The sequence below is a fragment of the Daldinia childiae genome (genome assembly GCF_008694065.1).
Source record: "Daldinia childiae strain JS-1345 chromosome Unknown Scaffold7, whole genome shotgun sequence".
In the NCBI taxonomy this organism is placed as follows: Eukaryota; Fungi; Ascomycota; class Sordariomycetes; order Xylariales; family Hypoxylaceae; genus Daldinia; species Daldinia childiae.
Window position 1 is genome coordinate 909,496 of NW_022984648.1, and position 121,896 is coordinate 1,031,391.

A 121,896-nucleotide genomic window follows, 5' to 3' on the forward strand; every position below is an offset into this window, starting at 1 on the left:
ATATATTTATTGTAAAAAAAAATGTATATAATAGGTATAAGTGATTATAAAATAAATAAGTATAAATAATATCTATTTATTAATTATTAATAATAAAGGAATATTAATAATAATAATTAAAAAAATATAATAATTTAAAGATTTTATATGGTTTTAAAAATTAAAATTATATAATAAATTTTTATATATGATATTATTATAATATTATATTTATTTAATGTTTTTTAAAGTTAATAATATTAGTTATAATAAGGTAATTTTAATAAATAAACCTTATATTTAATACAAAATTTACTAATTAATATACCTTTAATAAAAATAAAACCTTTTAATAATTTAAATCCTTTATATTTTCATTTTTAAACTCAACAATCTTAATTTATTTCTTAACCTTTATAACAATGCGTTTAATATAATTTTTAACTTAATTAATAACTTTTTTAAGTTTAGGTTTAATTTAATTAAGTTATATTTTAAATTTATTTTAACTTAGCTATTTAATTAGGAAATTAAGCTACAATTGGTTAATAATATTTTCATATATATTAATAATCTATCTATAAAACGTAAACTTTTTATATTTATACTAATTAACTCTATATAAACCAAGGTTATAAAAATGATGTTTATTTAAATCTATTGTAATTAAAAAGTCTTTAATTAATGTATCATTATTATTAATAAATAGTTTTATTAATTATTTTAGCGTTTTTAATATGTTTAAAATTTTAGTTAATATTTCTTTAAATATTAAAGGTTTAATTTAAGTAATAAGAATTTTAGGTTAAGGTTAAAGTTTTAATTTAAACTTCTTTTTAAACTTCTTACCTTTTAAAAGTTACAAGCGTATTAATAATTTTAAATTTTTATTTAATTTATTAATTACTTTAATATTAAAGTAAATTAAAAATGTTTACATATACTATTTAAATAAAGGATAAGTATTTATTTTACATTTAATATTATTAAATAAAGTTTTTAAATTTTTTATAATTAAATATATTATAAAAGTATATTAATATCCGTATATTTATTCGTTTTTTTATTTTACTATATTAAATATAATTATTTTTTTCAATATATAAATTGATTTTTATTTTTTAAACATTATTATTAATTATTTATTAATGTGATTAATTTATTATATAATTCTATTTTTAATTATATTAAATATATAAATATATTTTTGCTTAAATATATAAATAATAAAAAGGTAATAATAAATTCTATTAATTATTTCTTTTTTTCTTTCCAAGTCGATTAGATTAATAAATACCAAAAAGGTTATTACTTTGGAAGGATTTTTTAGGATTTATTTTATCTTTATATTAAAACTATTTTTAAATAAATAATTAAATATTTAGTTTAATATTAATTTATAAGCCTTAATATAATCAAAAATATCCAACATTATTAACTTCTATAAAACTAATACTTATTTAATATAAAGTTACTCCTTTTTCTCGTATATTTACAAGATATAAATAAATCTAAAAAATAAATTATTTTTCTATTTATTTTTATTAATTTTTAGCGGTAATATTTAAATGTTAAATAAATTACTAAATTAATTATTTAAAAATATAATCTTATTAATAATAATTATATACTATTGGTTAAAATTAATATAATTATTAGGACAAAGTAATAAACCGATATAAATAATTAAAGCAAATAAATTAATATTATTATATACGGTTAATTAAACATTGTTTATTTTTAGTTTAATAAAGAAAAAACTAAATATTTTAATAATAATAAAATGGAAAGGTATTATTAATAAATAATAATATAATATAATATAATAAATTTAAATTTAATATTAAAATAAAAATTATTTTAATTAAGAAAATAAAATGTTTTTAATAATATTATAAAAAAGAGAATAAGATAATAATAAGGTAATATAATTAATAACCTTTTTATATTATATTTTAAAATCTTATCATTTTTAATTAAAAAAACCTTAATTAATTAATAAATTAATTAGGAAATATTATATATACATATAAATATTTATATTTTTTAGTATAAAATAACCATTATAATATTTATAATTTATATAAATACCTTTCTTTCTTTTTTCCCTTCTATCTTTTAAGAAATATTTTATTAAAATCTCTTTAAAATAAATATATCTTTACTTATATAATTATCTTACCTTTTTTTATTAATATTTAATTAATTTTTAATTAAATTATAGGTTTATTTTATCATTTTTATAATAATATATTATTTATAATAATTCCTTATTTTTCAAATTTTATTATTTTTAAATAATTTAATTAAAATGTCTTCTTTTAAAACCATTAATAATAAAATTTTTAAAAAATTTACTATTCTTTTATCTTTACATATTCTTTCCTTTAATTATAATATTTTAATTATTTTATTTAATAATTGTAGCAATAGTATCCGCAATAATAATAATAATAATAATACTTTTATCCCTAGGTTTTATTTTAATTTAAAAATTCTAAAATATTTTAATTAAAGTTTTAGCAAATTTTAAATTATAAAATATTAATAAATAATTAATAATATAAAAAAATTTTATTTTCTACTCTTCCAATTTATAAATAATTTAACGTTTAATAACCAATACGCATTTCTAATAATCAACAAATATAACTATTTAAACATATAATTATCCAATTTCTTAATAATGTGGTAACTAATTAATATGTTTATTAGGTAATTACTTATAATTAATTCTAAATATTATTAAAAATTTCAACACCATATGCCAATTACACTTAAAATCAGTTTATAAACGGTTTGTTTCTTATTTATATAAATATTTATTAAAGTAATTTAATTAAATAAATTATATCTTAGTTATAAAATTTAAAACATATTTAAGGATTAATTGTCCAAGTTTATAATTATTTAAATAAAATCTTATATTATATTTATAAAAAATATTTCTAATTTTTTAAATTTTCAATTTATGTTAATATATGGCCATTCTTTAATTACTAATTAATATTTAATTAATTTAATAATAATTGCGGTAACTATTTATTTGTAATAAAACAATATTTATTTTAAGAGCTTTGACTTCATTATTTAAAAGTTAATTATAATAAAAATCCTTCTATCATTAAAGATTTAATGCCAAAGAATTTGCTATATTTAAAAAAATATTATAATAATTTATTATTATAAAAGATTTTTAATAAATAAAATAATTTTATTATAATAAAATCTAATAATAATAAATGTATTAAATTAATTAAGTTACATTTTATATATATACCTTATAAATTTTTTAATTAATTAATAATAAAAGAAAAATAGTTGGTTTAAATCCTTATATTTTTATCTTTAATAAATAACAATTTAATCCTTTTTTATTTTTATTTAATTTAAATTCATTAAATTTAATATTAATATAATTATTATAGCTTTTTTTTGTTCCTTTAAATATTTCAATTTAAATCTATTTCTTAAATTATTAAATTATTTTATAATTATCTTTTTTAAGTTCTATTATATTCATATTTAATATTTTAAAAATAATCTAATCAAAATTATTAATAATTGGTTTATTAATCCATTTATTATTTTTAAAATTAACAAATTCCTAATATTCTTAATAATCTTATATAAATAATTTTAAACTATTTCTTACCACTATTTTTTAAATTTTATTTCTATTTAGGTTTTTAATAATATATTTATCTATCCTTAAAATATTACTAATCATATAAAGACTTTACCAACTATATTATAATTAACGTTTTTAAAATATATTTATATATTTAAAAATGTTATATTGTAATATTAAATTATCAATTTTTAAAAACTTTTTTCTTAATCTATATATATTTTATTAATTGTTCTTTTTAGCTATTTATTATTATTTTTTAATAATAATATAAATAATGTAATTAATATTAATTAATTATTATTAAATTATTCAAATACATATAACAATTAAATCTTTTAGGGTTTTAATTTCTTTCTAATTAAATATTTTTTAAGAAAATATAATTATTTTAATTAAAAAAATAAAACGTCTATTATAAATAATCTTATATAGGTTTAATTTATTAATTTTAATAATTATCCTATTAATTTATATTATAACGTTTATATATTAAATTTATTTTTTACCAATCTTTTTAATTAGTTTTATAAATTTAAATTTAATTGATTTATAATTTATTTCGATTTATCTTTAAGTTTGAAAAAAATAGGATAATTTAATTATTCTTTTAATCCCAAATTTATTATAAGTTTTAACAATTTTATCCTTAAATTTTAGGCTTTTATTTATTCTAATTTTTAATAATTAATTATATTATAAAATTATTTTTTTTCTTATAAATTTTATAATATTTTTAAATTTAATTAATTTTAAAAATAATGTTTTAAAATAATTAAATAATTATTTTTATATTTTGAAAATTATTTTATAATTATAATCATTAAGTATATATTATATATTTAAAATTTAATAAACTAAAATAATATTTAAATTTAAATAATTTATTTAATTAAATGGTTTATTATAATTAGTTTTCTGGTATTATAAATAAGTTTTAATTACGTTTATAATATATTTAAATATTCTTTTCTAATAATATATAGCAGAAATATATTAATATATTAAATTTTATTTTTTATAAATATATTAAATATAAAACTTAATAATAAATTTTTATTTTATAAGTTTATAATTAATAATTTAGCAATTTAATTAATTTTTTTTACCCTTTTTTTAAAAAATTCTTTTAAATATAATATATTTTAAAGCCTTATTTTTAAAATTTATATAAACCTTTTATTCTTTTCCTATTTAATCGGTAAATAATTTTTTTAATAATTTTAATATTATTAAAAATTAAGTAATTTTTTAAAATTCTACATTTCAATTATTAATTAAATATAATATTACAGGTTAAAATTTATTTTATAAATTAATATTATTATTATTTAATAATTTTAAATTAATTAGAAATAAAGTAATTATATTAAATTAAACGTTAATAAAATTATTTAAATTTCTTTTTTATTTTTTATTTTTTTAATTAAAAAATCTATTTAGTTTTCTTAATAAAACATTAATTATTATATTGTGTTTATTTATAATATATTTTATTTTAAAATTAAATATTTTAATATAAATAATTTATTTTAATAGCGTTATGTCTAATAAACTAATAAAATTATTATTTAATTAAGAAATTAAGATTTTTATATTAATTTTAATTAAGAATTTAATATTGTAAAAATAGTTTCTTAATTATCTTAACAATTTTATAATTAAAAAATACTTTTATTTTATAATATTATATTTAAATTCAGTTCTTTTCTATATTTCTAATTTATAATAATAAAATCTAAAATTCTTTTAATTATTAAATTATCTTAGCGTTAATTTTTATCTTTTTCCAAATATATTTATTTTTAATATTATTAATTAATTTAAAATATAATTGATTATAATAAAATAAAGTGGATTTATTAACACTTCTTTTAACTTATTTATATTTTAAATCTATAAAATTTCTTATATAAATGGTTTCCCCTTTTATAATAACTTTATTAAAGATAAAATCTTTATAATATAATTTTTAATTTAAATATAAAAATATATTATTAAATTTAAAAATAATTAGATTTTATAAATATCTTTATATATATCTTATTTAAGGATTTTTAAGATTTTAATTTTTCTTAGAAATTATTTATTAAATTTATATATAAACCCCATAATCTTAATTATAAATTTATAAAATTTAAATTTAATTAGGTTTATTATAGCTCTAATTAATTTAAAATTTAATAATATTTATATTATATTTTTAATATACTTAAATATAAATTGTTAAATTTTTAGGTAAATTTTTTAATTATTATATTTAATATTTGGATTTTTAATATTAACGTTATTAAAAAAAGGTTTATAAATATTTGGGATTAAGTTATATAATATATAATTTATTATTTTAAAAAAATAAGCAACTAAATTTATTATATTTATTAAAATAATTGTAAATTTTAATAAATTAATTAAAATAATAAATATTATTATATTTTAATTATAAATAAAAAGGTTTAATTAATTATATTTTAAAAATAAATTTATATATAAAAATATAACGCAAATTATAAACTCTTCTACAAATAAATTATAATTTTTAGGTAAGAATATATCTTAAATTATTTAAATATTTAATTTAATAATGGAATTAATTAGGTATAATTTATTATTTTTTTTTTTAATAATAAATTATATATTACGGTAAAGATTATAACTTTCTTTTAATATTCTTATTTTAATTTTATTATATAAGATTTTAATTATATAATCTTTTAATAGTATTAAGATAAAAATATTTTTAATCTATTAAACCTTATATTAAATAATTTTAATAATATATAATGGTATAATTTTATTTTTAATTTTATTAAATTTAATAAAATCTTATATTAAAATTTTTTCACGGTAATATAAGATTTTAATAAATATTTCTTTTTTTTAATTAATAAATTTTATATTTTTTAATTTAGTTTTTAAGATTTTAAATTATTTAGAAATTAATTATATTTTTTATAATTCTTTAGTAAATTTAAAGATAATATTTTAATATAGGCCATTTATTTTAAATAAATTTGGACTTTTAATATTTTTTAAGGTTTTTTTAAATATTTTATCCTTTTAATTTAATAATTTAAAAAATATTAATCTGTTAAAAGGTATATCATTTACTAAATAAATCTTTTATAATTTATTTTTATATAGCATATTAATCTAAATAGTTTAATTATTTTATTATTTATTTTTATATTAATTTTAGATATTTTAAAAAATTTCTATTATAAATAGAAGAAATTAATTATTAAATAATATTATTTTAACTTTTTTTTCTTCTTTTAAAAAAAATAAATATTTATCTATAAAATAATTATTTATAAAAATTTATTTAATAAAATTTATTTTATAATAATAACTAATATTTAATTAATTATTAAAAATTAAATTAATTAAATTATTAGGTTTTTAATTACTGCTAATTAAGCCTTAATTATTAACAGTTAAAAGTTTTCTTATATATAATTTAATTTAATAAAATCTACCAAAATCCAATTATTTAATAATTTAAATAATAAAAATATTTCAATTATTATTAAATTAAAAATTATAATTTTTATTAAGGTTTTATTATTTTTGATTAATATGGTTAATTAGGATTAAAAAATAAAATTTAGGCTTAATATAAACTTATTTATATAATATTTATTTTTAATAATATAAATAAATAATAATAATATTTAACTAATTAATTATATTAGATTTTTAATATATCTTATTATTAAAATTATATTATTTTAATTAAAATCTTTTAAAAATATTTTATTATATTTATAAGATAAATTATATTTTTTAACATAAGATTAAACTATAATAAATAATTTAACTTTTATATTAATAATTTTAATAATTAGTTTTTTGTTTTTGTAAAATCTAATTCTTACTATTAATTTTAAATATAATTTAAAATAAAAATTTAAACTATTTAATAATAAAAGAATTAATTTTAAATTTTATTAATTAATTATAAATTATTTAAATTTATTTATTAATAAAATAAATAATTTAAATTATTTTGGTTTATTAATTTTTAAGAAGTTAATATTAATATTAATATCTTTTTAAGCTTATTTTTTAATAATTTTAATAAATAAATTAAAAATAATTTTTTAGTTTTATAAATTTTTAATTAATTTTTAAAATATAAATTTACTAAATTTAAATATAAATCTTATTATTTTAGCCTAAATTATATTAAATTTTTTTTTACCATTTTTTCCAAATTTCATTTCCCAAAATCTTATAACTTCTTTATTATATAAATTAAGAAATTTTATAAATATAAATTTATTATTTTTTATTTAATTAATATATTTATTTTTCTTAAAATCTTTTAAATTACTCTTATTAAATATAATTATTTTAATTTTTTTAAATTTAAATAAATTAAAATATTTAATTTTAATAATTTTATTATTTAATTTCTTTTAATATTTAATTATATTAATATTTATTAATATAGTTTTTAATTAATTAAAAATCTTTTTTTTAATTATATCTTTAATATATATAACGCCATTATTATTTATAACTTTAAAAAACTATTTATATTTAAAAAAAAATTAATTAAGCCTTTTATTATTATTTTTAAACCTAACTATTTTAATCTTTAATATTATAAATAAAATATATTTAATCTAATCTTAAATAATTATAATATTAAAAATAAATTATTATTAATTTGCTTATTATTTAATTACAATTTTTTTAATATAATACTTAGTTTTTTTTTTAATATAAAATCCATTAATATTTTAATTAATAATATATTTATAAATTTTAATATTAATAAATTAGTTATTAATTTTAATAAATTATTATATTTAATTAGAAATATTAAAATTTTTAATTATCCTTTATTTATTATATTTATTTATAATATATATATTTTGGTTACGGTTAAAATATAAGAAATTATCAACGTTTATACCATATAATATTAAACATTTTAATATTATATAATATAAAAAAAGGTCTTTTTAAATATTGTAAAAATAATAAATATTAAATAAATAATTATTTAAATAAAATAGAGGTATTTTGACTTTTTTAAGGTTTTTTATATAATAATTAAATAATTAAAATAATTTACAACCTTAAATTTAATTAATTTATATAAATTAAATAAAATATTGAATAAAATTATTTTAAAGTAATATATAAATAAATATTAATAATATATCTTTAATAATAATTAATTTCTATTTAATTTAATTAAATATAATTTTTTATATATTAATTTATATAATATTAAAATATTTTACTAATTTATTTATTATTAAAAGGTCTTAAACCTTATTATCTTTATTAATAATCTTTAATTAAGGCTAATTAATAATATTATTCTTTTTTATCCAATTAATTTAAAATTATTACGATTTATTATTAAAATTAACCGTATTTCTTTTACTATCTTATTACCAACTTAATAATTTAATTTTTTTAATAAACTATTCTTATATTATCTATTTAATTCGATTAAAAGATATAACTTACATATTAATAAGTAATAAGTTAATAAAATAAATAATATCCTTTAAAATTTTATTAGTAATATGTTTTAAAATAATATTAATATAATTATTAAAATTAATTAATTAAATTATATTACTTTTAATATCTTAAAAAAATATAATATAATTTATAATTAAATCTAATAATTTAATAAAGTTATTAATTATAAATTTATTATTAAAATTTTATAATTTAAATTTATAAAATTTATATTAATAAGGGTTTTATATAACAAATTTCTTTTTTAATAAAATTTAAATTTAATCTTAATTAGTTAAACTATTAATAATTATATTAATTTTTTTATATATATTATTATTAACTATTTATAATTTAATCTTTTTTATATAATTTTAATTAATTACCTTATATTAATAAAAAATATTATTAATATTTTTTAATTATTAAATAACGTTTATTTTATTAAATAATTTATCCTTATAATTTTATAAATTAAAAAAAATAATTTAGTAAGGATATATAAATAATGCTAAATTAAAAATTAATATTTATATCGATATTTAGGCAATTAATTATTTTTAAATAGTAAAATCCATTACTAATGTATTAAGTATATTTGTATAAATAATAAATAATTAAATTTATTAAATAATTGGTTAAATATTAATTAATTTTTTGTTAAGAAATATTATTTTCTTATTTAATAGTAGTATAATATTTTATTAAAATTAATTAATAGGTTATATAATTTAAACTTATTTTAAATTAAATAGTAATTTTTAAAAAAAAATTTCTTACTTTAATTTACTATTAAATAATATGTATAAAATATCCTTATACGTATTAAATTTTAATTAATTAAAATAAATAGATTTAATAATTAATAATATTAATAATATAATAGGTAAAAATAGTATATTAATATTAAAGAATAATAAGTTTAGTTAAATCTTAAATTAAAATATTGTTTTTTAGTATAATAGTTAATTTTGAATAAAGATAACGTTATTTTAAAATTAATTAAGTATAATCTTAATAAATTAATCAATATTTTACTATATTTAAAACATAAAAAATATTTAATTTAATAATAAATAATAATAATATTTTTACGTTGTATAATTAATGTAAAAGTATAAAAAATATTTATCTTTATTTATAAATATTTAATTAACTATTTAGTTTTTATAAAATATTCTTTTTTTGGTAAAAAATTTATTTTATAAGTGGGTAGTTATAGATTTGGCCTTTATTTATACTATTTGAAAGTATAATAAAATAAATAATAATAAAGTTATTGCAATAATTTTAATAATATATTATTTGTTCTAATTTAATAATTTAATTAATAAATTTTTTAATATAATTATAGTATTAATTAGGTAGATTTTATAATTATAAGGCTTATTTTTTATTTATATTATATTATTGGTTTTAATAATATAGTTGTAAAGCGGCGTTTTAATCTGCGTTTTTTTTATATTAATATTTAATTATATTTTATTTATTATTTTAAGTAAACTTAGTTTAGTGATTTCTTATATTTATTCTATTATAAATTATATATTATTATTTATTGTTATATTTTTAATATCTTAATATTATTTAATATATAAGTTTATTTTATTAATTATTATTTTAAATTTTTTAATTTATAAATTATTTTATATTTTTTAAACACTATTTATATTTTTTCGGTATATTTTAATTATAATTATTTTATATTTAATAAAAATTTTATTAATTAAGTAATATTAGTAAATAAGAATATTTTTTAAAATTTTAATAACGATTTATTATTAATACTTAATATATTTAGGGTTTTTATAATCTCTTTATTTTTAATTATATATTATATTAACAAATATTTGAAATTAATTTTTTAATTTATAAAGTTATTTTAATTAACCAATATTTAGTTAATTTTCTTAAAATTAAAATTATAAATTTAAATCCTGTAATAATTATTATTAAATAAAAATAGGATAATTCTTAAAATAAGATTATATATTTAACATATTAGATTTTTATAAAAAATATCCCTAATAATTAAAAATAATATTTTATTTTCAAATATAAAACAAGATTATATTAATTAAAAATAAGGCTTAAACTTAAAAAAAAAGAATAAATATATATATTTATTATAGAAAAAAATATATATAATAAATATAAATAATTATGAAATAAATAAATATAAATAATATCTATTTATTAATTATTAATAATAAAAGAATATCAATGATAATAATTAGGAAAATGTAACAATTTAAAGACTTTATATGACCTTAAAAATTAAAATTACATAATAAACCCTTACATACAATATCACTGTAACACTACACCTGTTTACCATATATTAAATAAATAAATATATATAAATTTTTTATTTTAAATTTTTATTTAATAATAAAAAATTAATTATTAAAATTTTAAATAAAATATTTAAAATAAAAAACATTTTTAATATATATAATTATAAATTTTTATAATTAAATGTTAAAATTTTTTACAGTATAAAAAATTATGTTTATATTGTTTAATTTTATTTTATAAAAAAAACGTAATAAACATTTTTAAATTATATAAATAAATTAATTAATATTAAAACCATACATATATATTTAAAACACGGTTTTTTTACCAAATAAATAATAATTTTAAAAAGGTAAATCGAAATATAAATTTATAATAAAAATACATATGCGAAGCTCTTAAAGTATAACTTATAACACATAATGTAAAATTATATTAAAAATAAATCCTTAAAAGAAAAAGTTCGCCCGGATTATCGGTACCACAATTGCAATACGAGACACAGCCACGCGGAGTCCGCCATATAATTTAAAACGTTGTTATACGCTTGTTAAAGTATTTGATTACAAATACATATTTGTTACATATTGTCAAAATATAACATTTTAATTAATTAAATTATTTAATTTTGATTTGACATTTCGGTCGTTTTTAAATTGTTTATTTATTTTAAATTATATTAAATAAATTAATAAAATGGTATTTTAACGTTAACATTATTATTATTAAACCGTTAAAAATTATAACATTTAAGTTTTTTATTATTATTAATATTTATTAATGTAATTAAATATCGTCGATGCCGTATGTTTTTTTATATTTTTTAATATTTAAATATTTAAACTTAAATATATCATTAATTACTTATTTATTTATTATAACAAAAAAAAAAAAGTTTAAAAAAATTATTTTAAAATTAAAATGATTTTATACGGTAAAACGTTTTTAAAGTTTTAAAAGCTTTAATTAATTAAAATCTAAATATAATAAATTTTAATATTTATTTTTAATATTTTATTTTAAAAAAAACGTTTTATAACCGTAAAACCATTTTATTTCGTAAAATCGTTTCGATTTTTAAAACTATTTTATTAATAATATAAAATTTTAATAATAAAAAAATAAAAAATAAAAAAAAATAATAAAAAATAATAAAAAATAATAAAAAAAAAAATAAAAATAAAAAAAAAAAAAAAAAAATATTAAAAAAAAAAAATATTAAAAAAAAAAATATTAAAAAAATTTTTTTTTAATTTTTTTTAAAAAGATAAAATGAAAAAAATAAAAATAAAAAATAAAAAATTTTTCGAAAGTTTTTTTTTTTTAAATTAAAATTTTACTTTTTTTAATGTAAAAATTATAAAATTTAAAAATAAAAAAAATTTTATAATAAAATAATTCGATGAAATTAGCCATTTTGTCTTATTAATTTAAACGTTTATATTTTAAACTTTAATTTTAATAATAAAAAATAAAGTTTATAATTATATAAACGTAAAAGTGGTAGGTTTAAAAACCAATCCTTTTAATTTTTCGATTTTTTTCCTTTTTAACCCCATTTTTTCACGTGAATATCACGTGAAAGTCACGTGAAAAGGTAAATCGTTTTATTTTACGAAATCATTTTAGTAATAAAATAATTTTACGATGTTAAAATGCACCAAGTTAATTCCCATATTATTATTAGGTAAAATGGTTTCATTTATACGGAATGATTCTTTATACCCCCGGACCTCCCTTATGGTAACCTATAGAGAAACATCTTGTATCTAATGTTATCGATATCGGTAACTCCCGTCACGTTGAATTATACTTTAAAACCTTTCGACGGGAATAGGGGAAATCCCAATCGACTATTATGGTCATGGTAAATTTGGGGAACATTTAATACCTAATACCCAATACTCAAATTCGGGGGTAATCAGGTATGGATCTATAAGTATGGTTCGTAGCCTACATTATTAACTTACAACACCCAAATTAACCACGCGTTGACGGTAACTAAGTTTAAAAATAGCAAATAAATATTTTGTTCTTGTTAATAAACAGCAACAGCATACATTACAGCGAACAAGTCGATTCTGATGTTTAAGATCCGATCTATAAAAATAAGTAGGCATCTATTATGTAAGTTAGTTGAATAAAAAGAACATATAAACTTCTAAGTAGGTTTTGGGGCAAATCATTCTTAAACTGCTTTGGCGGCTGGACTTTGACCTGCAATATTATGTAATTAATGGCCGCATTGGCCATGGCCAATTAACTAGACCTTCGTTGATATGCCTCAAGATAATAATTACTTGCGATCGTCGAGTTATCGGTATTTTCCTTTCTTGCCTAGCCAATTAAGAGCGTCGTCACACAGGCTGCATATGAAGTATTGTTTCCTGCAGTTCGTTACTGTCCACCCACTGCAACGTGTCAGACTCTTGTCCCCAGACGTTCCGCAACAGCTAGGCGTAGATGACGACAGGAGACCCATTTGTTTGGTCCCACGGATGCACAAACGTCGGGTCTCCTGCAAAAGATCGTCGCTGGATCTCTCGTAAGAAAACGATCGGGACTCCACGGCCCAGAGATAGATCGCGGGGTTGGTATATTTGGTCGGTAGTATGTCAGCAGAGGAGAAGAAGAAGAAGAGGAGGTGGTACATATTATGTATTTAATACCCCCCCCCCTTTTTTTTTAGTGTGGCGCTTCGTGTAGCGCTTCTGCATGAGATCAATTCGCGCGTGCGACGGACAAGTTGGGAATCCGGAAATATGCAATGAGCCAAGCTAGGTAGGACATTGACGTCAGAGTATCTACAGCTTCGAGAAACAAAGGATTCAATAAGGGTCCGTCTCGCATTTGATGATACTTTATCATGTTTAATGGCGTAGTTGGCGTTGATAGCAAAAGCTGGATGGTGGTGTCTTACGCAACTATTTGTATATTTGTAAATTACCTTTTATTTCCAGTCAATTATATCCTTTATCCTGCATCTCTCTTTGCAGCAAGGTTTTAACTTTTTGATACCGTATCTTGCAGCTGCATTTGTCGATCGCATCGCGGGATTAATAAAATAGAGAATAGTGATGTAAATGTGGTGAACTATAGATTCGGCTGCATATGCCTACAACGTTCACGACGTCGACGCATCTTCCCTCTCTCGGAACGACCGGGGTTACCTAGATGCTTTAAATGGGCTCTGTTTGGTTGAGGCTCTATCGCCGGGTGACTTTCTAGGCTTGCTTTGGTGTGCAGTTGTCTAATTAAGCGGCTTGGCCTAATCAGCCAATCGTATAACAGGAAGTATAGTCCACCGCGAGGATCTTGAGGCGTCGTCCCGCTGGTCCGCTACAAGACGAGTCTAAGGCTATTAGAGCCCCACTGCCCCTGCTTTGATAGCTGTACTTGATAGGTTGATAGGCTGATAGGTCTTGGCCGGGTATGCTTGGACAGTGTACTGATAAATGATTTGCACTGTGATTTTGCTAAAACGAAACAAGTTATACATGCATGTGATTTTAAAAAGAGTTCACTTAATGTTATAATTCCGTCATAACTTTAATTTGGCTTGTAATATTCAGCTATTTCATGCGGCTATATTTTACGCTTGGGATAAATTTTTTTTCTTTTTTTCAATCTGTACCATAAATGCAAAATTAAGGGCTCGTGACAACATTGTAGCGGAGTGAATGGAGGGTTTAGGTTTGCACACACCGTTGCCCCATAGTGGAGCGATTTGTATGCGGTGTGGGGGTGTGCATTTGTGTATGGTTAGACACTGTATTCCTATAATTTGAAGTTGTGTAGCGCAAGTAACCTTACCGTCGGTACTAAATTAGGGACGATAGGCTATTGTAGATCATGCTCCCACCATATGTATGTACCTACCTTTTAAGCTTAGGTACCTACTATAAATCGGTAACCGACATCTATCTTGCGTATCGAGATAGTTTTCTTCTTTATTGGTAACTACCTAATTTATAAAGAGCTGTCTTTGTTACTTCTTTATATTATATCAAGCCACAAGTCGGCATTTCCATATACAATGGGGCGTCTATAAATAGATCGGATCTAGATCTCATTCAAGAATTCTCTGGTCTGGTAGTCTGGCCACGATGAAATGTCTTTCAATGTCTTTTAATTCGTAAGGCCCGACATGCTTCGTACAGTATCCACATGCGCATTGTGTCACTACCTTAAGTAACACCACCTAATATTACGTACCTATACCTACCTATGTTTTAGGTACATATAAACAAATACAGAAGTAACGACTAGACAAGTAGTAACTACCGACTCCTTTATTTTTTGAGCATTCACAGTGCTTAACCCCCCACTCAATTTAGTGATGGTTGGCCACTAGCGTAGCACGTTTAGCAAGTTTTAGCGTAGCAACTTGCCGTCTCCCTTGAAGCCAAGCAGTCCCAAGGCAGGTCCAGGATCCCCTATCAAAATTTGAACAAAGCTGAGTTGGAGCATGTGGGTCAAGGTTTCGCGTCATCTTTAAATCTTGAATATATCGATGATCTTCTCCTGAAAAAAAAAAATCTCCATCTCGGTCCAATCCACTCTCTGAAGTCCCGAAGGCATAGCGCTATATACATTCGTTTCCCGATCCAATTTCCATTCTTTTTACCTACTTACTCAGCTACATAACGTTTCATTAACTGCTCTTCTCCAGACATCCCCGACTTCTACCCATTTAATAGGGAATCAGGGATCGCCCCAGGAACATTCAGATCTAGACCACTTCGTTGTGTGTTCCAATCTGTTATAGCAGCCCTATTCAATAGCTTCATCATTCGTTATTCATCTCTTCGTCCTTCGACATCTGATCTGTAACAATAGCCTTTAACGGCGTATTTATTGTTATATCTCTTCTCTATCTTTCAGACTGATTTAGGGGCTTGGGTATTTTAATGTTTGCTAGTCATCTTACCCATAACTGGTAATAGCTCTCGGTTGATAAGAATTTCAACACCGCTTCCGAATCCCCGTTTGATAGGATACTTCCGGATTATATTCATTTCAATATGCCTTATACAAACAATAATAACGAATTCGACGAGAAGGGTTCTCCCACTCTAACTCACGCGCCAACTGTCTCAGACACGGCCGGCGAACCAGACAAGTATACTGAGAAATATCCCCCGGAGAGATCACAACACCTACAGGTTCCTGCTGAATCAGGGAGGATGTCAGTGGATCATGCGCACCTCTCAGATACTGAATCTAGAGACCAAGCTACTCGACTAGTTGACGATCTCACGCTACTTCAGGCAGAACAGGCAGTTAGCCATCGGGAATCGAACGACCTTCGCCGTGCTTACTCCAAATCTCGCAGTCATGAGCCCGAGGGGGAGGATGTGTTCAACCAACCCGCCCAAAGTTCTACTATACCGCTGGAGAATCCTAACCAACTAAATAAGGTCTTCAAGGAAATCAAGGGTTTACCTCGCATACTTCGATATTTCTTGTACAGCTTACCCAATGCAATTATTTTGCTAATCCCTGTCTTACTTGGGAGGTTTATACCAAAAGACCAACAGACTGTCATTGGAGGGCCGGGGGGTGAGGACCTAATGTGGTTTGGCATCTGGCTTGAGGTTGTTTGGCTCTCCCTGTGGGCGGCGAGAATAGCTACTTGTATTCTACCGGTTATCGTGGGCATCGTTGCCAAGGTGTTGGGCTCTGGTAATTCTAAGAAATGGAGGGAGATAGCCCGTCAGCTTGAGTTGCATACTGCGCTGTTCCTTTGGATGCTTGCCGTGCTGATCTCGCATTACCCGATCCTCAACAACCACAAGGTCAAGGCCAAGGTACCCGAAGAGGCCGATACAGAATATCCATTTATAAACTGGATTGATGTTGTCTACAAGGTTATCGTGGCATTTTTTGTTTTGGCTATCTTGAACTGGGTTGAGAAGATTTTGATCCAGTGGATTGCGGAATCTTTCCATTTGCGAACATATTCGTCACGTATTGAGACGAATAAGCAATGTGTTGCGTAAGTTACATTCTCTTCACTGCTCAAATTATTAGTAGATATCACTAACTGCTTAATAGATACTTAGTTCATCTCTACGAGCATTCTAAGGATAAGTTGGTCCCGGAGTCATCAGTTATGGATAATCAAGGACCGGGCTCTGGCGCAAGGACTCCCATGGCGATGTTTTCAGACAATGCTCGAGATACTATGGCAAAGGTTGGCGACATTGCCAATCGTGTGGCGGGTGATTTCACTGGACGTGAAGTTAAGCTCAGAAACCACCCGCGGAAAGTCGTGTCCGAACTGCTCCGTAATAGCAATTCCGCCCAAGTCCTCGCCAGACGTCTTTTCCGTACGTTCGCTAAGCCTGGCGCCGATGTATTAACACCGCATGACTTAAATCCGGCTTTTCCCTCTATTGACGACGCAGAGGCTGCCTTCAGTGTGTTTGATCGCGATTTGAATGGGGATGTCTCAATGGATGAGCTTGAAGCGTTCTGCGATGAGGTTCATCGGGAGAAGAAAGCTATTGCAGCTTCGCTCAAGGATTTGGATTCTGTCATCACAAAACTGGACAGGGTCTTTTTTATTATTATCTTCATCATTACAGTCATTGTGTTCATCTCCATCATCTCTTCATCTACAGCAGCAGCTCTGGCCTCTGCGGGTACTGCGGTTTTGGGTCTCGCGTGGGTACTTCAAGCTACTGCCCAGGAGTTCCTGCAGTCAATCATTTTCGTTTTCGTCAAGCACCCGTTTGACGTTGGCGACCGAGTCACCATCTACGGCAACACTGGATCCTTAATGAGAGGCGATGACTACTATGTGACTGAAATATCGTTACTCTACACCGAATTCAAGAAAATGCAAGGTCATATCGTCCAGGCGCCCAATTCCCTTCTTAACACAATATTTATTCTTAACCACCGACGCAGTGGTACTTTAGCCGATGTGTTCGAACTTCGAATGAGATATGGTACCCCGTCTAGCGTCATAAAAGAGCTCGAGTCTCGAATGACGGAGTACGTAATGGACAACAAACGCGATTTCACTAGCAAGATCCTTACGGAGCTTGTTAGCTTCGAAGATGCGTACTGCATGACGGTCAACTTTATTTGCTTCCATAAGACGAGCTTCCAAAACGAACTGACTCGTCTCACCCGTCACAATAAGTTTGCTATCGAGCTGATGAACCAGATGGTGGCGCTCGGTATCGAACAGCCTCGTCGGCAGTTCCAAATTTCTGGACAAGACTGGCCCGTCTTCCAATCGAACATTCAACCCCCGTCATATGAAGACCGTGCGCCTACGGTAAATCCTGCAATCTTGACTGCTACCCGTCGGCGTGCCAACTCACATACCCAGGATACTACAGGTGACATCTTCCAGGATGTCTTCGTGGCCCGTAGGCCAAGTAACTCGGGTATCAACCATCCTCCGCGCATCAACGAGGAACTTGCCGAATCCAGTGGCTCCATGAGCGGCAGCAGAGAGCAGCTAGAAAGGTTGCCTTCTAACGGAACCGGCACCGGTCGTAGTAGCCATCGGAATATGTTCGGGCGGTCGATGACTATGAGGCGGAGTGTCGACCACTCCGAACGAGATAGGGAAATGGTGTAAGGAAGAAGTGGGTGACTCAATTAGTGGCACTTTTCTTCTTAATTAATGATTTATGGAAAACAACATTTTTCTTCTAAGCAATACATAGACTGGAGCGAGACAAGGTATAGACTGGTTGTATACCCATTAGGAAAGCGGTCCTACTTAGTTAGATGGCGTACATAATTGGTTAATCCGAACTATGATTCTTTTTTAACAGATCTTTTAGATATTTAAGGCGTGTTGCCAATCTACTTGTATTGTCATATATATAGTGGTGCAAGGGGTTATGATTAAGTATCTATCGATCGGTATATTATGAGCCTTAGGTACCTACTGACATATTTTAGACATTCATTGTCCTAGTTAGCATGCTGTTATGAACACTCATAGACCTAAGCGCCCTTGTACGAACCTCTTCACGTAGATAGACAAATATATAAAATATATGAAGCGTCAAGATTATAACATAGCGTTTATCAAGAATTGACTAGATTCAAGAAGATATATCCCATTGCCATACCGTGTATTCTGCCTGTACCTGTGCTTGTGCCTGTGCTGTACATGTATGTATTCTTTAAATTCCCAATCGCCAACCTAGCCCAACCCCTTTTCTATGCAATGTTGGGCACCTAACCTACTACGCCTACGGGTATCTCAAGTATACGATTGATGAAAAAAAAGGGAGGGCCTAAATTTGTCGGCCGGAAAAGTTTACCCTGGTGTGAAAGAAGCCGTTGTAGTAGTAATAATAAGAAATCATGGTCTCGTGTCGATTTATTTTTCTTTTCTTTCGCATGACGCCTCTGGTAACGCCAATCCATGAATGGTGTGATAATGATGATAATGATAACGATAACGACGGTGACAACAATCCCATATGGCTGTCCAAATCCGTTAATTCGATTAGACAATTATTTCTTTTTCAATTATCGTGTCTCTTTCTGCTTCTTGGATACCCTGTTGCCAATCACGTTCACCAAGGATATATCCTGTGCCATTGCCATTTCCAAAAATAGTACCGAGTGATTATGACCCCTTATGCCATTGACTATATCCATTTGCTTGACTTATTATTATGACGCCTCTAATACCCTTCTGCAGACTTCATCAAGAATCTCCAAGTCCCGAGGCCCTCCCTTCAACCATTGCTAAGAAATTCGCGATATCGGCCAGATGCTCATCGGCGTCCGTAAGCGAGCTGGTTTTTGCATCTCCACTCTTGGCTCGCTTCGTATTGGCAGGTGACTCATTTCCATTTATAGGCGAGCTTTCCTTTGCGCGGCGTTTTCGCTTCTGGCTCCGGGTCTCTGAGGGTGAACTGCTGATTTGGCTTACTCCTAGCTCATCAGCTCGTATGAATGGCGAAGATGGACTGCTCATTACCGGTGGCGGCGACTGGCTAGGAGGTGCTTCTTCGGCAGCCGGTAATCCATAATCTCCAAAGCCAGGGATTCGCTTCCCTTCTCGCAACATAGGCAATGCTATTGACTCGTGCAGGAATTCGCCGTTCGGCATTCGGACAAGCCCTCTGGCTTTCAAAGCCCAATATGGATCTGCAACTCTCGATCGGGATTTTGATACCCGACTGTTATTGTAGCCGACACTTGAGCGATAGCTCGAGCTAAAAGTTGAGTTACGAAGGCTCCCGGTTGATGTGGACAAGGCATCTCCACTAGTACCGCGACAGCGAGCCCTGAGCATTGCTGTCTTTGACCCTTCTTTATAGAGCTTCGGCTCTGGTAGCTCTTTGAGTCGGTGGACTCCGCGTTCAATTCGGCTCCTATTTTCCGCCCTTAATCGCATCTTTTTCTCCTGGACTAGATTCGCCTGAGTTTCGGGGTCATAATCCCTGGCTGCGTATCGAGCTGCGGCTCTTTCATCCGTCACCCCATTGAAAACACCAGTAGCAAGCAGCGCTTCTTCGATGCTCCGTGACTGCGATACCGGACTTGATGATTGAGTGTATAGTTGTGTTGGAGTATCTGCCCTTTCCCGTCCTCTCCACTCGAGACTTAGCCTAGTTGATGCCCTTAGTTGGGCCGTTTCGTCAACTCTGTGCTGGCTCCTCCTTAGCATCGAATCCGTCGTTTGCTGAACGACTTTTTCCTGCTTCTCCCTAGCAGCGCGCTCACGTTTTGCTACATTTTCAGGTAATCTCCATTGCCTCGCTTTCTCCTTTTCTTGATTCATACGTCTGATACGTTGGCGTTTACGAAAGCCATCGTGCCAACGCCAAAAGTATTTCAGTTTGAGAGTGTTCTCTCTGAAATTCCGTATTTCAGTATTGACCTTTTCTTCTTCTTCCCTTTGCATGCGCTCAACTTCCCCAGTATGAAACTCATCCCAAATGCTTTTCAAGATGTGAGTAACTGCAAATTCTTGAAGATGTGATTCCATTAGCCCTTTGTCCGCACAAACGAACCAATGAGCGAAATCACTCATCAAATCCTTCCGGGCCGTAGTTTGAGGGGCAGAAAAGCTTGTAGGAAGGGGATGTTGTGATGTAGAAGTAGGGTTCAAGGCTGGCTGTGGAAATATTGATGGTTGACTTGAAAGGGAAGTTTGTTTACGAGTCTCAGTGTTATCTAAGGGTGTGCTATTCGTGAGTGGCGGTAATGGAGAAAAAAGGTTGGCCGTTGTAGGCTGAACTGTACTACTGATAGATTTCGATGAGATAGAGGGTTTTGATACTGATTCTGAGGTGGCAGATAAACTAGAGGGTGCAGGGGGTTGTGATCCGTCTTTGTTCGACGAGTCGGAAGCTTTTGCTCCAAGATTCGCGAAGAGAGATTTGGTCGGTGGAATCGATAGGTCTTTGTCGCTGTTTAGAAAACTGAAGAAGTTTGGATCTAATACGTTTGTTGCGGGCTGGGCTGCTTGTGCTGATGAAACATTGCTTCCGAATATAACATTAGAATTTGCGGTAGAATTCTTCCCATCCTGACTTGGATTTTTATTAGCACTATCTATGGTGGATTGTAACCGCGGAGTAGATGTTGCAGCAGTATTGTTGTCAGTGTTCGTAGTGCTAGGTGACATGGAGTTGCTTATTTGTGAAAAGAGTGAGCTAGGTCGCTGTCCTGTAAGAGCAGAAAATGCGGTTTCCGTCCTAGAGTCTCCGCTAGTTTGGGCGGAGACCGGAGTAAAAGAAGCCTCTTGAGAAGTAGGTATCGTGTCGGAGGGTGGCGGGGAGGGAGACTGTTTAAAGGGAACGGTAGCCGTCGGCTTGGTAATAGTATGGTTCCCAAAGGTTTGCGGAGGAGTATAGGAGCTTGCCGCGGTTAGGAGGCCGGGAGATGGGGTGGGTTGACTGCCTTCTGCCTGGCGACCATATCCATCAAGATTCTCGTGCCCTTGGCGGTTGCTATCCGCTGGGGGGGCATCTTGGGAATCACTGACAAATAAGCTTTCCTCGGAAGATTCATCTGAGCTAGTTATTGCTATGACATTCTCTTCGAAGACAGTTGTACGAATGACATCTGGAAGAGATCGCCTAGAACGTTTATGCTCTACTATGTCCCCTGAGAAGGAATGCCGTACTCGAGCATCGATATACTCGGTACTTTGGGAGAGAATAGCATACCCATCGTCGTGAAACTGAAAACCATGCTTTTTGAAAAACTCAACTGCCTCTTCTTCCGTATCAGTGTGTAGGTATTGCTTTAAGACGGACGGAGTTAGGTCTTTGGGGCCGAACCGAGGCCTCGAGAACGATTTCCTAATAACTTTTAATATCCCCTTTCGCACATTGTTGAAATGTATCTCGGCAAAGCAGGCCATGGTATATGAAACTGACGGATGGGCGATGAGCTTGAAGAATATCGAGATCGCATCAATAGCTAATTGGCTGTATGTTTCCGGATGCAGAGGGCCCTGCATTTTACGAATATTGTCGATGCATTGGACGATAGCTATTGCGGATTTGATTCCTTCGGCGTTTCCAAACCGAACATCCCAACCTTCTATTCTTTCCATGAGCGCGGGATTGTAGGCATTGAATACTATAAAATACCCCCGGAACTCGGGCTCGTTTTTACACTCAATCCCCTGATGTGCACAATCGTCATACACTTCCATTAGGGAGATTAAAGTCTTGCTTAGTTGCTCGACTTCTTGTTGCTCCGAAAAATCCGTGGGAGCGAAGCCATCTTGAGAGAGGAGATGAAGCGACGTAACGTGAAAACGAGTGATGGTCTCGAGGCAATAAATTTGATCCAGTATCTCATCAGGCGTCATAGCGTACTTTTGGAATGAGAAGTCTATTCGAATGGCTCGAGTTCTGTCCCAAAGGAAACTATGCCGTTGCGGTAATAGGTCATCAGACGAAATAAGATCGATCAAGTAATCTAAAGTGCGGCAGAGGGTCCGAACGGATCGCACGTCCATGGGGAGGGGTGCATCTTGCCCTGCAGCTGAACGAGCAAGTCGTTTGACCATAAGCGAGGGTATTGCGACAAGATCACCATTCTCATCTCTACTTTTCTCCGGTCCTCTGATGTCGTGCTCAACAATACGAGTCACTTGCTCCCACTCAGGACACATATCCTCACAGATTCCCTTGAACACAAGTGCCTCGTCGAGCCTTCGCCTTTTGTCTGGATCGTCGATTAGGCCAGCTCGCGTGAGAGACTTCCGTGCCTTTTCCCGGTACGCCTTATAAGTCTCACGAAAACGCTCTATTGCCTGGCGTTGTGCAAAGCTCCCTGGGTTCTCAGGCCATTGCGGTGGTCTGATTTTATCCTTGGCTAACTGGTCTCGAATCTTCTTAGCAAACTCATCCCGATCTTGATTAAATTTCGGGTTTCCCGGTACGTCTTTTTCGGTCGAGGTGTTCTGCTTATTACCCTGGGTAGGGGGCTGGGATCGACTATGAGCATTCTCTAGGCCTAGTGACGTCCGTGATAATTTATTCCTCCGCTCGATATCATCACCACTCTTTCGTTTCCCATTGGCTTGATTTGTCAGTGTTGTGGTATTAGCTGGTGTAGAGTTAGTAGTCTGTGCCTGCTTTGGCCACGCTGGTTGCACATATTCGGAAGCTTTTTTTAGGCCATTGACGCCGGTCTTAGTTGAAGCCTGAATTTTGCCGCTGGGTACTGGCGTTGGCTTCAAGAAGGGGTTTGGTTTCGAGGAACTGTCTTCGGAAGCAGCTGTCGGGTTGGAGGTCTGCGTAAAGCTAGGTCGGCCGAATGATTCAAGCTTAGGAGTTGAATCTTGCTGACTAAAAGGTGAAGGCCGTACTTCAGCACTATTAGTTGTCGGCGTCGAAAATGGGTTCTGCGTGTTGGAAGATTGCCCATTACTAGTGCCACTAAACGGGTTTGGCTTCAAGTTAAAAGGAGAAGCGGTAGATTGGCCGTTCGTGTTTATAGCAGAGCCCATGTTTTTCTTCTCAAAGGGATTCTTCATATTACTTGGCATCCGGAAGTCATCATGCCGCCCGTTTGCCATTTGAGTCAGGCTCTGCAGTATTGAAGAATTCGATGAGGGTGGTTGAGTAGAATTTGCTAGGAAAGGATTTGGCGTAGGTGTTGCGCTGCTGGGCTGTCCTTGCAAAAATGGGTTAACCTTGGGCGGAGCGAACGGGTTGGCCGGTTGGGTAGACGCCGGGTTGCTGAATGCTATAATTCGAGAAATAGAGTCAGTGGTCTTTAAACATCCTCACATCCTCATTTTTTTTCTTGCTTGCTTTTATATCAATATCGTATTCCGGCTTCACCTTTGTTTCTCGTTTGATCCAGCCGCTTTGTCGATTCCAGTGCCAATATATACTCCAAGATATCGAGGGTTGTTGGATTCACTCGTAGCAAATATAGCTTTTATCGTCGGGGAAGGAAAGCCATTCAACTTACGGTTGCTAGGCGGGTTCGGCACCTGGCCGACTCCCCAGCCACCCTGCATCTGGGGATTAAGCATTGCGCTTTACCGCCGGGTATGTTATATCATTTGTCATGGGTCGTGAAAAGTGATCGAGGTTGGCCAAGAGGGAAAGGTGCAAACTGGAGCGGACGGGGACCGAAGAAGTTGTGCACGGAAAGGCACAAAGAACCGTCGTCCTCGCGCGCAAAACGCTGTTCAAATGGGAAGCGCGAACAAAGAGTATGTACAGATTGAAAAGGACATTAATGAAAATATATGCTAGAGAGGTGCGATGTGGCCAGTAATACGGAGTTAAGTAATGTAGGTGTTTGGTTGTATTTTTGAAGTGAGAAGTGTTGAATTTTGCTTGCTAAACGATTGACGATGTTGCGATCGTCAACGCGGCGCGGCATTGGAGTCTGCAAGCGGAAGCTGGATTCCTGCCTGACTTGACCGCTCTAGGCTTATCCGTAAGTGACTTAGCCTGTTAGGTTAGGTACACAGTACCTTGTACAACACAACACAATCAGTAAATCGACCACTTGTGACTTTAGATTTTAGATTACGGCTCAGCTATGTAAGAAAGAAGGCTAAGAAAAACATTCCTCTCCCCGCAGTATTTCTCGGTGGCTTAATTGCTTATTAGGCGCCGCCTAGATTTTAAGGTAGACTTGGGAATGAGGTCATTGCAACTTATTAGTTATAACTTGTACTTTTACCGTAACTGATCCCTTCGCGGCTGTATTTTTAGTTGCCTTGCCGACATTATATTTGCGCGCAACTTTATCTTCCTCTTTCCCTTTTTTCCTCTCCCCTTACTACATAATTATTACCTATGAGCATTATTACTAAACTTTGGGGCCAACGCAACTTTGTTAATGCTCAAACGCTCAAATGCTTGAGTCCCCAATTCTTAATTCCCACCTATCCCCTATAAACATCACTCCGACTCCGCGCAACATCTTATTCCAAGGGTCCACGTAGTATGGAAACTTCGATCTCACCTGCATCAACCTCAACTGTATCACGATCACTCGTACAATATACACATTATAGGCGACTACCCCTTAGTCTCTCTTTACCATTACCAAATGGGTAATAATTCCTTCAGGATCACATCCCGCATGATTACTGGCAATTGAGCTACGACGAAACGAACGAAGTCAGACCGGAGGTCCGACGCGCGAGCATCTTCATTTATCTGATTAGCTGACTCGTCTTCCTCGCTATTCCCCTAGGAGATAGCCGTCCGGAGAAAAACAGCATCTCCATCGAGTGTCCGTAACGCGAATCTTGGCACTCACCTGTATACAAAACCCTCTTAGCACCCGCTGCTACGGAACAATGGCGTTTCTCGAAGATCCTCGTCTTCGGCAGCGATGGAACCAGATCTCTCATACAACCGAAACAGTCACCGAGAACGCAGCCGCTGGGATATGGAGTTTTGGTCACACATACATCACACCATGTTTCTCCTCCATCTTCTCGGCCCTGGAGAGCTGCTCGACCGTCTGCCTCGGCGATCGCGAAGAACGAGCACGACGAGCAAGGGAACGCCAGCGGGCACGAGGAAGGGCCGAATATAGCTTTGACTTCTACGATGATTGGGACGAGGAGCTGGGGGGCGGTGACGATGCAGGAGGACTTCTCGGCAGCTGGCGAGGTGAAGATTGGGATCAATTACTGGCGGGCACCGGGAAAAAGCGTAGCGGAGGTGATGTTCAAGAACAGCCGAAGAGGAAGCGCGGAATGAGCTACGGCACAAAGGGACCACGGAGGAGGTCCAGTATTCAAGAAGATCCAACAATCATTCCAAGCACTGCACCCCTAGGGTTTTTGGGCCGTCTACCGTTCAAGATAGGAGGCCCTTTGAGGTATAAACCTAGTGCAGCAAATCTACAAGAGCATCCCGGAGCATCAAGATCAGGATTAGACACAGAACGCGTGCCGCTATTGGACGAAAACGACGATGGGGCACACACTAACGAATCACAATCGCATAGTAGGAAGCGAAGTGGAACGGTAGGCAGTGGAGATACTAGCGATTCGTACAGGTCGAGAGGTGATCTTTTCCCAAGCGACGAAGAAGGGGAAGAAGATGCAATACCACTAGACGACGAATTCACCATTGCGCTAGATCACGTAGATGATCGCGAAAGTAATAAGACGAAGAGCAGCAAGGGGAAACGGATTGCAGACCGCAGGATACCAAGAAGTGTTTCAAGGACGACGATGAACTCGACAAGGCCATCATTGCATCCCAGCTTTGGCTCAGGGTCGGTTCCAGAGAGCCCAGCGCTGCTTTCAATGGCATCACTAGAAGACTTACGACTAGAAGAAGAACGGTTGGAACGGGAGGAAGATGAAGTGGTGGAGAAAAAGAGACAGGTTGCTGCGAATTTGGCTCTTAGGAGAGGGCTAAGCCGAGATAATCTTCAAATTGAATCCGTCCAGGAAGTAAAATCCGAAATAATCAGGGTAGAAAGAGTAGTAGTTCCGCAAGAAGCTATATTTGATAAGGGATCAGACTACGGACAAGACGAGGCCGGGTCTGGGTCTGCGGAAGAAGAGGCTCACCAGCCAAAATCGCCAGCACCGAAAGATTCGCCACAGGAAGGCTTTGTCCCTGCACGACTACCATATTTCCGATGAAAAATATCACCATATATCACCAACCTGTAACTCCGATCGAACTAACACTCTTCACGGCCCATATGCAATACGCTGGGGGATTCCATCCCAGGACTTTAAATTATGCCTAAGACGAACCAAAGCTCAAACCAGATGAGGTTTGATAATGTCCATATGAGCCATGACACTATACTTGATGATAAGGATTCAGCGTCATGTCGGAAACGTGTAATTGGCTACAGGCGACCAAGCCATCTCACTACCTGTAAATCAATGTCTATACGTGTAAATATAGAATTATGAAAGTTATAGGTTTGGCAGAACGAGAAGCGGCCTAAGCCTTATAGAGCGTATAGAGCGTATAGAGCGTATAGAGCGTATAGAGCGTATAGAGCGTATAGAGCGTATAGAGCGTATAGAGCGTATAAAGCGCCATGATCACGCTATAGCGAACGCCTTGATGTTATTATTATTGCCAGGAATAGGGATTTGGAGATTAATTCTAAACAAGATACCAAGTTTGAATATACTTATCTAAGACATGATATTGCTATCTAGAAATCTACTTGTATAACAAAGCTTGTCAAATGTCATATCTTAATGTAAATGATAGGTGAAAAATCGCCAAGTCGAAGGTCGGCCCCAACTTAACACTTCAGGTAAGACAAGTTACCTCATACCTAGGCCCATTATTCAGACCATTTACCGAAAATAGATATATGCCTCGGCATCTTTTTAGTTTACCCCAGATCTCCGCTTGACACCGTTGAGATTAGCTCCCGAGGACCATCGAGCTTTATCATACGGCCCCGTATAAGTTCAACAACTTCATTTATCTACCTTAGGTAGTCTTATACTCTTTACAACGTTTTATTTCTTACATTCCATTCACTAGTCTTACATATAATTGGAAGACACGTAACATACACGGAGTTTCGCATTCTCAGTAAAAACAAAAAGTTTGTCTCGTACGACGTCCGCAAGCCGCCCGCAGTGCTTCCTAAACCACGGATCGTTAGTAGTACCCTTGGTCCGAGGTGGCCGAATTCGGGTTACTCAATAAAACTGCTAAAATTCAGCTCTCGAGCTAAGCAACTTCTTAACTCTCTCGAATACAATCATACTTCACCAGCCTGCATCAAAGCGGCACAGTTCCCATCCGCGATTGTAGACTCAAAACACGTAAAAACGTAAATTAGAAATTCCAACCACCACAATGGCGCCGCAACCCCAAGGCCCCATCACAACCCCCCTCACCACCCTCCTCGGGATCCAACACCCCATCATCCTCGCAGGCATGGCCCGCGTCTCGGGAGGCGCTCTCGCCGCCGCCGTCTCCAATGCCGGCGGTCTAGGCGTCATCGGCGGGTTCCAATACACGCCCTCGCAACTCCGCGCCATCGTTGCGGAGCTCAAAGCCGCCCTACGGTCTCCAGACCTGCCGTTCGGCGTAGACTTGGCATTGCCGCAGATCGGCGGGTCCGCACGCAAAACTAACCACGACTACACGGGCGGCAAGCTCGACGAGCTCATCGACATCACGATCGAGAGCGGCGCGCGGCTGTTCGTCAGCGCGGTGGGCGTTCCGCCCAAGTACGTGATTGATAAGTTGCATAATGCGGGCATATTGGTGATGAATATGGTCGGACACCCGAAACACGCGGTTAAGGCCCTAGATCTCGGTGTGGATATGGTGTGTCCGCAGGGTGGCGAGGGCGGTGGGCATACGGGTGATATAGCCAGCTCGGTGCTCATCCCGGCTGTCGCCGACGTCGCATCACGCTACCACCCGCCGATGTTAAAAGGCAGCCCCGCGCTCGTCGTAGCCGCGGGCGGTATCAACGACGGGCGATCTCTAGCCGCAAGTCTGATGCAAGGCGCAGCGGGAGTCTGGGTGGGAACACGCTTCGTAGCCAGCGTCGAAGCAGCTAGCAGCGAGGAACACAAGGTGAGCGTAGTAACGTGCGGCTTTGAAGATACGCAGCGCACGCTGGTGCTCACGGGGCGGCCGCTGCGCATGCGCACCAACGCATATATCGCGCGGTGGCACGCGCAGCCGCAGAAGATACACGAGCTCTGCGATAAGGGCGTCGTGCCCATCGAGCACGACCTCGAAAACGACGTCGACGATATTGATCCCCCGCACCTGATGGGCCAGGTCGCAGGCGCCGTTACTAAGGTCCAGCCTGCCGCCGAGATCGTCCGCGAGATGGTGGATGGTGCGGTGCAGATGCTGAGGCTAGGGAACTCGTATATCAATGCGAGCGCGAAGAGTAAGCTATGAGGCTTGGACCCCGGGTTGGGGGTGGAAGAATGTGTGTAGGCATCAAGACCTGACAGTATCACCTACATACATATCCATAACCTACATATAGTATATAAAGTAGGATGAGAGATATACATGTAAGTAGGCTGACATAGGACCCTAGTAAATGCCGTTACGATCTGCGGCCGGGTCCGCAGCCGGGAGCCGGTACACACCTTACCGGCACCGAGGGAGGAGTTGATGGCCTTACTACGTACATGGCATGGAAGCAGTGTAACCTACCTCTATTTCGCGGGAATAGCTTGCATAAATGCATCCCGCCCTTTTTATTCTCACCGAGGGCAAAATCTTCAAGTCGGTCTCGGGAGGATCGGCCCCAAAGGGAAAAGGGGGCTTGTAAGATTATGAATTTGGGAATTTTGGAATTTAGGATCTGGCCTTGTTTTGGGGGCGGTGTGAACTTTATTGGAATTGATGTAGTATTATTCCCAAGTATGTATGTAATCATACCTAATAGTGAAAATTAAGGCGGTTAGAGAGATCTACCTGCCATTGCCGCCGCCGCCGTCATTTCATTACATAGTATCCCCATCACCGCCTCTTCAATTCAAGGGTGAAGAGAACGGAGATGAAGAAAACAAATCGACCGACCCGAGAACCCCGCAGGGACGCGTGTAAGGTTTGCGCGGAAGAGACATTCATGACTCAAATCGATCTCCCTCTATACACATATACTTAGCCTATCAAATATACCTATGCATGTATAGTACCTATAAACTTAGGGTACCTACGGTAGTCTCGTCTCGTAGGAGGTAACTTGCAGTTGTCCATGTTCAGGCTTTGGGGGAGGCTTGCATGATGCATTACCCATCGGATGGCCATGCATTTTGTCGCTGCGTAACAGGGAAATACAGAAAGAAAAATAATAGGGGCGGGCATTTGCGTCGTCGTCTGTGGCTTGTACCTGTCTCACCCCGTTTCTACCACCACCTCGTTTTGTATCATGTCGATCGATTTACCTAGCATCAGAAAAGCCAATCAGTGGGAATGCGTACGTAAGCATCGTAAATAGATAGGTAGGACAAGACAAGTTTAGCAAAACGAATTAGATTGCGTATGGATGTCTTAGAGGCTTATCGAATTCTAGGGGTTTTTTTTATCATAACACTGTTTGCCATGTATCAGGATGTCAGGGTCTCTGATTCGTCACTACCTACTAACATCATAATGAAGCAATTGATCTTTTTATGTTGAGCACGTTTGAAAGTTAGTCCCTATTCAAGCTAGAGATGAATAATTCTCTCATCTGTTTGGTTCAATTATTCATGGGTGTACAGCACGATGCACGGCGTAAGATGAGAAAAGACAAGACATGTCGCATTTGACGAGTGTCTACACTAAAAAAGGAATAGCGAATCAACAAGCCCATCTATCCCCGCGGCTTTTCCTAAACACTGCCGTCGACAATGCTGGTTCCTTCTCCCATTGCGCTGGTAGTACCATCATTAGCGTATCGATCTCCTCACGGGCTGCCTGCATCCGCTTCTTCATGGGATCCAACGTGCCGTTCTCTTGCGACTCCTGCTGTAACTGTAACTCCTCTAGACGTTGCACCTGTCCCTCAAGTAACTCCGCTTCGATATCTTGTGGTTCGTCTTCTATTAGCTGAGGAAGAGAGCCTAACTCGAGCTTCTCTGTGTCGTGTACAAATATTATTCGTTCTAGTGAATTTAAATCGACTTTCTTCCATCGTAGCACTCGCCATGCGCCCTCGGGAACAACTGCAAGACGTTGTACTTGATCCAATCCTTGCGTAGAGGCCCATAATGATGAGCATTCCGGTTTTAGCTCCGAGTTGCCGAAGAATAAGGTATCCCGGTTGAAATCAACGTAAACTCTCGGTTGTATATTGCCCACGCCAAGCGAAAGCTTGTAATGCTTAAGAGCTTCATATCTGGCCTCGGCGTTGACATGTAAGAGAGCAGGGATCTGTGTTGTTGAATACCATGTTTCCCCCTGGCTATATGAATCTAATATAGCTTCTTCTAACGATCTAGGTGTCTGCTTCTGTCCCGTGTATGGAGACTTAACGACGACCGTCCTAGGATCAGGCATAGCATGCTGCCATATTTTGATCCGTAGTTCTGGAGGGAGCTCATTGAACTTGCTGAATGTGGGACTTTGAAGTTTGTTTGAAACTCGCGATAATGTTCCCTCCATTGTGCTATCGATGAGGTTGAGAAATTGGTAGTATTGGGATTGTTGCCAACGATAAAGCCTTATAAGTAACAATATCGAACTAACAAGGGGTATGATGGCGACGGGCACATCGTAATAAATAGTTGGGGTATGGCTCGTCCTAGCCGGCATGATTGCTTATGTATAGCCCTGTAGGCTTTAGGGGGGTTTTGGAGTAGGATGGGCTACTTGATGCAGTAAGTAATCCAACTACCTCGTGAGGGTGTGTGCGTGATCGATGCGTAATATAGTAATTAATTAGTTGAAACGTCCTTATAGGTACAAATTATAGGTAGTACAAGAGAATCGGTCCCGCAATACGTTTGAGAGGATTCATAGGTACCTAAGGATTTGGGGTCTATAGATAGATAGATAATATCATACACGGGGAACTGCCGCATGCGGTTTGAGAGTTGTCAGGTTTATATGCGAGCAAAGAGGAGGGGGGGTTTCTTATTTCCATTCATTATCCAATGTCATTACTTGTTGACCCACACCTACGTTTGACAGATTAGGGGGATGAACAAGCAACTCGCTCTTAAGGGTCCAGGCTTTCTTTAGAGCGAACGCCGTGGACCGGCGCGAGACTAATACCCTAGGTACAGTTAAGCAGTTAAGGGTACTATCGGGTACTGCAAGTATGTAGTACCTAACCCTTAGCGGTGACTGACAAAAAGTTTCATCAGACAAGGGACTGGAACGTGGTTTGATGAGGCGGCTCAAAGCCACATCAGACTAACGAGTCACTAAACCAACTAAACGACCCGAATAAAAGCGGCCGCGGTCACCGACTCTCCGTGTACTTTTGTACTTTGACTATCAGACCAGACCGCAGGTTAACTACCTTACCACCTAACCACCTAACCACCTACATACATACCTAACTAACTAAAAGGTAATGCAGCTGCGGCTACGCGTAGCCTAACACAACTGTTTATGATGCGGTTAACCAAGGATGACGCTTGACACGTAACATAGTTTATTCCGCACCACGGCGAATCCCTTACGGTAAGCCGGCGTCAGTTTGCCAACAGGTGATCAGATTACTTCTTGGTATCCTGCGGCCTCGGGCGCGGTTAGCCGAACTCGCTTGAGTTCGTACCTTGAGACTCGTCGGTTCCGATGCCGAGATAATTAAAGCAAAGAAAGTGGGCAGCTTGCGACGTCCCGTCTGCAAAGTTATCTTCTTCTGCTTGTCTGCACGTGTAGCAAAAGGCACAAAAGGCAGGTAGAGCAACTTTCCACGGACCATACAAGCCAATAGTCACTCGACCTAGTGTGATCGTAGGAGCCGTAGACATGCGTTCTGCTGTATCCCGTGATGCGATGCTGATTACCGCCAAACTCACCTCATTACCCCAGAAATCTTGTAAAGGATTCGTCTCGAAGTGAGACGTGGCGGCCATTAAGAAACATGATTGGGCAACATAGAAAAGGGGTTGCAGGTTAGCTTAACTTAGCAGTTCTTTTAGCCAACCAGAGAGTAATTTAGAAGTGCTAGGATTCTAGAGCTGGGACCAAAAACGCAGGGTGGATGAGATTCATCGTGGGATATCGTGGAGAAGGGAAGAAGCAGCTGACATGGGGGCTGCAATATGCTAACCACGCCTAGAGAAGTTGGCATTAGAAACTTACCTTTTAGGTACATACTACCTGTGTAAGGTGGCTGCTATACTAATGACCCTAATGACCCTAATGTTCTATAATATTCTTAGTCTACTACGAAGTACATGTATGTATGTAGACTGCATGTAGTCGGCATCGCTATTCGCCTACAACCCGATAGAAACGTAAACAATATTCCAGATGATTGCGTCAAAAATGTGTGATGGAAACAAGAAATGCATCTAAGAAATTGAGTACCAAGAGAAAAAGAATACCTATCAGGGAAAAGAATGACAAAGTCTCGCTAGTCGCGGCTCCTGTCGGTAGTCGGGGGCCTTGGACTCCCGCCATAGTGGGGCTATGTAAAGGGGTGTTGACGCCGCTTACACCAAAGGGTGACGACTAAACCAAACCACCAAATCACAGGATATATTTCTTACCTATTGTAGAGCGATATTTCAGCCCCTTAAAGTCCATTCATCATTATACATATTCTTTAACCAATCACAAGAAGCTTCTACTCTTAGACTGGGGCTCGGTACTTTGAAGCTTGGCTCTTGGCAACTTTGGGAGCTTAACATAGGTACCTAGGTACATGTGTACATGTAGTAACGTACCTAGGTCAGATCCTAAATCGACCACAGCCACTGACGAACTATATGTTCAACTTACATAGAATTGCAATAAATTTCCACTAGATACCAGATCGTTAGTTTGCTACAGTAACGGCAAATTTAAGGATACGATTTAACGCAGCGGGCCTACCGGCATATGAGTTTTTTTTCTCGTGTAGTACGTCATAACACTGTATGAATTGCTGTGATCAAATAAACTTGTCGCCAGAGTCAAAGACCGACCGCCGACCGTCGACCGCTTCTTATTCCCAGTCAAAACAATCACATTTCGCAATCTGCGACTTTATTACTTGATGTCTGTTCCAGGGGCATTACCGGTGTCGTGACATGATGCTTCGTGGCTCAATATTTTGAATCATGAACCTGATCCGAATATGACGCAAGTCAGAGAGGCTTCTATGCTTAGGTAGGCCATTAGGTACCATTTACATACCTAGTACCTCTCATTAATAATTATATGTAAGTGATGACCCAAAGATCGAGGACGCGGGAGATCATCATTGAAAGCTTATTTCATAAGCACATTTCTTTTATGACGACATCTCACTCCATGCATAACCCATCAACACAATGCTTTGAGAAGTATTGGCGTGAGGCATCCCTCAGTCACCAGTGACTCGCCCAGCAACACGTGATAATCCGAGCCAGTGATTGCTCAGTTAGGCAAGTCTTTCCAATATCGCGGATACTGATTGGTTGATGAAAATAACTTCACAGATCTAACTATGCTAAAGTGGGATTTTTATATTACCCAATCAGCTGCGTCGTCTATAGAGTATCTCTCCATTATATATATATACTATGTCCCCAAGTGTGAGAATAAAGCTTTTTCAGGTATTAGAGGAGTTTTCGAACCAATCAAATTACATATTTCCAAAGAGATTTACGGCATAGCACTCTCACGCCTAAGGACATAGATCTAACTTACAACTTCAATCAATACACTATTGCTTGTACTTAGATCTATGGTACCATTACATAATAGATCGTGCCCTCTAATACATAACAAATAAGGTATAATCATCCGCCAGAACGCATGGTAAGTTTGCCCTAATATGAGTCCCAATTTGGAGTCCAGTCGTGAAACTTGTGAGTAGCTAGTATCTTTCAAGTATATCAATATTGACAAAACCTAGAATAATCTAATATAAAGCCAATAAGACACATAATAGAAGTTAGTTATCAAGGATTCGGATAATCCATATAGCCTAGGCAAATGGCTACACGCTATAGGCTTGACCAGCAGCCACGTGTGACGTATCTTATATAGCAAGAGCAACACCATCCGTAGGCGGTAAGTTAACTGGGTAAATCTTAATAGTAAACACGACCTTTATATATTACGACGTAAGTCAGAGTCACTTCACCGAGGAACGAATCTATTCTTAGACGCAAGACTCTCTCAGCCTTGAACAAAAACCTTCTCAAAAAACAGCTCGAAGTGTTACAATAAAATTTGGCAATGCCCCTATTATCAGCTCCAGCCCTTTAGCCACACCTATTTCTCAGCATCATCCGAGTATTACGTAGAAATATAGGCATATACCCCACCTGACACTTTGTTAATGATACCTAACAGGACCCTCCGAAACCTCCTGCATAGACATACTTGGCCGGCCAAGAACTGAGAACGTACATTCCACGGCACCGGGCACCGCGAGACATGTCTCAAAAAGCATGTGCAAATTATCATTGTTGATATAAAACACAAGCCCGCCATAGGGAAGAGGAACGGCAATAATAAGCGAACATGTGAATTTATATAAATAGAACTAATAGTTATATATATAAAGCATTATGAAATTAATAAGTGTTATACTAGTCTCTTGGATAAGCTGCAATATAAACCTTCTCATTCGATAATTATTATAGTTAGGCATGTTTCTGCTAGTATATATTTCGGTCTTTACTGAAATATGGCGTATTTACCAAGTAAAAGTATTGTGCTTATATGTAGGTCCTACCAGCTACCTATATTTTAACTTAGGTTCTTTTGATGCTAGCTTGGCTCCGGATACATTTGCTAGCCGCCGATAGCTCGAACCAGAGGCTCCCCGGGTCGGTGGTCGAAGATACTATCAATAAGCCTTGGCGGTGATTGCCTTCAAAGCGACTTTCTATGGAAGAAGCACAACAAACTCAGAATACTAGTACCAGTGATGACTATAATAAGCCAAGCCACGGGAAGCGTTATTCCTAGCGCAATGATTATGATTCTGCTTTAGTTATATAATGACCTAAATGGTGCCATTGCGGGCCTGCTGTAGCGCAATGCTATCAATGCTGTCGCCATCGCAAGTTTTGGCTGGGGCTCTTATAACCCTATTTGATACTAAGGGGACTATAAAAATACTACTTCGCGACTGGATAACCTTCACCGCTGTGATGGTTCTAACAACTGTCCACTCGCAGGAATTTCCCTACATGCCTACCTCTAGAGATAGAGCTCGTGGTCGTGAGACAATACCTTTAATATATGGGGAAGGTCGGGCACGAACGGCTCTGGTAATATTTGTCCCTCTCTGGTCAATAAATTTCGGGATATAAATTCAACGGTTCCTTGGATACCAACACTATTCACTGTGGTCATGATTTCACTGATGACTATGTTTCGTCGGGAACTTCGTATAATAAGATCGCGTGGAAGCTTTGGTGTCTTCGGATGGCTCAACTACACCTTCTCCCCGTCTTCTCAACATTTTGCTGCATTGTCTAGGGGAAACGAACTTAAAACAATCGAAAAAATAAATTCAAATGGTTCGTTTAATTTTCAATGCTAATTTGTATATGGTTCTTATACTCTAACCTATAGAATTTCACTGTACTCTCATTAAATCACTCCGATTTGCTGCCTTTGACTTTCAACTCCCCTATCATTCTACTAAGAGAATGAATCCCTAGAGCTTTTATAAAACACCAAATGTAATAATAAATTTATATTAAGAACCAATTCACACTTTAAAATTGTCATCAGCCATGTTCAATTACGCGGTGTACCTAATCAATTGCAGAGGACCACCAATTTGATTGTTAGTACCTGTGCCATAAACAATATTTATCTAAAGCACTGATGCCTATTAGAAATTAATTAGGGCTTGAAACTATCTAGTACAAGTTTCAGAGAGATTTATAGCGGATATATATATGCGCATACGATTCTCAGTATGAAATAGGGGGCTGAAGCACCCTATCTAAACCGAGTTACCTGCTCAATATCAACGAAAACACCATGGAAATACTAACCACCTACAATTGTTCTCATAAGACGTAGTCGGAATACTCAATACGGCTAGAACTAATGTGTAGGGTATCGCTGGACATGTGAGACTGGATTGCCTTTTTTAGAATCGCATGTGCGATGATGACTGGGGAAATTGATCACACACATAAATATCCGTCTTCTCTCTCTAGAATCATTTCAGATACTATCCTTTCTACCTAAATAATCGAAAACACAAGGCGGTGAACTACAATGCCAAATGAACTCACAACTCCCCAACAATAGGTACGGTTCAGTGGCTGTTTGAAGTCTTGCGTTAACTCAGACGTCTTGTTATAACTCCCGCCTGGGCATTTTTCATTCTGTTACTATTGCCAGCGTTGCGCTGATGCTTTTGCGTAGCCGGTCGGTACCCTTCTATCAGGAGAGCGTGTATTCCGCCGACTCTCCAGAAGATCAAGAAGGGTCGAAAGGCATCGAACGTTGGATGCGTTGTCCAACTCCACCGATATCAGTGAAGCTTGTCGACGACGTGTTTGATCGAAAGGCAAAAGTATCTAAAGGAGAACGTGCAGAGAGGGTCCAAGAAAAGCTCGCTGAAATCGAGAGCGTTATAAACTCTAGGTCATAGCGAAGAGAAAATATGCCCGATACGCTGAACGTACCGGCCAGGAGGCAGAGGACATGTGGGAGCGGGGGCCCCCTATGCGATTCCCTTCTCCCCGGTACAGAGGCGACAGCAGCTCCTTTGGCGGATATAATCAGCCTGTTTAACTCCAAAGTCGGCGAACTGACGGACGACGAAGAACACAAGGAGTATCTAGCTTGCCCTTTCTGGAAGCACAATCCCACCCGATACCTTCGTGTTAAGAACTCATGTACGGCTGGTGTTGGTTTTAAGAATATTGGGAAGTTAACGTGAGTACCTAGCTATTCGTTCCTGTTCTGATTATTTAAGGATATGCTTATGCTGAGAAATTCCCCAGGGAGCATATCAAGAGAGTACACTGTCTATGGAATGGCTGCGAAAAGTGTCTCATGAGGTTTAACAAAACGAAAAAGGAGGAAGTTGGTGAAATAAAACGGAAGCATATGGTCAATTGCACACAGCCTGCCAAAATTTTGACAGAATTAGATGCAGAATGGATGGACAAGGATCAAGATGAGGCATATGGACAGCTCAATTTCCAAAAGGATAAAGGGATCCCTTCTCGATGCTACGAGAAAATATGTTGTGCGTTATGGGGACCTGACCCAAAGATTGAGATCCCAGAGCCCTGTAAGTAAAACAACATGCTGGATTTCTTTCTACCTCTTCACCATGCTGATCAGGCCTAGACCACCTACCCGGTTTTCAGATGTCGGTCCTTCGTTGGCAGTTTGAAAAGGGGCTGGAGTCACTATATGAACAGAAGAAAGCTGAAAAGCCGCATCCTGACGCAAGACAAAATGCAAATGCTGCTGTGGCTGCGGCTACAGCTACAGCTACACTCTCTCCTAGTATTCGGAACGTCGATCCAATGCTCCTCTCGACACATACTTTAAACAACCTACCAAGCGCCCCCCCTCCATTTTTCAGAGGTCAACACAAAAAAGATTCAGGTGTATGGTCGGGGGGTCCTAGTGAGAACTATGCAACCTTTGCCAAACCCCTATTCCCTGATTTTACTTACGACAACGAATTGGACGAGGAGAATCCAGTGCAAGCACAGAATCAACCAGACTACTTCTGCACAACTGGGTCCTGGGTCGGCCTAACAGAGCCATATGCAATCCCAGATGGTCAGTTTGATAGGGATGCTGATGGGGATGTCTCTTTGGAAAATAATTGGTAAATATTGTCCGAGTAGCGCTATAGGAATAACGATATTGGAGATTACCTAGTTTTCTTAACATTTTGCTATCGTTATTTCAATATTTCTTGACTATCTGTCTATATTTATTCAGTTTAGCTTGCTCATGCACTACATTTTAATAAGACGGTATGATAGATAAATAGGTTACCTTAGATGTATTATCTACATGTAGTGCCTCTCACTCCTCCGTTGGCATCAATCTGCACGATCTAGGTAGGATAGGGGTATGTTTAAAAGTAGACGAAATCACACATGAGATGCACGGCACTCTCTATTTAAATCCTAGTCGAAATTCTTCCCATTAGGTAACATTCTTAATCCTAGAGGAGATATAATAAAATTTTGATTATTTAGAAGTTGTCGTAGTTAATAATGTAGTCTCCACCATGAGGCGCAAAACATAAGTGGGAAAATTGTATGCGGAATTTGATAGTGGGATAAAAAAGGAAGACACTTGTAAAACGTAAAGAAAAACAAAAAAGAATGATGAGAGTGGGACTTGAACCCACGCGGATTTCTCCATGAGGAAATGATATTAAGGTGACCTTAACCTCACGCCATAACCAACTCGGCCATCTCACCGTGACAGAATTTTGCGTTATTTTATATTATATCGCTATGTACCGCAGCTTTGTTACCCCGCACTAAAGTAAATATTTGCATGGCATTAACCTACACGTAAACTTCTAACCTTAGCGGCTACATGCTTTAGCCTCCCCGAGCATTACGAAATGCCAAGGGAATATATCTCTCAGAGCGGCACGAATGTACTGTATTCTATGGTAGTACTTGTTGCTGCTTGTCGGGGACCAACACAGGAAACAGGAAACAGGAAATAGGCCCAACGCTATGACCCAAAACGCCATTCTTTCTTCTGTCTCGCATTCAGCAGGACTTTGCTGACAGCGACCTCTCCGACGCGTTAGAGATCACACTAGCCGAGCTGCACGCTGCTATAGAGAAGGCCAACACTCGCCGTCCTATCAGGCCACGATATGCGCCTCAATACCAGCGCAATATCGTCGAGGGCTAGCGATGATGGAAGAAGTTCTGTCTCTGGATGAATTATCTAGGGGATTGGCGGGATAAGCTCAAGGTCTTGACTTACCACAATCGGAGCATTATCGAGAGCTTTATGCGGGTTTGTGTCAAAAGACGAAGCGCCAAGCTTAGATGCAAGTCTTCGCTTGAGAGGTATCTCCTCCAGACGTGGGCAGTCTACAAGAAGTACACTAACCTTACAGCCGACCCCCGGCTACGGACACACGCGCTCGATGTTGTTCCGTACATCCTTAAGCACGTACGCCGGTTGAGGACGGCGCCGAAGCTGAAGAACTACGTCGGTCTCAATGTACACCTCAACCTCTCCTAACATCAACTTCAGTAAACAGTACCTTGGGCCACTCGCCACACCCGTCATCAAAACCCCATGTACATTCATACCCACACCTACATCCATCGCTGCCACTAAGCCGGCTCGTAGCCCGTTTGTGATTCTGCCGAGTGCTCCTGCACCGGTCAAACTCCAGCCTCCAAGTCCGAGGATCGTTATCAAGCATCCCTCTAGCCCAAGAAAGGCTGCACCGTGTTCCAAGGAATGGCAAAACCCCGACCCCCATATCTTCTACAGACGCACATTCACCCGAACAACCATGATATAGAAGCGCGTGAAAAAATTCATTTTAAAATAAGAGGAAACCGCCCGTTGTCATAGCTAATGCAAAAGTATAAGAATAAAAAGGTAACTAAACAACAATTCTACTTTCCGCGCCCATACGTTTCACAAGCACCGTGTACGCCTGAAGCCCGTATTCTGATTCAGGATGGGCGAGGCGGTAAACAACGCTTTGCCGTCACTAATTAGGGTTATTTGAAGACGATATGTACGTAATGGACCATATCATATAGCAATGCAACCCAACTCCACACAATCACTGTCGTTCCCATTCCTGCGAAATAGACCAAGTTACACAATGTAATAGCGGCGGGGCATCAACGGTTTGATGGTAGCACGGTTTGAACTAAGGTCTTATTTCACCGTGCCCGTTGTTTGACCGTTGAACAATGGGCTTTCATGCTCCTGTCGCTGCGCTGTCATCTCGTAGCAACTAGAGGCTTAGGGATTGGCCTGAAAGTCACCTAGCCCTGTAACATCTAAACCAGCAGCGCGCAATTAAACATCCTGGCCTCATAGGAAGCACTGAATTCGACGATGTGGATGTATAAGGATTTGGTAACAACAGGAATATAATTCAGGTGTTCCTAGATCGAGAGCCAGTATGTTCGTCCTTCCCGCTACCTAGTAGATGACGACGTCGCTGATCGCAGTACCGTGTCCCTGATTGCTATTTACTAGCCATTGCCGTGGTTAGGAATGGCGTGACCTTGGACTTGTATCTTAACGGGATTCTTCTTCCGTGTGTTGTCACACCTACATCCCCAATGACCTCGCTGGCCCTGAAAATATCACGACTCTTATGATTCTTCCAAGACCTCGGCACCCGATAGACTATTCTCAGCCCACTCTGACTCAGCTATCCATTCATAATGAAGTAAATGGCTTTAATAACTCTATGACTACTCTGCGAATGGGAATTCAGTTCTACTCACCGCTGCGAGCTACTTTACAACTCCGACACGAAGCGAGCTGTGTGTCAGCTGTGATGGTTCACAACACTCAGCAGTAAACCTTCCATTTTGTGGACATGAGAGATAGTGTAAATTAACATTACGAATTGGTTTTTGTAGCTGATAAAACACAGACCCGCAAAATCGACAGGTCACACTGCTTTTCTTCTCCGGTTCAAGTTTTCGACATCTTAACGACGACACATTCGAATGATACCGAAACTTGAATATCGTCCGGTTTCCCATCTACTCAGGCACTTATGTTGCTACATGGTTACAAGTTCACAGATCTAGAATTCTCAGTTCATGGTTGTTTCTCGTTAAAGTTCACGTACTAGCCGCCGCCCGCTATTCCTCCTGTCAACCAAGGGCAAGGGCAAGAGCGACAAGCGTTTCCGGATGAGGACATCAGCGCATAAACTTCACGTCTTTCAAAGACCTACAGTCACGATATTGAAAGCTTGCATGAGTGGCGTCGCGGGCCGCAAGACTTGGCTCCCATGTCTCAGCCAAACTCGTGTACGAGGCCTCTGTCAGGACGTTCTGTCCAAGACGATGACAGCATCGTCGCTTTGCATCTCGCAGCTCAGCTGCTGACAGGACAGCATAGACGACAATCTTCTACAGTCTCGCTTCAAGCATGATTCAGCCGGTGAACCCCTCAGGAGTAATGGGATCGCGATCGAATAGGCACTTTCGAACCGCTCAGCAACCATCCCCACTATGTTCTCTTGCGAATTTCAACGTTGTCAGTTTGATAAGATCAAGCCAGGAAGACTTCGAGTGAAAGTATAAAAGACCATCTCTTCTCCCGTCTAATCCAACTTCTGTCCTTCATCCTCACAAGCATCAACTCCTCGACAATTCGATACAAAGCTAAGCACAACCCAACTTCACTTAACTCTTATAAATCATCATCATGCGCTTCTCCATCCCTGTCTTCCTTGCCGCCGCTGGCATCTCCACTGCCTTCGCCTCGCCCGTCGTCAAGGCGCGCGAGGAAATCGGCAGCTTCGACACCTTCACCGACGAGAACTGCTCTGAGGGCGGCGCCGGCATAGATGTTACCAGCGACAATCTCGGGTACACCTACCTTAACCCCGGTATCAAGTCTATCGACAGCCACTTACCTGACAACTGCGCCCGTGAGTAGATTAGTGTTTTGATAAGAAAATTAGCAGTGGCTAACTTGAGGCAGTGATTATCTGGATCGACCACCCCAACCAGCCTCCTTACCTTTCCATCCCCCCAAGCCGCGCCAACCAGTGCATCACGCTTGAGATTGACTCCAGCCGCCTCTTCTGGGTCGCTAGCTGCAACTAGACGGAAACAGTCGTTTCGAAATACACGCATGGGCTCTTGAGTGAAAGCAATGTTCTGATAAGAAGAGCAATGGCCCAGAGGAGATACTAGTCATGAATGATATGGTGGAGGAAACATTATATTGGATATTACGGACGATCCTTACATATGCCAAATATATATAATATAATAAAGCGAGGGGCCCCTTATGCTTATGTCATTCTTTTATACAATCTGTTTATATTATTTCTTCCGAGACTTAGCCGCTCATTCGATTAAGGTGACATGGACGCGCCGCCACGGTAAAATAATGTATCCACAGGTTATCCACTATATATACATATTTCATCCAGTAAATTTAAAGAATTAAGCTGGCAAGCCTACATGGGATACAATACAACCTCCTTTCCTCCTTCATGCCAGTGAGAAGAAAAAAAGAACCCACAAATTTTGTCTAGACGATAGAACCAACTCCCCTGGTCTACATACTCTAACAATCTAAATTCTACATAATCTACTATTCTGGGACGGTAGGTTTCCTAGTATCATCTCGGACATCTTCCAATCTTCGGACCCGACAGCCGTGTGAGCATAAAAGACGCCGAATGGGTCGTATTGCTGCTTAAGTCGATATAGTTTCGGATATTTGCTCCCGAAGAAGGCTTGGGTGAAGTTAGGCTCGATGTAGTCTGCCTCCGACATATATGACCCAGCTCCGGGTGATACATCTCTCCAGCGCTGCATCCAGCCGAAGGTCAGTCTGTCGCTTGCAGCTTTGATATCCGATTCGGTATTGGTAGCATTCCAGAAGGAAGCCATAATAGCATGCATAACAGTATTTCGCCATGCTGGATTTACCGCGTTATCAGGATACCCAGCCTTGGGGGCGGCGGCAATATTGAATGCCACTATGTACGCGCCTTCTTCAACTACGCTCTTGATAGCATCAAAGGTAGCATTCAACTTCGCGGCGTCTTGCCAGTTGGACTTCGGAAATAAGCGACTGGCCTGTCGGATTGCATTACTTCCCCATGGTTCGACGGGGAAACTCGCGAGCCACGCGTCATAAAAGTCATCGTATTCTGTATAAACCGGCTTGACTTCAACGCCTAGGTCTTTGAATTTAGCGAGCAATGGGGCCACTATGACTTCGAGTTGAGACCTAGACATCCCGGGGGCGAACCACGGGCCCATGTCAGAGACATATTGATCGTTTCCGACCTTTGAGATCCGAAAATACTCATAATTTCCAGCATCAGTATACGTGATGAAACCATCAAAGAACGCTCGCAAGGCAGCCCAGAACTGTACAGACGTGACCGTTGGTCCTGTCGCTAGAAGATATGTCATCGTCGTAACTCTGATCTTCGGATGCGCCTTGACGACGACTGATGTAACTATGCCAAAGGTTGACCCCCCACCGCCGCGTAAACCCCAGAATAAGTCGGGATAGCTCGTTTCGCTTGCAGTCACGAACCGACCATCAGCCAGGACCACTTCCATTGAGAGTACCTGATCGGCAGCCATACCGTAGAGGCTGGATAAGGGAGAATGGCCACCACCAAGGAGAAAACCCCCCATGACACCCACAGTCTGTGTAGTGCGATTAGTACTGGCTTAAAACTACTAACTACGGGGCTTGCAAAACTTACGCGACCCTCACCACCAACTATCGTGACATTGTTCTTCCTAGCAGCCTCATACGCTTCGAAAGCCTGGACACCGACACCGAGCTTGAAAGCAGGACCGCTATAGCGTCCTTGCCTATAGTTCTTAAAGAATCGGATGTCTTTCAGGTTGTGGGTCCAGATCGACAGTGCCCCCATTCCAACCGACTTCGCGCTGAAGTCGTGGCCGGTGTTTTTGATCACCAGACGCAGATTAAGATTCCGCGCGAAATTGACTGCAAGCTGGATTTGCGCGACATTGCGGATAGAGACTGAGTAGGTTGGATATCCACCGATCGTGCATCCACTCTTCGAAGGCATAAGTGCTGGTGGCATGCAAGTCGCCCCTTGAAACAGTACAGCATTGACTGATGTAGGATCTTCAGTACTATTTGGTGTCAGTAAAACGTCTGCTCTTGATGCTTAATACATGATCATACTGGTATATGGATGCATTGATCCAGTTATTGGTGATGAAATCGCATTTGGACGTGTTACGATTCCCAAAGGTATCATAGCAAGACGCTGCATAAGGGACAGTCTCGGTTAAACCACCGCCGAGTAGGATATTGAAAAGCCCCCAGGTAGATGGAAAAGGCCAATAGGGGTCGTCTGGATATGTCTTGCACAATCCAGATAAAGACCGCTTAGATAGCTTCTCTGCAAAGTTCGACTCGTTCTGGAAGCTGAATAACGTGACATTGGACAGCTCTAGATCAGTAAGGTTAGCCAAGACGGCATCAGTCAGCTGCAGGGTCTCTCCTTCGAACAGATCCGCAGTTGAATTTGAGATCCCGGCATCGACACTGGCTACGGCTGGAGCAACTGTAGACTCGTTGGCCGCTGGTGAGAGAGTTAGCCATTATATCCCACGCTAGCTGTAGGTTGTATAAACTAACGAACTGTTGAGTTGTCTATGACAATTGTCTGGGAATACACGAAGGGTAGCACGTGAGCCAAGAGAGTAGCCGCGACAGCTTTCCTAAGGTAAGACATCGGCGCTACACGTGCCCAGAGAGCCGGCACGAGCTCAAGTGGTGCAACTTGGAATGAATAAGAGATGCTAAGTATACTGGATTGTTGGCATAGAGCGAGCCCATCATCACCGTATATATTTCATATAGCTTCATGTATCTTACGATATACCTTCGGATCCGGTAGGGATGCCGGCTAGGGCACCGTCGTCCGTCTGCGTGGCCAGGGCATCAAGCATGGATGAACGACGCCGCTCACCAGCGAAGTACTACAGTAGCTGCAGATCCCTTACATGAGGTCCAGACAGCTTAGGAAGACGGGCAAAACTCGACAGCTTTGCCGACGACCCGCAGATGAGTATAATTTGGTAAGAGCCCCAGCCAGGCTACCCAGAGCTGCAGAGCCGAGATTATAAACATTACATCTAAGGGTATCATATTCTCACTTTCGTAGGGAAAGCTGGTATAAGCAAGTTTATGAATGGTTATTGGTTAACGCTGATGATCTAGAAGCAGTCTCAAATAACTTGGATTCCTCCTCGTAGAAAAGTACTAGGCCTGGTAAATATCAGTTGAAGCGGCCGAGTACGCGACCATATTTGCTGGTAAGTATACGATAGAAAATTTCTTTCCCCGTCCCGACAAAGCCGTGAAGAAGAGAGGTTTGAATTCTGCCCGGACCCTTGCAGGGCGGTTGCATTTGCGGGTAGTCTGGATAAAATGGTCGACGAATAAGACAGGGGGTTGCTAAGCCGTTACGAGATGCGATCCCCGATGCAGAGAGTAGGTGACCTTTACCCCAGGTATAACTTCATGAATAATACACTACAAAGACGGGCCGTGTTCTAGATTTGCATGAGCTAAGCTCCTCCTCCGCATTATATCCCTGTGATCTTCGCAACGATAATGCCGTGGTGCCCAGTCTTTCCCCTGCGCTGTAACGCTATAGAAAGTCGAATCTCGGTTGTTCTTCGATAGCTGACCATTAAGAATGTTGATTTTGAATACTGGCATCGGTAATACTACGCATAAGTAACATTCCTGGTCACGAAGGCAAATCGCACCGAATTGAGCGCGTGCCCATGAGGCAATTGCTGTTGGCTTTGTAAACACGGCACATGGATTCATTTTATGCTATTCTTTCGGATGTCCTCTATCATGGCTCGTGACCCTTTTCTATGATCTAACCCGACAGAATCAAAATCCTGTTCGAGTAGTTAGAAATGCTAGAGTATAAATCTTCGCTGCTAGATATAGTGGCCAGTAGCTCGGATAGGCCCGAAGACGCTATCCGTCGCATTGCAGGTCAATACCGTTGAAATCAACGCATATAAGCAATCATGTGTAAAGAATCATATAGTAGTTCATATAAAACATCTTGGCTGCAGAAAGATCCCGTCCGTACTTCACCAATCCTAATAAATGACTGCTTTTAACCAAATAGGGATGTGGTGTAGTGAAGTAAAGAGGCTGAATTCAGAGCTATTGTCGAACAAGGAAACTTTATGGCGTATGCAAGCCCTGCGGAGCTGCCCCTGGATGCGAACTGCATGCTGCGTACCTGTTTGCCCCGAATATGTAGGAATATATTGTTATATAGAGGATGCCGTCTTTGCAGCTCGAACAATGCCACTTAATCTCTGGATGGTTTAACGGATCTGCTGCTAGTTACGCAGCTCGTAAGGCAATGGAGTCTTCTCTATATGAGTTTATATCGGACGTAGTTAGACGACAGTCCGCTGAGGGTATTGGCAAGCCTTCTGGGGCCGTTACCGACGACTATCCCTATTCGCCGCTCCAGCATGGCGGTTTATTCATACTGTTCTTTTTCCCGACCATCGCATTTATTGTCGTAGTACTTAGAGTGTATGGAAGAGTTAGAAGCAGGCAGTTTGGTTGGGGTAAGTTGTCCAATACCAAGTCAAGCATAGAGTTTTATCGAATATATGGTTCTTCTCCTTTATCAGTAGCTGATGACATTTTGCAGACGATGGCCTGGCATGCGTGGCTATGGTAAGATGTGGCTCTTGCTCTTTGATATACCGCGGCTCACATGTATCAAGATGTTCTCGATCGCCGAGACGGGATGTTCCTATATGGGTATGTACTTGGACGGGGATTCGCTTGACTATATGTCATATGGGGTGACGGATATGACTAACCTTTCCCGCGACAGCCATGCGAACGGCATTTCTAGGAGTCCACGTCTACGATATTCCGATGACGGCCGACGTCAGCCTTGGAATGTATTGGAACTATGTGATACAGATTCTTTATAATCCGATACTCGCGCTCGTCAAGTGCTCCGTGTTGATGTTCCTCCTACGAATAGGGGGCCAAAGACGACAAATCAGATATTCGATTCACGCTCTCAATATATTCACCCTTGGATTGATGGTCGCAATCTTCGTGACTGCAGTCTTCCAGTGCTCTCCGATCTCATATTTCTGGGAACGTATTACCGATCCAATGATGTCAGGAAAATGCATCGATACTGGGATATTCTATGTGACGACTGCGGCATTGACGATATTCACTGATGTACTCGTTCTGGCTCTCCCCTTTTGGATATTCATGGGGTTGAAAATGGCGCCCAAAATCAAGTTCGCCATAATGGTCGTGTTCTTACTAGGAGCCGTGTAAGTCCTTATACTTACAATTGGGTGAACTGGAAACCAGGAAACTGACAACTTTCTTAGCGTTACTGTGGTTAGTATTCTTAGAATGCTGTGGATCATCGAAACTTCGCTCTACCCGATGAAATACGACTACTCGTACGATATTCGGTTTACATATTCAGCCGTCGAAACAAATATAGCGATAATCACAGCATCGGGACCAGCACTACGGCCTCTAGTTATGGTTTGGTTCCCCCGGTTCTTCTCTTCTCTCCGTGGAACTTCGAACCAGAACTACCGTTACCGAGACGGACCTTACGCATTAAATGATACGGGAAATGCCAACAAATCTAGCGGAAACGGCAATGGTTCTAAAGGAGATCATCTCTATGGCACATCGTCCTTTGCTCTAAGAGACATGAAGAGGCGAACAGAAATACGGAGTCATTCACCAACAACCAGTGAGGAAGAGATCATGACGTACAATGGCATCGTACGGACAACAGAGGTTGATATCCAGTTTGTTACACGGCCGCAGACAGCTCATCAAACACAATGACGAAAGTCCTACCTATTGAGAAGTAATGTAATATTGAAAAGGGGGATATGTAAATATGGGATAGGGCAAGGTCTGGCTTACGTTAACGTAAATAAAATGATGGTCTCGAATACTCGCGGAAAGAGTGCTGATATACGAAGTTATCACAATCTTTGGTAACTCCGAACTTTTTCCATTTTATCAAAGAGTACGGCGTTGGTATGTAGGCAGCTCTTAGCATGAGGTCGAGGTACATAGTAAAGGCAATGGGTAGCATCTACTATATTAATAATATGTAGGAATTTAGGGATATTTATGGAATCTCAAGGTTCTTTAATTCTTTATATATGCTACTATAGTATCGAAGAGAGCTAGTTGAATATTATTCGTCCAAGTATTTGAACTTCGTTTCCTCGATACGATTATGCTTTATATTAGGCATTGACTTAAGCATTCATTAAGCTTGATGTTATTGTCTGCCAAAAGGCCATCTTATAAATAGCATATATAGTTCCCAATATTAGATTGCCCTTCCCGATGAAATATTTCCCGAAAAGGTAAATAGATAGTACTCCTGTATTCCACAGTCATGGTCAATGTAGTTAATGGAGATAAAAGCACGCTGTGGGTTAGTTCAAATGTCCGTGAAGTAACAGGTCATAACCAATAATTTTATGAATGTATCAAGATAGAATCGTAATAAACTACAGGACTTAACAAATTTATCGTACCATCTGTTCTCTTCCATATTATGTTGTCGTTAAAAGAACATATAGTTACAAGGACTTCAGCAGCCCATCATCAGTCTTTGAGAGTCCTTATAGTACTTGTTACTTGAGAAGTAAAATTAATTAATATTTGTAATTATAGCCCTATTATCTCTATCCATATAATAGTCATAAAATATAAAACAAGATCCTAAAAGCTACATTAGTAATACAAAGCTAAGAGGAAGGGATTAGCTTCTGAAATTATATGTACCGTTATTGATAGTATTACTTTAGGTAATTCTCAAAGAAAAAAAATACTTACTAAGGGGTGTCTCAGTCTGATCATCAGGTCAAGCTTGTTTTGAACCTAACGGTTGAACTAACAATATATCTAGTACTACCACCGCTATTTTCTCTGTTATATTACTCGAGGGAATCGATATTTGGGGTGGGTGTACAAATTAAGTATACATAGTTGTGTAAGTCAGCAGCCGCAATTGACCACTAAACTCTCTCGTGCAATCTAGCTTAGTTATACCGTATTAAGATTATATAGATCTCACGAAATCCAGTAATTTGAATCCATCCAAGTACTACGGATCTCCATGATGAGTCCTATCGATGTCAAGGTGAGATGTAGTTGCAATCTAACACCGTATAAATACAGGGTGCGATCAACAGTACATCCAGTCACTACTTGTCACTTAAGCGGCGCCTTAAATGCTACCTTTTATATACAATTTACAAGGTACAGTATATACTGAAATTCCACTTACACTATATACTCCAGAAAAAAGACTAATATTGATTGGTCTCGATATGAACACCTTAGGGGTGGTTTCGATCAAGATATGTAGGCCATACTACTATTACGCGTATTAAGCAACACGAGTATAATTGACCCCATTAGGCAACCACCTTGCTTTACTCAAGTTGAACCCCTGTAGCTTACGGAAGGCAGTCCTAAATCCCGCATTATCATGCGTCGAAGCCACTTAAACACCCCTAGTCTCAATTTCTCTGCCAATGTCCACCTTCATGGCGCATGTTGTATAGAGCATTCCCGAGAGGCATACGAGGCATCGATAACTATGTCGGGATTAGAGATATCGCAAGGTTAAATATAATACCCTCTTCCAAGACTTTAATCGTTACTATCCCGAGGAATAGGTGAATAGGGGCTGTGGGTGGGGTGACCGTCTTGCCACGGCGAATAATGGGAACACTCACGTACGTTTGTAGATGAAAACTTCCGAGTTGCTTTTACTTTTTCGTCTTTGAATTCATCATCAAACGTACTTATGCTGGACAGGATTGCTGCTCGATACGATAGCTAGGGACGAGAGCAGAGCCAGCCCTAGCTCTGGAAGTCTCAGTAGAAATCAAACACTTCTTAGCCGTCTCTTAGATGCTGTAATGCACTACTGGAAGAACTGGGCATGTCGGATCATATTAACGTCTTAATAAGTACAAAGGGCGTTAGAAGTCCCTTGCAAATACCTCGTATTAGGGCGGCGGCTGCTTCCGAGCTCTGATCAATGACAGAAACATTACGTATCCGGGAGGGGCTGTCAATATTAGTTATAAGCGTAGGACTTGACACTGTTATTGGGTCTCTCCGGAAAACTAATAAACACCTATTCTCACTCTCCTTCATATCACTTTCTTACTTTTTCTTGCATATTTTTGCCTACGCAAGGACTAGCCCAACACCAATTGCACTGGGGCGCAGCTCGGACAGCAAGTATAGCCTATAGACTACTCTTTTTTCGTATTATGACTATACTTGGTTATACTTGGTTATACTACATGGAGTCCTAAAGTCCTAGGTACTCGTATAAACGGCGAAGGCCTCGCAGCGCATTCTGCATACGCGGCTCCCTCATCACCCACTCCCGAGGCCGCCTGCATTCAACCCCAGGGCCAAGACAGGGGATAGGAACAAGCAAGATATGCTGACGGCACGGAACTTGTACCTTTCAGCGTCCCCGGCTTGGCAAGCCACCGTTGATCTAGCTAGGTGCCGAAGCTTCCGCGGAGTTACGGCACCGCCGCAATTCTGCTCGAACCCATTTACCCCTGTCTCTCTCTTGCATAGATCTTAAGAAGGCTTGGCGATGGACAAAAATGAGCACGGCTTCACACAGCATATCGCTTACCACAGCCGGACATATCTCGCCTCGCCCACGCCGAGACCCTCGCCTGACAAACAGCATATTGTCAGAATAGAAGCGACAATCGGCACTATTCCCATATCGCACAGCATCCTCCACCTATCGCCTCCATCGCAGGGATCTAATCGCTTTCCTTACCCCCAAATCTACGGGTGGGACAAGGGGGGGGAGACAAACACTTCTTCGTACCTGAACTCGTCCTGCGTGGCGAAGCGGGGAAGCGGACATACATACAGATCTCGAAAGTCGCGCACCAAGACAACAATCAGTCCAGATGTCAGCCGATTTCTCTTGTTCGTGCAAGCTATGAGATTAGGTAGGGAGGAAGAAAAGGGAGATGGGAAAAAAAAAATATTAGCTCGAGAGACAGCTTACAAACAGATTATTTACTTCTCGCGGTGCCGGAGCCTGGCGACGCCGGATTCCCCCCCCGTCCAGTAGGGTGAAGTCCTTGGCCGCATCAGATATATAAAACATGGGGGTTGCACGACGTAATACAGGGTATTCGACCAAACGGAGAGGCGACATGAAGAATTGGCTCGCGTGGTCTCCCTGACAAGCACGCGCCATATCGCCTGAGGTAAAATACTTTTCGATCGCGCAGGGAGCCATTACGGCCCAGCGCTACTGCGGGACAGAGTTCCACGATGGACGACCACATCTTTGGCCTGGGCGTACAGGATACAGATATGATGTATCAGACTTTTTATTCATTTGTCTGCGACGTCGGGCGTTGCTTTGAGGTCACTCTGTCTCCGCAGACTTCCGTTTACCCAGGTAGTTGGATGATGTGGCATGATGAGTGATTCGGCTATGGTGTGTTTGTGGCCCAGCTTGGTAGGGAAAAAAAAAAAAGAGATTGACTTTCCAAGGTTAGTTACCGATATGGCCGCACGGGCATTATGTTGAGCGTGTCGGTGCAGAAATCTACCTCCGCGAGACACGCATAACCCAATTTACAAGGACGGGCCTTGCAAATACGATCCGGACTGCCAACTGTAGGTTACGCATGGGCGAGGCAAGAAATAAGGCGTCTAGGTATCACAGCATAGTGCCGGGATTACATGGAGATGTGTACCCAGGAAATCGTACAGATCCAACCGACGCACTGATTTCGACAGGGGGAGTTCTACGAGTTCTAGACGCCGTTCAACCTTTTTAGAAGTGAGACAAGAGATGGCCTGTGGGTGTGGGACGTTTCACTATCCCCACAGAATCTGACACTCCTGTGGTACGCAGAATTCTGCAGGAGAGAGATGATATCTAACGGAAGATACGAAAAGTTGTGTAGCAGAGCATAGCAGAACCCAGAGTAAGCAGCTGAGCTGCAACGGGGATAGCTCAGCTGCCGACTCGCCCTGTTGCCCAGTCGCCTAGTCTCCCTAGCCAAGCCGACTGGAACACCGCTACAAACGGGACGTAATCCAAAGTGATGCATTTCTTTTCTTGTTGTTCCATTCTCCCGAGAGTAAGCGCGTATAAGGGAATGATCAGGAAATGCCACGTCAAGTAGCGCGGCGTGTGGTGGTTTAAGAATAAGCCAAGGAGGAGTACCATGACAGCACGTGCGGGAAGCTACAGCGTGTTGGACTCCTTACATGTGCATATAGCGTAGCCTTGTGACACTAGGGGACTGTGCGAGGCTCACTAATAATACGTCAGCCATATAAGTGTGTGTGTGTGCGAGGTAGGTATAGATGATGTATGTACCCAGGTTTTGTATCCCCAAGTACGGATTATGTGCGTGCGTATATGATATTTCGGACCTGCGGCCCTGCCAAGGTATACGAGCAGGGACGCCAAAAGCGAGCTGCAAGACACCGTTAATGGTACCATCAGCGGCGCCGAACCGACCACGTCTTTTTTTCGCCGATCCTGAGCGGACCCAGACCCAGCAAAGTGACCGGTTTGGTTGCAGGGCTGAGACGAATGAAACTCGGAAATATCATCCCGATCAGCGTGGTATTCAAAACCCGTCTGACCGGTTTTGTTCGGAGAGGGAGGGGGTGGTGGTGAGTAAGGCCCGTCCCAGGTGCCAGGTATTCCAGTCCGTGGGCTCCAGAGGACCGCCTCGGGCCCAATCTGGTCTAGGGTGACGGAAAGGTGCAGCAAGCACCAAGTGCATCCTGTTGCTGCATCACGGAGCTATTTCTGGGGTCCAAGCCCCAAGGTACGGCACAAGGCGATGCAGGGCTGGTAGGGTGTGTAGCTATTTGGACCCCACGGCACATTTTGATGACGCTCAGATGACCCAAGATTTCCAAGCTGTGTTGCTACTCCTGCAGAATGTACGATAGGAGATCTAGCTACTAATTCATGCTAGTCATTGCTAGTAATCCCCCCAAGGCGGTCAGGCGCCCAAGAGAGCTAACCAGGTCTAGGCTCAGGATGTCTAAACTATAGAATGACTGCAGATGAAGGATGGCCTATAACAGTAATCGTGAGCAAGCCGACGGAACGCCGTGATAGGTCTGAGAGTAGCGGTCGGATCAATAGTGAATTAGAGAAGGGGGGAAAAAAAAGGTATAATCGGGCTTTGGGGCTGCAGACCGGAGAATTTGTTGAAGAAAGAGGACCCCTAGTAAAAGCAAGCCACTTTCATCTGGGTAGACGTCAAGGCGGAGAAACTAAGTGTCCCAAAGGACTGGGACTGGGACTGGACAAGGGACGGGACGCGCGGAAAGGGGGGGGAGATGGCCACGGCACGGTGCGTCATTACGAACTTATTAGTGCCCAAATTTGCCGACATCTTCTCTACATATTACTAGGTTAGACATAGTTATCCTAAATAAGCCCGTGGTATAATATGATGCCGTATTATAAGGGGATATATTCGCTGAGTATTGCTCTATAGCCATCCTGCTAAGTCATACTACGAAGACATGTGCCGAAAGTAGTAAATGTCTAGACCGCAAGAAGACGAAGTTTAATTGTATAGTTCTTTGTCAGGCCTCTGCAGCGTACTCTTTTCGGATTACTAGAGTCCAAATCGGGTGGTCTCTGCTCGCGTGAGGTAGCCCAACGTGAGGTAAGCTGATAGCAGATTTGACAGAAAGTCTGCGTCGCTTAGCTTGCTGCAGTCATTGATATTTATTATTTTTATTATTATTTCCTTCCGTTTATTAATTAGATTATTTTACTTAATGTAGCTTGCCGAGACATTCGGCATGGTCTTAGGACCAAAACCGCGCTACACTAGAGACTCTAGAGAAGAAAAGCGACATGTATCCAAAGTTCACCATGCATGGCTGGTCCGTCACTCGTAAGTACCTCTACTAAATGCTACCCAGAGTACCAGACACCGTTTATTTGACTGCCCTTGTTGACGATCAGGTTCAACCCCAATAACCAGAGGGAAACCTGCAGCGAGGGGGGCAGGGGGGTTCGACTTCCTGGGTCGGCCAGCAATGGTTGGGAACCGTAATAAAATGACATGTCAAGTTCGTATCACTCACTTTGCTGCCGCTATCGCTGACACTCCCTATGAGGCTGACTGACCTTGGATATGCCATGGCGGAGTAGATAAAATCTCAGGTTACTAGCTTCGTCGATCTTGTTCAACAGCGACTCGAGTGGACTTATAGTAGTCTGTCGTGTCGCTACACAGTCGATCCTACACCCGTCACAATTTCATCACCGGTGGAATCCTCGGCGCCGATTATTCCGTTAGTGACGGACGAGCTTCACGAGACTCGTAGGTTTTTATTTCCTGCACGACTAGACTCCAGAAGCGGAGGCCCTCCGAAGAATGGCCTTGGTGATAGGTCAGGTAGCACACGCATGCCGTTGCAGCGTTTGAATAAGGCCGTTCTCGGTGAAGATTGGCTAGTTTCACCGACTGACCTTCTTTACGTGCCATGATCTTCTGCTATTGACCTTACAAGTCAGATATGAAGGAGGAGACATGCAGCTAGAGACGTCTGGGCCCATGGAGGCTGTCTTCGTTTACCATCCTTCCGCACAGATGCTGATCTATGAGGGGATGGGCGCACAGAGCACAAGGGCCGTCCTTCCGAAGATCGACAAAGACGAGCTCGTGTGTATGTTAGGTAGTATATGCGGTTGTGAATATGTATTATTTGAGAGTTACTCATGTCATCTTGGTGATGTTAGACGGCAATTAAAATAATAATTAAGGGTGCTGACGTACTTGACCATACGGCAACAGTAACATCGACTAAACGGCGTTTTCGCTTTGCATAGTTTAGCTCTATGTAACCGGGTAGCGTAGGGCCTAGTGTTAGGTACTCGAGGTGAATCAGTGCTTTACATAGTACCATAGTAGGGGGGGTTATGCCCACAGGGGCGCGGATGGGCGGTCAAATGTGACAGGTCATTTTATACTTGATTGCTGCGAACCGAAACACAGACCCGTTCGGGCTAGCTTGCTGCCCAAGCGGGATGCCGACCCCCATCCCCATCTCCTGTCGGCGCGATTACGACCCAAGAAACCAATTTCCCCGTGGCTTTTAAGCTTATACCATCAATAGGTGTGTTAGGTGTGTTGCTCCTACAGATTGGGTTCAGCCTCTGGGGGAGTTGGTTGCCTACTATCCAGAAAAGGGGTAGTACATTGCACGAATTCGGAATATGTCCGTCTTTGCGAATGACGTTTGCAGTTATTGACCCATAGAGAGACCCTTAGGACTTGTCATGTCTTAGAGGTATGTCTTAGGCTGGGTAGACCGTGATAGTTCAAGCTGAGCGCCGCTATTGGCATTTTTCTGCAAGCTCTCTCAGCTTGATGGAACGTCAGAGGTCTGTCCCCAACATGTTTCCTTGCATATGTAGCGAGGGGTGACCTCTGGTAATGTGATGTCGCAACCTATGAACATGCTTGCTTGAATCCTGGAGTGTCAGATCAGGCTGAGCACCAACCTGCATTGACAGGTCTGTGGGGTAATGCGCCATAAAGCCTGGTGGCGCACAATGTATTCTCGGTGCTAGTTTGCCGTCTCGACTGTTTCGAAGCTCATTGCATAGTAAGTAACCGAGACCATTATCAGACAAGCATGTATGGAATGGGGGTGTCTGTTTATGATAGATTCCGGGACTGTCCCGGCTTACAAGGCGGCGCTTTGACCCTCGAAGCCAAAGCTGACGTCGCTGGAAAAGGTAATCAATCTACACCTTCTGTCGTTGTTGCTGCAGTTAAGGGGCATCGTGTCGAATATATGTATATGTATATTGTAAAAGCACTATAGGAATGTTTCATATGTTGTTGTGGGTTGACTAAAGATACAAGCCGCGCGTCATTATCAACTAAAACGATAAGACCGTAGCCTCGGGATCACCCCAAGGGCAACTAAAAGGGGTAGTAGTAGATGACCCCTTGACAGCTTAACGGGATCCGACTGCGTGGTTAGGGGCCCAATTTTATTCACGTGTAATCGGAGAGGATCTGCCTGGGATGTTGGGTTAGCTTAGAAACGTTTCTTACCCGTTACTCATTGGAAGCTTTCTAGAAGAGGAAACGGAATTCGAGCAGCTCTCTCTCTCTCTCTCAAGTTCCTCGGCTTAATGCAGGACCGTTGCGTCCAATGAGAGCTTACTACTAGGGGTCGGCTCGCTCCAAATCTAGAGCTAGTTCCTCTCAAATATTGATGACACTCTGCCACAGTATACCTAGGGGACCAGAAAACTTGCATCTCGTCGTCGTATCGCTTAAGCTTTAAAATGGGGGAACTTCCAACCACGTCTGCAAGAGTAAATGAATACCCCCCACGATACGAAGCACGCTGTCGATGAGCGTTGATTAACGCAACGGCACATGACGAATATCGGCACGGTGAACCTTGGAACGCGGAGAGCCGGCACCAAGTGATGATGGTCAATCCGAGAGAGATGACCAAGGTAAAACCCCCATGCTATTTGGGGGGGGATCATGAACTTCTCTAAATTGTCGTACGATTGTTTACGATGTGGAGATGAACGAGAGGATTCTCTATCCTCTCGGAGAGACTAGAAAGCAAGCTACTTTACCGCAGTGACTAGCTTAATGTTAGAACGGGAATGTCGCTAGATTCACATGAGCACGGCAAGTGGAGATGTGGATTCATTTCTTTTATCCTAAGCTTTCTATTCGACTTGATGAGAGAGAGAGAAAAAAATATGTAGCCGTCGTACATAGTAAACCCGAATTGCATATGGAACTGTTTGGAATGCCATTCCTAACCGTGGAGCAAGAGAATTCGCGATAAGACTAGCCCACGTAGATTATGATTTATTTTTATTTCTAGGTATTTTTTTCAACACGAAAATGGGGCTGTCAGAGTAGATCAATGAGAAATTGCTGCGCTACTGCATCACGATAGACACTAACGATCTGATCTTGTGATAAACCAAGTTTAAACCTTGAAATACGAAAATCTGGTATCGGATTCGTACAAGTAAGTAGCCTTGTGTTATGTTGGTGGTAAAAAATGGACGGATTCTACATGATACAACTACAACTACATACCTAACATAGTACCTAGGTAGTTATCTTATATGAGGCACCAGTTAATTATTTTATTTATTTTATAAGCTAGGTAGTTATAGTAAGACTACCCGAACTAGAGCGGAATATGGCGCGCTCCTAGGGGCGTCTTTATTTTGATTGATGCATTGGTGAAGAAGCCATCAATAAGAAATCTATAAGGTGTAGCACAGACCAACGTAGTATTGCCGTGGTTTGCGATTGTCAAGTTAAATGGTGCAAACATCATCTACTAGGCTGTCCCCGGATGATGAATCTGACATATATTAGATCCTTCCGGCTAGCAATACCTCATGAGGGGGGTAGATACAGCGATACCTATCATGTATATGTATTTCATCAATGCGTATTTGGAACAAATCATGACAGCTAATACGGCGGAAGGGCGGAAGAGGGAGAGGGGTTAATAGTGCGCTATTCCCATTGTTCAATGCCAAAGTTCGAGACAGCTCTATTGATTCAACAACTTCATTAGACACTGGTAACCGAGAAGGTGTAGCCGAGCAATTGATGATTTGATATGTATAGTAAGTACTATAAGTGTATAAGTGCTGACTTGATGCTGTCGATTATTCAAGAGCGCACGTGGCGGCGGGAGTTAAAGCATAGGTAGACATAATACGGGATTACACATTACTTCCCTAAACGGTACATCCGAGGGTTTCCGTTTTATTAAAAAGGCGAAGAGCAAACGAATAGTGTTTGGACTGACTGCATATCGTTTAAGTTATAAGCATTTCTATTATTATAAGCTGTCGGATGCTTCGCTTATGGGGGGGAAGAAGGGGGGTAATGGAGATGATGGGGACGAAAAGGGTCAAGTAATAGAGTAATATGAGGAGATTGGTGGTTGTATTGTAGAAATTACTTACGGTGCGTATCGACTCTATTTTTATCAATGGTAAGGATACCTTGGCTGCTTGGATGGGGGACTGGGATCTCCTATCGTCGCCAAGAGGATTTATCGAACCAGCAGTGGCTGTTAATACATAGTACTTCCAAGTAATGTGTAAGTACAGACACGAGCCTCGTTTTCGTTTCCTCCCCTCTCCTTGATATCTTTAATAAATATCAAAGCATAATTGATGTTGGTCTTTACCGTGGTAGCATGGTAGCATGGGTCTACCGGCCCCGAACGCATTATCCCACTCCTGACTTCCGATACGCCGTCGCTGTAATACCATTGATGCATTATTGACAGCCGATGCTAGGGTTGTCCAGGCATACTTCCGTAGCGAGGTAGTGTGTAAAACCTTATAATATGTCCATCGAGGGTTATAATGTTGTATCGTATTGTAGTTCGACTCTAGCACGAATATGGATAGGTACTTACAAACTTATAGTAATAGGAATGTAAGCACGTAATATACCTACCTAAGAGGTACCTAAGGTATTAAGGTATGTTAAACAATAACCCCCATCCCCGGTAAATATAAAAATGCCGTATAAAGGGTATGGGCAGTTGAGCAAGTATATACCTCTATAGGTAGTCAAAGTATAGTTGAACTAAATATCAATCCATGTAAGTCTGACGAGAGATACATACTCGATTGCTCGACTACCTCGAAAGTAGCATCCTACCGGCTTTAGTATTTTTTTAATATGGCCTAACTATTCCGGTGCGGTCAGGTTTCAGCGCATTGCGCGCCGACTGCCTCATCAGGAAACTACCAAGCGAGTCATCGTAGTAGTGTCGGTCGATGGGGGCTGAAGTGATCGATTCTTGTAGATAGACGATCCCCGGGACGTGGCCCGTGGTCCGACGCGGGTCCCGTCTGAGGTTGCCGTCGCCGTACCCGTAGTCGCACTCATCGACCGATCGAGAAAGAAATACCGCGGATCAGGCCGTCTTGAAGCACCCTATCCGATAGTCTGGCTCGTGGCTTTTAAACGGGCGTGCAATATAATACGTACAGTAACAAGGATGCGAAAGATCGACGTAGCTATGAGGCGAGCTCTTTTTTTTTTCACCTGTAGAAATAAAAAGAAATAAAAGTTGATGACGAGAGAGGAATAGAAATATGGAGGGGCTGATCGCGAGGCTCGCCAGCCAGTCAGCTACAAAACTGCCGTGAAAAGATCAGCTCCCTGACAACTGGCTCGCATGTAGGCCCGGGCCGTTTTTCGCTCTGCACCGTAATGAACCATGCAATTACGCCCACATTCTCAGTAGAACACAGCTGGATCGGCGCATGGTGTAGGCGTTGTCTCCATAACACAGGTATCGTCGGAGCGGGGAAGGGGAGGGTTTTTTGGTGGTTTTTTTTCTTTCTTTAATCGTTGCACGTTTTCGTGGTATTGAGGGGACACAGTCCATTCGAGGTCTGGAATGGGCGCTGGTTACGTCCTCAATTTCCAGCTGCAGCCCGCGGCTGCAATCTCAAGATGCCGCACGTAACGACGAAGAAGAACCCAGAACCCTCCCGTAAGCACGTCTTGTCTTCCCTTTTTTTGCTTTTCCCGTAGCGTGCCGCGCAATGTAGGAGTAGGAGCTGGAGCTGTGGGAGGTCGACTACGTTATGCTTATTGCCATTTCGTGACAAATATCTCTCGAGGGATATAATCTACCTAGGTGGGAAAAAGTATGTGCATGGTGTTTTATGAAGAGTTCGACATGTGAGTTTAGTCAGCTCGCCGCCGTGCAGATGCCCACGTTCATGTCATGTAGGTTACATGTGAGAGTTGAGATAAGAATGGATATAGATCATCGGTCAACGAAGACGTCTTTAAACCGAACTTGAAGATATGATGGATCACGATGCGAGTACGATGCGAGTCCGGGGAAATTTCCCATGGTCATAAAACCAAAGCACGCGACATTGGAGCCTCGCCTTGCAACGACGACGCCGGGGACTATCCGAAAGGAACTATTCTGCATTACTGCGACGATACAAGTGTGCGGATGGTATCGTGGCCATGGACGGTAGTAACTGATGATGAGCGAAGAGTTGCATGATTTCGGGGGCCAGGGTGAGGGGTGCGTTCCGTCGATACCAAAGAAAAAAAAAACACTACATTACCTACATTTACTTACATTTACCTACATCGTGATCAAGTGGTTCCAAGATAAACGATAGCCCATTACCAAGAGATTCTCTGCGAGCCGCTTTTAGCGAGGTTGATGTGCAGGGATCCGTCTGCTGCAAAAGAATCGTCATTCTCGGAGCAGAATGTGGTTAGGCCTGTAAGTTAAAGCTATTCTGATTGTACAAATGCCCTATGCAACTGGTGGCTGTCCCTTTTTTCCCTTGTTTTATTTTTTATTTTTTATTTTGTATTTTTTTACGTGCATGGGGACGTTACCTTGCGTCGTGTGTTGATGCTGGACACGCACTCCCGGATCGACGAAGAGACTCTGCACTGCTTGCTCACGATCCTCTTTCCTCTGTATTGGGTACTGCAGTGGCGTCCAGGGTAAAAGGCCGAAGGGCCACCCCCGCGTTAGTAATAACCCGACGAAGAGGAGTAGGATCTCTAGAGGAAGAGGAGGAATGCGTGGCCGTTATTATCGCAGCCATGTGTATCCTACCTAGCCCATCTAGGAGCTCTTCTAAGATGATCATCCCTCTTCGGCATCGTACTACATGAAATGCAAGCTCTTGACATACGGGAAAGCCCGCCATCTACTATATAGGTGTAATACCGTACCTAACCTAACGTATCACGACCTCGGCGCTTTACGAACCTTGATACATAAGTCGTAGCGTAAACGCAGTTAGAAGAAATGCCCCAATACCCCCAATATCATAGTATCGCCCTGCATATGAAAGAGACGTTAGAACAGAATAGCATGGTCGAAAAAGTCCTCGTGACACATGCCCCTGGTTTGTTCCACGCGAATTGTTAGGAAGGATAAAGACGATAAGCCAATCAACTCGGCGATGGTATTCAATCGGCGGCCTCGACAGCACCAGTCAGCGTCCACATCAATTCCAAAACGGGTTTGCCCATTATGTAGTCGTAGCAAGGATTACACGGGAACCTATGATATGTACCCGTCTCGTCATCAAGATGGGGCTCCTTCTCGATCTCGCATTTGACGGATTCTCTACAGGGACTGTACAGGGAGATAGGGAGATCAACGACCATCTATTTGACAGCGGCAAGAATGATCATGTGTTTCGACGAAGCCCAGGAGAGGGGTTCAGGCCGCTTTGCTACCCTTTTATTTTTTAATTTTTTACCTATAGGTGACGAAAACGACCGAGACGACGGGCACCGGCGCATCGAGAGACAGAATCGTGCTCGTATGAACCTAGTCTGCGTCGCTTGATTTGACGGCTTGGGGGGTGATTTGACCCAAGGCGAATCTCCACCGTGAGAACAAAGTCTGTGCCGAAGATGCCGGTGAATCTCGTCCGTGACTCCGTGGCTTGCAGCTTTGCTTCTCCTCACGTTCCCTATCCTGGAAACATAGGGCACAGCACATTACGGGGGGCTGATTGGATTAGACGGTTGATCTGCCAACAATCCGATTTTAAAGAGCTGAAAATCGATCGCCGCCAAGGACAGCCCGACGGACCTTGCTCGTAACTTGGCGCTGCTACGTTCGAAGAACAGAATAAAAAACGTAACTATTATTACCTATTAACAAGTTTTTTTTTTCTTTCGGCCTGATTTACATTCACGTAAAACTCTCGGATGTCCGATAGTAATGCGCCGGGTCTAAGATTCCTATTTGGGTCAGGGAAGTGTTTTTGATGGAAGATGGCAGCCGAGATATTACCACAAACATGTCTATATGTTCTGCTAGTTAGTTATAGTAGTTATAGTTAATGTATGTGCAGTATATGTGCAGTATGGTAATGTGTAATATGCATGTATGTGTATGTATGTATGGTTCTTCCACTAGGACTGACTGTGACTGGACTGACTACCTAAATAAGTTCTTGCATGGGAATAAGCCAACCAGCTGCTCCCCGCCTTACGGGTATGCTAAAAATGGTTCTTCTCATTCTTACCTATACATACATACATAGTATAGTATGTACAGCCTTAAGTGGCTGTGTCTGTGCTGGAATGCTATAATGCTTGCTGAGGTCCCACGAAGGACGATACGAGCCAATGATTTTTCTATGAGAGTGTATCCGAAAGTGCTTTAACCCCTCGAAGGAGTAGTGCTGCTGCAGTACTGCAACCATTGAGACCATTGGGACTATTGGAGCCATAGGGTGCGTATTCTCCTCCCTACGGACAAATACGATACGAAAATACGGTGTTGCGCAAGTCAATGGATCGATGTCGAGCGACAAGATTACGATTGGCTAATGCCCAGGAACCCCCTGACGCTAATTACAACATGATGATGTGGAGTTGAGCACGCATCCAACAGGGTCCTTGAGCAGGGCTGCAGCAGAAGAGAGATCTACCTTCTCGAAGACAGTTTCGGCGTTTTGTTACAGCAGAAGGCGGTACTTGTGTACCGATGTACCAGGACGTGGGCATTTGTACATCCGATCGTCGTCGCCGGTTCCTCCACCATCGCCAGTAGATAGAACTCCTTAACTCCTAACCTACCCATTCTGTTATCACCAACCAATTCCGACCAATTTAGGTATGAAACCGCTTAACACGCTAGGTATTCCTGGATCCGGGGAAGATTATCTTGACGTATGTATGAAGTCGCACACCGTTACCAAATGATGATGAGCGAAGTGAAGACGAATGGGAGTTTTGTTCGTTGTGGAGAGGGACGAAGTTGATTGCAGGACCTGATGATCGCACTAGGAATTTTGACGTAATTCTTTGGCTCCTTATTCTTTTCTTCTTTTTTTTTTTTTCTTCTTTTCAGCTTCGGCACCATCTCCGTGATGCCAGACGCTCTTCTTTCTTCTTTTAGTAATAACTAGTGGTAACAAGGCGAGTTGGCTTCCCCACCGGCGCCTAAAATCCACCGTCGAAAACTTGGGGCAAGCAAAGCAGGCTAGGGCAACGGACCAAGACGGTGAAGGACAGGGGGACTAGAATATTCTAAAGCATTTCCAAAGTGGGAATGTCCTTGCAATAGTGGTATTTTTAATCTATTGAGGATAATCCTGTAGTACCAGTGCAGATGTCGCTATCGTCATCATTAACCCTATGAATGAGTCCTACTGTGTTGTGTAGAGGCGGTGAGCCAACGTGGGTTCTGTAAATTTTAGATTACCTAGACCGGCGAGCAATTGGACCAGATGCTCTACCAAGAATGTGAACTTCGGTCAGAATGTGTCAAGAGAGATACATGTATCGCGACTAACTGACCGCCTCGGTGTCGTTGGGCAAGGTGATATGAAGAGTACTGAAGAAATACACACAGACACAGAGCCGCGACTCGTCTTACGGTTGGGCGGAGGTTCAGCACCGCCGTCATACGAGACAGGAAGATCTACAACTACGAGGGTTGCGGCATGGGGCCATGCAAGGTCGGGCGTGTAATGGTAGGTTGCGTCTGGGTTATGGCCTTTAAGCGCTTTTAACTGGCTACGTAGCGTAGGCAACGTTTTATTATTATCAGGAGAGGATGGCGACGAGAAGCCATACATATACACTAGTTAGATTCGAAGATGGTCTGCCAAGAGACGCATGCTCTCTGCTGACCGCGAAATTATCCATCGGACACGACCCGCGAAGTTCTCAAGCGAGGGCCGCGGAGAATTCTGTCAGAAGCAAAAAGGAGCGGGAACATGTACATATTCCTTCGAAACGCGAACAGCAAAGAACAGCAAAACCCCCACGATATATATCTAGATATCTTGATTTGAGTGGGTTTCCTCTTGGTTAGAGTTGGTAGCGGGCGCGCATCATCGTATGTCTTGCAGCATTGCCGCCCCCAAGGTTTTAATTTACTGGCTTTAGGTTGACATTCCGACTGCCGAAAAAGCAACCTTGAACGGTTTACTACTTTGCGTTTTGTTCTTTTAGGAAAAGTTGAAAATCTTAAGAGAGTAATAAGGTTGATGGGGGACCTTGTTGTGCATGACCCCTGACACCCACGATGTTACTTTTAGATTTTTTTTTTTTCTTTTCCCTTTTTTTTCTCCTCCTCCTCCTCCCCCTTACCCGTTTGTAAGTTACACATAATAGGTCGAAATGAAGTCATTTCCAGGCCAAGCTGAACTGAAACAAAACATTAACGTAACGTACCGGATTCGATCGCAAACAAAAAAGAACGATGTCTACCTATCCATGCGTTAATAACGGCAATGTATATATGCATATGCATAATATGGTAAGAAAAGGAGACAGGGCATTGGTATGTAGAGATTACTAGATTGAGCTGAAGCGCTTAAAGCATTGCGGATAGCCTTTTCGTATGTAGCTATGTACCCAATTTTATTTTCGGGTTTTATTTTATTTTATTTTCTTCTTTTCTTCTTCCTTCCCTTCCACCCAGGTCTTTGGTACACCCCTGGACCCCTGTCAGAAGCATGCCTGTCGCTACATTTTTTTTCTCATCTTGGGGAAGCCGAGTGCGGATCAGGCTTAGATGGTCGATGATGTAGTTATGGGACCACCGCATCTGCCACCTGGCTCAGCACCCACCTTGGTTCCTTTGCCCTACCTTGCCCTACTCACTCTGGCGCCCTGTCATGCCCTGACCCTAGCAGCCTAGCTGTAGCCGTCCTAGTCGAGCTGGACTTTTATTACCCATTTCGGCATAGCGCCCATGTCCATTCTTTTCGCCTTTAAGCCGTTAAGTTACCGACGATGAATGCGCTCCGCCGATTTTTTTCCTGGCTTGTCAGTTAGATTGGACATGTCTCCTTTTTCTAGGTGTCCACCGACGATAATCTGAAAAAAAAAAAAAAAAAAAATAATGGCATTCACTCCCTCACACCTGAGAGAATCCACAACGAGTATGTTTGTTTCAGTTTTGTCAATCACTAACCCAAGTGCCCATCACAATAGGGTTATGGCCGGCCATCCTTCAGGAAGCATCTGCTTCTTTCTTGTTGATATCACAGCCTACCCAAAAACCAAACCGGGTGGATGCAAGTCGAAGTTGGTTGAGGAAGACTCTTGGGCTCTTGTCTCAGACATACAGGTAGCACTTAAGCTTTTTTGATACATGGACAGCGTACTCGAGCTTTCGATTCCCGTTGGCTCGGCCATTATTGTCCCTCGTCTTTTGTCATTAAGGTTTGAGTTGACAAAGAGCCGGCAAAGCGCCTAGCTTCTTGTTCGAGACGACAAGCGGGAGGCCACCTGACTCTATTCTCAAGTACATACCTAGACATACTACATACCTACATGTAAGGTTGTAAGGTAAGAGGTAGGTAGTGCAAACCGAATCACGCAATGAGCGGCTTTTCCCCTGGACCGCTTTAGTTAAGAAGTTCATAACATATCCGTGCGATTGTGCCATCTTTATTCGTGTGCCTGAGGCGACCCCCCCTTTGCGGTAACGTTGAGATATGACCATATGTTCGTGTAAAACGACTTACATAGAAGAACACGAAAAATAAATAAAATAAGCCATCATCATCATTAATGCAATACCTCGGGTGTAATCGTTTAGCATCAAGCTCCCGCTCCCCCATGAATCCATATATGTGGTACATTACCTACATATCTACATACTTCGTACATATGGTACATACATGTATGTACATATGTAGGTACAAGGATACTTTTCAGCCCAGTACCAAACAGTGGAAGAACAATGATAATGGTAACTTAAGTATCCACATTTACAAAGCCGACTGCTTTCTCTCTCCCATCAATATGTGTTCAATGTTGCCATTGATTGAATTATTGTGGACACGGTACAACGCACATGCACATACATACGTATGTGTATGTATATATGTATGTATATGTGTATGTATGTATATACGTACATGGTACATGGTACATGCACGTCCAGTTCGGTCCAAAACTGAACGTGCTGTCAACCAACAAGAATGAGCTTCAGTATCTTACTGTATTTTGTATTCTGTACCCAGACCCAGAATTACGATACCATAACGCCAACCTAATTGATCCCTTGGGAAATCTACTTAAGGTTAGGTTCTGATATGAGAAAAAATAGAGACCTACTATATTGATGAATATTACAATTCACACTAGTCCCCCCCCTTCCTCTAAAGCTTATTAGATTATAGTACCTACTGACAAGGTAAGTTAGTAGGTTAGGTTAGGTACACCGTTGACACAACATAAGTGTCTACGGGTATAGATGTACCTATAATCTAGTATTCTAGCATTCTGGAGGTGGGAACTAGAATAGGGCAAATACGTACCCATTATTTTAGGGGACCGTCTGCTAAACTATCTCTTCTTTTCCTCTTCCTGACTCCTTCCCTGCCTTTGCCATGCTTTAATCCCTTCCTTTTCCGCTCCGTCACTTAATAATTTCCCGACCCCATTCTCCTCCACCTGAAGAAGGGCAAGCAGAGCTGTACACCTCATCAAATTCGTGGAAGGAAAAAAAAAAATTAGTTCGACGTTATTACTTATTTATTTATTATAACGTAATCCACAAGTCAGAGGCCCACACAAGTCAGAGGCCTAAAAATATCTAAACTACCACCTTCCAACTTTAACAATTAATTATTTAATCAATTTATAATGTTTTAGCTATTTAAAGAGACCAGGATAAACCTAGCTTTTGGCGTTATAGAACGTAATGAAAATCTTAGTATGAGACGCGCTGTACGCGTTTATAATATCTTATATGAAACGTTACGCGGTAGGATATATGGCCGTTAATAACGCGTAAATATGATGAAACCACGACGAAAATTAACTTAATATAAGGAGGATACTGTTGTCTAACGTATTTTTGAGCTAGATGCTTAAGCTTTTCCCCCCAGGCCTTTTTACGTTGAAGAAATGGCTAATATATTGTTGTGGGAACGCGACGGGGAACCCGTTGGAAAGAATTGGGCTACAAACTTTATACGCCGGCGACCTGAGCTTAAAACGCGTCTAAATCGTCGAATTGACTATCAAAGGGCCTTTTGCGAAGATTTTGACGTTTATCGCGCGTGGTATAAACTAATTGCTGATATAATAGAAGAGGAGGGTATCCTATTTGAGGATATGTATAATTTTGATAAGACCGGGTTTATGATGGGTATGATTATTACAGAAATAGCTATTACAAGCTCAGATCGACGTTAGAGGCCTCGTCAGGCTATGCCTGGGGATAAAAAATAGTCTACGGCTATTTAATCGATTAATTCGCAAGGTTGGGCTATACCGCCTTTTATCGTCGTGGCAGGTAAAATGTACCTTACCTTATAGTATCGCAATAGCAGATTCCTACCCGATTGGGTTATTAAACTATCCGAAAACAGCTGAACTACGAATAAAATTGGCCTGAAATAGCTGGCGCATTTCGATAAACATATAAAAAAGCGTATAAAAGGCGTTAAACGCCTTCTAATATTGGATGGTTACGAGAGTTATATATCGATGGAATTTTGCGAATATTGCCGCAATAATAACATTGTATTCTTTTGTATGCTTGCCTACTCATTCCACAAGCTTTAGCCTTTAGATATAGGCGTTTTTTTAGTTCTAAAACGTGCATACGGGATGGCTATTGAGGATCTAATGCGACGGGGTTTAACCTACATCGGGAAGGAAGATTTTTTCCCAGCCTTTCGGCAAGCCTGCGATGCCGTTTTTATTGAAAAAAATATACGGGCCGGTTTTGAGGCTACTGGGCTAATTTTTTTAAACCCTAATCGGGTTATTTCACAACTTGATATCGTTAAAATCGCACGTTCTCCTACCCCAAACCCCGGGCTACCTAACCTATTTTGGGTATCTAAAACACCAAAAAACATTAACGAGGCTGTGTTATAGTTTATTTTCGTACGTAATAGGATCTTTACCCACCAATTTAGCTTGCCAACTAGGATTTTAAAGGCTGTTAATAAATTAAGCAAAACTACGTATAAGTTATTATATAGGGTGGCTATATTAGAAAAGAAGGCCTTAGGTTTTCGAGAGATAAATCACGTGTTTTTTAAGCGTCGACGGGTAAAAAATAAATAATTATAAAGGGGAGGACCCCTTACTTAAGAGGAAAGAAACGCGTTATTGGCCTAAAAAGACGGTGTTAACGTTGAAGGCGATATTACAGTTGTTGAAGGTGGTTTTGTAAAAAGGCGACGATAAGGTTAATAGTGCTATGGCATTTGTAGTAATATAGGTTATAACGCGCGAACTTGTTAAGCTGAATTAGAAACTTTTAATTATGAGAATTAGACTAATTTTTAATTGATTTTAAACGTTGTTATTATATAATAAATGATTTAATTAGATGGGTGTAAAATTGTGGGCCTTTGATTTGTGTGGGCCTCTGATTTGTGAATCACGTTATCTTTTTTTCTTCTTTTCCTTATTCTACCTACGTTAAAAACATTTGTTAAGACCCGGGTTCCGGACAGTCCAATTCCGCAATACCTAGAAACAAATACATTAAGCAATACCTTGACACCTACGCTGTCAGATACTGAATTTTTTTTGTACATTCCATTAACGTCGCACAAGGATCTTCGCTTCGTTGTACGCTGTACCGTAACAACTCATAAATTCACCCTGCCGGCCTTTCTCCTTTTACAATTTCTTCTTAGCTGCTGAGCCTCACTGGACGTCATCACGCACACTTTTGGCCAATTCTGTTGTACAACCGACACGCAAAAAAAAAAATTACTAAGAAGAGAGAGAGGGAGTCATCACTACACCGCAGGAGGATCCACCTTAACTCACAAGGAACGAAGCGGCAGCGCATAATTTATTATTATTTCTGGACGTGCCCGACAGACAGCCCAAACGTGGGGATCTGAAAGTTAAGAGGCCGGATTTATCGTACGAGATATATAAAAAGTATATATATATCTCTGTTAGAGCCTTCTTTCAAGTCAATCGCAAGCTAAAAGGCAGAGAATAATTAGAGACGAGTGTATAACTTAACTTACAGGGGGCTGCAGCAGAGCAATATCAATCCTCCTCGTCTCCTCTTAGAGGACTATCTCACTTGGAAATCTGACGCTTAGGAAAATATCCATTTCCCCCAACTTAGAAATACCCAAATCAGCGACCTGCATTCTGGCCTGCCACCTCACCATTTTTACCGTGAGCTATTGCAACATCAGTCCCCCATACCCGCCCTGTTTAAGTCCTGGTCTACCACCTAGGGCAACGCAGACGCACAGCACGCGCGCAGAGGGCAGCTGGCCGTGCCCCGTACCTCGACGTACCTCTGTCAGAGGGCCGTACTAGTGACAGGCCTGTACTTGATTTATATCACTGCTACTTCCTGCTGGTTACTGCTCGGCCGCACCCTTGCGTTCCGGACCGCAATCGACATCTACATACGTCGTGGGAAGGCGCCGAGTATTCCTGCAGCCTCGAACTTGGCTTCGATTTTAATAAGTAGCCTTCCCCGGTGTGTACATTCACTACACATCTACTTCACGTCTAAACCTACCTATATACATTACTTACATCCATACATCCATACGTACTCGCTTACCTACCCTATCTATTTACATTCACCCCCCCCAATTCCCCTTTTCCTGGGAGGTGCCTGTATGAAAAACATATCCGGAAAAATGAGGCCCACAAGTTCAGCCCTCCTCATATAGACGCTGTCTCATATATTTCTTGTACTACACGTACTACCAACGATTCACGCGTGGGCTGGCTTCCGGCCCCCCCTCGAAACCTATATCATGACTGCAACCCCCAACAATATCGATCCTTTACGTCCCAGCGTCGACTCCCGGGTATCTTCTTCTAATACGCCGATCATGGCTGCTCAGGGTTCTCTGTTGCGGCGGCCACGTCCAACTCAAGTTCAGACTAGCCACCCTCCTAGCACGCAACCTAGCTCGATGCCTACCTCAGCCATCAGTGCCTCGACGGCGGCGTCTGGTTCTTCCCAACATGATTCTCCTATCATGTCCCCAGACCATGCGGTGTTAACCAACACCAGCAGTTCCATCCAACCTTCGCCGGAACCTTACCGTGGCCAAGGCCCTGATGTCGAGCAATTCCCTCCGCCCTTCCACCTTGGCGATCCTCTCCTCGCTTGCAAGTCCAGCGGCAACAGCTCGGCCAACGCTAGCATTGCAGCGACGACTGGCAGCTCCATGGCAGAAGCCCTGAACAATAGCCATTCTTCTGGCAAGGGTTTAATAAGACGGCTCTCCAATCGTGCAAGTAAATTTGCCAGGACTCGACGTCAGTCAGCAGCGGCACCTATGAGGCGGGAAGGAAGTATAGGTCCCGGAATTCTCCGACGCAGGAGTGACAGCACCAACACGGCCCCTGCGGCGGAGTCTGTCCTGCTGACGGATTCCGACGACGAGTTTCACGACGAGACGAACGAGCTCGGCTCGATCTATGGCGCAGAGTGTATGGTACGGGATTTCTCTTCGGGAAGCGGTGCTCCATCGCTAGCAGGTTCTGCATCATTTGCAGATGTTGCTACCGGGCCCGTCGTACCCATGGCGTTAGTGAAAGGGACTTATCTTTACAAGATATCTAAGAAGAAAAAGTCGAAGCGGCTGCTCTTCATTCTCGAGGCAGCCGCCGGTAAGGTAATCTGGGAGAAGGGTCGTTCTACCAAGTGTATCTATATTGATGATATCAAAGAGGTCAGGATAGGTTCCGACATCCGGCAGTATCGGATTGACTATGGCGTCCCAGAATCTGAAGAGGGTCGCTTCTTTACTATATTCTACGCAGTTCCCGACAAGTCTAGGAGCAAGACGATGCACTTGATCGCCGAAGATGAGGAGACATTCGCGCACTGGGTTAATGCTCTGGACTTAATATCGAAGCATCGAGAGGTACATATGGCCTCGTTGATGGCGTTTAATGATAGCGCTATCCGTGGATATTGGAATGGTGAGATGACGAAGCAATTCGAGAACAAACAGCACTCGCCCGCTCAAGAGGAGATGGACTTCCCCGGTGTTGAACGCGTTTGCAGAAATCTCCACATCCACATGGCCCAGAGGGATCTCCGTGCCAAGTTCGCCGTTGCTGACACCACCAGGTCTGGCCGACTAAACTTTTCCGAATTCCAGGTATTCGTCCGTGAGATGAAACGAAGAGAAGACATTCGACTGCTGTATCTCAAGCTGGCTTCAGATGCAGAGCGGGGAATCACCTTCATGGAGTTTATACGGTTCATAAGGGACGAACAATGCGAAGACGTCGATAGCAATCCCAGCTTTTGGGAGAATAAGTTTCTTCGTTGGGCTCGCCGAGCTGGCGGATTCAGGGTAGAGACGGCATCGTTTCAGCGCCTCGACAAGGACTCGACTACGATGAGCGAGCAAGCTTTTGCGGCCTATTTAACGTCAAAAGATAACTTCCCACTTGTGCGCCCGCCGTCTGAGTACTCTCTGGATCGACCCTTCAATGAATATTTCATCTCCAGTTCTCATAACACCTATCTAGTTGGCCGTCAAATTGCAGATGTCGCCTCCATCGAGGGTTATATTTCGACTCTTGTCCGCGGTTGCCGTAGCGTTGAAATCGATTGCTGGGATGGATCCGATGGTCAGCCGATAGTCAAGCACGGATATGCCATGACTAATGCCATTTCGTTCCGCGAGGTGATCAACACTGTCAATAAGTACGCCTTTGCTGCAAGCCACTTTCCACTCTGGGTGTCGCTCGAAGTTCACTGCAATGCACCACAACAAGAGGTCATGGCCGACATTATGAAGGAGATATTTGGTACTCGCCTTGTCACTGAACCCTTAGACCCATCCTCGAATACGCTCCCATCGCCCACGGAACTAAAGGAAAGGATCTTGATTAAGGTGAAAGGGACGCATCGAAGTGCCACGCGTAACGGTGGTGAGGCTACAGGTCGTCGACGCGGGAACAGCCTGACCTCCCCTTTCTCAAAGCCGGTGTCCTCTGACAATACATCTATTCCAGCTCAATTCTTATCAAGCCCGCTCCTGGCTCCTACCGGTCAAACCCGGCGTGGTGTAGCGTCAAAGCGTGTAGATACCATTAACGAGGGCGAGGTGCACGACACTGTCAGTAGCAGCACGAGCGAATGCGACAGCGAAGAAGAGAAGAGCGGCAAGAAGAAGACTAGCAAGATCGTCAAGAGCTTAGGCGAGCTCGGTGTCTACTGTAGTGGCGTCAAATTCCACGGCTTTGAATCGGCAGATTGCAAGAAGAGCAATCATATCTTGTCTTTTATGGAAGGCACATTTAGGAAGCATTCTAAAGCTTCAGATTCTAAGTTGGCCTTGGCCCGCCACAATATGCGCTATATGATGCGTGTATATCCCCAATATTCCCGCTTATCTTCTGACAACTTTAACCCTTTGATGTACTGGCGGAGGGGCGTGCAGATGGCTGCGCTCAACTGGCAGACCTTTGACCTTGGCATGCAGTTGAATCAAGCCATGTTTGACGGCGGCACTGATCAGTCCGGGTACGTCTTGAAGCCTGCGTCGATGCGCGAGATACGCATACTCCCCGACGGTCTCCCTCTGGAAGCCATTGGAAAATTGGAACGCCAAAACATGTCCTTTGACATCGATATCATCTCGGCGCAACAACTCATTCGTCCTTCCAGCCTGGGTTCTAGCCGCACTCTCGATCCGTACGTCGAGATAGAAATCTTTCACACCAACGATAAGCGAGACAAGCATGACAGCATGGCGGGCATACCCATACTTACCGACACCCCACTCAAGTCTACTACATCCATTGTTAAAGAAAACGGGTTCAATCCCGTCTTTAACCACAAGGCTCATTTCAACGTCACGACTAAGCACCCCGAGTTGCTCTTTGTCAGATTCAGCATCAGGCTTTCCACTGACGGCGAGTACACGTCCGGTCGCAGTGCCCTTATTGCAACTTATACAGCAAAACTCGACAGCCTCAAACAGGGTTATCGGACCTTGCCATTACTGGATTCTAACGGGGATCAATACCTCTTCTCGACCCTGTTCTGCCATATCAAAGTTGACCCTACGACTAGCGTATACGTGTCGAAAGTAAACGAGAACAACGGCGGCGAGGCCGCTGTCGGCAAGTTAAAGCATATTAGTCGAAATGTGTTTAACAGATCAACTGCTAACAGCACGAAATCGAGCTTTGAAAAGAGCGTCGACGGCGATACACAACCACATTTCATTTGATCCAAGCACACCTCTATAAGCGAGGCCGGCCTTGAGTCATATTGTACTTGTACATCTTTTATTTGAATTAACAGCCCAGTTTCGATGATTTCCTATTTTGGTTTGAATCTATAGCGAATACCCTCATCGGATCACATACTCTCAAAAGGGAGGCGGCGTAGTACGGCCATAAGCGAATTTTTACGATCTGGTTTTGCATTTTTTTTTTCGAGGGCGTTCCATATCAGTCGTCCACTCGAAGTACTCCCTCTGAGCAGAGCCTCGGGAGCACGAGGGATTGGCGAGAAAGGCATATCATTGGTGTTGAAGGGCAATTTCAAGATAGATCTGGGAAATGACAAAAAAAACTCTCATTTGTTTTTCACATGGACGGTAGCATTCGGGTCAAAGGTGTTTTATTTGGCAAGGGGGTTTTATGACGACTTTTCTTAGTGATGAGGACACTATTCAGAGCATTTTATTGGACTTACATATTTGCATTCGCTTTTGCGAGTAGGACTTAGGGTGCAAGCTGAGGCGCAGGGTCGCAATGGACCAGCAGCACAAAGAAGAATCAATTCCAGGTGAAAGATTCATCATAATCTGACCGGGGGCTTGGGGGTTTCGGTGGCAGGGGCGGTTCTTGATATCTCGATGTGCATCAAGTTTTCACTTCGACACTCCATTTCTCCCGAGCAGGTTCTTCTTCAACTAGCATTGGCATGTCGGCTCGCATTTGCATGAACTCAGATAAACAATACCTGTGGCTCGCGCTGCACACTATGTACTGGATCCACAGCGATTCTGAATTACACAAAAGCTGCATTCATTCGCCGTCGTGTGTCTTTCCGTTGTATCGTGTCTTGGTCATCATGTTTATCACTGTCTTCATAGGTATTTCTATATTTTATCATTTGTGATAGTAGACTATCATAATGATGGCTGTCCACTAACGTGTTGGTAATTATTTACTAACTAACTGCTGACTACGAGCTAGAATCGATAGACTGTACAGAGGCTTTGAAGTGGCTGCTTACCTTTTACTTTTTAATGTAACGGGCTGCCAAAAGCGGTAGGAGTTCGTCCGCTATGGGCCATGGCGCGTAAGCATACCTTGCCCATAGGATGTCGATAGCTTGCCCAGACGGTGGGACTCGGCTGGGTTGGGTCTCGGAAATAATGTAACTCTACGGAAGTATATTTGGTTTATTGGCTTCTCATACCTTGTTCAGCCTCGATTGGGTCTTATTTGCCGTTTCGGGCGAACCCCATCCTCGGGACCTGGGAATATGTGGAATAGTGTAAGTGTACGTGTACAGTATGCATATTAATGCATTGTATGCAATGCAGCCCCCTCTTGGGTCTTACATACATACAGCTCATACAATTTATACAGCCCAGTACAGTCCAGTATCATCGCACGACGCGTCCAGTCCCGTGGGTCCTCCCAATCTAACAGCCCCGAACATGATCTGATCTGACGTCTAGGTAGCATATGTGACTACCGTACTAGGCAGGCCGCCGGAACTGCGGGATATTAATCTTGAAGTTACTCGCGGCAGTTTACCGTACCTATGGGTCCATCATAGGCCATGGTTGAAGTCGGAAGGTTTACCTTGAGGACAGACCCAGAGGATAGATCCTACTCTAGCTGTTTACAACGTAAATGCATGAAGTGTTGGCATTTGAACCTGTCGCAGCTGGGGCGCGAATTACCAGGTAGCTGTTTTATTACCGGGCAAGTTTCCTGGATACGGTAAGCCACCGTCAGCCCAGCCTTCCAGTTGCTGACGCTTAGAAGCTTCGAAGAGAAGTTAGCTCCGGAAACTTGGCTTACTCACCAATCCCGTCGCCCATATGAGGGTAACTACTATGTAAGTGTAAGAGACGGATAATGCGGACCACATGGCTTAGGATATGTATACACATACGTATACGCATATGTAGTGGCATGTGCAATAACCCAAACGATAGAAGCCTACCTACATATATACCCAGGTAATATCCGTCGTGGACGAATTACCTACGTCGTATTATAATACCCAACGCAGCAGCAGGTGTGGGTAGTAACGAGAGAGAGAAAACGGGGGACAGGGGAAGGGAAGGGAAGGGAAACAAAACGCGTCTCTCAGCTTTCAGCAGCTGCTGCCGACAAGAATCCCATGTCCTTGGAAGCGAGACAAAAAAAGCAAAAGATATAGGAATAAGTACCACGCTCAGCTGCAACAAGCTGCAACAAAAAGCCCCCGTGGCTATAACGTACAGCCATGTACAGCGTGCCTAGCATGCCCAGGACGCCTATTGTTGCTACGGCTTGCTTTATGCAATGCATGAGGCTGCACTCTTATCACATTCCTTCTTACCCAAACGAGCCTGACTCCCCCGCCTCATTGGTAGATGATGCGGGCTTACGGGACGCGCTTCCCAGACATACACCCCTCGACTCTCCTCCCCGTGTTCCATCCCACTGGAGAGATAGGGCAGGGCTACGCATGCAGTGCGTGATGACGAGCCGCTTACGAACCGCATATCCTAGGCGCCCAATGATTTGCGATCCCAAGCCTGTCAAATCCTCGTCAACAGCCTTACCATGCTGTCGGGTCCTGCAGCTCGCTCCCGAGTGTATCCCATCTCACCTTCCTGTTCACCTCAAACCCTGGCCGTGACGTGAGCGCTGGGACGCGGGGGCACAGTAGATGGATGAACACCCATCGACGCTAGCACATGGGGGAGTAAGATGGCTCACGCTATCGCTATCGCATCGCATGGCTAGCTGGGCAGCCTTCCTTGGCTGTCAGAAAAGGACCTGCAGGATCGATCAGCCGTACGTTGTACCACCACGTACGTTATAGGTACGTATGCGGCTTTTGCTTGGGGGCGCGGGATGGGGGAACATACGAAATAGCCCCCCCCTAGGTGTGGTCAATCTAAGCTACCTACTTTCCCCTGATTCAGTTCCGTTCTATTCCGTTTCGCTTCGCTTCGCGTCGGCGTTTTTCTTCCTTCCCGGGTTCTGTTTATCCTCGAATGGAACCTATATCCTGCGCTCCACATCAATACCTAGCAATATCCAATCCTCAGACCGGGGCATCTATCATCTACTTACAGTACTTGATTATGCTAGAGACCCAATCGAGGACATAAGGTGGGTAAGGAGGAGGTGGTGCAGCGAGGTGAATATAGACGATTCAGCATGTGTACAGGTTGCAAGTACCAGCTACAAGGTACGGTATAATACGGTGAAATCCATGCAGGAGTCCTGTCGTCCTGCCGTCCCGCTTCTTCGGAGTTGCCTCGATCGTGGTATGCATCATGTACGTATAACGCCATAGGCTCTTATACTTCGCTACCGATAATAACGACTCCATGTCCTCGGGATTATGATTTATTACTCGTATGTAAACGCCGCCAACTATCTTGTCGGGGCTCCTATCCTTTCCAGGCTCTTAAACTCCGCCGATGGCCCAACTCTGGTTCCGCGGGAGCCATAAACCAGGGAGGGGGCTAAAACAGCCTGCCTGTCTACCTGCCTAAACTGCCCAACTATAACATACAATTCACGTATACGCACATCTGCACCTACATGACTACATGCCTACATGTTACAAAATAACGCGCGGCACTATCTCTTCTTTAGCGGCAGGATCGGCAAGATGCGCTTCCCTGCGTCGACTCCACGAACCGCAGAGACGAACCGCATAGGATCGCCTGCCTTCCTACCTAATCTCGTCGACGGCAGATCCGTTAACGGTGCTAAATAGGGCCTTTCGCAGCGGAAAATTGGCGCGGGGGGAGGGGGAAGCTGCGTGTTGGTTCACCGCTCGGGGCGCGCCAATCATCAGGGATATGGAGGGCTCTCCGCTCTGCATGTATGGGCGCGGGCCGGGACGATGAGCTTAGCGTAAGCACACGCACAAGCACAAGCACAAGTATGTACAGGCACACGAGCATGGAAGCATAGGGTAGGATATATTCTCGTGGAGTGACGTAGTTGAGGGTTAAATAGGTAGTTGGGTAGGCTAGCTGGCTACTTGGCAATAAACAACACAGCAATTTAAACGGAAAACTTGGGATCGGCGGTACTTCTGCGGCGAGCAGTACTGTACTTTGAAGACACCTGGCCATTGTCACTTTGCCATTGAACCAGAAACCCCCTTTCCTGCATTTCTTCAGGTCCACTAGGTTAGGAGATGCATAGTTGGACGCCTCGAAAACATCGATGTGGAATCACAGGTCACTAGATCCTGGAGATCGATGTGCTAGCTGTACTAGCTGTGCTAGCTGTTATCACGAGCATAAGACGGGCTTCGCATCTTGGCTCGGCATCTGTGTATGCATCTATGTATGTATGTAGGAAGGAAGAAAGAGAAAGTCTTACTACCCCGGACTTTCGTGGTTAATTATCGTCTACTTACGTAAAGACGACAACTTCCCCTCAGGCTTTGTTTCGTGTCCCCCCCGAATAGCCTGTAATTCCACGTATGTATGTATGTATGTATGTATGTATGTATTAGGCATGTACAAATGGGGGACCCTTTGCGGTTTTGGACAGGCCCGCATGTGAACTAATGCTTTTTAAAGCAACTTGAGTGGAGGAGACCCCGTGGAACCGGAGCCCGCCCCGCGTCCCCTACCTACAGTCTCTAGCTGCGGTAGTCTCGATAGGCCGACGCCCCTCCTCTCCCCCGGCCGGAGCCAGGCTCCGAGGGATCAGGTTAGATATCCCACGCGCTCCAGGTAGCTAGCTAGACCATAACGCCTCCGAGCCCCGTGCAACGCGAGCCCCCAAAGCCGACGTCTGCCGCGCTGGGCGCCCCGCGGTCCCGCCACATGAAGGCCGCCGCTACTGTAGCAGCCCGAGTCCAGACAGACGACCACAGGTCACGCTGCATCTCTGCGCTTGGGCAAATTGGGCTCGACCGGGCGTGGCATAGCACAAGGACGTCGGGGGTAAGGTGAGGTAAGGCGAGGTAAGCTAAGGTAGGCCAGCTTCGGGAGCGTATCGGCGACTTATGCCCACCGCAGCAGCGGGCGTACCCCACCTTCAGCTGCTCGTGCTGAGGGCGGACTCGTGCGCGAGGAACACGTAGCCGGAGGGATGCCCGAGGCCCCTTTTTGGCTGGCTCGGTGGAATCTAAGCAGCGTGCCTCGTGGACGTATGTATGGTAGGGGAGTTGTTTCAAATTGGAAAATTCCGCCGACAAGAGTTGTGTAATGTAATGTAATTTAATGGATAGTAGCCACGTGATTAATATCAGGCAATCGACAGAAGGTGGATGGGATGGAATGAAACGTGTCATCACGAGCATCAGGTCAGTTGCGTAATCATTGCTTCATAAATTGTAATGGCATGTCCGGTGGCGCTCATGTGGCTCTTCTTCGAAAGGGTATCGGGCTTTGCTACTTACCTGCTTGGTATGGCATGCTGTTGGAGGGACTGCTCCAGCTGAGGGTTGTAACACCGCAGATATGAAGTTGTCGGTGAGGAACATTTATGGTGGCGATAGTGGCTACGAGAGTAGCGTGCGATTACTCGGGCGTACGGACTGGTACGAACGTGAAAAAGCATCAATGTATTTTATTTGTTTCGGTACCTAGCTCTACGTGGTATTTGATAATAATCTCTATTGAACACTGCTGCTACTAAAGCTGTTTGAGACTTAATGCATGTTATTAAAGTTGCAATGGATTTATTGTAGGAAATATGTCTTGATAATAGTATCAAGTGTTGCAATAGAAATGTGCCATTGAGATATCATTTTATATAGAAGACGAACACTAGCGAGACAATGTGAGAAGAAGAAGTAAAAATATACGGACATTAACATATCTATGTTTAGGAGTTTAATTTAATCAATTTAAGTTGCCACCTGTTATTTGTTTCATTGGAGTTAGTTAAACCAGTAGTTATATTCCGTAGTTCACCAAAGTTTACATCCCTTAACTACAACTGTATGCTCACCTTAGTTAAGTCACAACTCTATGTACTATTCTCTTTTAGAGAGCTTGATTTTAAATGTGTTTTAAATATTAATAGTTTAGGTACTTACGTAGATACTTTCTCTTTGCCCTTTTTCGTTTAGTATCTTGAGATGATACTCAATCTACCTTAATCCGTTTTAAACATCATTCATAAGATATTAAAGGACCATGATTTGGTTATAAATTCATTGGGTTATAAATATACGACTTGTTATAACTTGATATAAAATCTCGAATAATGTCAAGGAATAAATGGATCAGGGGTAGATTTAGGGATAGCTTTGTGGATCCTTAGCAACAGTGACTCAGGCACTTATACAATGAGGTAATCACTGCCTATATTTATGCATATATAATTAGATACTGTAATACTGATAATTAACTTAACGACGACGTCACCACTATTCTAGGAATTACAGATTTACGGGGATTAAGTGTGTAAAAGGTATGTGACCCCCTTAAAAGAGAAATGCAGGGGTTAATAGTTCAACTCATCGATCTTAAGATTCACTATATGTGCAACACAAATCAAGGGTATTAAATTGATGAACAATACTTGGTAGTTATAAGGGATAGTTAAACATAAAGCTATTAACTAACACCTCAAGGTTAACAAGGTCATTCATATTCATACACTCATCCGATGGGTACCTAAAACATACTCTCCTACGTAGTTAATCAATCTACTACGTTGCAGAATTTATGTGATACTATTTATCACTAAGATATAGTAACACGGTATCACGAGTGCACCGTAACAATTCCACCAGTATTTGGTAAGATCTAAGATGTCTTACCACAGTTTTATATTCACCACTGTTAATACTGCGTATGAACCGTAACAGTAGTGTTGATTTTTAGTTTATCTACTTGTAGGTTATATATTAGGCTAAAGCTAATAAGAGATAGTTAATGTCTTGTTATATGTACTTTAAGATAGAAGTAATATGGAAGTCGATTAACAGGCTGTTTGGGTGAATTTGACTGCCTTACGAGCCAACGCTACAAGTAAATAGGGGAAATGTAAATTGTGGACTTTTCTTGGTGGGTCATGCTGATATACGAAGTTATCACAATCTCTGGTAACTCCGAACTTTTTCCATTTTATCAGGTCAAAGTGATATGTAGGAGTTTAAATAATGTTATATATATGTATATTCAGCTGTATCGCATTCGAATACTTAAATATTAGTTAGGTTCTGGAAGTACCGTTTAATATGATAGTATAAGATATTGCGATGTCTTCTGGATGTCTAGAATAGAACAGGAAAGCCCCGGGCTGACTGGGCTTTAAGACTATTACCTTGTCTTGATGTAAAGTGTAGGATACTTGTGTTCTCAAGAATTTTTTCATTCCGAAGACAATGAAATATAACATAGTATGCACGATTTTAGATTTATCGTGGAAACATCTTAAGGCCACATAAGAGACGCAGAGAGCAGATAGGCTAGAGATTAAACCAGTTGAAAGGTTTATGAACTAAGTAGGGGATTGGTAATGTAGCATACTATATTTCGACGTATTTAGAATAATTTGTTACAACAAGTATAGCCTTAGTTTCAAGAGTTTAATTAGTTACCTTCGCTAATTGTGATAGTCTTTTGTTCTACTTCATAAACCATGCCACAGTCCATAAGCAACCAAATTATACACAAACTAAAAACCAACCGATACACAGTATACTACCATATTCTTAGATGTTGAGCTCTTAAGTCTTTATTAATATCAAAAGAAAAGAGTGAGAGATGAAATGATGATGCTTAAGTGTTGGCCCCTTTTCCAGAACAGATTATGTAAGCAGCCCCTGACAAGACTTAACTGACATGAGACTTCATTACTTTATATGCAAACATATAAAGAAAGTAGATTGTATTATTGTGTTAGAGTAACTAAAAATGTAGCTCTTCTCGAATATAACCTCTTATGCCTCTAGTTGTTCGAGACGCCTATTGCGTAGACTCACAGATACTATCCCTTTCCAACCCACCCAACACATATACGCTTTCGCACAACCTTCCCAATCTACCGCAAACTCCCCAATCAACGTAAAAATATATATAGTTCACCATATCTCATTCAACTAATCCTGTCCACGTGTCTCTATTCCCAAGAGCGCGAGGGTGGTATTCCAATATACAAATGTTGCCTCAGCAAGAATCATAATACATCTTATCCTTAATCCGTATACCAACCAACGTCATATACCGTACCTTTAAGGTGCTTAAGGTATAACAAACGAAGACGCCGAATATCAATCGTCCCTGTTACATCTGAAACGCCTGAGCCATGCATGCATGAAATGATATCCACGAGCCTAAAAAAGAAGAACCGTAGAGACGACAAAAGCGATGCCACACGCTGTGACAAAGCTTATTCGCCCTTTCATTCATCCCCTCATTCCATCCTTTTCCTTGCGGATCATGTAGTCGATACTCCTTTTCTTACTCCTCAGCCCCCCTCCTTAATCAACCTCATCCTCATCACTACTTTGCCGTTTGGTAGTCCCCTTCGTCGGTGATACACTCCCACTACTCGCACTCTTTACTCCTGTGCTCGGCTTCCTTAATAATCCACTGGCACCACTTCGCGCCCATCCGCCATTCGTAACCACGTTCATCGCCTTACTCTCCGGATCTTCCTCCTCTCCCCTATCCTTCCAATCATTTTCATCGCTACTGCTCTCCTCATCGAACTCATCTTCGATTGCCATACCCTGTCGATTTAACGTCCGCATCGATACCGAATTCGGCGGCTCATCTACGTATAGGCTTGGATCGCGACCTAGCACGCGATCCGCTTTAGACGGGACACGTCGGCTGCTGCGTTGATTTTGGTATTGCGGGGGTTGTGGCGGTAATGATGCCTGGTAGTGTCTCCCGGCACCTGCGTTAGCCCGCTCAACCGTGATCGGGACAAATCCCGGGTCAGGTTCGCCCCATCCAGCAGCCCTTTCCCGCTGTCGCTGTTGCTCGCGCTCTCGAGCCATCCGCTCCCGTGCTGCTATCCATTTGGGATTCGCTTCCCAGGTCCAGCCGTTGCCTGTCGTGTTGATAACCGGGAAAAACCAAAGCATGGGTTTGGGACCGAATAAGTGTAACAAATTTCGCTTGGCACCGAGGTCAAAGGCGTTTGGCAACTTCTCCGAGTCTTGCTCGTCCATATATTCTTCATACCGCTTCCTTGCGCGATACTGTTCTAGCTCCTGGTATGAGACCTGCCGCGGCGGAATATCGTCTCTAGTCGTTCTCACTTCGCCCTCCTCCGGCCTGGTGACGCCAGGCAGTGCGTTCGCATGGATATCCAGTAATTGTTGGCCGTATCTCGGTAACGGGATGCCTTCACCGTTGTGTTGCGCCTCATACTGGTGCTGCAGCGTCTTTCGTAGCGGGCTTAGATAGCGAGTCTTCTCTAAACACTCGATGGTTGTCTGGTTGCGACTTGCAAGTAATATGTGCCAGCCGGTGAAGGCGCCGACGACGAGACCAATAATGCCAGAGATAACGGCTAACATGATGAAGTTGACGGGCATAAGGGTATTAGTATATTGAGTTTGGGCGAACAGCTCGGCGTATACCCAGGTCCCGGAAACGGCGAAGCTGTAAAAACAGAATATAGTGGCATATATAAGGAATAGGAGGAAGGCCTTATGGTTGCGTAGGCCGATGCAGGTAGCCAGCCAGGGGCAGTGATGGTCCATCTTGAGGACGCAGCGGCGGCAGGTCGAGCAGTGATGCGCACGATCGGGTTTTCGGGCCTGGCATTTCTTACAGAAACGCAACTCGCCGTTGGACTTGACGGTAAAAGAGGTAGCTTGCGGTGGGGCGGCGGTAGGCAGGGTAGAATAACCGGACTCGTTGGTGGTGCTACCAGGGTTCGTGAAGACGGCGGTGGTGTAGCACCAATTAAGCATTAAGTAGAGAAAGACGCCGCCGATAGAGGTTTTAGTTCCTATGAATAGATGTTAGCTTTAGGCAAGCTTTAATTCTACCTTTTAACTTCTAAACCTCGATTTTCAACCTCGAGCTTGCGTCGCATAGCTCGGAGTAAAAAAGAAACAATAAAAACTAGACTTGGGATACTAACCTATCCAACCAGGTTTTGACATGGCACTAGAGCCGATATTAACGACAACCCATACGGCCCATGTGGTGATACTATAGACGAAGGCGAGGGGAAAGTAGGTGAGGGCGCCGCAGCAATAGCGCTCGATGCGCCGTGCCCATCTCCGAGCCATATTCGGAGGTGATCGCAACGAGGGCGAAGGGATTCTATCCATGAGGTGATAATAACGCAGGCATATAGTTCAACCCCGTTCAAAACAAGAAGAAGGGAAAAAAGAGAGAGATGGATAAAATAGATAACTAGCGAAAGAAAAAAAAGTGACGTTCTGCCTACCAAAAGAAAGAAAGAAGCAAGTATCACATCATGAAACCGATTCACTAGGTACTTTTTTCTTTTTGGGATGAGTTGCTTACGAACATCCCCTGACGAATTCCAGGATCCAGATTCTATCTAAGTGGACCTGACGTGGACCAAGGAGAGAGATAGGCAGGGGTTACGGAAGGAACGGGGCTTGGCTGTGGCTTAGTAGTACTCTTCTAATGCTTATCTGGTATGCATCAATTCGGTGTTGATATGCTTCTATAGATTATATGAAATAGAGAAGCTGTCGATCTACGACTTATTCTCTCGATCATAATTCATTATTACTCATCACCTCGACTTCTAATAAGAAATTTAATAACTATGTGAAATAATTCTTTAACTTTAGGTATTCATATATACTGTCCTATTGACTTACTAGTCTTCAAGGTCTCCGATAATTCTTACTTCACTCCCCTCCTATAATCACAACAGATACCCTCACGATGCCGTACCGTTGTTATAAGTGCTCCCCAGATCTCCCCACCTAATATTCATAAACGTAACGCTAGTATCTGGCCGCTTGCTCCGGATGAGCTCCGGGTTACCCTCTTCATACGTGCACGGCCCAGCATTTCCCGCGTCCAGCCAGTTCATGAACTGCTTGTCGTCGTTCCAGATGCTAAACGCCAGCACCATTCCCCTGTCTAGGGCCTGTCCCGTGTTCGTCAGTCCGCCCATGTTCTCGAAGTTGTCGGCTACGGCCTGGCAGTGCGACATGCGTAGCGAGTCCCCCGGAGGCACTAGTTTGCAATAGTTAACAATGGTTGCCCGCTTTGTTTACTTGATAAGGAGAGTTTAGGGGTCCGGGCGTGTCTCGGGAAATCCTAAGTCCCGAGATAGACTAAAAGGGGGAGGGGAAGGGAGGAGAGGGGGGAACTCATATCACATACTGTTACGAGCTATCACCGGTGCATTCTCAATCACCACGCCATCCTGAACGTATAGTCTTCGTACTTCGTTCAATATTCCCTTAGTAATATCTGCCGGATTCCCCTGCGTGAGAAATTGTGTCGTTACAGTGAACGGACGCGTAGTATCGACGGTAAACCGCGTCAAATTGCCGTTATCCGATGAGCCCGGCGGAGGCGTGCGAGGACCATAGTAAGTTGTGTTGCCCATTTTCCAGTTATTGTACGCACATCCGGACTTGTCGCAGACGCCCAGGGTGCCGCACTGGTCCCCTTTGCACTCGTACACGCCCGGCTGGCTGCATGCGTGAGCAGTGAATGCCGAGGCCAGCGAGTTGGCTTCCCAGAGGTCCATCTCGTTGCAGCAAGCCCCTCGGGAGTCGATATTGGCCTGGATTTATAGATATCCTATCAGCTTCAAGGTAGGAAGGATTGAGGGTGCGGTAAAACTTACCACGCCGTTGATAAACGGCAGGCTCGGGCATTGCGCATCACAGTATCCAGTCCCGTACTTCGCACCAGCCGGGTTGAGAGCGCTGCGGGCTCCAGTCTGATTCATCTCGGCAAGGTACATCGCGCCATTCATACCACAAATCAGCTTCGACACATCCACATCGAAGCTGATCTCCTGATTCTTAAGATGTAGGATCTCATAATCATCTTCATTCACGTCTAGCAGGTACACGCGCGGAGTCAGCGTCGCAAGCTTACCATCGCGCTCTCCGTACATATTCAGTGTAAGGATGTTCCCGTCCGCAAGCACGCCATTGCCCTCATAGTCGGCGCCGTCGAAAACGCAGTTCTTGGCGCACGTCTCGTGGTCTGGACATAGCTCCCTGTTCAACGCGCCGTCATACCCCCCGCAGCTACTGGTTCCGTCGACCTGCCGTAGAGGGTGGAAGCTCGCGTCCAGGACGATAGACGTGTTTTGCCTGACGCAGCCGCCCGCCTTAGTGCACTTCTCCGTCGTAAGCTGCGGGTGCGTATCCGTATTACCGATTCCCTGTGCCACCGCCTGACGGGCAAGAAACCACGCGACTGTGACCGCTACGCGTACGTGCATGATCGCCGTTGAAAAATGGCCGAAATTGCGATAGATGTCAGATAGATCGAAGGTGATGTTAAAATAGGGTGGCTGCCTATATAAATGCCCCCAAACGTACCGGACCCCTCTCCATTATCATGGCGTCGACCTGGTAATTAGAGTCCAACTCACGCATGAGGGTGCATCTGCCGACCCCCTTCTCAGTAAAGATGATCACCAGCCGACTGGGCAATATATGAATATGCAGGGTTCGACACCACGCCAATGCTCATCGTAACAATAGATTACCCGCGCTGCATTTGGGGAAGGCGGAGAACCCAGTCGCGAGTCGCGACATCCTTAAGCGCGGGAGCAAAGATGTCTCCTAGGGCCATATGGCGATGTCAGAAAGACTCAGATTGTTTATCTTAAGATAGATATAGAGTCATCTAAAATTAATACGAATGCTTTATGCATCGAAACTACGTGGAAAGAGTAAGAAGAGTCGACTCGCAACAAGGGATGGGTTGCCTACTCTGGTAATTAGCTCTACATATGTCTAGAACCCTGGCGGCTGAATTGTGTAGAGTGATGTGCGGGCAATTCAATCATAATCTGCATGGATAAAATGCCTTACGGTAAAGTACGGGGTTGTTTCTTATTACTTGATTGGCTAGAGCGTCTAAAAGTTACGGAAAACACCACGATATAGTAATCAGTTGTTGGGATCCAGTTGGTCCTCATTCAATATTACATCACTAAGCTGAGGCGGTATTGCTGAGAGAAATCATCGCGTATATTGGCAAGTTACGGTAGACCTCTGCTGACTAACAGTCAGGACTATGAGATATCAAGCTATTGATCTCAACTAGGTACCTAATCTAATGGCAAAGGAAGAAATTATTAACGCAAATCAACGCAAACCCGATCATCATGCCTTAAAATCGAACCATGATTGGTTGAACAACCAGCCGTCTCAAAGTGGAAACAAAGTGTTCTCATGAGACACAACCGTCCACTTATACCAACGTATCCGCAAGAAGCCTGTATTCCGCCACTGAGCTCTGAGAGCCTCACACTACCATGTGTACTCCTCGTGGGTAATTTTCGTTCCTGCGCCAGATTGGGACTTCTTCGGGCCTGGCTGAGACTTCTCCGAATCTGACTGAGACTTGGAGACCCCAGCTTCCTTCTCCTTTACCCACGCCTCCGAGCCTGGCACAGGACCAGGCCCACCACGTTGCTTGGATGTGGCCCAGTCATCATCAAACTTCACCTTTGCCGTATCATTCTCAAGCTTGATGAGGTCATCGATGCTCAACGCACCCTTGGTAGCCGTGCTCAGCACTTGTCTATAAAAGCCCGTGTTTCGAATACGGCACTTTTTTTCGTTTACAGAATCTGCGTGCTGAACCCATCCACTGCCGGATGTGAATACACTTGTGCATCCCGGGCATTGAAAACGAGTACTAGTATGCGCAGATGACTTTAGATGGGCGATCAAGCTCTGTGCAGTAGTGTGCTTCGAGCTATGAGAACGTTAACATTTTGTTCAGACGTGATGATCCGAGTGGCCAAATACTCACCCACATTCTTTGTAGCTAAAATTATCCTTGTGGGGACATTTAAAAATTCCCAATAAGGGATTCCAAAACAATCCCGCGTTGAAGCCCGGGTTGTCCGGGTTGGTGATGCGTTCTCCAGTAGGCTGGGCTGAGGAGGACGGTCTCGTCACATTCTCAAGGAGAGACGGTGGAGGCGGTACAGCGCGATCTGCTGCTTTCTCCGGGAATAGATTCTTCTTCTGAGCCCAAGCATTGAATGGGCGCTGTTCAAGGTTGGCTCCATCATCTCCCGTCAGCAGGTCTGTCTGCTTCGAGCCGCCTTGGTAGAACTCCTGCTGTGCGGTTCTCGGAAATCGCTCGGGGTGGTCTCGGGCATCAAGGCTCTGCTCCTTTTTCCATTCGTCTCCCCAGACATCACTGATCTCAGTAAACGATTTGCCCGGGTTGACGGTGTAGTCCACATCCTCGAATTTGGATTCGCCTAAGGCCTTCGTAATGGAATCTACGGCTTGGACAATGTTTCCAGATATCTCCGAAGGAAAGATTGCATGGCACTCGCCCCTTTCGATATGGCGCATCCATGTTCCTGCAGAGACGAACTTCGTACCACAACCGGGACAGGGGAGGTCTTGTTCCGCTTTATGGTTCTATATGGGTGAGTTTAGTGAGTTTGAGTCATAAGGAAAATGTCACAATTGAAAGGGAGACTTACTTCTTCTCGATGCTTGATTAGGGCATTTATATCATGGAAAGACTGCTTACAAGAACCACAAGCTAGGTGTCCCCGTTTCTGCTGATGAAGGTATAGGTCGCGCAGATCGGCAAATGCGGCCATACACTTTGCGCATCTTAGATGAGGGGTGCCAGTACCGTTCTGTTTGGACGCCATGGCTCCTCCTCTAAGAGTAAAAAGAGAAGGGTAGAAAATCCCGTAGAAAGGACGGACGGATAAGAATGCAGTTAAAAATTACCTCTCGAAGGTTTCTTGCTTGAAAGTTGATAGATACCGACAGCAGTGACTGCGGAATGCTCTTGTTTAAATATTTGATCGGCAAAGAAGGAATTATATCTAACGGAAGGCATGTGAAAATAAATTAGTTACCATAGGCAAGTGCGATAGCTAAAAAACCGTATATTCCTCAGTGTGCCTTCTCCAGGCAGTCGCCGTTACTGCTATGTATGAATACCATGAGCATATACTAACTGCATGTATACTAGAGCAACTTCCCTGAACATATCTTGTAGGTACCGATGTATCGATTAGAACAACCAAATGAGTGAATTACATGTATTAACTCTGCAGGTCAACTTGAACTAGACTTTAATTATTCCAGAATGTACTACGTTTGGATTGGAAGCTGCTGCAGTTGACTTATATTGTTTGTGCCTTAATAAGGAAAGGGGTATCAGTGGACGACATCTATAATACATGCACTAACAGGTATTAAAGGTCACCCTCTGGGTCCCTAATATAAAAGTCTAAGGTTTACACCGTACCGTATTTTATATAATAAAGTTGCGACCTGGAAGATGCTCATATAGTGATTAAAGTCGGGAGGGCTTGGATGATTATATATACCTCTTAATGTTAGATGTATAAGATAATAATATTGGTAGCTTTACAGGCCCACGGAGGTCAGTCATGGCGTTGAATACACACACAGACATACATGTCTTATACACATATATATATATGCACAAACCTGCACATAAAACTAAAACCCAAATATAAACAGAGGTAAAAAATATAGTCACATAAGGCAAGGAAGTTTGCATAAGGTAGCAAGGCATATGTCTCAAATATGAAGGTTTTACTCACATTTAACACAACATCCTAAGGTACCTGAGTCTTAGACATAGTCCCTGGCCTGATTTATAGAAATGGCAAGAACGCTGTTTCCATGAGGTAGTATAATATAAAATTAGCTTGTATTACCTATGGCAAGAGGTTGTAGTTACCAACTTCAATGCGAGATGTTACAACGCACGTGACTTAAGTATGATTGGAAAGTGTTAATTATCACGTGTTTTCGGCGTTATTGCTAGTTCGGCAGTGGCTTACGTAGGACCTTCGCCGTTTCATCTAATCGCAACAAGGGTCCCGGGTGTACCTGTCCTTTGTATTACCTATACAGTGCATGCATCGCATCAATTCGTGACTTCCAAGGTGTATCAAGACAATCTGGCCTCGTTTATTAGAACCAGTTAGCCAGGAACAACCGTTCAAACTCTCTCCTAACCTAAAATCCCACATATTTTAACTCTATTAGTGTTGATCTATACATATCTATTTTCTATCCCGTAATAAGCTCTATGTAATCGATAACCCCTCTACTCCCTCTACTAATACGAGAGACCATTGTGAATATCACCAGCCATCATGGCTACATCTACTTTCAATTCCAAATCGCCTACCATCAGGCGCATATGTACGTACAAGACTATTACTCCCTCCAGAACCATCAAACACATACTGACCAAACCCTAATAAACAGTAAAAGAAGCAGCTGAGCTCTCCACCTCCCCTTCTCCAGACTACACAGCAGCACCCCTCGAATCCGATCTCTTCGAATGGCACTTCACGCTACGAGGCCCGCCGAAATCCGCCTTCGCCGAGGGGATATACCACGGACGGATCGTGCTTCCACCGGCGTACCCGCACCGCCCGCCATCGTTCCGGTTTACGACGCCGAGCGGCCGCTTCGAAGCCAACCGGGAGATCTGCCTGAGCATCTCGGGGCACCACGAGGAGTCGTGGCAGCCGGCGTGGGGGGTGCGCACGGCGCTAGTTGCGTTGCGTACCTTCATGGAGACGGACGCGCGCGGCCAGCTCGGCGGCCTCGATACCAACGACGCCGTGCGCCGCAAGCTCGCCGTCGAGAGCCGCGCCTGGCGCTGTCCCGTGTGCGCTAGGACCAATGCCGAGATCATCGCCGAGTGCGAGCAGCGGTGCGCCGAGGCCGAGGCCGAAAACGATGGCAAGAGGAAGGAGGAGATTGAAATCCCGGCCGAGCTGAAGATGGGCTTCCGCGACGAGATGGAGAAGGCGAGGGCTGCGGCTAATAGCGAGGGCGAGAAGGAAGATGCGGAGAGCGCGGAGTTGGCGGAGGGCTTTGTGCAGACTGTGCCGAGGAGGGAAGATCCGCCGCCTGCTCTTAGACCTGCACAGGGGGTTCCGACACCCACGAGAACGATACCATTGCCAGCAGCTGTAGGGCAGTCTGCATCGCTGCAGACTTCAAGAAGGGTAGATCCGAACGCGGGAGTACCGCCGTGGGTCGACTACGCCATTGTATCATTGGTAGTGATATTGATTGCGATGTTGACGAAGATCATTATAGGTCATTAGTGGTGATAGGAGGCGGGCGTGGGCAATTGGCGTTACAGGCGGGGCAAAGGCGTAATTGAATTACATGTGATAGCGGGTAGTGATACCATGGAAGAACTGAATTAGAGATTGAATTTAAGGCTTCGGATGCTACCCGAAACGAGCTACACGAATTTAAGCTTATAGGAACTTCTGGGAAGCTCGCAGTTGAAACTATCTCTTGGATGCAGATTATAAAATCGACAAGATGAGAACTGGGTGGTAAAGCTACAAGTCGATTAATACCACGGCCGTAAGTTATCCTAACGCCTAATTCATCAAGTATGAAAACATTCCATATGGACTTGATAACTTCTAGTAAAGTTCTAACCAAAAATGAAAAGAGCCAAGAATTTGGCGCTAGTTAGACAGAATCGAATCGCCGTTTACACGGGCCGTTATCTCAAGCCCATGAGCCGCAACTACAACGTATTGTCCTACCATCAACGTGGCTCCCTGTAGCTCGAGACTAGCGAGATAAATATATTAAGAAAATTCGGTACATGTTCAATTCTATGGGTGCATTGCTGTTGTTTCTTCTTGTTTTCTCTTAAATGAAACTATTGTATTATTATAAACTTGACCATTACTGTGCGATGTTGCCAAGATCATATCAAGAAAAGTCCGGCAATGCTTTGCAACAAACTGACGGATATCTCCCTCATCAAACGCCCTAATATGCTGCCATTCCATGCCATATAATGAATTTGCGTTGGTATAATTTACAATTAATTACTCTCTTCTAATTTTGGGAAACACCTCTTCCCATCACATCAAGTGCCAGTCGGCCCACGACCAACCACCACCACTCCCCCACTGTGGCGCTCTGTCCCGAGTCGTAGCGCTCTAAGATGCCTAGACCATCAATCCAATCCATGATTAACTTGGCCTCAAACGGCTCGACGAATGGCTTCAGCAGCACGCTTGCCGTCTGCGGTGTCAGCGGACCTTTGGTGGCGAACGCTAAGGTTGTCATGCTGAGATATGTAATCCAGCGGGTCTGGTCAAGATTTCCGAAGAAATCGACCCAGATCGGTATCTCGTTTAGAGGTCCCTGTTGGGGTACCCCAACCCGTCCTGCTTGTTGGAGAACTGGCAGGTCTTCGTTGAATACGTAGCTCGCCGTAGGTGACAATATTATGTTGAAGTGATAGTAACTTTTTGGGAACGTCCGGCCGTCGTAATTACCCGGTTCAAATCCAAAGGGAATATTGGGGATATTCATGGCTTCTGCGCGGATGTGGCCTTGGGCTTGGAGGTTGAAAATCGCCATGATTACTCCGTCGTCGGCAACGTAAGGGACGGCAAACCCTTCGCCTTTGCGAAAGCTCTCATCTAGTAGTGTTTTAAAGTTGGCAGATTGTGCAAATTTCTCGACAGTAGCTGGTTTCTCAAGATGCTTTGCAAAGACTCCGTGCAGTCGCAAGGACTGACCCAATATCTTCCCTTTGCTTCTTGACGCTACCCTCTCTGATATAAGCTTATCAACCACTTTCTTGAGTAGCTTGTTTGTTTCTGTTTCGTTCCCACCACTGAGACTTAAGAGCTTTGCACGAATCTCCTCGGGCATCTTTGCACCCCGTATTGGGGTTACACACAAAGAGCGAACCCACGACCTCGCCCGACCAATAATCTCTTCTTCAGCCGAAACATCGTGACTTAAAGGGATTGAAATAGGTTCGCCAGATGTTGCTTCAACTCTCGAATAGATAGAAGCCAAGTTTTGAAACCATGTCTCTCTCCAATCTGTAGCTTCGTTACCTACATCCTCAAGGGAATAGGTCTCTTCTAGATCGCGTCGGGATCCAGGAAGTTCCACCTTATCGTGTGTTTCTAATTTAGTAGCCCAGATGATTAGAGACTGCCAATCGTAGGAATCCATGTCGTCGTAATTAAGGGGCTCAACTTCTCCCGCTTCATAAGCCTCTAAAAATGCCGATTGAAACTTCTCCGTTAAAGCATCAATATATGTCTTCCGTTCTCTACTGACTCTGGGCCAGAATTTTCTTAGTGCTGAGTGAGAGAATTTAGGGAAAGCCTTTAGTATTGAGCCAATATCTGCCTTCCTATCGATCCCACCTAGGAGTGTTTTAAATACCACGAACGCGGCTATGACTTCTGTTTCCCCACTCAGACCAAGATTATCCTCATTCGGGCGTGGTATGCTCACGCGGCCACGATGCTGGACAGGTATTGGCCTGAGTGATCGTGTCTTATACTGAACTTCTGCTTGGGGTACTGGAGCTGTTTGTGCCTTCCTTCCGGGCTTCTTTGCGTTGGGTTTAGCTTGTTCTTTAGGCTGTGACTCGACAGGATGTTCCCTTCTTGGCCTACCCCTGTTGCGATGGGTTATTGACAAGCCCGCATTTTCATCGTCGGGAGATGCGTTTTTAATCTCTTCTGGCATATTCTCCACGGTATACTGGCCTTTACTAGGCCACTCGAGGGTAATAGGCTTCATATTTGCCCTTGACTCTTCGGAAGAGAGGGAAATGAATATATAATCCGGTGCGACCGACCCGTGCAAGAGAATTTGGGACCCTTCAGCTGATTGTTCCCATCTCTCGATGATGCCCACTTCTCGTAGAAATTTTCCATAGGAGGGGTCTGCCCAAGAGTTGAATTGGAACTTCCCCCGGAGAGATTTAATGATATCCCCGGAATTCTGTGGCAAATTCGCTCGTTGGAACCATCGAGCCTCTGGCATGGCTCCGGCCAATGTAAAGCTCGTGGGGTTCGACTCGAAAAAGCTAACCGGTAGCCAAGGCCAGCAACCAGTTCGCGTATTCCGAATCGTTTTACTCTTTGCGAACGTAGTGCTAACCCCTTCAGAGGGGGGGCTTGAGTTTTCTTCCATAGTTTCTGCATGATGTACTTCAATTAACATCATATCATCGTCTTCTTCCTCAGATCCTGAATCTTCAGGTATAAACGACGTAGAAATGGAAGGTTTCACAAATCGATCAACTAGGCCTTTCTCGACTCTTTCTGCTACGTCAGGGATTGTTTCATCACAACATTCCCCATTTCCACCGCCTGTCGAATCATGACTCCAAAGAAGTTCACCAGGTGAGTTGGCATTGTTTCTCTTCGGGGGTCCCTCCGTACCATTAGACCCGCTTGTGGAAACGTGTCTCATTGATACTAATGCGTTTTCGCGTGAAGTTCGAAGTGAAGATAGGATTCCATCAATACTAGGTCGCATGGAGGTGGCCTCTTGAGGCAAAGCTGACCATGCTCCTGTAGCAAAGTTTTGAAGATTGGCGTGTCTCTGTCCCCAATTTTCACCTGGATTCTGCTTTTGATTCCAAATGTATTTCGCAACTTTCGCAGTTGCCCAGTACTCGCGTTGCTCGCCTCGTTTCCTCGGCTTGGGCGCTCTTCTGGGCTTATCTATGGTGCTAGTATCCACGCGAATTTTCTTCGCGGGCGTCACATCTGACAATTCGTCTTCTTCGGCGGGCCGCTTTGAGCTAGCTATGTGTGTAGAAGCATCATTGACAACATAAGCTGGGTATTGTAATACCTCGATATCTTCGGTCACGTTCGACTTTCCAGATTGTTTTTGAGGTCCGTTGGAAGGCATGGAATCTCTATATTTCGATGCAAGCGCATCGAAGAGTTCGCTCTCATCCTGCGATAGCGAAAACTCTTCTGGGATATACGGTTCCGGGTGCATTTCTCTCATCTTCTCTTTGACCATGACCACTTTGGGGTCAGCAGCTAAATCTGTGACAGTAGGTCCACCTTGCTGCTTATTAGCAAGCACGCAACATTCTTGAAGCTTGCCAGTATCGTCGAGGAAAAAAAAGCGCTGCTGTGCTAGTACACCAGCTTTCTCCATCTTATTTACTACATTCTGGCATACCTTCCAGTCGGGGGGCTCAATATCACTATACTTTTTGACCCAGAGAGATACCATAGCTAAGTACAAGGATCGTTGTCCCGGGAAGACACCGTTATTCTTGTCAAGAAGATGCTGGATGATACCGGTTGTTCGATCCTTACGTACCGTGCCCACAGTAAGTGTAGATGACTTATGGGACTTTTTCGGAGTCAATTGGTTTGGTCCTGTAGCTTCGTTATGTAGCTGGCTGTCAAGCATCCTGGAATTTGGAATATCGTTTCTCCCATTGCCATTAAGAGGGCGGCTGATGGCGGCCAGCGGGACAGCTGCTCCAGATATATGATGGCCGATGGGTGTGGCCGATTTTAATGAAGTAGGTCGTAGATTGAAATCAGATGGCGCAGGCTCTATGTTCCTAGCTTCCGTTTGCTCTGAATGAGGTTGATGGACTGCAGTACAAGACTCGGGGTTCTCAGCTCTAGATTTTCGGTCGCGGTCGCGTGCCAAAGCAAGGTTGCTTTTCTGTTTCTGAGAAGTTTCCTGTGTACTAGTACCGGCCTGCCCTCGTCTGATATCGGGCTCGCTAGCTTGAGGTTTTTTCTTGGGTGTAACCTGGAATAATATTTGGTTCGCCTGATGCGTTGGAGAAACCGTACTATAGAGATTGTGCAAAGCCGCCTGGCTATTCTCTCTTCGTTTTCGATGATCGATAACATCATAAGCTTCTACATCTTTCAACACGATAGAGCTTCCAGCATATCCTTGCGCAGCTGAACCACTAGGGTCCTCGCTGTGTACGAGATTCTCACTAAGACGAATACGCTTAGGAGGTAGTAGGGGCCGACTGCTTCCAACGTCAGAGTTACGCTGTGATGGTTTGCGAGCTAAGTCTGGTAGTTGGAGATCATCGAAGCCCCGACCCTGCTCCTGGTCATCAGATGGTTTTGACAGCATCATCTTAGGTATTGGTTTTGGCTTCGCAAGTTGCCTGGGGGGTGGCAGCGGGGTTGGGACGTAAGCGGGATTGCAAGCAGTACGGGATTTGTTAAGGTGATAGTCCAAGCCGTTCGGATTCTTCCAGCTATTGCCACACTTATCACACCTAAATACCGTCTTACCGCCACGTTTGGTCGGTTTCTGCTTAGACTGACTTGGCTCTGGTTCTGCTAATAAGGTAGAGTTACCCTCAATTTCAGCTTGCGGTGGGCCTTGTGTCGGATTTGCAGGCAGGGAATCAGGTTGGTACGAAGAAAGCTCACTAGAGTTTGCTGGTTGGCTATTATATAAACGTTCCAACCAGGGGCTGAGTGAATTACACTTTAATGTAAGGACAAGTGATTTTTTTCGTCGCCCTTTCTTCCCGGGAGGATCTAACGAGTTGTCAGGTTCACGATATACACCAGGCGGTCGAGCAATGAACGGAGGCGGTAGAAGCGATGCAAGAGGGACTGGTGGCCCTAGGTCAAGGATAGGTTGTTGCGGAATGGCGGTAGGTACAGGAATAGATTCGTTTATATTTGGATGTGCTCCCTGATTGTCGTTCGTCATCTCTTCATTTCCCTGAATATCTCCCGATGGTGGTTCCTCTATTCTAGGTATTTTATTGGGATGTTCTTGCGTATCACCGCTCGTATCCTTAGTGGATTCCCCGTTCGAACCTCTCTTCCGCTTCCTACCCTTCTTTGGTTTTGGCGCTAGTAGGGTATCGTGAAGGTGAGAGAGCGAGACAGGCTCTGGCGCTAATTTAGATGATTGTGGTTGCGAATACACATAACTAGCTCCTGGAATCATCAAATCGTATGGCGAAGTTTGTCCACCCATAATCCGGCCAGCCAAATTTGCTTCTTGATCATTAGATTTGTTCTCGTTGCTGTTTTCGACAACGGAATTGCCGGCTTCGCCATCCGCGAAGAATTGATAGGTCATGGTCTTTCCTATACGGTTAAGCTGTGAGGTAACGTTGAGGTGTTGTAGATGAGGGGGTTGAGAATTAGGCAACGATAGTGTCCCGGTAAGTGCGGCAATATACTTGCGGTAACCATGTCCCAATGTCTGGCGACCGATTTCGAGATTCGAGGACCCCTTAGAGCCAGCTCTCTTGATTATTTCGAATGTTGTGTTGACCATAGGCTTATATGGAGTCCACAAAGATGATACCAATTGCTCTTTATCTGATGATTTATTTTGGCGCTCTTGGCTCGATGGCTGCTTGGATTTGACTTGGCTATGAGGACTGAACTTAGTCCCCTTATTATATCGAGCTCGCGACGCTTGCCCTCTTTTCCCTAGTCGCGCTGAGGGGACTCTAATATGAGCACTTGGCGTAGTTCGGAAGACTCTCCACTCCTCAGCCGTCGGTTCTCTGATGAATTTGACACAGTCTTTGAAGAGCTTCTGGCCGTTCGCGAATCTTGCTGCCACAAACGTAACTGCTCCTATGCTGGTAAACCACCGAGATGTCTTTGCTAGGGCTCTCATTTGTGGCACACGATTAGCATCCAACTTGGTTCGAACATCGCAATATCTCATAATGCCCCAAGCTTTGATGACAGCATTAAAAGCTTGCGCAATGGCTATATAATCAAGCCTCTCGCCATTCCAGCTAGCGCTAAACGGAACCGGCCGAAGATCTTTGGTTAAAGTCTCCTTTGATAAGTCAAGCTTCTCAAGATTGAGGCCGTCACGATTTTCTTTTGCGCTCTCGGCAAATCGAGCAAGCCACAGTTTACTGGAGCGACATCCTCGAAGAATAATAGACTGTTTGATAATGTAGCCCTTCTTTGCAAGAGCGTCGGTGCGCGTGGGGAGGGATCTCTTGTCTTGACCAGACAGCCGAACCAAATCCCCCTGAAGAATACCTTTCTCCCTCACAGATGCAATATCAACAAGTGCTTTCCATTCAAATAATGGTAGCCGTTTAAGGTCTGGGCCATGGCCAGCGATCGTCTTCCACTGCCGTTCATCCGAAACATGAAGACGAGGTCTGTACTTCGAAGAAGTTCCTTCCGGTCCTCGGTGGTTCTTTAGAGGGCGTTGTCGCTCATTTAGTGGAGTCGAAGTTTGATTTTTGGATATTTCAACTACCTCTGCGGAGGATGGGTTATCTTCCTCTTCCGGAAGAGCTAGGATATCCTCCAATTTATAATGGTTGAATTGCCTATTAGTGCCCACAGAGACGTCTGCCCTTGATACTAGCCATCCCCAGACCTTTGAACACATGGAAAGATCATAACTTCGAGCACCCTGGTTGGTCTGTGGTGCATCGCTTGGCTTCTGTCCTTCATCGCGATGCCCTGCAGCAGAATTACTGGCCTGCTGTTGAGCACCGCTATAAAAAGCTTCTATTGTCTTCAATAATGTAGAAACCGAGCATCCTAGTCGAATAAGTAAGCTTTGATTGAGGCGATTAAATAGAGCAGCTCTCAACAAATCCCAATAGGAATCGTCGAGAGACTCGGTAAATTCAAATATTTTACTCACCTCGAACGCCAGAGAAAGCAATTTCTGTTAGGAGAGACTCGATCAGCTCGTCAAGGCCAATCTCCATCTTGCACGTGGGTATTCAGGCATGGGAAAAAAGGGAGAAAATGGTGACAGAATTTTAGGCGCTAAAAGGATCGAACCAGTGTGCTTCGGGGATCTGACTCGCAAACACGCATGAAGTCGTTTCTAAATCAAGAATGGAAGAATGATTTGCAGTGAGGGGAACTTGAAACTTGGCAGTGAATTCAACTAGGTTAAGGTTGTGGGGCACCTCATGTAGGTACATTGGTATGTAGATACCACCCCCACTTGTATCAGGTGACTCATAGTTACGAATTAAGCGGCTTAATATCGGCTAAACTTTTCAGGTTATTCTCTCCCTAGGCCCTATTTTTACCTCAAAGAACAAAACACTCAAAGTTAAAAGTCAAGGTCAAGTCCATTGAAAATTCTTGGATACCCTCATGTAAGTTCACCTAAGTATATCCTAACAAGAACCAGTCTAGAAAAATCCCCACAATACTGCTCATCTACCTTACGCCGTCAGTTACACCGGTCATCATTACGAAATTAAAAAGTTAGATGAGAACCGCATTGAAGGAATAACCTATGAGACTAGAAACATTCCTCATGTGAATCACTACTAGGACTCATAGCTGAGTTGAGAGGCCTGCTTTAATAGTATGACATCTACTTAATTCATAGGGTTATCTTTCAGATGAATTTAACTATCTTGAGAATATTCATATACGTCGTATCCGTAACGTTTAATCGTCATACAAAGAGGACCCGTCTTTATCCCATCTTGACAGTTACCATATTATAAGGCTATCTTTAGTGGCAAACCATCTACTTACGGGATGCTTGGAATTCCCAAGATGGTGACTTCGTAGCTTCAATTACGGTAACACATTAAAAAACTTTATTCAGTGGATTGAAGAAGCTATTCACCTCATGACCCAAGGCCATAATGACATGACGCATCTTGAAAATAGTGAGTATAAAAAGACCCCAAGGACGGCTCGTTGTTGAGGCTTCTTCTCCATCAACATCCAGACACTCAACTCGCAACAAGACATCGAAATATAAGACTGGATACTTTTATCTCTATTCCCACTTCGACGATATCCATACAAGATGTATTTCAAAACCGCCATGTTTTCCGCTATTGCGCTCCTCTTCGCCGGCCAGGCCATAGGTGGAGATCCGATTGCCTCCGACGCGTGTTCGTTTACCTTTCCTAAACCCAAGGATTAATATAAGTCTAACCTCCCTATCTATTACAGACGCAGCTTGCAACTGCCCAGACAACTGCTCTTATAGAGAAGGCTCCAGATGCGAGTACTACGCCGATCATTCCCACCATGTCCATCATGGGAGTAAGTGATAGCGAGAAATTATAACCGAAGATTGTATTTGACAGTTGACTAATTTTCTATTGTAGCATGCCGTAGAAGTAAGAGGCACCACAAATTGACTGTATGTAAATCCAATCGTTATCCTTATTCCCCTCTAGCTTTCTTTGAGCAGACGAAGGAAGCTGCCGTTATCGAGAATATGCCTCGACAGTACAGATACTAATTACTAACTTCGGCGAATGTAGTGCAAACGTCATTAAGGAGCTCAAGCACTGATCAGCTGGGCATCTTGATGCAAAAGAAGCATGAATAGCGGATATATAGGTAGACAAGCTATGGAATCTTATACTGTGTATTAGATGAGGACGTTCGTTTGTATACTTCCGCAGCTTTAGTATGAAACAATCATTACTATAATCATACTCTTCACCTAGATTCCAACGTATCTAGGCAGCTTGTGTTGTGACACCATCTCTGAAATAAATTATTATGAAGAAGGAACCTCTAATTTATGCTATGCTTTTAGCAATAAACCTTGAAGTTCCCTGCCGCTATAGATACCTTGGGTACCTACCTAGGTTAGGTACATAAGACATTATCGTCGTCAACTAAGACTTTCAAAGGCCGTCGATATTACCATCCAATCAAGACTAGGGTTATAGTTTATTTAAGTGGGTTTTAAGTTCGTGTAAATTCGCATTGTAATTGGCAAGTTTATCTCATTAAGGGGCTGAAAGAATGTATCCACTATCTTAACTCATGGCTTCAACTTGTTCAAGTTCGCTACCGAAAATAACCTACGCCCCCTATATGATCATTCCCGTCTCGAGCAACTAATATGTCACATAGCCGATCTGTACAAATCAAGATGTCAAAAAGAGGATGTATTAATCATATTCCTGATGGCATGATTGATTGTATTGAGATCTACGATGCGTGAGAAATCAGAGTTCTCCTAACTCACATGATATTGCTGACTGATCTGGCAGATGCTTTAGGTACTTATACCGCCAGAAGCATCTGATCAAACGGCTCGGAGTATCTATTTACAATCTCATTTACAAGGTTAACCGGCAAGGCTTTCTAATTAACAGTACTCGTTGTACCTTTTTAAGTGGATATATGTGGTAAGACCGGCAAGAGTAGGATTATTTGGGTATCACCTGCTTGGTGGCTTTTGTCTATTTAAGCCTTTGTTACACTTGCTTACTTCAATCTAACAGATAAATCTTGATATTTAGGGTTATGTTGGTCGAAGAAGCGGTGATCAGGAAGTTCGCAAATATAGTAAACGTATATTATGCTGAATTTATTAGTTTTTAGTTGTCATTGTATATTGTAGGTTTTAGATACTTGTAAGTGAAACTGTCTTTCCAGCGACCTTAACTAAATATCACAATGATGAACTACTTGGAGGCTAAGCAGCCAGTGATGGCTTTGAGGAGTAGCTAAGTAAATTGTAGGGGATGTTGGAGCTTCTCCTCCTATAGATTATTGCTTTTACATACGGCCCCCGTAATCGACATGGTTATAATCTACACTAGTACTATTTATTGGTGGCACGAAAATTATTTGTCTCGCTCCACCATGCAGTTTATATAAATGCTTTGACCTGAATTTGTTCCATTGGTAAACTACGCCCATAACGCCACAAATGCCTTATAACTTATGGCTTATATGTTTGTACCTATGGGTTATAAGCGTGACGTTTCATAAATTTTTATATAAAAAATAAAACTTTTATTTTTAATAATTTAATGTAATATAATAATATATGAAATAATAAAATTAATAATAATTAAATAATTATTTATTATATATTATAACATTTTAATATTATTATTTTAATATTATTATATATATTATATATTTAAAAAAGTATATTTTAAAATAGTTTAAAGCCAAAATTAAAATATTTGAAATACGGGATTTAATTGGTCAAAAATGATATGGCTGAAAAGGTATAACTTAACGAACGAATATTTCAACGAAGGTATCAAGTCACTTAAAATAAGTCTCAGCCATATTGTCCGTGTAACATCGTGACAATATAGGCGGTGTGATATTTTGGGAAATCAATGGCATATTTGCCTCACAAGGTAGACATTTATGTAAGAGAAATATGGCAAATAGTCGAGCTAGGAAATATAAAAGGACTAAGAAGGTCCGGTTCTATCGACTTCTCTTCTTCACCAACATCCACTCTACTCCCCACATCATATAAAACCTCAAGACTACTCCCAACAATATCACCAAATATATATATTCAAAATGTACTTCAAAACTGCTATCATCTCTGCCTTTGCGCTCCTTTTCGCTGGCCAGGCTATGGGCGCCGCTCTCATCGCTACTAACCCAGGTTTGCTTATCCTTTAATGAATCTGAAACCTGGAAGCAAGGTCTAATTTCCCATAGATGCTGCCTGTAACTGCCCAAACAACTGCTCCCATGGGGATGGCTCTGGTTGCAAGTACTATGCCGGTCCCTCTGACAGTTCTTCGGTTGTTTCTGGTAGTAAGTAACCCCGAAAATTCGCGCTTTATATTGGACGACTAGCTAATCTTCCATTATAGAATGTCGTAGGAAAAACGGAGCATTGACCGTATGTAGTTTTAAGAAGCTCCTTTTTTGCCTTCAGGATATGCCGATTACTAACTTCATCATAACAGTGCGTTCCATAAAGGGTCTCCAGAGCTGATCATTCAGACATCTTAACGCCTAAGCCCGGATTGAGGACTATAAAGCATAGAAAGTGGCTGGTAGGATCTTACATAGAATACTACATTAGCATGGGACGGTCATTACTATATACTTTCATTCTCTGCCTTGGATACCTGTGTATCGTTCATGCATTCAAAACTTATCGCAAGTTTTAAGTAGTTATTACTCAATATAACTACTAAATTAACCTCAATAACTAAGGGATTTAGATTATACTTTTACTTCTGTGTCTACTATTGTGTCGGGATATAAGTGCTATGAATTAGGCATAAATCCACATAGGATAGATATATAAGGGGCGCTACGCGCCCTCGCAAAAGAGTAGAAGCCAGGCGTTACTAGATAAATATAATATACCACTTAGTTTATTTATCATAAACACTCGCTTTATTTATGACATTAATAAATTAATATTAATCTCCTAACAAAAGGGCCAGGTGACAGCCTCGGCAATTATCTTGAACACTCTCCATATTAGATATCTATCGATACTGTCCTTTGAATTGCGGGATCATCTGGTCTGCTTCGAGCAGAGTTATAGGAGAGACAGCGATCCTCACACTATTATCTCCATCCTCAATTTCCTTACCAGCTGCTTCTATTCTATCCGGCTCTTCCACACTCACAAGACCATCGAAGACACCGGTGGAGTCATCACGCTCTTTTCCGCTGTCAGTCTTGGAACCGATACGTGTTTCCGAGGGCGGAGATCCAACGATAGAGTCGAACACTTCTGCACTTATAATTTGAATGTGAAGAATCTTAGAACTCGCAAGATCCCAGAGTCGTGGATCGGAAGTGTCGGGGTGAATATGCTGGATGATGCTTACCCCTGCCCCGATGCCAAGAGTAGGTTGTGGGTACGGACGTACGACGAGTTCCAGGGTTAGCTTTCCGATTTTATCATACAATCTCGGATTAGTTAGTTCTAGAGATAACTTCTTAGCTTTTCGGATCTTAAAAGTAATTGGTATATATGAGACGTGGAAATTGTACCCGGAAGATAAAGCAGTAATCTGGCAAACTTACCACCTGTAAACTCAATCCCGTGATGCTCGAAGATTTGGCGATTTGGTAAGATTCCAAGTTTGTCATGTAGTATAGCTTTCAATTTTGTGGCCTGCATTGGAAACCCGCGGAAAACTTCCACTTCACCGACCATTACCAATAATAAAAGGGGCGGAGAAGAGTGTGACGAATACCAGAAAAAGGGCCAAAGACAGGGCAAAAAAAGGGGCCAAGGAAAGCCTGCCCTGTTTCGATTAGAAATAGGCATACTTTCTCTATACTCTCCATAGACTTCCAGTTTTATTTCGTACAAACTACCTGACGTTTCTGGGGCCTCCGCTACAAGATCTTGTATGAGCTTGGTTCGAATGATGCCACAGGCAAATTTTTCGGGAGCTCTAACATGAATGGTATCACCGTCATGCAGTCCAAGCTCCCGAGGAGTTTTCAAAACATCATATACTTTCGCATCTATCGGGACGGGTTGGTAAGACTCTAGGTAGTCCCCAAAATAACTAGGACAGACATCTTTCACACTGCCCGCAAACATTCGTTTAGTCTCAAACTTAGGGATAATTTGTAGTTGGATCCCGCCTGTTTCATCCTTTCCTGTCTTTTGCCATTCAATTGTTCGGCTTTCGTCGGCTATTTTACCAGCTCCCTGCACGTTGCTTTCGCTAGGTGCTGAATTGGAAGCGGGTAAAGTTAATGTTCCAGGTCCCTGATGTTGCTCTGTTGGAGATGATCTCGTAGCAACGAACTGCTTAACAACGCCGGGACGAGTAGCAATTCCATCTAGCCGAATTTGCGCGGGAACTGTAATATAATCCTGACGGGCTGTTTGAATAGAACTATCGGGTTCAGAACTGTATGAAAGGATACTGTCCCCAGTAATTCCATTGATGCCCCCAACAAAGGGGCGGACAGCAAAGTCGGTGGATTCGTCACAACTAAAACACATCGAAATTGCTTCTTTTTCTTCAAAAAGTGTTGAATTAGCCATTGAAGTTTTATGCTCGGATAAGTTAGATTAAGCATATGCGTACCGTGCATAGGAAAGAATAAACCACCTTTCGCCGTTACATTAGTAGGGAGTTTGTCCTTATGTGAAAAAGTATCGAATAGAGGGAAAGTCCCTAATCTTATTGGTTGTGTATACTGGCCCTCGTCTCCTTTTACGCGAATAGTGCGCATAAGGGATATGTGAAGATTTGGGTCGTCGCTTCTTCCGACTATAACAGAGTGGGACATGCCGGTACTAGATTGCATCTGCTGGGGATATTGACGGAGTTTGGCTGAAATTGGAGTCGGATAAGCCTTAGTAAAGAACGCTGCAATAGACTGCTCGGTATTGATTTTATACCCCGATGATTTGTTGTAACAAGGACGACCGCTGGTAACTTGAACTGGGATTGTGAAGACGTCTATCCATTTCTCTGAAATGGGCGATGACCGACCAGGGAATTTCAATCTATGGATGGGTTTCGCTTGAGATGGAATTAGAATCATGGATACTAATAAGGTAAGATCCTACTTACTTGGACGTATTTTATCAGATAAATGACGTCTTAACTCGGATAATCGCATGTTGCCACTGACATCCAAGGTTATACAGTCGTCGTTATGCTCCCCCTCTGATCCCAATCCCAACCGCCGTAGACCTGAAACTTGAATCTTGAATGTCTTGTACTCAGAGAAAGTATCAATCATAGTTACAGGTACATCTTTCTTGGGGTTCTCATTATAGGAGAGTTGTTCAATGTTGTTAGTTATGCCGAAAGTAAGACTTTTGGATGTCGAAGAGGATGCTGAACGCTCGACTGACCCATCTGATAGGCCTAGACAAGATCCGGTCTAAATCAAAGACGTTAGCATAATGGTGACATATCTAATATTATACTTACTTGTTCTTCGATTCTTTCTGCCACACCACTTATAGGTTGGGTATGTCTTGGACCTTCAATGAAGGATAATTGATTAAATATGCCTTGCCATAGTCAGTTAAATTAGTGATATATCGATAAAGTTAATACCTAGTATCATATAAAACATTCATGTAGTAATGACTTACTAGGAGTAAAAGAATTACTTCTTCTATGCATGATATATTTGAGAGAACCTTCCACAAGGACATACGTCGGATCGTTCTTCGAAGAATAGCGACATATGTTACGGTGATGGGTATTGACTGGGAAGACCCTCTCATTGGGAATATTGAGTCGTGCAGATTCTTCAGGTACAACCTAGAATTGTGTCGCATTAGCTATACTAACGTTAAACAGGGAATCTGATGAGAGATCTGTATTACTAGTGTAGTTAGAGGGCGTTCAATTTGTAGTTCGATAAACGACATGATATTTAGCCCAATTGAGAGAGGTAAGAAAGACTCCGAGATCTCAAGCAGAGTTGAAGAATGCGTGCCAAGTTCTTGAATGAGATCAGTCCTTATAAGCTGTGTTCCGGACGTGATACGGGCGAGATTCTGTAAAAAAGCGGTCCAATTTACAATCTCAGACCCTCGGTGTGGGGTTCCCATGAACACAATACCTATTGTGGAAGAGATAATATCGCCAAATTGATGCTGATTCTCATGAGCTAAGATAAGCGCCTGATGTTGTCAATATTTCATGGCTTTATCAAGGATTGGATGGATGAAAAGGGGGGAGATACCTTCTTAACGACTATCCCCCCAAGGCTGTGCGCTATAAACACAAGCGGTCTGTTTTCTGCCTTAATCCCACACGTTAGCATGTTACAGACAAGCAGGTCTCGATGTCAGCATACTCTGTGTCCTTGCCTCATAAACCATAATCTATTCAATAAATCCCTAGCAAAATCTTCAATTCTGCCTGTCGAGTTGCCGAAGAGCAAATTTGAGTTATATCCGAATGTCATAATACGAGCATTTGGCATCGCCTCTGGAAGAAAATCCTCCAACCAGAGCATACCACTTTGCTCATCCTCCCATGTCTCCCGTGCCCTACCGTTTAATCCATGGACCGCGACGATGCTAATTTTTTATTAAAATATATTTGAATCTAGCGTGAGATGTAAACTTACTCCACATTTATATGTTCTTGCTCAGCACGTAACTCAGGAGTAGGGTGTAAAATAAATAACCCGTGAGCAAAAATTTCGGGAACAGGTTCAGACAGGACGTGAACGGGAGGTATAGAAGGTCCAAGCACCCATGATTTTGTGGTCTGTTTCTTCCGAGAATTTGTAGCTTTTGATAATTTCTTTCGAATCTTATCCATAGTAATCGGCTCTACTAGGAGATTAGGAGATTCAAAAGATACTTTCGATCGGGACTAAAACTGCGGGATATTTGCATTTGGAACCACCGGTAAATAAGATTCGGAATGAGCATTACAGGTTGTGTACTCCGCAACAGTATAAGCCTCTAATTAGACACTGTAGGTCAGCCGCTGGAGGCCGTAGTAACTATGCTGTTTTATCGTGATCGAGGATTCCGATGCTACATAGCTCGGGATAAAAGATAATACAAAGTAAAAAGATTCGTTAAGCCTATTATTTCAGTTTAGAGCTAACCCCCATCACCATATATCTAGTTTACCAGACTTTTGGGATAATTCAAAACGGTGTTAGTGAAGGACATTTTAATATAGTACAATCCTAAGTTTCTAAAATGAAGTCCTTATACTACAATAACAGGTACCTACTTGCGCTTCAAGTTAGCAAGTAAAAGGTAAATCATGGATATACCGACTAGCAGCTGCAGACAGCTCTCTGAGAGTTTGGGGGGTGGATTAATCAAATATGCGTAAAATAAAAATGTATTTATAGTGAAATAGTCATATTTGATTCGGCTATTATATAAACATTTAGAATAAAACACTACCTAAGTTAAGTACTTAGGTAGGATATTGTAGTTAGATTTCTTAATAGGGGTAGTCTAAGCTAGAATCTAAATGAACTCAGAAATGTTATCTTCTGGTATGTTCACGACACTGGCAGTTGTAAACTGCCTTGAAGTATGCCTTACGTCAGTGTAACCAACTATGCTTGAGGTATGTACGGATTGAGTAGAAATCATGTCGGTACCAGTAACAACGGACAACCCACGGGATTGTCGATACTGGACTTGATCTGGTCCTGGAGGATTAGCATGTCTCCTTGTAGGGTTAGCTCCTTTGGGCACCGAGTTTACGGTAGACGTGCCATGCTCGGAAACCCGATTTAGCGATCGGGTGAGAATAGGATGTGTATCTGTCGGTTCTGCTCGTTGTGATATTATCGGAGATTTGCTTGTCTTCTTAGGAATATAATGGCTGATTAAACTTCTAAGCGATTGAGAAGTTTTAGCTGGAATACTCGGGTCTGTTCGTGCTCTTGTTTGCTCCCTTTCTAACCCAGAAGTAGTCAGAAAAATAGGCAAAGAATTAGTTGTTGTTGGTTGGTTGCTTTGAGCTGAGTTGTCCGTTTCCCCTATCCATGTCGTCATATCTGATGCAAAGTTTCGTCCACTGCTAGGAGATGAAACTATATTATCAACATTTGTCGCAAATGGAGATATAGGGGCAATATTTGCCTCTAAGCTGACGTTGAAAATGGGTTGGCCATCAAGCCAGTCACTAGAACTTCCGAATCGACCGTTTATGTTAAATTCACAGGCTTGTGATCTGTGCTCCCAAGTAGCATTGGCAACGAAGTGGATATTTTCAACTCGTTCTTGTCTTGCCGATCGCCATATTCTATCAAGATATCCCCGTCTTGTTTCTAAATGCGATGGCGCCAGTTGTGAACCAGGCTCGACTAAACACAACCAAGGCTTTTCCATGTGGTCGAGCCCCAAAACTAAAACAACCAGCTTGCTCTGTTGCTGAATTATTCGATAAGTTACGCAAGCTAAAGGGAATCTAACTCCATATGTCATTAAAAGACCACGTTCTTCACACCAAAGAAAACCTGGCGAGACCTTGGTCCTTTCTAGTTGCGCAACCTCCATTGTCCCATCTTCGCTGTAGATAATTTTAGGAATGCGTATAGAGTTTCGGTGGAGGACACGGAGGCAATCTTGAAGATGGTATATTTTATATGTGGCAAAAATATCGTCCTGGCTCGGAAGAGGAGCTTGTTCCGTGGGCAGATAAATTGTGTTCGTGACATTTGTTCTGGCATAAATATCGCCCCCGACCCATCTCAAATGGATCCCTAGTGGGCAGGAAGGTGTCTGATCATAACAATAGAGAGGCATGGTAAATAGAGAATCTGGCCCCGTCCCCCACAGAGCTGTAGTGAACTTGAGGCCTTTGCTGGAAACTGTAATTTCGTCGTTGTACACGGCGTGCTGTGTAGGTATGACGTTGTTAGCTGACGCAAACTCGCGTGGATGACAGGCGAATATCCCATGGAGGGCCTGATAGAATTTGAAGACACGATCGTTATGTTCAATGCCATCAATACCATTAATATTGTCGTACGTCAATAGATTATCAGAGTCGCACTCGTTGAGTTCCTTTACTACCCAAGCAAATAAGGTCAGATCACTGGTTTGCTTGACGATCTCTTCTTGAAGTCGAATGAATGCCTTCCCCCCTTCTCCGTACTTCGGGTACATGTGATTAATACCGAATATCCCTATTAGGCAGTATGCCATATCTTCCTTTTTGGCCGTTTTCCTCTTAGCCGCCCATGACATCTTCTGACAAGCTGGTACAGAAGACAAGTATCGTTTAATTCGATTGCTGTCGTTTAGTTTTAAAAGATCCCTCCGAATCCCTGAAATCTTAGAGATTGTGCCGCTAAGATCTGTAGCTATATCGTATGGGTCTTCAATTCTATACCCATTCCGACTCCCACAGTACTGCCAACTCTTATTGTAAAATAGGACTTGAGATGGAGCAATCAGCTCCTGCAATGTCCACCCTCTTAAAAACCATGATGAAAGACCAAGTTCAGTCCTATCCATATCGTTCAAGTACGCAATGCAGACCTGTGACTGTGCATACCATTGATACATAGAGCTGATTGCTTCCGAGAGTTCCGGCGCATCCCTTTTATTGATGCAGCAGTTGTCGATCCATATCCATCTGATATTGAGGCCCCAGGCGATATCCCTAGCCTTCTCGACTTTTTCCCAGCTCCGTGCTTTGCCTTGTTCAATGTTGTTTAACCGCGCCAGAACATCATGATAAGTCACCTCTTCTGGATTCCCGCCTGCATCAGTGAACCACCTGTGTGATAAAATGGCATACTTAGGAAGCAAATCGCAAAGATCAAACTCGCGGAACTTCCATTCGCCGCAATGGATGAGCCGGATCATGATAGCGACAAGGAGGCTGCCCTCTCACATATATCTATCATATAACATATAAAATTGATCTTTGATGCCACAGTCAATCTACTTGATTCTGACCCGAGAGTGAATTTAGCATAAATAGTAATCATATGCTTTTAGAAAATATAACGGTGAATTCGAGTTAGTAGACGTTGTATTCTTTCATGGAGAGTTCGGAAAGCCTCGTGGCTTATTACATGCATAACAACGTACCTAAGACACAGCCCCTTGAAATTGCCATGGTAATTGGTTATGCTTTTTTCAGAGCTATCGAAGACAATTGGTCCGATAAATGAAGACCTGGATGATACTTGTTCTACGCTAGTTAGCAGGTGGGCATAAGGAGTGCCTCATCACCCATATTCTTGAATGGGGCATTGGCCAAAACAGCCCCCAATGTACTACTACAAGCTAAGCCTCTCAATCCGTGTATCACGGTTGATAAAAGTTCCTATCCAAGTTTACGCTCTGAATCTTATATCCCCATGCGTACCTAGTTAGTGTCAAACGCCTCTTCTTTCGACCCCCGAGGCAACCTCGTTGCCCAAAACGTCCGTCTTAACTCGATCATTAAAAAAAAAACCTCCAAGCCTATCTTCTATTTGCCTCGCTGTCGTCCTGATGGCCATTATGAGGGCTAGTAATGCATTATTAAAGAGCGTCGTTGATATTCCGTGAATAATCGTAGTCTATATGCTCGATATATTCGCAAGAAGTTTGAAGATTACCATAATATGCTTCGGTATGGTTTGCCTAAGTAGCTGCTATCATTGTTTGATACGCTTTAGAGCTTACATATTGTATAGCTAGATCTTCAGCGTTATTGACGACAGTAGCTCCCTGGAGATATGCCTCGAGTTCTGGAGACCGCAATGAGGATGATAAAGTTTCATTATGATCATTTCTGAGGTTAATTGCCGGTGAGGCAATAATATTTACTACTACTAAATAAAAGGGTTTAGGTAACGAGACTCTAGCATTGAGAAAATGAAGCCTTACTATTCCTTCGCGGGTCTAGGGGGGGAAAGCAACATTTAACGTATTCCTAGAACCTAGGAAAAGGTATTGCCAAGCATCATACTGTATTTAATTATTAGCGATAGTTGGTTGGAGATCGACAACTTATGAGGTACCGAGAAGCATGGCGTTGAGCGAAGGATTGGCAAAGAAACGTTGTTCCAATCTTATATGTGTTTCCGAAAAAATGGTCTCTACTGGAGACTTCTGCGTAATTCCTTGCTCCACGCATGATAGTCAATTTGAAGCTACTTCTAGTGTATCCTTTCCGTTAATTTGATGTATTTAGGTTGTAAAGTGGCATTTCATGACGAGGTGGTCGGTTGCTACATTAGGTACACCACAAGTGGTATTCTACGTAATGCCCTAGCTGGATTTTTATTCGCAATAATATCGTAGGTTCTCGTGGTTTTAGGGTATCTACGTCGTTCAAAGTTGATATGGGATATACTCTAAGATTAGGTCGTATGCAAAGATGGCCGTTTCTCGCTCATCAACTTCCGGTAGGAGGCGACAATATCGTCCCTCACAGTCTGCAACTCCTCTCTTCGTCTTAAGCTTCCCGCAGCCTTCGGAATACCGTCAATCTCGACCGCTGCGCCTCTAACAGTCATCTTCCTCTGCGGCTTGACGGTAAACTCCGGTGGCGCCTTAACGACATCGTGCAAGCCGGCTTTCGTCTCGCCGCGTTTCTTCTTCAATGCTTCCCACGGATCCTCTTCGTCGCTAGCAGCCTCGCCCAGATACTTTGCTCTCTTCCCCTTCTTTTTCTTCTTACCACCACTCTGCGAGTCAAGTTTCCATGTGACACCTGATTCTTCATCTTCTAGCTCTTTCTCTGCTAAGAGTTCTAGTTCTTCTTCTTTCTTTTCCTTAATCTTCCGATCTTCTTCTCGCCATTCGTCGTATAACTTGTGCATCTTCATTTCCTTTTTTGTCTTCCATACTTTTAGGCCTAGGGGATCTTTGCCATTCCTAACCGAATTGTTGATCAAACCACTGATAGGAAGCGCGGCATCTACTCGAGCTGCGAAATCCGACATCCGCTCGCCAGGTTGGATTTTAGGAAGCTGCTTTTCTGTATTTGTTTCTGTTTTGGTTTCGATCTCGGTGTTCGTTACAGTGTTGGCTTTCTTCTTTTTGCTTTTTTTGGACGGTTCATCGCCATTATCTAATCCGGACCGCGGTTTCTTGCCTCCGGCAAAGGCCATCAGCCTTTTGAACGCTCGAGGCGCATCATCTTTCTGTTTCACATCTCGCTTCCGCTTTTGGCCCTTCCCAGGCTGACCTTGGGCCTGCTTCCCTGCTTCATTTTTCTGCGATTGCGACGTTACTGGTAAAGGCCTTGCGATCTGCGAAGGGGGTAGATCGTATCTAGGTAGGGAAGTTAGCTAGCCGTTGGGTTAACACGGTAGAATTGTACTTACGTGGAAGGATCCTTTTCTCTGCGTGTATGTTTATGCGGCATCTTGACCTAGATTGTGATCTCAAAAGAAGTCAATGAAGTTAGAAATTAGCAACGAATTTTGAGGCCCAAAATTTTTGAGTACGCTAACCCCACATTTTAAGCTCGAGACTATATAGTACAGCTTAGCTTTTTCTCTACCACATTCGCCCCACTTGAATTATAGAGATAAGATCAGGGACCAACTCTAAACTGGCCGCCAAGTCCGAATCTAGATTTATACCATTCTAAACCTATTGCCATCATATCCTACTTATTAAATATACCTCCTCGATATCTATATTTAATTTAAATGTTCTGCTTCCAATTAAGTAAACTCGATGTAACTTACCCTTCGCTACTTTCCTACTGACGTCAGAGACGCATTACCGAGTACAAAGAGTAATCATCGAGTCAAACAGACAATTAGAGTGGTGACCGACTCAGAATATTTCATCTTCCCTACCCAGGTAAAATAAATGAGCCACGCCTAGTCTGATAACATAAGAAGAACTAGCACTCCCAAATGAAGTTACCTTTAAGTAACGTCTGGAACCGGCAACGTTCTCATGACTATGTACCTGTCGATGGATCCGAAGAGAATGAGAACCCCACTACAGCAAGGATAGCCTCAGCAGATAAAATAGTACAATCAGCCCCGAAAAGGCAACGTTGGCAAAGCTGGCAAAGCTATCTCACATGCGGCAGCATCTGGGGGTTGATCATACTGTAGGCATTGCTATCAAAACATAGACCGCGTCAATCCGTACAACTAACCTTGAAATCTAGAGCTTCTATCTTGCTCATAAGCTTACTCCTCTCTATCGCTAGGAGTCTATGGGGTCTGGAAGATGATCCGGACAAAGTTTTTGGGAACTGGGGAAAGCCAGGTACAGCAACAGAGGGGTTGGCCTGGTACCCTACAGACTTTCTCCGTGATGTTATCCCGATTCGATGTCACTCGCATAACGACTACTGGCGCAAGGTGCCTCTCTTCTCAGCCCTACACGCTGGCTGTATCGGGGTCGAAGCGGATGTTTGGCTTTTTGATGATGATCCGGAACTCTACGTTGGACACGATGAGGCTGCCCTGACTCCAAATCGCACCTTTATGTCTCTATACGTAAATCCTCTAGTAGACCTACTCAATCGCACGAACCCGCAAACACAATTCTATAACGATACACGTCGGGGCGTTTTCGACTATGACCCAGAACAGACAGTAATTCTCCTTGTGGACTTGAAGACCGATGGGGCTAAGACTTGGCCACATGTCCTAGCACAGCTCGAACCCTTGAGGTCGGGGGGCTGGTTAACTTCCTTCGACAATGGAGTCATCCATCGGCGCCAAGTAACCGTTGTTGGAACAGGGAATACGCCGTTCGATCTACTCGCCAAAAACGCAACGTATAGAGACGCATTCTTCGATGCCCCTCTAACAGATATGTGGGAGGATCTAGACGCCTCGGACACGAAGTCTACCGAAGTCCCTATATATAATGACTCTAATTCATTTTATGCGAGCACAAGCTTTGCTAATAGTATAGGGATCGTCCTAGGCGGCTTCAGTGAAAAACAACTTCGTACGATTCGCGGTCAGATCAAGGGTGCTCATCGCAGAGGACTAAAGGTTCGATATTGGGATACGCCTAGCTGGCCAATTGGTATCAGAAACAAAGTCTGGCACACATTGATGGAAGAGGGCGCAGACATTTTGAATGTGGATGATTTGAGGGGAGCTTCGAAATTAGACTGGTAATGGGGTCTTATTATAGAAAAGAGGGCAATAACTATATCCTATTCCTGATTAAACCTCGTAAATATAAGGTACCTAGGTTTAGACTCTTAAACAACATTGAACTACACATAGGGAAACGAAGCTATAATAGCTCCACTCTACAGGGTAGTAGATAGTAGAGCTATTAATTGCCCCACCCCCGCTATTCCATAGGCGTTATGCATCTCGAATCAGAGCTACCCCTCCAAGCTTCTTTCATACTATTAACCTTGAAGCACCAGCTTAAAGTTATACTCATCTTCTCAACCGCCAAAATCCTTGCTAATCAGAGATGTCCGATCAAACTGCATTGGTCACCGGAGCCACTGGCCTACTAGGCAGACAGGTTGTAAGGGCCTTCGAAAGAGGCAAGTGGAACGTTAAAGGGACAGGCTACTCTCGTGCCGACGGGTCATCGATCCTCAAGGTCGATTTAGTAAATGCAGAGCAAGTAGAGGCTGCCCTTGATAATGTTAAGTATGTGATACTTATATTAGGATTGCTATCTATTCATAAGAGTCTACCTGCTTGCTAACATTGCTTTTCACTTCCAAGACCACAAGTCGTAGTTCACTGTCAGTTATAACCCATTCCTAGTCACTCGCCTATAGATTCGCGCGAAACTAACACTAGCTAGGCGCCGCGAACCGATTCCCCGACAAGTGTGACAACGACCCCGAGGGAACACGCGCCCTAAACGTCGAAGCTACTAGGAGACTTGCCTCCCTGTGCGCGGCGCGTGGTATCTTCCTAATCTATATATCCACCGACTATGTCTTCCCAGGCAAGCCTGGTGATGCACCGTACGAGGCTGATGCAAAGCCGCAACCTACCAACTTATACGGGCAGACGAAGCTAGATGGAGAGCAGGTTGTATTGGAGGAGTATCAACGTGCCGGCAAGGCAGGTCTTGGTGTTGTCCTACGTGTTCCCGTATTATACGGTGATGCCGAGGTGCCATCTGAGAGCGCTGTGAATGTGCTCATGGAATCTGTCTGGAAAGCACAAGAATCAGGTGCCAAGGTTAAGATGGATCACTGGGCACTCCGTTATCCTACCAATGGTAAGTTCAATATTACCAACATTACCACTGTTTTCGAAATTATTTTTTGCATGTACTATTTTCTCCTTGGATGCTAACATGCTTACAGTATGTTATATTGCCGTTTATCGCTGTTTCCTTCCACAAAGCCACACTTCAAATAATTATGTGTAATACTGACACGCAGTAGACCGAAGATGTAGGACGGGTGTGTTATGGTATGTTTCTCTGCATTTAACACAATTCCTTGCGTTAAGCTCGCTTGTTCATCGCTAACACCTGCTAATAGATGTTTCCCTGAAATATCTAAACACGGATGACCCATCTAAATTACCTTATATCTTACAATTCTCTTCGGAGAATAAGTATACCAAGTATGAGATCTGCCAGCTCTTCGGCGAAATCATGGGTCTATCGATCGCAGCCATCGAGCCTAATACCGAAGGGAACGACCCGAATGCTTCCGTCCAGAGGCCGTACGACTGCCACCTCAGCACGAAGGCACTCAAAGATATCGGCATAGATGTGGCTACTCAGGATTTTACCGGTTGGTGGAGGTGGAGTGTTAAAGCATTTAGAAAATGAGAATCTAAGATGTTTGCTTAGTGGTATAACTAATTCTACCTGTAAGAGAGCCAAGCATTTGGTCCCCGAATTTCTAGCTAGAGCTATAATTACCTACTCCAGGTACTTAACTTAAAACCATCAAGGCACCGGGTTTTAATGAGACAAGAAGTATACACTTACAAGGTATAAATATCAATATAGTATTTCTTACATATTATGTTCTATTCCGACACGAGACACGTTTTCGTCTAGTAACCCAACATAATGGAACCTCGTATCAATTCAACGATTATCCTTACCTACCTAGGTATGCGGACGAGGTGAAGTCAATAATAAACTCGACGGGCTTCCGGCTTAGATGTAGGGTATCGGCGAGCAGACTATTTTTGGTCTTGGACTCCCAGCTGAATACGATATTGACGGTGTTGCTAGCCAGCCTCATTAGCCTTTTGCATGGAACCTAATTTTGCTTGTGCCTGCATGCATCTTGCATAGATGCAGACCCTCTTTAAGACCTAATATTTCCTGCGAACTACACGTACGAAATGGAGGGTAAATCATGATAATGGTAACATTGAAGTGGGCAGAGTTTCGGAATATTTGGTATAACTATGGACTATATAGTAACCTTACGTAGCCATTTTGTCTTAGTTAATTCTCGTGTCTGCCACATGTTGATGCCACATGCATTCCGAGTAAGCGCGTTAAGACAACGGGTGGAACCAATTATCGGCTGGTACCAAAGTTGAGAATTTGACTTTTCTGTGCCTGACGAGCACAGGCCTTCAGTGGTCCCTGATTGTTTAGTGCATGTGGTCCAGTGGTCCAGTGGATCGTTGACGCGATGCGGGATCCCCTGCATTTTATATTTTATATGCAATGACCTGAATTGGCCCTTGCATGAGAAGCTGGAAAGTTACCGAAGCCAAGATTACCCAACTTAGATTAGTACCTAACGTACCTACGGGCTAGGTACGATTAGTGCATATTTCCCCTTAGCCTTCCCCTTCTTTTTTTCCTGCTCGTCATGCCAATAGCCAACTAAACCAATTCATTAGCCATCCACAATCATCCACCAGCCAATTAACCAGCCGAATATTATTCGCGATAATTGAGATATAATAACTCCACATACTCTGACCCGATATGGATATGGCCCGGTAGATACCCCTTGTTCTTCCTCTTCTACCAATAACAATAAGAGTTGATTTCTCGGCAATCTGCCAAATTTGATCAGTTGCTTTGATTGAGAATCCTTTTTGGCGACAGGATCATCCCCGTACGTCAGATGATCTGATGGTAACAGGCGCGTATGGAGATTACAGCGCTATCTCTATCTTCAGTTAAACCCCCAAGACATACGCTTTACTACACTATTCCGATCACCATGGATGGGAGGAGGAAGTAGACGGGAAAAGGAGCAAGCACCCTAGTATTCACCTAGTGTTAGGTGCCGTTCTACCGTGCGCCGTCGTCACCTTCATTTGCGACAAACGTCTGGATTTGTACAAATTGTCTACTTACTTGAACATTGAGCTTTGAAGCTTGTTCTGGGAGCGATCTGTTACTGGGCACTCTGCGCTCCCTGCACATTTCGCTACACATTTCGCTACACCATCGTCATTATCTTGTCCTAGTGGGTTTTAGCGGCACAGATTTCTCCTTATTATGTGCTTGTTGATTTTGTATCTTTAAGCGATTTGGTTCCACAAACATACCCCTGACAAGATGTCGACAGGGTCCGAGACGGTCACTTTACCAAGTGGCTCGTCACCGCCCAACTTCTCTCGTCTTGATTTCCCCTTCGAAAATAGACACAATTGGCGAGCTCCAAGCCTAAGAGAGAGAAGCCTTCCATTAACCGCAAACACAGTAGACAAAATGGCAACTCAACGTAGTCGTCGCGAAAGCAGCGAGCAGTACCAGAGTACCACATCTGGAAGTACTATTGCTCGATCCATGTCTCGCTACCGCAGGCGGGCAGGTAGCGTTACTGTCAACGTCGATGCAACCCAAAAAATTAATTCCGATCCACCACCCCCATGGGAACCTCCGATAGCCCCCCCTGTGCCTACTATACCACGTCGGTTAAGGACCGCCAGCATGACACAAAAGGGGAGTGATGCCCCGGCTACCGCGCTCGATTCTTCTTCGCGACATCAGATGCGCCATACCGAGAGCACGCGAAGGCATACGCTGCATCGAAGTATGGCAGATCAATATCAGAGCCGTCCCAGCACGGCGAAAAGCGCAAAGAGCGAAGAGAGCGGATGGCGAAGGCTTGCTAGTCGAGATGGGCGACGGAACAGGCTAAACAGCGGGGTGGACGATGAGGCGTTAAAGCGAGAAGTTGCGCGCTTAGAGGCCGAAAACCATCGACTATTAATCGAGCAGAAGAGGAAAGACCTCCAAAGGTTAGAAGTGGAGTTGGCGAATAGTCCAAGACCATCATTTCAAGCGAATTCGCCCAAGCCGAGAAGTCCTGTAATTGAAAAATTTGTCCTCTTGACCAAGGGGCGAAAAAGCAGGGATGGATTATCTCCTGGGCTTTCTCCAACATCCTCAACTACCAGTGTCGAACCCACGAAAACTCATCCAACCGGGATAGAGCCTGGCGGAAGAGGCATTGTACCACAGACGGATGCGCCTCACTCTGCGATCAATGCTGGAGATCGAGTAAGTGCGAATTGTGACTTGACTCAATCTACAATGTGTTAATGTGATATTAGAATGTCGCCGTGCGCTATAGACAGCATACCTTCAGTGTGGAAGTCACCCCCGAAACGACTGCGGACGATATAATAGCCTACGCCTTTAAGATGATGGGCTCCAGCGATATTAGCCCGTCGAATTACGTCGTTAAGGAAACTTATGGCGTATTAGGTCTTGAGCGCCGTTTGCGACGTTACGAGCATATTCGAGACGTCATGAATTCTTGGGATCGAGATACTCAAAACCAATTGACAGTAGCATTATCCGAGTCCGAAGAACAGGGTTGGGAGTTAGACATCGACTCAGTTCCAAGCCTTGACGAACCACCGCAAGGTTTCCAATTATATATGTACCACTCAAATCGCCCTGGAAAGTGGAACAAGAGATGGATCACCCTTCTTGAAAATGGTCAGATAATATGTGCGAAGAAGCCGAACGCCAACTCAACCGACAAGGATACCGCGAGCCTATGTCGCCTATCCGACTACGATATATATACACCTACAGAGTCACAGATGCGGAGGCATATCAAGCCACCCAAGCGATATTGCTTCGCGGTGAAAAGTCAACAGAAGACTAACGTCTTTATGAACACTGAGAACTATGTCCAATATTTCTGCACGGAGGACCCTAAAATTGCGATCCAATTTAGGGAAAAGGTTCAAGGTTGGCGCAGCTGGTACCTTGTAGATCGTAGACCAGCAGCCCCGAAACCATTGAGGAAAATCTCGATCAGGAAGACGGACGATAAACCGCCTCAAATAACATCCCCTTCGGTCGCTCAGGCACCAAAGAAGTCAGCAAATGTCGCTTCGATAAATGGTCACCGTCTCCAAGTGTCAGTTGATGAAACGCCGTATGCAATTGGCCAGTTTGAGCCGCTTCTCGACATGAAGCGCTTTGATAAGCGGTTATCTCAGTTCGGACAGGATTTCTTACCACCTGTGCCAGATATATCGACCATGCCAAAGGAAATTCCTTCCCATCACCTCATTTCCAATACGACGACCGAGAAGATAGACAGGAGCAGCAAAAACGAGCGAAAATTGATCGATAAAATTAATACGACAATTGACGATGGATTCACCGGCAACGGTCTGCTTGGTGATGGATATGAAGAGCGGAAACATACCCATGTAGAAACAGATCAGCCGGAGCGAGGGCGACAAAGACACAGAAATGACGGGTTTACGGAGGGCCCTTCGCTATTGAATCGGAAGTCCGAACCAGAGACGCCGGTTAAAAAGCCTAAATCTCCTTGGTTCCCTTCAGCTCTTGAGCATTCTGCGAGACAACGCAGTGTCGGCTCCATCTCCTCTTCCACACGCCCGAATACCTCTGCAGGCGTCATCCGTACACCTACACATACGCATACCTACACACGAAGACCCTCTCTCTCATCATCGTCACGACCTCCGCCTCTCCCTTCAAGTAGCAAACCCCTAGCATATGAACACCCGCACCCCCTTTCCTCACAACCGACTGGACTTTCGCACTCGAACCGTCGTGACCGGCCGAAACCACTGGTCGACTTGGAAGACAACACCTTCCAAGAAGCACCACAGTGGGCGAGGAAAAGTACTGGCCATGGCGTCAAAGCTCCTGCTGGCACAGCACATCTAGTCGATCTTATTACTGTCTCGAACCCAAGCAAGCAGAACGGGGATCCCGAAATCCCGCCCCGGAGCGCCCTTCGCCGCCCTCCCCACACAGCCCCCCTCCCGAGCCTTTCTCGAACCAGAAGCAAAACTCAAGGCGCACCTCCGCCAAGAACCCCAGTAGGGGGAAACGTTCCCCCTGTCCCGTCTCTCCCTGGACGCAGTGGTGATCGAGAGCAATTCAAATTGAACCCACCGCCACGAAACAGAGATCGGGAACGGGAAAGAGAACGAGCAAGAGAGAAAGAACGCGAGTATAGCTCCTACAATTCCGTGCCCGGCCGGACAGGCACTCTGAAAGTAGTATAATGACATTTACGAAACTATTTAACTACCTACCTACCTACATATTACACTATCTAATCCTTAATATCGCGCCGAACGTCGCATATTTACTTTGTCAAACTCACGGCTGGAGGGTACTTCGTTACCTACATTTTCTTACATACCTATTTCAAGATCATCTCTCACAAAAGCGGCGGAGTTCCGGGGACATTTGATCATGGAGGCCGAGCGAGCAGTCATGAAGATTATATCATGGAAAGCGAAGCGAAGAAACGTGATTTTTTGGACTTTTTATCACAGATCAACGTATTAAGATCTGTTTACGATGAGATATGGATGTCAATATAATGCCTGCGTTTCTTGCATGGTTAATACTGTTTCAGGAGGAGGATTCAAGACCGATAGATGTTTTGCCTACCGAACTACCTACCTACCTACCTTACCTATATAGCTAGCCCGCGTGTCTAGATACCTCTTTTGTAATACTTGCATCGAAAACTGATGCTTTCGATTAGATGCTGTATAATTAAAATCCCTCTTGGGGGTTTATTTGTTCTATCAGAGTTGATTGTTACGTGATATGCTGGTAGGTGAATGTATTCAACGGTTTACTATCCCTGCAGCCTTAGCTCCGGTAAAACGCATCTTATATAAAGCGCTGTGCTTTACTGTGGCAATTAGACTGTGGGACATAGATAGATACGTATGAGATTATCCCCTTGTCCCTAGCGAGATATTTTTAAGAAATACTATCTGGTTCCTGGTTGATGCCAATTCAGCCAGGTTTGAGACGCTTGCGTAAAGCATTCTGGCCCATGATTCTATAATCCGATAGGAAGCTACGCCCTTGAACGACGTTAAAGGAATCTCATCACGTTCACCGCGGACTAGGATTAGAACGGGCCCAATATCGAGCCACAAGTGTTATCAT

General features: G+C 42.0%; 19 protein-coding genes across 21 annotated transcripts; 11 read left to right on the forward strand and 8 right to left on the reverse strand.

Moving 5' to 3' along the window:
- Window positions 1-16,419: 16,419 nt before the first annotated feature.
- On the forward strand, window positions 16,420-18,995 carry GL218_06555 (uncharacterized protein; the record flags this gene model as incomplete). Its single annotated transcript, XM_033583275.1, has 2 exons — window positions 16,420-17,393; window positions 17,453-18,995. The coding sequence occupies 2 exons, from the start codon at window positions 16,420-16,422 to the stop codon at window positions 18,993-18,995; spliced, it is 2,517 nt and encodes an 838-aa protein (XP_033433442.1).
- Window positions 18,996-20,084: 1,089 nt separating this feature from the next.
- On the reverse strand, window positions 20,085-24,893 carry GL218_06556 (SAC3 family protein 1; the record flags this gene model as incomplete). Of its 2 annotated transcripts, none has more annotated exons than XM_033583276.1 (2): window positions 20,085-23,956; window positions 24,830-24,893. In XM_033583276.1, the coding sequence occupies 2 exons, from the start codon at window positions 24,891-24,893 to the stop codon at window positions 20,085-20,087; spliced, it is 3,936 nt and encodes a 1,311-aa protein (XP_033433443.1). The 2 variants fall into 2 exon arrangements, with proteins under 2 accessions (XP_033433443.1, XP_033433444.1); XM_033583277.1 differs by having other exon boundaries at window positions 20,085-24,598.
- A 1,287-nt stretch (window positions 24,894-26,180) lies between these two features.
- Window positions 26,181-27,488, forward strand: GL218_06557 (uncharacterized protein; the record flags this gene model as incomplete). The annotated part of the gene is made up of 1 exon (XM_033583278.1): window positions 26,181-27,488. The coding sequence occupies one exon, from the start codon at window positions 26,181-26,183 to the stop codon at window positions 27,486-27,488; it is 1,308 nt and encodes a 435-aa protein (XP_033433445.1).
- A 1,195-nt stretch (window positions 27,489-28,683) lies between these two features.
- GL218_06558 (putative nitronate monooxygenase) lies at window positions 28,684-29,751 on the forward strand (the record flags this gene model as incomplete). The annotated part of the gene is made up of 1 exon (XM_033583279.1): window positions 28,684-29,751. The coding sequence occupies one exon, from the start codon at window positions 28,684-28,686 to the stop codon at window positions 29,749-29,751; it is 1,068 nt and encodes a 355-aa protein (XP_033433439.1).
- A 1,398-nt stretch (window positions 29,752-31,149) lies between these two features.
- On the reverse strand, window positions 31,150-31,953 carry GL218_06559 (uncharacterized protein; the record flags this gene model as incomplete). Its single annotated transcript, XM_033583280.1, has 1 exon — window positions 31,150-31,953. The coding sequence occupies one exon, from the start codon at window positions 31,951-31,953 to the stop codon at window positions 31,150-31,152; it is 804 nt and encodes a 267-aa protein (XP_033433440.1).
- A 10,881-nt stretch (window positions 31,954-42,834) lies between these two features.
- GL218_06560 (uncharacterized protein) lies at window positions 42,835-43,238 on the forward strand (the record flags this gene model as incomplete). Its single annotated transcript, XM_033583281.1, has 2 exons — window positions 42,835-43,060; window positions 43,114-43,238. The coding sequence occupies 2 exons, from the start codon at window positions 42,835-42,837 to the stop codon at window positions 43,236-43,238; spliced, it is 351 nt and encodes a 116-aa protein (XP_033433302.1).
- A 477-nt stretch (window positions 43,239-43,715) lies between these two features.
- On the reverse strand, window positions 43,716-46,097 carry GL218_06561 (putative FAD binding domain-containing protein; the record flags this gene model as incomplete). The annotated part of the gene is made up of 5 exons (XM_033583282.1): window positions 43,716-44,810; window positions 44,870-45,272; window positions 45,325-45,727; window positions 45,784-45,956; window positions 46,024-46,097. 5 exons carry the CDS (start codon window positions 46,095-46,097, stop codon window positions 43,716-43,718), a joined length of 2,148 nt encoding a protein of 715 aa, XP_033433301.1.
- A 1,448-nt stretch (window positions 46,098-47,545) lies between these two features.
- On the forward strand, window positions 47,546-49,035 carry GL218_06562 (CFEM domain-containing protein; the record flags this gene model as incomplete). Its single annotated transcript, XM_033583283.1, has 5 exons — window positions 47,546-47,759; window positions 47,846-47,871; window positions 47,922-47,958; window positions 48,035-48,497; window positions 48,558-49,035. The coding sequence occupies 5 exons, from the start codon at window positions 47,546-47,548 to the stop codon at window positions 49,033-49,035; spliced, it is 1,218 nt and encodes a 405-aa protein (XP_033433304.1).
- A 22,009-nt stretch (window positions 49,036-71,044) lies between these two features.
- On the forward strand, window positions 71,045-74,494 carry GL218_06563 (1-phosphatidylinositol 4,5-bisphosphate phosphodiesterase 1; the record flags this gene model as incomplete). The annotated part of the gene is made up of 1 exon (XM_033583284.1): window positions 71,045-74,494. The coding sequence occupies one exon, from the start codon at window positions 71,045-71,047 to the stop codon at window positions 74,492-74,494; it is 3,450 nt and encodes a 1,149-aa protein (XP_033433303.1).
- An 8,423-nt stretch (window positions 74,495-82,917) lies between these two features.
- Window positions 82,918-84,690, reverse strand: GL218_06564 (Palmitoyltransferase pfa3; the record flags this gene model as incomplete). The annotated part of the gene is made up of 2 exons (XM_033583285.1): window positions 82,918-84,404; window positions 84,540-84,690. The coding sequence occupies 2 exons, from the start codon at window positions 84,688-84,690 to the stop codon at window positions 82,918-82,920; spliced, it is 1,638 nt and encodes a 545-aa protein (XP_033433298.1).
- Window positions 84,691-85,319: 629 nt separating this feature from the next.
- GL218_06565 (putative endo-beta-1,4-glucanase celB) lies at window positions 85,320-86,852 on the reverse strand (the record flags this gene model as incomplete). 2 transcript variants are annotated; one of them, XM_033583286.1, is made up of 3 exons in its annotated part: window positions 85,320-85,621; window positions 85,772-86,180; window positions 86,244-86,852. In XM_033583286.1, the coding sequence occupies 3 exons, from the start codon at window positions 86,850-86,852 to the stop codon at window positions 85,320-85,322; spliced, it is 1,320 nt and encodes a 439-aa protein (XP_033433297.1). The 2 variants fall into 2 exon arrangements, with proteins under 2 accessions (XP_033433297.1, XP_033433296.1); XM_033583287.1 differs by lacking the exon at window positions 85,320-85,621 and having other exon boundaries at window positions 85,764-86,180.
- Window positions 86,853-87,891: 1,039 nt separating this feature from the next.
- Window positions 87,892-89,267, reverse strand: GL218_06566 (putative c2h2 finger domain protein; the record flags this gene model as incomplete). Its single annotated transcript, XM_033583288.1, has 3 exons — window positions 87,892-88,342; window positions 88,400-89,025; window positions 89,091-89,267. The coding sequence occupies 3 exons, from the start codon at window positions 89,265-89,267 to the stop codon at window positions 87,892-87,894; spliced, it is 1,254 nt and encodes a 417-aa protein (XP_033433300.1).
- A 1,491-nt stretch (window positions 89,268-90,758) lies between these two features.
- Window positions 90,759-91,727, forward strand: GL218_06567 (Ubiquitin-conjugating enzyme E2 J1; the record flags this gene model as incomplete). The annotated part of the gene is made up of 2 exons (XM_033583289.1): window positions 90,759-90,807; window positions 90,874-91,727. 2 exons carry the CDS (start codon window positions 90,759-90,761, stop codon window positions 91,725-91,727), a joined length of 903 nt encoding a protein of 300 aa, XP_033433299.1.
- Window positions 91,728-92,487: 760 nt separating this feature from the next.
- On the reverse strand, window positions 92,488-99,139 carry GL218_06568 (Transcription factor tau subunit sfc3; the record flags this gene model as incomplete). Its single annotated transcript, XM_033583290.1, has 2 exons — window positions 92,488-98,933; window positions 99,073-99,139. 2 exons carry the CDS (start codon window positions 99,137-99,139, stop codon window positions 92,488-92,490), a joined length of 6,513 nt encoding a protein of 2,170 aa, XP_033433671.1.
- Window positions 99,140-102,704: 3,565 nt separating this feature from the next.
- On the forward strand, window positions 102,705-103,114 carry GL218_06569 (uncharacterized protein; the record flags this gene model as incomplete). The annotated part of the gene is made up of 4 exons (XM_033583291.1): window positions 102,705-102,792; window positions 102,849-102,947; window positions 103,007-103,035; window positions 103,103-103,114. The coding sequence occupies 4 exons, from the start codon at window positions 102,705-102,707 to the stop codon at window positions 103,112-103,114; spliced, it is 228 nt and encodes a 75-aa protein (XP_033433670.1).
- Window positions 103,115-111,938: 8,824 nt separating this feature from the next.
- GL218_06570 (uncharacterized protein) lies at window positions 111,939-112,948 on the reverse strand (the record flags this gene model as incomplete). Its single annotated transcript, XM_033583292.1, has 2 exons — window positions 111,939-112,854; window positions 112,908-112,948. 2 exons carry the CDS (start codon window positions 112,946-112,948, stop codon window positions 111,939-111,941), a joined length of 957 nt encoding a protein of 318 aa, XP_033433425.1.
- A 502-nt stretch (window positions 112,949-113,450) lies between these two features.
- Window positions 113,451-114,683, forward strand: GL218_06571 (Altered inheritance of mitochondria protein 6; the record flags this gene model as incomplete). The annotated part of the gene is made up of 2 exons (XM_033583293.1): window positions 113,451-113,653; window positions 113,714-114,683. 2 exons carry the CDS (start codon window positions 113,451-113,453, stop codon window positions 114,681-114,683), a joined length of 1,173 nt encoding a protein of 390 aa, XP_033433426.1.
- A 310-nt stretch (window positions 114,684-114,993) lies between these two features.
- Window positions 114,994-116,328, forward strand: GL218_06572 (Methionine adenosyltransferase 2 subunit beta; the record flags this gene model as incomplete). The annotated part of the gene is made up of 5 exons (XM_033583294.1): window positions 114,994-115,178; window positions 115,257-115,276; window positions 115,339-115,793; window positions 115,934-115,961; window positions 116,033-116,328. The coding sequence occupies 5 exons, from the start codon at window positions 114,994-114,996 to the stop codon at window positions 116,326-116,328; spliced, it is 984 nt and encodes a 327-aa protein (XP_033433423.1).
- A 1,863-nt stretch (window positions 116,329-118,191) lies between these two features.
- On the forward strand, window positions 118,192-120,989 carry GL218_06573 (uncharacterized protein; the record flags this gene model as incomplete). The annotated part of the gene is made up of 2 exons (XM_033583295.1): window positions 118,192-118,986; window positions 119,040-120,989. The coding sequence occupies 2 exons, from the start codon at window positions 118,192-118,194 to the stop codon at window positions 120,987-120,989; spliced, it is 2,745 nt and encodes a 914-aa protein (XP_033433424.1).
- Between the last annotated feature and the right edge of the window lie 907 nt (window positions 120,990-121,896).